Consider the following 118,479-nt stretch of genomic DNA (forward strand, 5'->3'; position numbering starts at 1 on the left):
TCTGCCACACCTGGTGCCTTTAGAAAACACCTGAATCACTGAATCATCAGAAGAATCAAAACACTTTGCGAGATTTTGCAGAATAACTTAATAGCATAAATGAAGCAAAGGATTGTAATCAATGAGAACCCTTTACCGTCTAATCAAAGATATATATTAGATATCTGTACTGCTGTTCTTCCTGCAGCCACTTTAGCATGTGTTTGAATGCACAATGATACTTTTGGTTGCTGAGAGCGATGATACGAAGGGCAACTTTTTAGGCAACAGAGCATCAGGGTTGTTGCTTTCATCGCCCCAGAAGTTGCCAAAGAATATCACAACTCTGAGCCTGATTATCAGCTTCTTTATTTGATGTCTAATTGTTTGATTGTGGCTGTTTCTGAGCGAGCAGGACGGCTGCAGTCCCACTGTACATGACCAATACCTGAATGTAACTGCATGGACTAGAGCTTGTGTTAAAGGCATGCTCAGGGAGGAGGATATTTGTGTACACCGTGCATTTACCTCATCATGATGTACATTTTCAGTTTGGCAAAAATGTGGCAACACTTTCTATGATGCCCATGGCTATAATGCTTTGTAAACACACCTGAAATGTGTTATACTATTCTTACAGCAATGTATAATTATAAGCACCAATAATCATAACACACTATAACACCCATCTCTATAATGCATTATAATGGATTATAAACATACTTAAAATGTGATGTACTGTGCTTATAGCAATGTATAATTATAGAAACACTCATAAAATTTCATAATGCTTTATAATAATAATCATAACACATGAAAACCATGCCTATAATACATTATAAACACTTATAATATGCTATATGTGCTTATAGCAAATCATAATTGTAGTTATAAGCACTCATAGATAATCATAGTGTTTTATAAGAATAACCATAACCATTATGAAACACTGTATAATGACTTACAAGGCAAAGTATCATAATACACTGATATGTTTTCTATGATGCATGTGTCTATAATACATTATAATGGATTATAAACATAATGTGTTATACTGTGCTTATAGCAATGTATAATTATAGTTATCATAACTCAGAAATATTCACAATGCTTTATAACATTAATGACACATAAAGCAAAAGTCTTGTAAAGGTCAAGTATTATAACACTTAATAACTGCTGAAACAATGATATTTTTTCCACTTTACTGAAAGCAAGCATTGACCATAGTGACTTATAACCAGCTTGTAATTTATCATATCTGTCTATACCTCAGGAATTTCATCACTGTATTTAAAGCACCCAGTGACCACTTAGAAAAATTCATATAATCAGTCTAATGAATAATAACAGTGATTATAATGCATCATAAAGTGGCTATAATGTATAACAACTATGACAATTATAATACACTATGATCTTTGCCAAAAGAAAATGTCAGTGAGTGACTAGCAGTTATGAAGTATTATGATACTTGACCTTGTAAGTTATTGTAAAATGTGTTACAATTACTGTTACAAAGCATTATGAATATTTATGAGTGCTTATAACTATGCAAATGGCACAATATAATGCATTATAAGCATGTTTATAATGCACTATAATACTTAACCGACATGAGTGCCATAATGTGTTATGATAATTGTCACAAATCACTATTAATATTTATGAGTTCTTATAACAATAATTATACATTGCTATGGGTGCAATACAACAATGTAATTATAATGCATTATAGACATGGGCGTAACGGAAAGTCTTACCCAAAATGTTTTTCCCCCCTTGTTTGTTTTGGCTGTGGCATCATATCTGAATATATCTACAACTGATGCAATTAAAGCTAATAAAGATATATCTATTTAACTTTGATCTGTGTCCCTTTCTGTCAAAATAAGATCAAAGGCTCGACTTTCAGATATCTTGTCATGATATAATCTTTAATCCCTATACATATATTTCCCTCTGTAACATTGCACATTATCATCATCATCAGTTGTGGACAGAACAGACAGATGGGGTATTTTGGTCAGGTCACAAGTAAATTAATAAAAATAATCAATAAATAATAGAAAAATCTTCTTCACACAATCACATATAAAGTTCTACATATTGAATACAACAATGTAACAGGACAGTTAAACCATTGTATCTGTACAAATAGATTTTCACATGTTTTTGTCACATATTTCACATACTTTATGATATACTGCACTTTTGGCCAACATACTGAAAGGGTTACAGATGTAACCATGGTTCTCTGAGTCTTTAAAGGTTCCGAGAGTGACGATGCTCATCGGTAAGTTTCTCTTCTCCAAACCTGGGTCAAATAATATTTATCAACTATTTTTAGAGCCACTTTTGTCCTGTTTGGAGTGGCATGGCGGTTTTATTTGGTGATAATATGATTAATCCCTATAAACTAAATAGTATTTGTCCCAGGTTGTGGTCTTTTCACAGGATCCTCAGCTTCAATAAGTTCCTTTTCCTCTCGCATTCATGATGATGCTGGCGAACAATATTAATGTCATAAAGCCAACACACTGCACATTTTACTGCAGAGAAAAATGAAATCAGTTGACCTTAACAAACACTCTGGTGAACAACAAGGTCAGGGCTGGGTTTTGTCCAAAAAGCACCTTTTGACTGAGCCATCTTTGATGGAAAAGGCTCCACGTCCGTGTCCATCATAATGCAGACAAAGTTGAAAATATTTAGTTATTAAGTCCAATCTGGAATCTTTTTCAAACCTTTTCTAGACTGAAATGTTGCAACAATAGTAAAATGTTTGAGCCTCTTACCGAGAAGTGGTGAGTCACAGTCAGCTGGATTTAAGATTCATCTCTCATCTGAAAAACGTCTTCACTTCTCACTGACTGAATGGGAGTCCAAAGCATTTAACCTCTGTGTAGTCGTGGACTTGTTAAGGTCACCTGGGCGTCATCAGTCCACCTGGTTGTCTTATGAGAGTCATTAGACTTTAATGAGTCCGGGTGTGAACAACCATCACTCGGTAAACAGGATGCTGTCATAGGCAGCAACTTTCAGCTCATTAGTCAAATCCTCATCTAAATTTAGCACAAACTGTAACCATAGTAACAGAAAATCAGCATAAATGCTAATTAATGACTGTTTCTATCCACCACTGTCATGAGAATAAGAGCTGAGTGCAGGGTTTGAATTACACAACAGCTTTCAGGGGAGCCTACTAAACATGTCATATGCACGTGCATACATGGGAGTGTATTTTAGATCACTAATACTGTCTATAACATTTCATACACTTCATAGAGACAACAACATAAGGCTACTTATGAAGAATAGGCCTAATTAGAGCGAATTATAAGAAAACAGATTTTCAAAAATCACATAATCATCAGGGGGACACAGGCAACGTTCTTCTGTTTCTCATACACACCCCTTCATCTATCACACATCACATGATAAAAACAATAATCAATTGTTAATATTTGTTGCAAACTTGTGTTTTTGACTACAGAGAAATAAAAGACTTAAAACTGGATGATGTTCCCCCTGAGTAACTCAAATTAGCCTTCAGGGGAGCTCATGTCCTTTTCAGGGGAGTTGAGCTCCCCTCTGCTTCCCTGTATTTTGAACTACGCTTGAGTGTATTCAGATAAACTGTAGCACCTGTTCAGCTGGTTGCAATTAAACCACTGACAAAGAAGAGGGCGCAAAGAGATGGCAGAGTATCAGTCAAAGCACAAACGAATGAAAACAACGTGGAGAGCAATTTAAGTGGATAAACTGGCTGGTTCACACTTCATACACGCACCTGAACTGCTACGGTTCACACACCTGTGATGACCACGCAGACAGCCTTCCTGTTGCAGGAGCAGCTGCTGAAAGACCCGTCTCTCTACAGTTAGCGGCAGATCAGTTTTGAAGAGAAGAAAAGAGCTGTAAACACAAGGCCGTCAGTGATTTTCCCATGAGAAAGAAAAAGAAAGTGCACTGCCCTTCACACGATTTTTACCATGTCTGTGACATTCTCTACAGAGGTGTCATGTCGCTGTTATAACGGTGATATGACTGTCATCAGATTATTTTCGGTATTTCAGAGTATTTTTTGCTGAGAAATGCAACTAAACAAGACCCTGAATCTCTGGTGATGGCTGTGTGGCTGTTCTGACCAGTTAATATGGCTGCTAAAATAAAAAAACAACAGATAACACCACACAAACCCATTTAAAACAGCCTGAACTGTGCACCGCCTGTCAGGCATAAAATGGTGGAAAACTAAATTAAAACAAATTTCAGTGTCTGCTGCAGACAGTGAAACATCTGCAAAACCACAGAGACTTAAAAGACTCAAAAACTGGTCAAACAGGGACCAAACTTCATTCTGATAAATAGAAAGTAAGAGGACTACAATGCCCATGTTGCACTGTGTCTAATTGTAAGAGAGGTGGGTCATCCACTCCTGGTTAGAGGGTGTTAACGTTATTTTTTTTAAATTATACTTCAAGACATATATTAGTCCCAAATGGTTGACTCTATCTCAGCATTGGCCTGGCAAGGTTATTTTAGTTTTAGATTTTTATCAATTTGTTAGAAAAATGCTGACATTAACACCAGCAGTAACATGTTTCATCACAGTACAACTATATAATTTAGTTTATAGCTAAAAAAAAAAAACATGTTTAAGTGTGCAGTATTCCTTTAATAATTTATATACAGTCATGGTTCTGGAGTTTTTCTGCCCCCTAGTGGCCAGAAACTGCTTGACGCAACTGCTGAACTACCTCCTCTTCATTTTAAAGAATCTCTTTGCTATTTACAGAGTAATTGCAGAAAAAGAAGAGCACCAAACATTGCTATCTTGACCAGGATCTGATGGTTATTTTCCCAATTAATCAATTTGTTGTTTGATTAATGAAATATCAGCAAAATTGTTGCACAACTAATTGATTGACTGACTAATCTTTTCAGCTTTAAATTTCACAATCAGAAGCCCGTCATGATCGGAGAATGAACCCTTTTTACTCAACGAGTGATTTAGAGTGGAGAAAAGCTCAAAAATTAAAGGACTAGTTCATATTTATCTGCATTATTGTGCACACGGTCTGACTTCGTCAAAAGCTGCCACACATCAAACCGAGCCCTGGTCATTCAGTACAGTTTCAACACAGATGCACACACATTCACATGCATCCTCAGCCTTTCACACCACCACACAGCGCACGCACCCACGTGCACTCCCCACACACGAACACCCACGGAAACAGACGGCCAGAACGGCGAAGCTCGACATAACACGGTGTCCCTTTTTTTTTGTTTTTACACCCAGGAGTCGGGGGAGCCGGTGAACTTGTTCGCCCTGTTTGAAGGCCTCCGCGTGGTGGAGTAGAAGTCCACGTAGTTGGTGTTGGCTTTGAATCGGAGCGACTGGCTGGCGTAGCCGTCGGGGGAGGAGGGGGTCAGGTGCGCCGGTTCGTCCTCGTAGTGTTCCTCTCCGTAGCCTTGTGGGAACGACAGGCACACTCTGCTGTAGTTGTAGTTCTTCCTGTCGGGTTCGTCGTAAAATGGCTCTGTGTGCTGAGAGAGGAGCAAAAATTACTGATGTATCCATCTAATACAACATCTGGAACAAATGACTGTAACAGACTGTAAAGATATAGGGCTTCAACTTCAACTTCAACTTCAACTGATAAATAAATTATTTTCATGATTAATTGATTAATTATTTGATCTATAACATGTCAAAAAATGGTGTATATAAAAGTCCTCCACATAAGAACACCCAAAATATTCAGTTTATTATCATGAAATATGAAGAAAACCAGCAGATATTAACATTTGAGAAGCTGGAATAATTTTGTTTTTTGGCATTTTGCATAAAACATTGATAAGATTAATCACTTATTTAAAGGGCAGGTCCATTATTTAATTTTTTTTGGTTGCTGACTAGAACCATAAAGGTTTTTTGGCTTATCCCCATAGGGAACCCTTTTTGGTTCCTTGTAGAACCTTTTTTAAATGTTCCACTTGGAAACCTTCAGTTTCAGTTTACAGTTCTACCTTGAATCCAACATAAAGGGTTATACCAGCTGTGAAAGATTTCATTCAGAACCACTATGAGAAGTTCTGCAGAGAATCCTTCTATAGTGTTCTATATTTTTTTTCCCCAAGAGCTTTATCTAGAACACACGGGGCTTCTACTGAGAACCCTTTTATATTATGGTGCAAAGAAACCTTGATGAAAGAGCAATCCTTGGATGAAAATGGGTGGAACCCTCAGTCTTACAAAGAACTCTTGCTGAACCCTTTCTTCAAAAAAAGAGTTCTTCACAAGTAAATGGTTAAAAACGTCAGGAAGAACCTTTTTAGAACCCTAAGAGTGTGAACAGTAAAAAGAGCCATTTAGTGCAACAGTGTGGCTGAATTTTCAGTGATTTCTTACCTGGGACCTCCTCAGATCCTCTCCTGACTGAGAAGAATATGTCCCAATGAAATACGGAGTTTTCTTCTCAGACCCTGATATGGAAATTTCAACAACACAGATGAGAGAAAAACATCCGCTTTTAAAGAAAAGACTTTTCAACAATGATAATTTGGTTTTAATCTGGTATCAAGTTTGTGTTTTAATGAAGAAACACCAGTGGTCCGTGCACAGATCCGCCACAAAACAAGCTCAGACACACAAACCTGTGTACTGCCGTTTGTGTAAACTGTTGTCTCCATAATATGTGTCGAGTTGCATAGATGACTGCGCCCTCTGATAGTTTGTACTGTGCCTTCTTATTCCGAGCATCGCTGGCGAGGAAGTTGCACTACCACCTGGGGCAAAAAAAAGACAAAAACAAGAATTAATTTCTTTTCTGTCTCTAGAGGGTTTTCCCTCTTCTTTGAAATGGAGGAATCTGTTGTAAACACAACATGACCTTCAGTTTGACCTGACTCACCGGATGTCTCACCTGATTGGATGACAGGGGACATCTGCAGCGGGCTTGTGGGCAGGGTCGGCTGTGACAGGTAGCGGTCTCTCTCCAGAGTGGACACGGGGGTGACGAAGTGGGTGTAGTTCCAGCCGTCCTGCGCGCACAAAGTACACATCATTTTACTTGGAAATACTCACTGCAGAGTTCAAAATTCCCACAGCAGATATAAATTTTAGTGCAGGAATTTAATACCAGTAACTACCCCTGGGTTACTAAAAACAAGATAATTAAACTTTTAATATTCCCACAACAGTCTTCTGAAGGTTGTTAGGCAGCGTTGTGTCAGTTATTTAACAACAGATATAGTGAGAGCTTGTTCTGTCTGTTAAAAAACAAAACAAAACAAAACAAAAAAACAAACCTGACGACATCAAACCTTTCAGTGTGAGTAATTCTCCAAGTTTAGATTACTTTTAGGTTCTTTTAGGTAAGTTCTAGGTTCTTCTTCTTCAGTTTTGAGGGTTCTGCTTTGTTAGTTTTAAGTTAGGTTAAAGTCCTTTTAGGTCAGTTTTGGGTCCTTTTAGATTAGTTTTAGAGTCTTTTCATCAGTTTTCAGTTCTTTTAGTTAAATTTTTAAGGTTCTTTTTTGGTTAGCTTTAGGTTCTTTGCTCTTTTTAGATTAGTTTTAGGTTCTTTTAGGTTAGTTTTAGACTCTTTTTAGGTTATACTAGGTTAGTTTTAGGTTCTCTTAGGTCAGTTTTAGGTTGTTTTTAGTTGGTTTTATGTTCTTATGAGTCAGTCCTAGGTTCTTTTAGGTTAGGTTTAGGTTCTTTTTACATTCTTTTCTGTTTCATTTTAGGTTCTTTGCTCTTTCTAGATTAGCTCTAGACTTTTTAGGTCAGTTTTAGATTAGATTTAGGCTCTTTGTGGTCAGTTTTAGGTTGTTTTACATTAGTGTTAGGTTCTCTTAGGTTAGTTTGAGGTTCTCTGGTGTTTCTGTCTTTTATTATTTAATTTAGTTTTTTCACACAGTTGTGCATGTATAACCAGAGTAACAATAGACAAAAGCCCCCATCAGTTGTATCACCCTCTGTTTAAGCTTTATGTATCCATAGAAAAAAGCAAAAATATTGGACAAGATACATGTGACTTGAGAACATTTGAGTGTTGTTTCATAACATCACACAACAGTTTGATGTGTGAAAGAAAGCTGTAAGCCACAAACAGCTGTTTCCATGTGCCCCAACCCCAGAGATTCATTCAGAAGTTAAGAAAATGTTTATCGTTCTGCTCGTGCTGCGTTCTTGTGTGAGTGCTCTGATGAATAGATGTATTCTTTGATTTTGAAACAGTAGCTTTATGCTGTTATTTCTCTTTCTGAAGTTGTTACTTGGTTCAATGAATTTGATTTTATGAAAAACAGTAACTTCATCCTGGCGCCTGGCCTGGCGGCTGTTGTTTGGCGGGTGGATGGCGGCCCTATTCAGACAGACACTCAATAAAGGGCTTCCAAGTATTGTCAAAGGATTTACTGGAGTCTGTCAGTGAAAATCTAATCTTTACAAGTTTGATGTGATTTCAGATCTCCTTGAGCCGACTATTGTTTGAGGGGGAAGAAAGTTTTCCACTTCATCAAATGAGACGTCTGGCTAATAGAGTTCTAAAGGCCAAAACACACTGTTTTATTAATTAGAAACTGGGTGCTGCAGGAGGTTGATTCCAAATAGAGCGGTGAGAAATTCAGGACTAAAGGGTAACTTCACTGTTTTTCAAAATGGATGGATGGATGTTTTTCTGTCGAATGAATAATGGGGACAACAAGTTTTGAAATCCGGCCAGTATTGGGGGAAATTGTGCACCAAAAATTAATCTGATAAAAGTGCTTGTTCTGTCAGACTGTTGACTAAGTGTCTGATAACATCACAGAAAGGATCCATACAGAGAGAGATCTTATCTTAAAGAGTAAGGTAAGTTTTGTTTAACCAGAAACTACTGTCAGTATGCTCCTAACAAACTAACCGTGGGCGACATCAGACATCAGAGAAGCAGTAGGGAGAAACCGCATGTACAGCCAGAATATTTTCACATCTAACTTTGTGAATTAAGGGTTTATTTCAACAAAACCAAATTTGGTGATTGTTGTAACAGTGGAAAGATGAAACAAGACCTTTTTGGGGAGTCTGGTGGGTTTGGTGAGCGGCTGTTTCTGGTGAAACAAAAAGGATCTTAGTCTTTAATAAAAAGCTCTGTCTCTACAAAGATCCTCTCCAGAATGTCGGCCGATGCTTAGAATACCAACCTGAGCCTGTCAGTGGCAAAACAAGCACTTTTAGTGAAGGTACTTTGATGCTACCCTTAAGGATTATGCTGTAGCTGAGTTTTGCTTCTGCCGGCTGCAGCACTCTCCCTTATTAATGGACCAAACCAGGAGTCAGTGGAGGGGGGATGTTTCTGAACAGGATCGAAAGCTACTTTTGGATTCTTGAAATGTTTTTTAAACCTGCTAAACTAAACAACACACAGTGGTTGATGTTGATCTGCTGACAATGACCTGTTTGTAGAGGCTCCTCAGCTCTCTGTACTGCCACAGCGTGTTCAACACCTGAGCCGCTGCCTTCACAACCTTCATCGAGTACCTGCAACACAAACATCACATCACACATCATAATGATGGAATGCCAGTAAAATACTTAAAATAATGCACTTTTCTGGACTAGAAAGTCAAAGACAAATTATTGCTGGATGTTTTTTAAAGGTAAAAAAGGTTAAACAAATCAGCAAGAAAGAAAAATATTATCTGAAAATGCTAAAAAGTTAAAGGTTAAATAAACTAAAACATGCACATTTTAATAACAGGTGAAAAAGCTGCTGCTGCCTCTTCATGTAAGTGCATGAATTAGAAAAAAGTAAATTAAAGTAAAAAAAAAATGCATGAACCCTGCTAACAGATTTCTACTCTAAGTGCCGTTTCGTACCCTTTCCCTCGTCCTTTGCTGATGTCCACCAGCTTCTCGATGCCTCCACTGTCAGCTAAAGCTTTGGCGTTCTCCATGTTGCGGCTGGTGACCTCGTGCAGCGTGCAGCAGACCGACGCCACCGTGTCATCCGACAGCGTCGGCGGACAGCCGCCGGGCAGCCGGTTCACCAGGTCCCGCATGGCATACTTTCCTGCAGGAGGAGACACAGAATATGGACTTCATTTAGACAAAGACAGACACATTTTAACCTTGTAGAGACACTATATGAGGTTAAAATGATTTAGGTTCTTTTTAGGTTCTTTTATAGCTCCAAAATGCAATACTGGCTAAAACCTTTCGACTTATATTCAACTGAATACAGTACAAAGACAAGATATTTAATGTTCAAACAGATAAACTTTATTGTTGAAAAGAAACTGATGTCTTCAACATGAATTGAATACAAGTTGAAAAGCTTTTGCAAATCATTGCATAGATAAAAATGGTGATAAAAAGTCAAAAACAATTACATTTTAAAGCAAATGATTCAACTAAAATAAGAATAGTTGAAACAGAGATAAGACAAGGTTGAAAGCTTTTAGATAGTTACTGAAGCAACTGTTTCTGAATGAAGTTAGTAATTCCAGATGTTTCCCATCACCAGGAGTTATCACAGTCTAAAGTATTAGTGCAGACAGGGTGAAACCCCTTCAACACAGCTGTTGTCCATGAGGGGGCGCTGTGTTGTCACTCTTTCATGATTCAGTCTGTTTGCAGTGAATGGACTGGTGTCAAACTGTGATGTGATGCAAAACCCTGTTTTGAACAAGCTGTTGATGAAGTGTGAAGATGATCTTTTCACAGTTTCTGGGGATCAATCTGTTGATCGTGTCTGTGTGTGTTTGTGAGTCGAGTTGTGTGTGTGTCTGTGTGTGTGTGTATGTTTCAGAGTGTGTTCCAACCTATCAGCTCCTTGTTGCGGCCGTCCAGCGCCATGTTGCGGAGAGCGGTGGCGACGGAGCAGACGACACGGTCGTTGTCTATCCTCAGCAGCTCCACCAGGATGGGCAGACCTTTCTCCTTACGCACCGCTGCTCGGATGTAGGCGGAGAACTGGACACACACACGATTTTGTTACTTAAAGGAATAGTTCAGATTTTTTGATGGGGGCTGTATGAGCTATTTATCCACAGTCAGTGTGTTACCTACAGTAGATGGCGGTCGACACGCCCCCAGTTTGGAGAAGCAGCAGGAGAACACTGAGAAATGAAGGTTCTAAAAGGGTTCTTCCTGAAGGGCTGTGGTTTTACTCAAAACCATTTACTTGTGAAGAACCCCTGGAATATAGAAGGGTTTCTGGTAGAGCCCCCTGGGTGGGTTCTAGATAAAACCCTAGGAACATAAAAGTTCTCTCAGTACCCTTGGGTGGATTTCAGATAAAACCTTTGGTATATAAAAAGATTCTCTGTAAAACTCCCTGGATGGGTTCTAGATAAAACTCTTGGTCTAAAAGGGTTCTCAGTAGAACTCCCTTAGTGTGTTCTAGATAAAACTCTTGGAATATTAAAAGGCTCTCAGTAGATCCCCCTGGGTTGGTTCTTGTTAGGATCCTAAGAGGGTGGAAAGGTTCTTAATGGAACTCCTAGACAGGGTCTGAGTGGAACCATTACACCATAGAAGGGTTCTCTGTTGAACCTCTCCTACGGTTGTGAGTGGAACTTTTCAAAGATGGTTCTAAGTGTAACCCTTTATGTTGGGTTCTAGGTAAAAGTCTGTGAAAGGGTGTCATCTTTAGAAAAGGTTCTTCTCCTATGGAGACAAGGCAAAGAACGCTTTAGGGTTCTAGTTAGCACCTTTATTTCTAAGAGTGTACTTGTGCAGGAAGTGAAAGTATTCTGCTGTCCGTAAATACACTGACTATGGATGAGTACCTCATACAACCCCGCTTAAAAAATCTGAACTATCCCTTTAACTACAAAACTATAAATATTTTTTCTTCTTCTGCAGAAAAACATGAGCGGTGTAAATCCACCAAACATCCTACCTTCCAGTTTCCAGCAGAGAGGTTTTGCAGCGAGCCGGCGGCGCCCTCCAGCGTGGCGGGGTTGGAGCTTTCGGCCAGCAGGTTGAGGTATGGCTTCACCACCAGCGGGTGCCACAGCAGCTCCGCCCCCCTCAGAGGCTGGGAGAACCCTGGGATTGGGCCAATGCCGTCCCACTGCAGGAAACACAGAACATATTACGAAATATGTTTAAAACTCTGCACAACCATCTTTATTCATTTATCTGTCAGGAAATGTTGAATAGATTTTTGCACTTTTTGAATAATAAAAGCGATTTTCTCCGGGTATTTTCCTCCATTTTCCAATTTTTTTCCAGGTCCTCAACTCCTCTCAGGGAAGCCCCACCCCTCTGCGTTTGTACCTTGTCGTCGGGCCAGCCGCCCCGCTTCCTGCCGCGCCTCCTCTTGCCCCAGCAGAGGTAGTCCAGCTCCTTGGCCGGGGAGGAGAAGCCCAGCAGGTTGTCCAGCTCCTGGTTGCCGAGGAGACGAGAGGATGGCATCTCCACCTCCAGCCGGTACGAGAGGTTCCTCAGGGTGCAGACGCTGTTTTCCACAATCTGAGGTGGGGGAAAGGAAAATAAAAAAAAAGACTCAAGATTTAATTCTTTTTTTGTCATCTGTGACATAAAAACATCAGCTTTTAACACAGTCAGAGTGAATAAAGACGAGGGTATAATCCCAGTGCACCATGAAGCGTACAGTACAGATGACGCTCTCCACAACGCAGTGGCTGACTGAACATCACCTGCACTCCATTTCTATCACTCCTCTCTGCCTCCATAAGTTGGTTTTGTGGTTTGTGGTGATTTAGAGACTCTTATTGTTGTCAGACACTTATAATAATATTAATCTGTGCCTATGCATTGGATAGTTCTTAACCCACTTTCAGTAACTTCATAAATCTGCTTAGTTGTTTTCTTTGCTTGATGCAGGTCAGTGTTTTGACTCTTCTGAAACAGAGTAACATCTTTTCCTCGACCACAGGATTTGTCTTCTGACATGGTTGTTTAATAAATGAGAAGCTGCTCACTGCATCAGTTAGAGTTCAATAATTTGTTACCAGCTGAAACATATGAATCACTGCAGTCATTATCCAGTGGAAGGATCTTACCTGTTTGCTTAGTTAAATCCAGCTGGTGATTTTTTTTTTGTTGTATATAGAAACACCCAATTTATTATCACAGATGGTCTTGGCTTACTGGCTGGACTATCTTATGTAATGGCAGTTTCCCATCAGAAAAGACTGTCTGACCTACGTTGCTTAACTTCCTACAGTACTGCTGCTGCTTCTCCAAACTGGGGGCGAGTCAACCTTGATCTGCTGTAGTCAATACACTGACTATGGATAAGAACCTCATACAACCACGCATAAAAAGAAATCTGAACTATCCCTTTAAGGTGAGGGTTAAGTCTCCTTGGGATAAAGAGTGACAAACCCACTGTGCACGTGTGTGTGTGTGTGTGTGTGTGTGTGTGTGTGTGTGCGTGTGTGTGTTTGCAGCACCTTGCTGTCGTAGTCGGAGGTGTTGACACAGGCTTTGAGGACGTGAAGCAGTGAGTCGACCAGACCTTCACAGCAACGCAGCTGACTCCTCGCCTCCTCCCCTGCTGAGCTCAGGTTCCTCACATACACACACACACACACACACACACACGTACGCACACACACATATAGAGCCACACATTAATTCAAATGGAGGTGCAATGTGTGGATTCCCCCACAGGGTGGCTGAAAAACCTGCCTGGATACAGTAAGAAGGGAGCTGATCCTCCAATAGGAACCTTCAGCAGCTGACATGAGAAGACTGCACAACAGCACATAACCCCCACAATGCATTTCTATACTATCAATCTCCAGCCTGACTGCTGGAGGCGTCTGAGCACAGAGATGTAGTTTCCCTGCAGCACAGTCACGTAAACCTGTCTTATTAGAGCAAATAAATAACCACCACTTTGTGTTTAATGACACAATTAAAACTCAGTTTGTTTGATGAAAGTTATTACATTGCAAAAGTCCATTTTTTGTCCTGCAGGAAACACACCTGGACTCGGTCCTGATTGGCTCCCGACACTGAAGATTAACAGGCACACGTCCAATCGGGCCAGTTTGTACCATTTGGACTGGGAAGTCTCCACTCAGCAGGTTTAGTTCATTTGGTTTGGAGGAGATTCACAATCACAGTCCAATGGTGCAAAGCATAGCTGTCAAATTCATTCAAAACATTATCCAGTCGAGGGTTTGTTCAGAAAATCAGGTTTCAGGTGTGGTTACTGCTCTGCCAACACAAACAGACTGATGGATGGTGGAGGGGAAAGATTTCTGTGTTTCATCTGACAACTCAAGATGGTTGTATGGCTGCAAAGTTGCTCATATGACGGTTAGAAATACAGTAAACTGCATGTCTTCATACCAAAACAACAGAATAGTTCAACTGCCAAACCTACATGTATGACTGGTGGCTGCAAAACACCACACCACAGAAAATAAATATATTTACAAATGTTTTTTAAAGGTATGTCTAGGCATCTTCTTAAAAAAATTGCTTAAATCAGTCCTTTTTCTCCTGTTGATACTTTACTTTGTGCATATAAAGACGCCAAATCAATGCTATGATGGAAAAAACAAATATAAGTTTACATATTTTCTCTGTTCTTGCTTTTATATTACATATAAAAACTGCAGTCTGTCACTTTCAGGATTTTACTGGCTATATGAAGTGCCAGTCATCAGCACAATTATTATTTTTAGACAGTAAGTCTTTATTTTCCAAAGATTTCTTATTACTTTGAGAAACTAATTATTTTGAGAGTTTCTCATTATAATTACTTACAGGATCTCTGTTTTCATCCAACTGGCAGAAATGGGGTTCCATATCCAGTCCCAAGGTTGTTTATAAAAGGGTTTGCAAAAAAGTTCTTCATTCAAACTCAAATATGATAATGAATTAAATTAGATATTTATCTTGTCTCGTCTTTTTGGTTTTCTTGGGTGTAAAATATCACTCACAGCGGTCTTGGCTGTGAAATCTAAGTGTGCTGTCTGAAGTTTTACAGGATTTTGTAAAACATGAAAACCTGCATTATTATCTTGAGCTGTAGTGAAGTGAATCATCTGGAATTCAGGGAGCTTCCACTTCAAATTATATCTTTGGAATGAGCCAAAGCTGAGCTAAGCTTTTGTCCTGTCAGTCATGTTCTTCTACACGTGAGCTGCACACAATCCTGCTGCATTTGTTCATGTGAAACTTGCAGATAATGAATTTTAAACCTGTTTTGACTTTAAAGACACACTGATATGACTGTGCTGTTATTTGTCTCTGTGTGCTAATGTGGTCAGATGCATACTTAGGACTTCATGCCTGCATAAAATCTCCATTACAGAGCCTCTCACTGATGATTTTGTGACTGTGATTATGCGCCGTGGTTTTAAGGAATCATTAAAATGAAAAGCAGACAGAGAAAAGCAGCGTAGACGACCAATAAATCCAAAAGTCATCCTTGCATTTCAAAACGGGAATCGATTTAATGAGCTAACGGCAACGCCTGGAAACTCAACAGGCTCAGGAGGCGAGGCACTTTGTTAAATCTATTTTTTTTTTTTTTAACAAAGAAATGAGAATGGATTTGTGTGGTTTTAACTGTAAATGGGAGTCCTGTGTGGTGAGGAATGTGCATAAACATCATCAGCAAAGATTATGATCAACATTAACTTGAATAATGGTGGCAACAATAGTTATTTTACCATTTTTCAACAAAAAGAAGGATCATTTTATCACTGTAGGAGCTGTCTCGTGAGAAAAAACGCTAAATTTATTATCACACATTAACAGAATAGTTTGCATTGTTTAAAGTTGGGCTGTATGAGGTACTTATCAAAAGTCAGTGTATTATCTGTTGTAGATGCTGGTTGGCACGCCCCAAGTTTAGAAGCTAAAAAAAGGACTGCTGTGGACAGGGTCAGCAAGAAAAGGTATTTTAGGCATATATTTAAGATATGCTATATTTAGAATATTTTTACCACTTTGCGCTGCTGTCAGGCAGCAGTTATACAAGCCAAATATCGCTGTCTCCAAACCAAACCAAACTCCATAGGCAAATACTCAATTTTCACCCACATTGCTGCACATTTTTGTGTTATCGTATGACTTCCATGAATCCGAACAATCCTTTTAAACCACCAAAGTCACACAATAACCTAACAAACCAACAGATTGAGGCAGCGGTAGACCAGCAATTCATGTGTTCTGCAAAGTAAAAGTGATGATTTTGCCTATGGAGTTTGGTTGCTTTGAAGACAAGGGCAAGGGAAAGCTGCAAAAATATTCTAAATATATCATGCACCAAATATTTTTTAGGTGGACCTTTTTTTAAGAGGCTAAAATACTTTTTGTTGCTGACCCCGTCCACTGCAGTATGTTGTGTAGCTTCCATGCTAGTGCCTGTCTCTACTTCTCTAAACTCTGGACATGCTGATTGCCATTTGTTGCAGGTAATACACTGACTACCTCATACATGCCTTGTACCTCATACAACCCCACAGCAAATAATTCAAACTATCCCTTTAACCAGGGGGTGCGTTCGTTTCGTTGCTCACCTCAGGCAACCGGTGGTGTTACGCAGCAGCAGCGAGGACTGAAACTTGACTTTGTGTTCGTCGCGGTGCGAGCTGCTGCTCCAGCCCGAGTGGGGGATGACGACCGTGTTGGTCAGCGTGGTCAGAGCGTCGCGGATGATGGTCATCTTCACTGCATCGCATGAAGAGAGGTTCCACAGGACGCCTATGGGTGCAGGGGGCCAATAAAAAAAACATTCAAAAGGTCTGCAAATACGCCACTTTCCTAACTGTATGGGAAGATTTTTTCTTGTGAAGTATTTGTTGGAAAATACCCAAATTCATATTTATAAGGTAAACATAAAACTAATTTAACTTAGCACAAAGACTAGTAACAGGGTGAAACAGCTAGCCTGATTTTGTCCGTCATCTAAACTTAAATCGTGCAGGACTTTGCTGAACTCTGAAGAGCCAAATCAGGGCACAAAAACCCATTTCTTTGGGAAATGGATCCAAATCCAAAACATCTGACAATGAGGGAAAAATAAAATGCTGATGAAGATAACACCTTACACTGGCACATATTTTTACTGTTAGTGGGAGTCAAAACACTTCACCTGCCCCACCGTGCAAACTGCGAGAAACCAAATCTATGTCATCACTTTGAATCACAAAGTGCAAAAGAGATGGACATTTGCAATCAGGTGGGAAAAACTTTGACAGGGAGATGGATGACAAACAAAAAAGCAAACACAATTTTCAACTGTGTTGTTTGCTTTTTTGTTTGTCCCTTTTTCTTAAACAACATGCAAAAACACAGTGCTATATTTTATATCTGCAAAACAGCCTAACCTGCAGATCCTATCTTAACTGTTTGGTAGCCATCGCAATTTGGGTTATGACCTGATCGATTGAAATGACAAACAGTTCCTAAGTCAGTATTCCTTTGCTAAATTAAGATGGGAAAAGTGTATTACACAAACTTTCTTCCTAGACTTCCTAAAATCTTAATAAACTCTCCCAAGTTTAGGATAACCTTTAAGCTGTCCAAACTTTCACTTGTCCACCTGTAGTAGTAGCAAACGTACTAACTAGATAATGGTAACTAATGATAGTGTTAGCTGAAAGTAGCTAATAGACGAGTTAAACATAGTGAAACATACAAAGAAACGCATAAAAGAACAATGGACACTTAATTTAACTAGTCTATGATTCTGTCCTCTGGAAATTTACAACAATAACAAAAATAATAAAAGAGCAACCAAACAGATAAAAAAACTTTGCTAATACTACACTTTGCTACTGTTAGTCAGTTAGTAAGTTAGTTACTACTACAGGTGGAAAAGTTAAAGTTAGGATAGCTTAACATTATCCATAAATTAACAGATTTTATTTAAGATTATGGGAAGCTTGGATACTTGTGTTATACACTTTTCTTGTCTGAAGTTAGGATAGGAACATTCACAGGGACTGTACATCAATCAAATTGTTTTTTTCCTAAATCAGGTCCCAACCGTGATTAACATGGTTAAGTTCTGTACTACGGCCCCTGGTTATACGAGACAATGTAAGGTGAAAAGAGAAACTGAAAGAAACTGGACATCCTGCAGCTATTTGTGTCCATCAAAGTATGAAGTATAGCTTCAATAATCAAAATCCTGAAAGGAGATGAAAAACATTTCCCAAAGCTATATAACAAACTGAAGACTCCCCTCTTTGTTTTCCTTGAGAATCTGAGCCGTCTCGCGGCTTCATATCTCCTGGTATTAAACAGTATGTGTTGTGTGGCTGCAGAGCTGTCAGCGGCATCCTGTTTCCAAAGCACATTATCTGAGCATCTGTCCCGAGGACTGTGCCGAGATCTGCTCTGTCAACACAGCGCTCTGAGTGTTTAAGCTGCTGCCGCTCTCACCTCCCACAGAACAGCCGATACACAGATTAATACACTGCCAAGCCAGTCAGACAGCGACACAGACCAACGCTCAGCCAAGCCGGCCGGCCAGCCGGGTGGCCAACGAACCCCGCAAGCAGGCGGACGCCCACACACATCACAGCGGGACTTCAGTGCGTCACGTTTTACATTTGTGTACAGTTTTTGTCAATGTGGATGTGGTTTTCACCTAATTTTACCCCTTTAGGAATGAAAAGACAAACCTGAGTTGACATCTAGCCAACACAGGAGACCTTCAGAAGCCCCTGATCTTAATTTGACCTGCTGGAGTTTTTGTTTTGTGTTAGAAATCTGGCGTGGGAGGTTTGGACACAGCTGAAGTGACAGAATCCAGGTGCTATCCGGGACATTTGAAGGGCTTTTTAAAGCATTTCCGCTTTTTCTCATGAACTACTGCATTAATATGAAAGAAAACTATCCAACAAAGTCTTAGAACCTTCTACAACTACATGTGTTGTGATGCAAATGTACAGACAGAAGCTTTCTCCACATTTGTATTATTAAAATAACTGACCCAGTTGTACAGCTGTGACAGCAATAATTAAGGTTTTTTTCATTTTTTATTCCTTGGGTTTAAATACCTTTATACATAGCAACGGACTGTTCTTCATAGAAACGGTCTGTTCTTCATAGCAACTGTCTGTTATACATAGCAACAGTTTGTTATACATGGTAACGCTTGGTTATACAGAGCAACAATCAGTTTTTCATAGCAACGTGCTGTTTTAAATAGCAACAGTCTGTTCCTCAGCAACAGTCTGTTATACATGACAACAGTCCGTTGTACATAGCAACAGTCTGTTGTACCTAGTAACTGTTATACATGGAAATGGTCTGTAGGACAGAAATGACACAAATGTTCAACAAAGCTGTGTAATAAAATTATGTAAAAATCTCAAACAAACAGAACATAATGGACGTGTGCTTTAGTCAAACCTGAACAGACGTACCAGTGACAAGCTCACGGACTTCATTGTCAGTAGTTTTCCTGAGGAGGCGCAGCAGGGCGGGCACACCGCCGCAGTTCCTCAGCGCCACCTTGTTGTTGTCGGTGGCCTTGCCGTACACCAGGTTCCTCAGGGCCCCGCAGGCACTCTTCTGAACCTCAGCCACCTTGTGATCCAGCTGGTCCACCAGGTGCTGGATCCCCCCCAGGTGACACACCTGCAAACCAGGGACCAATCACAGACATGGATGAACGTCTGGGTGTTCACCCTCTCACCTGGTTTCTTGGTGTGTCAGTTGAGTTAAATTTTCAACATTAACCTTTAATTTGAGAAAAGCACTTCCTCCCAGGCTGGTATTAAGTTATTCTTCAAAGCCTCCAGTCATCATCATTAGTGCAGATATTATATATTCATCACTTTTATAAGTTATTTCTGTGTAAACCCTTCCAAAGCAGAGAAAATTACTGAAGCATTTATTGTTTCAAATCCTTTGAAAGGAGCTCTAAATCAGTTTGCTGAAGACAAAGAGTTGCATAATCGCCAGCAGGTTGACGTGCAAAGCAAAGAGCTTTGTCCCTCCTCCAACTTCACATCAGAGAAAAGAAATTTAATCATAAGAGACAAGAGAAAACTGTGTTTTCAGTGCATTACCTGAGTTTTGTATCTGTCTTTTGAATTCAAAGTGATAACTGTCACTGTCACAATTTATAGTTGAACTTTAATGCTTCAAATTCCCATGAGATCACCTTCAATTCAGTGACGTACTCACAGTAATATACAATTACATTTGGTTAAAATGGAAATATAAAACTGACTTTATAATAAATAAATGCATTACTGTTTTTGAGTACTGGCAAATAAATTCAGGGTTTAAACTATGTACGAAAATGTGAAAGTTTTTGATATGTTCCTTTGTATAAAATCAAAAATTAAATCAATACAAAGAGCTATTAGAAGATTCATGTACGAAAGATTCTCTGAGCTGAAGCATCACTGTGGCATGTTCAAAACTTTCTCCTGTCATCTCGAAATAAACACGTCTCAGGAGAGCAGCAGACGCTCCCTGTTTCCCTCTGATTCTCTGTTCAAACCGTCACTGAAAACATTTGTTTCTGGCTAAATGAGCAGGCGTGCGTCCAGGCTGCTCCAAAGGCTAATTAAAAGCTCATCACCAGACAAACCAAACGGCACTAAAATGGCTCTTGCGCGAAGCTCCACCATTGTGCTGGAGTTATTTATTGCACGGGAAGCAGAGCAAAGAGAGAGCGTGCGGCGTTGCAGTGTGTCGGCGCGCCGGCACATTTGGCACCGACGTTACTTAAAGTTTTGTTTTAGCAGATGGCGCTTTGGCTCGGAGTTTGGCCGCAAGCATCTACAAAAAAAAAAAAAAGAAAGAAAAATCAAATTTGAAACCCTGTAAGCTGAGAATAAATTTTACAGACAGTGCAGGGATACAAGGAGATATCTGAGGAAATGTAAATGAGCAACAGTTGCAGCAAAGGCCAATGAAATCAATCACTTTTTTTTGCCAACACATTTATTTTTTGAGTGATGCTGTTAGCAAAAAGACAGATGACATAAAGGATTCTGAAAAAAATATGATTAATATGAATAAAAATAATGAACTCTGCATATTAAATACAGCTCCTTTATACATCTTTAAACTTAACATGTAATGAATCCTTGTTTGCACTTAGGTAAGTCATTTTAAACATGTTTTTCCAGTGGTTTCTTTAGAAAACTCAGTAGTAAAACTACCACAGAACATTTGAAAGGGAACCTATGCTTATATCCAGATCCATTTTTTTTATCCTGAGACTCAATCATAGCAGCTTTGCATGAATAACAGTTTAAAATCATCCTTATTTTTCTTGCAGTGGCCCTTTCTGCAACAAGCTCCTGTCTCTTTAAGCCCCCCCAAAAGAGCCCAGATGACATGACAGCTCTCCAGAAGTGAAGCCAAACCATCTGGATTGCCCTCTGGTGGCTGGGTGCAGTACAGGTCATAAAGCCCACCCCCTCCGTGCAAGCAGATAGCAGATGGGCCAAACTAAAACATCATGACTGACAGATGAGCTCCTCTCAAGACTGAGTCGGTCTGCTGTGGGGACGGGAACTTAAAAGTGCACCTCCAACCCAGGTCACTACTGCTCGGCCTGGCTCCAAATGACCAAAGCAGAGTTTGTATCTGGGATATTTGGCATCATTTTGGTTTATTTATCTTTATTTATGTCAAATGCACCACAAGAAACTGTGATTTACTGAGCCTCCTGATGGACAGATATCTTTAATTGTTGCTAAAGTAACCAGTAACTGCTGCAGAAGTAGCTTCAGTTAGCTGATTGGCTCAGTTAGCCATGCAGCTAGTGGTCCTATCAGGTGATCCTGCTTGGACTGGAGCCTGTTGTTAGGGGCTGGTATTAACATGTGTCCTTGGTGATCCAATGACAAGTGGGCAGCGCCCTTTTATATTTCAGGGGTTTTTACCTAGAACTTTTCAAGAGGGATCTACAGAGAACACCTTTATATTCCAAAGATTTTATCTAGAACCCACCAAAGGGAATCTAACTAGGACCTTTCTATATTCCATAAGGTTTCATCTACAATCCACCCAGGGGCTCTACCAAGAAACCATTTATAGTCCAAGGGTTTTACCTAGAACCCATCAAGGGTATACATTCCAAAGGCTCCATCTAGAATCCACCCAGGGAGTTCTCCCGAGAACCCATTTACATCCCAGGAGCTTCATCTAGAATCCAACCAGGAAGTTCTACCGTGAACCCTTTTATATTCCAAGGGTTTTATCTAGAACCCATCAAGGGGAAACTAAAAATACCCTTTGTCTAGGGGTGTCTCCTATAACCTTTGAAGAACTCTTTCTTCCAAACAGGGTTCTTTGTATTAAAAGGGTCCTTCGTGGAACCCTTTGTCTCAAAAGAACGCTTCCTTCAAAAAAGGGTTTTTCAAAAGCAAATGGTTCTGGGTAGAACTCCAGTCCTTCAGGTAAAACCATTTTGGAACCCTTATTTCTAAGAGTGCGGATGGGTGCATCCCTGTACTTCATAGGTGTTCTGTGTCTGGAGCAGATGACCAGGATAAATAATAATAATAATAAAGAAATCAATAAAAAGAAAAGAAAATAGGAAAAAAGCGCCTGAAACATGAGCAATTTTCCCACAGTTATACTTTTACTTTGTTATTTGAAACTTTGGCCACATCTAATATGAACATCTGACATTAGAACATGATATATTTGAGGTAAAACTGCCTTTGGTGAAACGTCAAACTGGGGAGCAGCAGCCTCCTCCACCTGACGAGTGAGTCACGACTGTGACGTCTGTCTTGTTATTTTTACTCAGACAACCCAGCGTGTCCCGTCACCTTACCTCCACCTTGACCCGGTTGTCTCCATAGCACAGGTGCTGCAGGTAGGCGGCGGCGTTGGCCTGGACCGAGGGGAAGTGATGCTGCAGCATGTGGATGACCTCCGGCAGCTCGGGGTCACGCCAAGCAAACTCCCTGAGAGGAAAAGACGAGGAAACCTTCAGCAGGGTTCATCCACCTTCCACTTTAACCTCGCTTAATTTCTTTCTCTCTTCTTAAACCTGCTAGATTTATTTTGTATCATTATGCACCATCACAGGGTTATATTACCACTATTAATAAAAGTGTTTTGCTACATTTTTTCTGCCAAAAACTTTTTAAGCCTCCAAAGGTGTGATTCTGTGGACTGTCGATCCACCACTTAGTCCAGACCGGAATATCTCAAAAACCATCAAAAGGCTTTAATCTACAGGAAATCCCAATACAGCCTATATGAAAGCCAGCGATATTGTTTCCAATTAACCTTTGTGATTAAAAAGCCTAAAGATGGCTTATCAGATGACATTAAGCTTGGTTGCATGTTGGGCAAAAGCTAATTAATTGCTAAGAGCTAGAAATGACCATGATTTTGCTTCTTGTTAGCTTAGAAAATGACCTCTGTATAAAATGGGGATTCTGATTATTTAAATTTGTTATTCAATAATAATAAAAATGTATCTCCCAATAAAAATATATAGAGATAAGTAATTGAACCTGGGATTTGAAAATAATAAACCTATAAAATTAGATAGGAAATTGTTTGTTTAATCATAAAATATATTCAGGCTGTAATGAAGCCTTTTGTAATAAAAAATAAATAAATGAATGAATGAATAACATTTCAGAACATCACAAACATGGACGTTCCACTTGAAACCCTTTCAGAAAGTTCTGTCTTAAACCCGATCTAAAGGGTTATACCCAGAAACATCTGTTTCACTCAGAACTCCTTACAAGAGGTTCTACACAGAACCCTTCTGTAGTGTCTTGGTTCCAACCAAAACCCTCTCTTGGGGTTCAATTCACAACTGTTCCACCTTTTAAAACCCACCCAGGGCGTTCTACCTAGAACTTTGTTAGATTCCAAGAGATTTTATCTAGAACTCACCAAGGGGAATCTATGGAGAAACTTTTTATATTCCAAGGGTAACCCACCCAGGGGGTTCTGCTGTGAACCCGTTTATCTATGAAGGATTTTATCTTGAGCACACTCAGGAGGTTCTACCAAGGTCCTTTTTATATTCCAAGAGTTTTGTGTGGAACCTACCAAGGGGGTTCTACTGAGAACCTTTTTAGATTTCAAAGGATTTCTCTTTAACAGACTCAGGGGGTTCTAATGCAAACACTTCAATGGTACCCTAGATGAAAGAGGTCTCCCAGGCTTTCAACAGTCCTTGAGGAACTTTTTTTTTCCAAAACGGGTTCTCTGGATGAAAAGGTGCAATCCTTAGAACCCTTGACAAACCATTTCTTCAAAAAAGGGTTCTTCAGAAGCAAATGGTTCTGGGTAGAACCTCAGCCCTTCAGGAAGAACCCTTATTTTTAAGAGTCTACATACAGTATGTCTGCATGTGTGTCTGTGTGAGTACCTGGGGTCTTTATGGATGCTCTCGATGGACGGGGAGCGCGTGGCGGCTCGCTCCACCAGTCCAGAGTGGCGGTGTGAGAGGACGGGCTCGCCGGAGACCCTGTAGGAGTCAACGTACAGAGCCGCGGTGCTCAGCCCGTAGCTGCTTCTTTGGTACGGCAGTGTGCCGCAGTGGCTTGTGGTCCGAGGGAGGGTCCCCATACCTGAGGAGATGAGATGAGGACACTTCAGAGACAGAGAATGATTTGGAAAGAGGCAGTTTGTAGCTCTCTACACGTGCAAAATACATCCAAGGTCACATTAAAGAGACTGTTACATAAGAGCCCGAACACTTGAACAGGCCATTTAAAAGCACCGGGCTGTCTCAAAGGCCACAAACCTGTTTAAATCCCGACTAAACGAAGCTAAAATGGCTCCTCAGATCCTCCACTATCAAAACTCCGCAGAGCTTTCAGCTTTAAATCATTCTGCAAAGGCTTCAATTAAGAAGCAGCAGAGTACATGAAAGGTTTCAGCCTAATTAAGTTCTGACCTCAGGGAGTGATAATAACAACAGTTCCTGTGCCTGTAAACTGTGATTTCCGCAGCAGATTTTAGAGAAATAATCTTCTGGGCAGATGTGAAACTGAACGCGGGATGCTGATGTGAAAAATGAGTTTGTTTGAGTAATTCTCTGTGATGATGATAAAGAAGCTAGCAGTCATGTGGGGGTATCTGAGTGGTTTGAAATGTTATGGAAGATTACTGTTGCTAATTCTGTTTTCATCACACAACCCCTGCTGCACCACTCATACTTCTGTTAGTATTTATGGTCCTTTTACCACTATTGGTGCTTTTATAACATCTAGTAATCCAGATTTTTGGTATTTTTGTTTGCTTCTTTGCTCAGAACCAGCCAGATTTAGGACCAGTACTGTGAACTGCCCCCAAAATATAATTTCAAAGTGATTTTTTCTGTCTTTATTACAAGTCCCGCCCCTTTTTTGCTCTGTGCTCCAATGACAGTTGAGCGTACTTGGCTCCTTAGTTGATGTTCTCCTTTTCCTGTAAAAAGCCACATATAGGGTCACATCTTAGCTAGTGTTAGCTGGTTAGCTAGTTTTTTGCTAACATTTGTTATTAAGATTTGTCACTTTTGCAGGTTCTCCAGCAACATCTTTTAATCATCTTTAAAAAACGGTTTTCCTTTCAACATAAATGAAAAAAAAAAAAAAAACCTTTGTCAACTAGCTAACTAGCTGCATAACGATTTATGTAGATTGGCTAGTTAGTTAGCTAGTGTTTTGATAACATTAGTGATCAGATGTAACTGGTTAAGTATTACATGATTTAAATTAGTTAGCTAGTTAGTTAGTTAGCATTTGGCTTTTCAACATAGATGAGCCTCACCTAGCAAGTTTGCTCAACTGTAGCACAGAGCAAAAAGTGGAGGGTCAATTACTTCCAGGCTATAAACCAAAATATTAGAACGTTTAAGGGGTAAATTCCCACACAGTTGCTGTATACACTTGAATATAACAGATTCTCATACTAAGTAATAAAACTTAAGCTTCTTGCTGAGCCACTTGTTAATTGAACGCTGCAGTACCTGTGTTGGTCCTGTAGAGGGAGCCCTGGGGGTCGTGGGTGGGGCTGTGGTACAGAGGGCTCTGGAAGGAGCGCTCATCGAAAACAGGTGTCATGTGGCAGTCTGGAGACAACGCCGCCCTCAGCTCCGGATCTATCTGCCCCGCATGACCGGCATATGAGCTATGGAGCCCTGCAGGTACACAAGAGCAGACAAATCAACTTTATTTATTTACACAAACAAAATAATTCTCTAGAAACTGCTCTGATCATGTCAGAGCATTTAAATACATTTTTAAAATTTCTTTTTAAGAGAAATCACAGGAAGCAACTACATGTTTGCACAACCTCCAAATCCAAAAAGATTGGATGTTTTGTCAAACATAAACACAACAGAATGTGATAATTTGCCAACCCTTTTTTACATATACTGAACTGAAAACTGTCCTTGACCAGCTAATAAGCTATTCACAGTAAAAAAAGAAGTGTGTGACACTGTTTAATTTTCCTATTCTTTTGAATTAATACCATGTACAGACATCAGTTCAGTCAGTAAAAGGTTTTTACTGGTGCATGAATGATCAAATCATAGTTCAGTGACTGCAGAATGAAGAAAAAGCTGTGTAATATCATCAGTAACAACTGAGTAAAGCCTCTTTTTGCCTGTCATGCTCTTACATAAATCATATGTACATCTCATTATTTGACTCACATACTCATCTGTAGGTGAGGCCATGCAAATCAAGATTATACCAAACGGTGCATTTCATAACACCACCTCGCCCCAACTGTTGTTATGCTTATAAAACGCATGAAGACTCTGGTCATTCAGAGTGTGCTGCAGGCGCCATCATCAGCAAGTCAAACAAGGAGAGCAGAGGGTTTTTCCATCCTCCAATCTCAGAGCAGATCAGTTCAAAGAGCGCTCCAATTATAAAGAGGCTTTAGGGCACGAGGGGGGCAGCCTCGGTGGATCAGTCCAACAGCGGAAGCACACAATTTGCACTTGGAGCTGGTGATGAAGGAGCTATTTGCTTCTGCAGCTCCCTTTTCTTGATTTACATAAATTTCTTAGTGAGGAAGACGAAAACGCTGGTCTCTTATCGCACAGCACATTCCTTTGAAAGAAAATAAAAAAGTGCCCTCGCTGTGATACAATCTTGTCGAATCTGGACCTCAGTGTCATTCTCAAGGGCTCTTCAGCAGCGAAGGACACAAACCAGTACTCTGACCTTCTGGTTTGAGGATGCTTAAGATACCAAATGCTTGAAATATGTCAGAGTGGAACATGAATCATGTTTCAGATGGTAGAGGACTGAATCAAATTCACTATTACAGTAGTTCTCAAACTGCTTTGACTGATTTTATACTGGATGTTGTTTAAGATTATTAATTTAATGGATATTGTTACAGTTTCAGTTACAATTTTATTCCACTAAATTGTCAATGTTGAGGTTTGGTTTGGTCAAATTTGCATTCTTACCACCATGTACATTTTAACCATTTATCCATTAACTATGGACTATTTCAACCATTTAGTCTATCTATTAGTTTTAGCTCACTATTTCAACCTATGCACTGTTTTTAGCTAATTATTTAATCATTTTATTAATTATTTATAGCTAATTATTTCAACCATGTATTTATTACTTCTATCAAACTATTTCAAACATTTAGGCTATTCGTTACTTTTAGCTAACTATAACTTTTAGCTGACTAATAAATGTATGCTCTACTTTTCTAACTGTTTAGTTATTTCTTTTAGTTAACTATTTCAACTGCTGAGGCATTTAATTGCATTGAGCACGAGACAACTGACACAGATCAAATGCTCTCACACTACACAAGTCTTTTCTCACGCTAACTTTTTGTTAGCCCTCCAAAGTATATATATATATATATATATTTTACCTAAGTTCGGAGAGGCTGAGGCACAGAGCGTAACAAGGTTATGGCAGCACTTGTCACAGATTGTACATGAACGTGCTGATCATGATCTGTTTGAACCGAAAGTGTGCAATAACTGCGATGCATGTTTCGGTGGAGCAGCGACTATCAGTGACTTGCAATTCAATCCTGCACGCTCAAAACCTTCAGTTCAAAACCTCAACGACACTGGTGACGATTTTTCCCACGATAAAGAGATCATCTTGCAGCTTATGTTTGTGTTTTGGCTGTTCATCAGGTTTCACTACCTAAGCTACGAGTGCTGCTGATCAGTAACAGCCTAATCTTGTGTATCCATCTATTGCTATCTCCCTCATGTAATCTGGGATTATACTGGATCTGCAGGATAACTGGGAATAAGGACTCAGACGACGTATTAGGCCACTTAGCAGCACTGCAGGAGGAAAATCACTCAGCTATGAGAATAGGAGGTATTTTATTTAGTTCACTGACTCTGCCTCCCACACAAGCAATCCTTCTACCATGCACTTTTCACACATGCACAAACACAACAAAGGCACAACACAAAAGGTGCATAAATGCATATGCACATCACTTACATCCACGCACACATGGAAATGCACGAACACACACGGACACGCGTCACATGAAAATTAACACACTGCACACACACACTGATGGCAGCATAATAAAGCCTTCCAGTGCTGTCAGCTGATAATCACACGCTGATGCTCCACAGGGCTTTGTGATAGAAACACCCCTATATGGGTCAGTGGGAGCGGCTTAGTAAAGTGACAGAGGGCAGGACGGAGGAATAAATCTGTGTCGCTGCAGCATCAGCAGCACTTCCACGACAGTGAATCCTCCAACACAGCGAGTGTACGGTGAGAAGGCTGTCAATGAGGAGTTAATAAGAGAGGATGAGCAGTTTTTTTTAAATGCTCCTGGAGTTTCTTCCATAACTTTTAATGTGGCCAAGACTCTGATGACTGTTTAAAATCTCTGTTTTAAGAGCTAAAGTTTGTTTTGGTTTGAAATTTGCTCCAAAGAGTCCTCAAAGCCAGATTCAATGAACAGCCTGGCAGCAGGACAGAAATAATCCCTTCTCAATTTTCTCCACAGCCTCAGTTGCTTTAACCGCTCAGAGAAGCTCAAAGTCAAAGGTTTGATTTCCAGGGACGTCAATCAATTTCTCCTTTCATCATTATCTTCGCAAAAATCATTATTCACTTCAAGTTCAGATTTGTTATCTTGCTAGAATTAGTTGCTTGGGGACTACACAATGAAAGCGGTGCTGAAGTCTAAAACAACCACAGAATAATGAGTAAACTTCAAAAACAGATTATTTTTCATGGCAATAACAAAGTAGGGACGTACCAATACATCAAATATTGCAATATTGTAAGTAGGCTTGGGCAACATATTTGAAAAAATGGCTCAGCATAGGTAATTATTGATTATATACATCGTGACTGATATCCCAAAGGGTGGAAGTGGCTAAGATGATAAAATATTTGTTGTATTATCAACGGGTATCTTATCTTTTTTAATCATTCAAATTTGGCTGGATGGTTTATTAAACATTTCTGTGGTGTGACATAACTCAGAAAGCACATTTATTCCTGCTTTACATGATCTTTAAAGGAGCTACGCTATGCTTTTAACAGTATCCTTCAATAAAGTCCAACAAAACGTAATTATGTGGGCAGTTACAGTAAACCGCCGTCCCGCGGGAATATGTTGCTTTTCCACCACGCCACAGCCCTACATCAGTCATTCATATTCAAGTATGTTACCACTAAGACAGATCAGACAGCGATGATTATCAGAGTATACGCCACAGCAAAAAACACCTACAAGGACTGCTCAGCATCTAATTAATAGAAAAACATTGCTGTATGAGCTTTACTGTGTGTAATCAACTGTGAATTTAAACCTAAAAACTTAAACACTAAGCATCTGACTTGGAGGAAACATAAAAGGGCGACTCAGCATCCCATAAACAACATATTACTGTATGTGAGCTGTACTGTATGCAATCAACTGCCAATTTGCTAAATATAGAGCATCTGAGAGTTGAATTGGAGTCAGATTCAGCTGCATGAAACATTTCTGGAGGAAACACTTCTCATACTGAACTGTAACCACCCGCTGCTCTCTTTTGCTTTCTATCGACTGCTTCATATCAAGACCAATAGATTCTAACACGGTTTGTTCTTGCAGACATTAATTTACCAAACAGAACATGAGAGGGAAAGCACTTTACAACAGGAAACTATGATCCGCTGCATTGTGCTCATTAATACTCTGCATCGTGATTTTTTTCTGACTTGTTTTCCTTCAGACTGCTGCAGATCAATCACCCAACAAGATTAGAATGAAATCTGACTTCAAAACATCCACCTGGTAAAAGTGAAATCCTCTCTCCTTCAAAGATTACATTCCTTATTTTTCATACTGGCATGCATCAAATAAAATTTTATCAAACGCAGCAGCATTATCTGCCAGTGCTTTAAGATAATTTGACTAAAAACTCCATGAAATGAGCTCCATAAGCCGGCACACGAGATAAAATCACCTGCCGAGCTTGCAGTTTGCCTGAAAGTTATTTTGTTCAACATGCAGCTTTATTTAATAATTCTGACTGCTGCACGGAGATACAGAGAAACTCGGCGCAGTCGGAGTGTTGTGTGCTCCAATATTAAATCAGCGCTGCTCAGTCAACTTTCTCCGGACAAAGGAAAGGTTATTAAATCAACAGACGAAATGGTGTCGAGGCCGTGGAGCGTGGCGTTGTTTATTTACAAGGGGAAGGTTTGCTGAGAATATTTCATACACACAAACGTCTTCGACCGCTGCAGAAACTCTGCAGTGAAGTTTAACATGAGTTTTTTCTGGCCCAGATTTTGACCTGGTTGGGTTTGACCAGGCAACAGTCCAGGACACAAACCGACCTCTCTGACTGACTGAAAAGATGGAGCACAGAGCCGACTGAACCTTTCACCCAACATGCAGTCATTAGTCTTCCACGTCTGTGTGTAATATAATATCAAACCACCATTACAAAGCAAAAGGACTGCCAAGGAAGCAGGATCTAAGAATCCCAGAGGCCCTCTTACACTCTCAAGAACGTAGATATTTCTGCACATATATTCTCTCATGGGAGCAATACACATGTCCAAAAATTAGTACTGCTGGCCAAATAGCAAATTGGAGCCACAGATAGACATTTTTAATAGGCTGAAATCCTATTTAAAATTACAGTCTGTGGTTGACGAGAATTGTTTCCCCCTACCTGCTTTCTCCTGACCTGAGGAAGCTCAGGCAGGCGTCAGAACCCTGCAGGAGTGCAAGACAAGTGCAATACTGTAAACTGAACATAACAAGCGATGATGAGTCCTCCACTGTCAGTTGATCAGCTGGTTATAACTGTCAGTTGTCTGACAACAGAAAGATAAACCTGAAAACAAAAGCCCACTGCTCTGAAAATACACACTCTGGAGTTTGAGTTCAATGACCGCCAAACTCCATTAACATTTTGCTTAATTTAACCGTTATAAACATCTACTCCTTCTAATAGATTATTAATGATTCTTTACAAATCATAAACAGACACTTTACTCATTTGGTGAACATTCGGCATTAATTTGAACTCTAATTAATGTGAAATGGGAAAAACAAACAAGTTACGGGCCGGAATAGAAATTTCACAGGAGGAGCAGCATTAGCATTACTGTCAGAGAAACGAGCATTTCTACTTAGCATGTTTCCTTAATCTCTGATTGCTCTGATCATGGTTATTTTATGATTTATTACAGTAAATATATTACAGATTTCTTCTTGAAAGTGGCTGTAAAAGTTAATCATGTCTCCCTGCAGGGATAGCAGCAGAACTAAAATAAAGAAAGCTTAATGATTTAAGGCTTTAAAAAGATATTGTCTATATTTCTGATTGGGTCCAGAAAGGATTTTGCTGTATCCCAACCTAATTGTGAACCACTGCAGTAATACATGAGCTTGAAAACTTTTAAAAACTTAATTTGTGCTAATAAAAAATCTAATATGACCTGACTTTTTTGTTGTAAACTGTAGAGCAGTGTCTTTTAGGTCATGTGACCACCACACTGAGAAGAAATGCAATTTATATTTCATTCAGCTGTTATCTGTCTGAACTCCAAACTGACCTGAAACTAGTGGATTAGAGTAATCAAAGTTTCAACATCAACATGGATTACTACGATATGATGACACATTTCAGCTATGAAAACTCAAAAACAACATGCACATTCCCCCTTGGTTTCTGCCTGAGCCAGAAAGCGTGTTACTGTGACAAGAGGCACAACTGCATATTTAACTTGTCTTTCATATGGTTAGTTTGATGTTTGATGTTTGCTTATTTCTTCTGTACTGATGTCTGAAAATGTAATATTAAAAATGCATTAAGTATAAATATCACCTACTTCTTTATGCAATGACACATTATTAAAAATGTACAGTAGATAAATGAGTAAATATTACCCTGGGGTGCCTCAGCACACACTTCTGAAACCTCTGGTTCAGGCGTTGGGGTATTTCTTACAATATGAAACATGTGCAGCTCAGAAAAAATACACTCTCAAAGCATCTTTATGGTGCAGCAGCTCTGTGCATATTCAATTTGCCTTCAACTGAAACCTGCACCACTGACAAATGCATGCATGCAATGTTTTGCCTGTTCTGGTGCAATCTAAGGCCAACATCGCCGCTCATGAGGCCCTGTTTTAACTGTGCGAGTGCAGCAACCAACACAAAGTGGTTCTGTAGGTCTTGGATTCACAGACTGTGTGGGTGTTTCTGAGTGCACCTGCTATTTTGGTTGTGTGGGATTAATAAATGCACTCTCAGCCTCTCGCATCGCTCAACTCATCGCTGTGAAACAGCTGAACCGATCACACAAGACAACAGCAGCTCAACAGACAAACACACCGAAGGCTTTTTCAGGAAGTCATATTGCTGTCTGGATGGTGCGGAGCGGCACCACAGCTCAACAAATCTGCAGCCAAACCCAGATGGTGGATTTTTAAAACAGTTAAAAAGGCCAAATTATGCTTTTTGGGTTTCCTCATCCATCAGTGTGTTACATGGCTGCTTGGTACACGGAAAGCCCAAAGTCCACATTAGGGCTACCACGATACCAGATTGTCATGACCAGAAGTCATGCTGTTGATCAATTTCATCTCCAACTTTGTGAGTGTGAGTGTAGGGAGGTGGAGAGAGAACTGTGACTGATTTAAGAGCAGACTATGTTTAAGAACTGCTGGATTATTTCAGCCAGATTTTTGCAGGGTTTTTTTGTTGCTTTGTTGATTGTTGTAAATTAAAATGCCTGATTCAAGGCACCTTTTCAGTACTCATGACAAAATTTAAAATGAATAGATTAATAAATAAAATAAAACAATGAGTCGCTTCATTGAGATGTACCGTACATGTAATTCACAGGAAGCAACAATGATTGGCCAAATTTGTGGAAAACGATCCGCAATGTTGCAACTTTTTTATTATCATATGTGCATTTTTGGTCAATATTTCACCTTTTAAATGTCACAGTTATTGTCAGTACAGGTATATCACAGCCATCTCCAGTCCACACCAGAGGAAGCTATTCTTTCTGCTCCTGAACTGCCTGAAACAGCTTCTTTGCTCACCAGCATTTTCTTTCATTACTTGTCTATGTCACTTTAGCGTGTTTGAACTGTTTAAATTCTGGATACAAGTTTAATTTCCTACGAACTCTTCACAATAAGTTAGTTTGCTATCTGAAAGCTTTTATTACGAAGCAGCAAAATAAGGAAATGTTTGGTTTTCATCAGTAGTAACTGACTCATATCAGCTGAAAGTGAACATGAAACAGTAAAATAAAGCAGATACCACACAGGGAATGAGTCTTGGCTTACCACCACAATCAGACAAAAAAAAGAAAGGGTATTGCAAAAGGCAATGGGAAAGGACTGCAGCCTAGTTATAGCAGGTTTAGCCGCATTCAAAAATAATAAAAAATGCAATACATGCTAATTTTGGAGATGATGATGTGGGAGACCGGAGCAAAGCACACAAGGTTTTCTGTTGTTGGCTGCAAGAACCAAAGACACAAAAATTTTCATCTCTGCCCATCATCTCAGGAAGTCACAACTGGATTAACGGACTGTTGTGGGTACCTTTAAATTTTCTGGGAAAAATAGTCACTAAGGACTGTCTAGCATAAGGGAATACTTAAGTAGCCAAAGGCAAACACTTACAACATCTTGAAGAAACCCTTTTGATGATTTTGTGCGATTAATTTTTTAATGTGACCATATTTGGATGTGAGACTGACCTATGAGGCTGTCTGGGCGGGGCAGAGCGCTCCTCTGGTACAGTCCGTATGGATCAGCTCCGTAGGCTAATGGCTGGCTCTGCCTGGGCAGCGTGGAGCCATAGTGCTGCGGCACCGCCGTCATCCCCGAACGCAGCGGTGACCCCGTCAAACCCCTCCCCTCCACCAGGGAGAGGGTGGAGCCCAGGCGACCGCCTCCTCCTCCCGTCACACCTCCTCCCCCGCCACCGAGAGCCTGCGTGCCATCAGTTGGGGAGGTCGGCGAAGGGCAGGAAGGCGGCATGCTGGTGCCGGGGAACACGGCGGCCAATGGTTTTGGCTCTGAGAGGATGGGCGAGTCGTAGGTGCTGCCTTGGGATGTTCGCAGGGAGATGCGGGAAGGCGAGACGGTGCCAGCGGTGCCACAACCAGGAGACTGGCTCCTGGAGGGGAGGGAGGCCATCCTCCGTAACATCCGGCCAGACACCTGTGAGGAAGACAGGATGAAAATGACTCTGTAAACGTGACATTTCATTCAGTGTGATAATGAGGCATCTGCTTGTATTTAAGCTTCATTAAATCTTATTTTATTTTCACAGGTCATCATGCCTGAGAAAACAGCATTAAATTATACATGAACACAAGTACTCATGTGTGAAATGTCTAGTAAAATACTTGGATGCCTGATCTTATGAGAGTGTAGTAAAGAAAATATATGATAGCAGGAAATCTAGAGGAGAAAAACAATTTAAACACAACCGCAAAACAATTTAAGGAACAGATAACCTTATTAAAATAACAAACTGGTTTCAAAAATGTAATGTAAATGTTACACCTTTTACGTTGTTTTTGTCTTGTTGTGTCATTTTCGTCATGTTACATCATAATATGAAAAATATTACGCTAGTTATGGAAACAGATCAAAACATATTCAAATCACCTCCACTGACAAAGATCTTTATGACCAAAAGCTCAGACAGTACATTTGGTGCAAAAGATTGAAGTGTGCAGATGTTTTGATCTTTTTTTCATCCGGTATATTCTTTTTTTGTTTTTTTTTTGGGTGGTTTTATCGGACAGGTTATAGTATGTTCATCATTTCACCTTCTGCCTCAGGAAATCTGTCTACTGTCAGTTAGGAGTCATTATTAAATGACATTTAGTGACATTCTTCTAATTTTTTAATTGGGATTCACTTGATTGTGGGCATCCTGTGCTCTCTGGGCCCAAAACAACAAAAATGTCAAGTATGATATCCACAACACTGTTGACAATTAATCAGTTCAATATTTCTATTTATTTTCTGAATAAATACCTGAAAAATGAATATTAAACTGCACACTGCTCTGCTCCCATTTGCAAATATACTTGCCAATTACCAGTAATGTGACACTTGGAGGCAGTCATGCTTTATCACGCCTGATGGAGAGCATCATTATCTTCTTCATTTGTCCACGTAACTGAACGTGCGTGCCTTTGAATAAATGTCGAAATTCATTATACTGCAAGCTGAGCTCTGCAAGTAGTAAATAAATTACCTTTCAGAGAATATTTGACAGAATATCTCATATTTATGGTGACAAACATTTGCTTTTTCCCTCCTTATTACCAAATGTAAAATGTCCCTCAATTACAGACGCAGCCAACTGGATGCCGATCTGTGCCGCCTTAATCCATCAAAGCCTCGAACGCCTCGAAGGAAAATTAAGAGCCGAGGCATGTAAGCCCATCCAGTGAGGCTGCTTGGTTTGGAATAAATCAGGAAAAAAAAAACTTAAATGGGCTCACCATTATCTGTCGTCCCTGCTTCTACTGTCACGCAAAGAGCATATAATTATTAGCCACAAAGGAAAGGAGCTGATAGCGTCTGAGTCTGAACAATTTTAAGGTAAGAGTCAATTTGATTGGATGGGTTTAGCTGATGTTCTTCATCATTCATGACAGTAATTATTGAGCCTGTACGAGATGTCATTACTCTGAGGATGAGGATTATTATTCACAGTGAAAAACAGGCAAATATTTCAGGTGACACCAGTCTGAAAAATAGTCACATAGTCACGCCTCGCTCTTTTTCCCATTCTTTAGCATTTAAAGGACTTCTCATCCATATTAGCTATAACGTTCAAAGTTAATTCATCCTTTATTTCATGTGAAAACTCCAGAACAGAAACTAAATTGACCTTGTGGTGAAAATGTTTCCTCAGCTGCTATCGAAAGTCAAGACTAGCCTTTGAACCTCAGCTTTTCAGCCAGCATGAATGACAATGCGTAAGGTTACGTGGTTCCTGTAAAGCAGGCAGCTAGGGAGGGACTTGCTGAAGGCACTGATTGGTGTTCTTGTTGAGTTTGACTCCCAGCACCCCGGGGCTGAGTCACAGCAAACTGAGCTCATGGTAGTTAGCAGTGAGCTAACCATCTTTCTATTGGGAAACCTTTTTCGTAACTTAAAGCCCTCTTCTGATTGTTGAAAAAATCTGAGGATCACGAGGATCAAAAGTGGGTTGTAAAAGGATTTCATATTCAGTATACTTTGTTTCAGCATCTCTGCTTACCATTATGATTCCAGATTTAATGTATTCAGGGTCAGATTTCCTCACCACATACTTTGGAGCTTTTACTGGCGCAGGGTTGTCTCCCACATCACTTTCTCTTTTCCAAAATCGATCCATTTTGTCTCACTGCATCCGAGGGAACATTAGCTAGCTACAGTGAGCACTGTAACAGTGGCACAACATGTGATATTCAAATATTGTAATGTTTATTTATGAGAATTCTTGAGCACATTTAGATGTACATACAACTAGCTTTGTAAATTACTCCAAAATATTTTAATTCAGATGTAACCATTAGGCGGTACTTCTGCCTCCGTGGCCTGCTAGATGGTGCTTTGAGGTTGAAAACCCAGTGGTTGAGAACAAAAACAACCTTGGTACTGTATTTCCTGTTGGTCTCAGAGCTGGTGTTTGTTCTGGTGCCTGTTAATGGTAACTTATAGCTAACAATTACGGTTAGCTACTTTAGCAGCAAATAAGCTAAAGGCATCTGTCCATCAGGAAGGCTTTGTTATTAGTAAAGGTAGGTGTTGTATAGCACAATATGCATGTGACTTTTCAGACTTTCACAAGTGCAAACATACCTCTGCTCTTCTGTAACTAAAAAAAAAAAAAAAAAATGAAATGACTGATTGTGTAACTCAGTGGAGATCAGGCCTACCTGCCCAGAGGCTTGACCCTCAGCTCTTGGACTTCTCGATAATGAGGCTCGGGGCTCTGAACGCACCACGTTCTGGTTGCTGTAATAACTAACGCTGCTGTCCTGGTAGCCGCTGTCCGAGTACGAGGTCATCTGGGCCGAGTGACCTCCTGAGCCTGAGAGGAAGCAGAGATGAGAAGGTGAGGACGCACGGAACATAAGGGGGTGAGGAAATACTTGATTATTACCACTCAGTGCCTCTTGAGAAATGTTTGAGAAAGTTTGAGGTGTGATCAGACTGACACATCACATCAGTCACTGCGGTCTCATTATTTGCATATTATCTCACTTGGCTTTCAACTTGTTAAAAGGCATTATGCATATAAATACACACGCGCATGGATCTCTGCATTAAGCCTTTATGCTGTTCCTGGAACAATCTGCATATACTGTACAGCTTCAATAATGCTGGCCTACTTTCTTGTGTAGGATGAGGAGGAGGGAGCATGTGGGGGATATTTTTATACTACCAGACCACTGCATGGAATATAAACAAGACCACAGGCAAACTTGTTTTTAACATTTCAAACAGCCACGCACAACTTACATGTTAGACAAAGGTATTGTAATTCATTGTAATGAGTGGGAGGCTGAATAGTCTTTGTACGCTCTTACAAATAAAGGCTCCAAAAAGGGTTCTTTGGCTTGTTCCAATAGGAGAACCCTTCATGGTTCCCGGTGGAAACTTTTATAAAAGTTACACCAATCTATGGTGTAATGGTTCAACCCAGAACCCTCTCTGGGGCTTGTATCCAGAACCTTTCCACTGTCTAAGGGTGATAACAAGAATCCACTCAGGGGGTTCTACTGAGAACCCCTTTATATTCATGGGGTTTTACTTTGAACCCACCCAGGGGGTTTACCGAGAAACTCTTTATATTCCAAGGGTTTTATCAAGAACCTACCCCAGGGGTTCTACCAAGGACCCTTTTATATCCCAGGAGTTTTATCTAGAACCCACCAACGAGGTTTTAACAAGAACCCTTTTATATTTCAGGGGTTTTATCTAAGACTCAGGAGGTTCTAATGAGAAACATTGGCATTCCACCAAGAAACCTTTTATATTCATAGGGTTTTATTTAAAACCAACCCAGCGGGTTCTACTGAGAACAGTAGAGCTCTTGGGGAACCCTTTCTTCAACAAATGATTCTTCACAAGCAAATGGTTCTGGTAGAACCTCAGCTCTTCAGGAAGAACCATGTTGGAACCCTTATCTGTAAGAGTGTAAAGAACTCCGAAGGTTTGGTTCTTAGATACACTGTAGGCGGTGGGATGAAAAGTTTTGTCAATTTGACAAAAGTCTTTAAAAATCATCTGCATCTTTTCCTGTAATCTGTTTAAAGCCAGATAAAACAGCAGAACCCTCCTGTAGACATAAGCATTCACAGCTGCACTGACTGCATCAGCGCCTCGCTCTGTCAGCCACCCATGTTTCGTGGTTTAACACACGCTTTGAGGAAGCTTGATGGACCAAGGTGTCAACCGCTCCAGTGAAGATGCCTAATGTCCAACAGCGACAGGCTGCAGAGCTCCAAGGTGTGAATACATGTGAAACTTTTCCGACAAGACGGTTAAAAATAAAGAATAAGAATCAGACAGCAGAATGGTGACAGACTCTTTGTTTTGGGTGATTTAAACGGATCTGAACAGATGGTCAATAGATGCTTTTTATTAAAAAACGCCACCACATTTTTACTGTTATTCATACTTAAACATAAATCTGAGTGACTGCCTGAGAACATGCACATCAGCCTCCCACTGTTGTGTTAATAACAAGTGAGATCTGTGGGATTTGTTATCGAGTTTCAGATTTCTCCCACTTGGCATCAAAAAATGTGGAAGTGTGTTGATGTGGGTGGCAACCATGGCAGCAAATTGACCAACAATTAACTTATCCTCCTACTTTCAGAAGATGATTTCTGTATCAATTTAGATTTTCTACGGACTCATTTATATGTATGAAAATAAATACGTCAGTTTCCAAAGTTGGGAGGGTTACTTTAAAAATGTATTACCATACAATTAACAATTACCTGTTGAAAAATGTAGTCAGTAATGTTAGCAGTTGGTCAGTGTAGCTAACGTATGTGGTTGGGCTGTGTAGGCACCGTTAGCAGTTGGTCTGTGTAGGTAACATTAGCAATTGGTCACCAGATTTATGATTCATCCAAGCCATGTGACTCAAGCCAATTCCGCCACCAAAAACTACAAATTCTACTCCACGCATCATAAACTTCAGTAATCACTAAAAACGTTTGTTCAGACCATGTGGTGTGTACATTTAACAGACCCTCACTGTCATGCAGGGAGGCGCGGTCCGGTTCAGGCAGGTAGAGTCCCTCCTCCGCCTCCAGGTGACGACCAGACGCCTCCATGGCTCCGCCCTGCGATTCTCCACCTGCCAAAGAATCTACCATTAAAGGGATAGTTTGGATGTTCTGAAGTGGAGTTGAATGAAGTATCCATAGTCAGTGCATTACCTACAGTAGATAGCAGAAAGAGAGTACCAGCACAGAAGCAAAGCAATAAAATTATGTGGACAGGGTCAGCAGCTAAAGGTATTTTAGCCCAAAAAAATCAATATCAGTTGACGTGTACACTATATTTAGAATATTTTCACAGCTTTACTTTGCCATCAGACAGCCTTTTCTGATAGGAAAACACTGTTACATAAGCCAAATATCACTCTCTCCAAACCAGCCAAACTCCATAGGTGAAATCAGTAATTTTATCTCACAGAACAGAGGAGTTGCAGGTCTGCCACTGCCTCAGTCTTTTAGTTTGTTTGTTATTTTGTGACTTTGGTGAATCTGGACAATCATTTTAAAACACATAAGCCACAAATATAACACAAACAAACTAACCGATCGAGGCAAAACAACAACTCACATATTCTGTGAGGTAAAATTATTAAATTGATTTTGCCTGTGGAGTCTGGTTGGTTTGGAGTGAACAGTAATTAACTTGTATAGCACTGTTTCCCTGGCTAATGGCAAAGTAAAGCTGTGAAATAATTCTAAATATATCATATACTTCAACTAATATTGTTAGTATTTTATTATGTTTTTTAGGTGTACCTTATTTAAGTGGTTAAAAAATACCTTTTGCTGCTGGCCCTGATACTGTTCTCCCTGAAGCAACCAGGCTACACCAGTGAAATCACAAATTTTACCTCGTAGTACACAGGAGTTGCTGACTTGATCCGCTAGTTTGTCTGAGTAATATTGTGACTTCTGTGTTTTAAAATGATAGTTCATATTCACGAAAATCACACCAAAATACAAATAAACTAACAAATCGAGGCAGTTTCTGGTCAGGCAAAGTAAACCAGTCAAAATATTCTAAATATAGCATACCCTTAAAATGATACTGATTTTTTTTTAAGGTGGACGTTTTTTTAAGGGAATAAAAAATATCATTATTGCTTTCATATCTTCTGTGCTGATACTCTTCTCTGCGTATCCTAACTGGGGGCTTCTACTGTAGCTAATACACTGACTATCAATAAGTTTTTTCTACAAACCCATATCTGAACTGTCCCTTTAAAAAAAGGTACATTCCCCCACAAAATGATAACACAAAAACATGTAAACAAAGTGTGTAAAAGTCTGCAAGAAAACAATTCAGTAGCATCACATTTACAGACAGAATCCTCTTAATCAAAGAAACTAAATCTATTGATTCTTTGACACAGAGGAATATAGAATTTTATAGCAGTACTTTTGTTTTATTGGAAAGCCGACAGTGAAGAATGGGCCAGGAAACAGTAGAGGGATCTGTGACAGAATAGTAAATGGGTCCATTTCAAAGCCCATATATACTGGAGGAAACATTGTTTTGTTTTGCTTCACCAGTTGGTGCTGCATACTGACAGTTTTCATCTCTTTGGAGTCTAAATTGACTTTCTACATCGAGAAAAGTGCTTTTAGAGCCAAAATCATATAGATTTGATCTCATTTTGAGCTGTAGGACATTTTGTTTACAGTATAAGATAGTAACACTTTATATTAAACTGAAGCGGTAATCTTTCTGTGACCTTATCTTCTTAAAAATAGCTTTATAATAAATGTTAAAGGCTAAAAGTCAGACATCGTACCTGCAGATCTCCATGCAAACGACTTCTCCGATGAGCTTCAGCCAAAGACCAGAGGAGGAAATGTAGGAGAGGAGAAAGCAGAGAGAGACGTAAATCAAATCAGAGTCATGGCCGAATGCTTTATATTCAATCAGTCCAGGAAGAGGAAGGAAGAAAGTGATTATATATATATATATATATATGTATATATATATATATATATATATATATATATATATGTATATTTATTTTGTCAAAAATATTTCTTCATGTCCAATCTACGAGAATCTCTCTGTATGCATTTCAATTTACTTTTTTTCAAATTGATCAAAATGAAAGTCAGTTGACCCCACCTGGGGAACAGATGTATTATATAACTGAACACACAACTGGAGATGTGTTATCTGGGCCAAGAAAACACCTGCAGCTGGAAACAAATCAAGAACTGAGCAGATAAACACTTTAATGTTCAAGATGATCAGCAAAATTAAATATATTGTGATGCTGATTATTAAACATGTCTGACGATTTGGGCATCTCAAACTAACATCTTGGGAACTTTTTGGCACATTAGAGGGTCAAAATTGTATAAAACATAAAATATGTATTAATATTAAAGGGATGGCTAGAAATATTTGGAGTGGTGTTGCTTTTATCTATAATCAGTGTATTACCTACAATGGATGGTGGCCTCCAGTTTGCAAAACATATTTTAGGCACCTAAAAGAAAAATCAATATTGATTTTGCTTATTTTCACCACTTTGCCATCAGACGGCCTTTTCTGATGAAAAACCACTGTTATGAAAGCCAGATATTACTCCCTCTAAACCAAACAAACTCCATTGGCAAAATCAGTAATTTTACCTCACAGAACACAGGCGTTACTGGTCAACAGCTGCCTCGATCCGATGGTTTGTTTGTGTTGTTGTGTGACTTCTCTGTTTTAAAGGTTAGTTTTAATTCACCAAAGTCACACAGTAATACAAAGAAAGACCAGTAACTCCTGTGTTCTGCAAGGTAAAATTATTTTTGCAGAGTTTGGTTGGACTGGAGAGCACAACATTTGTCTTCTATGTATAACTCTCTGTATTTTTAAAACAAAATTAAAGATGTATCTTTTTGATCTGGTTTTTAATTTTAACTTGGGAGTAATGTTATAACCTTTTTTAAGTTTTTAAGTTACAGTCATTGCTTTTTTACATTATTTTTATCCTTGGAGTTTCTTTTACTTGATACAACCGACTTTTATTTATCAATTTTGTATTTTTTTTTTATTCCTTTATTATTGGAATTGCTACAATTAATTTATTTAATGGTTTATTTATTTATTTATTATTTTTTCCTGTCTGTGTTGTTTTAGTTTAGCTATGTGAAGCACTTCAGGCTGCACATGTGTATGAAAGGTGCTTTATAAATAAAGCTGAGTGCAGTTGAGTTATATAATGGCAGTTTCCCGTCGGAAAAGGCTGTCTGACTGCAAAGTAAAGTGGTGAAAAAATTCGAAATATAGCGTACACTTAAACTGATATTGATTTTTCTATGTGTCTAAAATACATTTTGCTGCTGACTCTGTCCACAGCAGTACATTGCTTAGCTTCCTACACCGATACTACAGCTCCTCTACAAACTGACCCCCAGCTACTGTAGGTAACACACTGACTGTGGATAAAAACCTCAAACAACCTCACTTAAAATAATCCAGACTATCCCTTTAAGTCCCTTCTCATGCATACAGTATTATCTCAACAGTACATTCAGTGTTTTTGTGGGTGTGAAGGCTGATGTATGCAGGTTGTGACAGGACAATATGACTGTCAACTATCTGAACATCATTCCTCATGAAGACAAATGTCACTCTTATATAGTCTGACAGAGTGGTCTGCAACCAGGCAGGATTTACAGCCAACAACTGTGAACCCATATAACACAAATAACTATGTTTGGGGGGCATTGTAAGAATACATTTTAATTTTGAGCTGTTAACTGCATCTAAAGTGAGATTAGTCTTGCAGAGAGGTGGCCAGAAGGACTCAAAAAGCAAAATTACATCATTCTATCAACCTTATTTGAGAATCCCTTTCTTATTAGAAGATGACATTGTGAGTAAGTGCTCAAATGATGTCAGTGTTCAATTTCAGCCTGACATTTGATTTTTATTAACTTAAACACATTCAAATTGCAGAAAATCCTCCCGTGGCTGCATGAAAAACTGTGGCTGGAGGCTGGAAGCACTGTAGCTACGCCTGTCAAGCTTTTAACTGTGACAGATTTACAGACATTTTTTTTTAAACAATGGGCCCTTGATTTCAGACACAAGGAGAGAAAAGCTGGCTTTTTATTTCTACCCAACAGCTATCACTTTTGCGGGCTGAAATGACAAATACTGCTAGCAATTTTAAGTAGCTGTCGCAAACTGTTTAAACTAAGATAAACTCAAACAAACTGGTTCAAAATGTTGTCTAACTGTCTGGCTTTTTAATGTTTGCAGTTGACTTATTTCAAACAAGAGCTCCATAAAAGGGCCTTGAAATATGCTCTTGATGTTTGCTTACATAAGGACTGAGGCTAAATGGTGCCATGCTATCATTCTCACAGCCCATTGTTCCAAAACTCAAACAATCCAAAACAAATCCTGTATATCCTAAATGTAACTTTTTTTTATTTTTTAACCAGCTAGCAACCAATGTAACATTTTCTTGTTAAACAGATTGCAAACAATATAACGTTTTGTTGTTTTTAACTACATGGCAAACAAAGTCATGTTTTCTTTTTAACCAGCTAAAGAACAATGTAATGTTCCTTTTTTTTCAGCCAGCTAGCAAACAACATAATTTTCTTGGATTTTAGTCAACTACCAACAATATAACAGTTTGTTTGTTTTTTTGGCCGGCTAGCAAACAATGCATTGTTTTGTTAAGGACTACACAGCAGCTGAAAGTTAGTGCCCCCCTCTTTTATACTTACTAGTTCCCGACAGTGTTACCTCTGGTGTCACTAAACTTGGGTTTTACTAAACACAGTGCAATTGTGCAACAGAGCTCTGCTAAATTTTAAACCCAGTTTTGCTAGTTTTGCTAAACTCTCATTTGAACTACATTAATTGTTATTGTTGCAACCCAGTCTTAGTGTCTTTGCAATATTGTCTGTTGAATAATTTGTGATTCAAAGCAAGAAATGTCATGCTATCAAACCTACCTGCTACTGTCTCCCGCTGGCGACTCGGCCCCCAGCATGCACCTCTCAAGCTGGCTCGCCACAATCTGTCGCTCCTCCTCCAGCTCCCGAGTCAGTCGCTCAAACTGAAGCTCCTGCCGGAAGACACATTTACACCAGTGATTACAAGCATGACACGACAATTTAAGCCTCCTCTTTAAGAGCTATTTGATGCCAGTTAGAATTAAATGTAAAACCCATTTAATGTTTGGTCTGCATGACTTGAGTGATTTCTCACCGGCTGTGAGCTCACCGAGAGACTGAAGCGCATTTTTAAACCTGTTAGAGTGGATTCAAGATTTAAAGCACTAAAACTGTGTCCATGACCTTTTAATGGCCTTCAGTTTGGATGATGTAATTACCCACATTTTAAGAATTTCAGCATAAAGCACTGAGTATTGAGCAGACAATCATAAAATATAGATATCAAGGTGAGAATTTATTTCAGAGGGTAGAAACAGATACAACCTGTTTTTCTCATATTTTGATTTTTCTGGGTACACCGCTGCACATGTACGACTCCCCACAGCTGTCACAAGTCCTCATAGGCAATTAGGAAGTCTTGCAAATTAATCAGGTCTTTGAATAAATGACACAGAAACACAGCAGTGAACTGGGAAAGAAAATCAGCCCTGGATGTATCAGGTTTCTAGTATAGCTACAGCTAACCATTATTTTCATTATCAATCTTCCACTTCTTTAGTTCAGTCATAAAATGATAGTTTGTTTTGGCCTATAAAATGCCAGGAAAAAGTAAAATACATCAAGCCAGAAGATGAAGAAAACTTGCAGATATTCACATTTTCCAAGGTGGATCAAGAAAATATCATCAGTTGACTAATCGGCTGATCATTTCAGCTCAAATCTCAGTGGTCTCAGTCCAAGCATCAGTCTGATGTCATTTTTGTCTAACATCTCTACTATAGCTCTTTTCATCCTCGTTTTGCTTCATCTTAACAAGGGCTGCACAATTAATCACAATCATATCAGAAATGCAATATGGCTGAGTGCAACCCATTCACAGAACCAGGACAAGGATGCTGTAGCCTAAAAATCTAAAAAGCATGTTTCCTCGGTACAGACCCCAACAAACCACATCATCATGAGTTTAATAGGTTGTTTGTCTTGTTGTCTTGTCTTGCTTGTTTTTTCAAAACCATATTCTAACTTTCATTTTCATTTATCTGTTCCAATAAATCAACCTTGTCTCCTAGAAATGACGTTTACATCAGAGTGAGTGTCCAAGTCCACCTTTGCTATCCAGCAGTGCACAAGTGTCTTGATTAATTCATGGGTGAGTTTTAGGCTGAACATGCAATACACCAATCACAAAGTCAGCCAGTGTTGCCAGATGTGCAATAATTATTGTATGTGTACTATAGTTTTAATACCTGTATGATATACAATCAACAATACCAAAAAGCCTGAATGTACAATGATTGTGACGTCTCCATAAACCTGCAACAAAATCTTATTTGAGAGCAACAAACCAGCACCTCACTGACCAAGCAGCTGGTAGAGCCATTTAGTGACACAGCCTGAGGCTTTTATTTTGACAGGTAAGAACAGAAGGAGTGGTTGTGTGATGAGCTGTGATCTATTCTGTGTAAAAGCAATAGTAGTATTCTGGCTCCTTCAAAGGTTGTTTCTGTCTGTAAGATTATTTTTTGACAAAATAGGATAAAGTCACAGTACAATATTGCTATATTTTGCATCTAGTAACACTGAAGTCAGCTCTCATCACTTTTAAGAAGCAGCTGTGCCTGGAGTGCAAGCATGATGGTGAAATAACAGTGAGGAAACAAAGAGAAAAGATGTGAGCAAGGAGACAGATCTCCTGTTTCAAGAAAATATATGGAAAAGGCAGGACGCCTGCAAAAAGTAATACAATACATGAAACATAAAAGTCATGCAGATATGCAACTAACTGCTTATGTTTTACACTGAAGCACCATGAAATTATAGTGTTTTATGATTCAATATAATCATTGTCATCATCATTTTTTGCAGTTCCACTGGCTGAATATCGTGGGAGAGGAGAGGTGAGCCAGACTGAGGTGCAGCTTTGTGGCTGCCTTCTCCTTTTTCTCCTCATCCTCATCTCCTCCAGAGAAGAAAGAAGAAAAAAAGTGTTGCTGAAGGAGGGAAGAATTACGCACAAGTTATCCAACACGTATACCCAGCCAGCATCAGGCTCAGAAGCACACATACATTTTCAAAATTCAGGACTTATCTGTCCTGTTTTAGAGGCATATTAAAACAGAAAAGCACAGAAAGCACCTTTATCAATCAGTGTAATTATTTGATTTTCATTCCTACAATGAAAGTTATGTAAAAGTGGGCAGCCTATTTAGTTTTTAATTTCCATCATTATAGGAGGTGTATGTACTGCTCTAAAGCTGCCTTATACGTGTTTATTTTTTGTCAAGCACACAGTGTTTCTCATAAATTTTCACCTGGATAATAAAAGCAGGTAATGTGTTAATGTTTTCTTATTACTGAATAAATTAACCCACCAGGATGTCACAGTTCTGTACATGTAGAGGGAGGTTGAGAGGTAACGCTCCATTATGTCTCTATAAACAGAAGCTCTCTGCCATGTTGGGTCCATATGGGACGACAGTAAATATGTTTAAGAGCCGAAGCGAAACTTCTGCAGGACTTTTGATGGCAGTTAAAATCATATAAGACACATTTCACGTCTGTCCACCGTGACTAACCTGATTTTTCCAGGGAATTCAAGACCATGCATAACTATATTCAAAACCTTTTAAGGCCTTGAGTGAAGATAATTTGATTTTATACACTGTGAGACTTTCAGCTCTGCTTGTTTCTCTGTTTCTGGCCTCTCTCTTCAGGCTGTACGTCCCACTAAACAAGGCATGAATGAGTATGTGTACTGTAGGTTAATGGGAGTCAGATGCTTCTTATTGCCTCAGTACTTTATGATTTAAGTGAATTGCTGCTACAACAGACAAATGGTATCATTTTCCCCTGAAAACTCAACTAGTTCATGATTACAAAGCACGAAGAAGACTCTTAGGCCGGGCTGCACCAACAAAGATTCATTTTTAAACCTGATTAAATCAGAATTTAACTTTAAAACTACCTTAAAATTAAGTAAGATTCAATTTAAACATAATTTTTTTGCGTTTAATTATGTTCCATTAAAACTTTAAATTTCAATTTACAATGTGACCCAGTATTAAAATAATAAAGTTCCTTGAATAAGTTTCAAGTTGAGTTTGCGTCTCATTCTTTCTTTCAGTTGGTCCGTGGGCTAACTAGGCAAAGTTCTGTTATTTTTTTTTAGCTAGTTAGCAAACAAAATAGCATTTGTTACATTTTTGGCTGGCTAGTAAACAAAATAACATTTTGTTAACTTTTTAGTTAGCTAGCAAATTTATGTATTTATTTATTTTTATTTGGGTAAGCAAATATCTCCATATTGATTAAATTCTAACTTGGATTTATGAAACTGTGATTAGAACTAATGTTAGATCAAATCAATCATTGTTTTTTTTGTGCAACTAACTCTTTGTGATTTGTGTATTTCCAAATTGTGATGAAAAAAATATATGATATCTGTATGAAAATATATCCATGAAATGTAGCCATCAGTCTACTTTTGGTATGTTTGACAACTTAATCACTACAACACAACCATATGCCCTATTTATTAGAAGCCCTAAGAGCTGGTAGGGATCCTTTGCCTTGCTCAGGGGTATGAATGCGGAGCAGATGTTTGCCGAGTGTGGCCGAATGGCTGGTAGTTTTGGCACTCCCTCATTTGAATTCTGTTACATAACACAGAGGCTTCCCAGCTGCTTCATAAATCTTCTAGGAACCACAGCTGGTGTCATCACGGTGGGCCACCGGAGAATTAGCTGTCTGCAAATAAACATCTAAATATAAAACAACCTGGGTGAAAAACTACACAGCTTCCCAAGAACCCTCACTGTAAAGTAATTCAGGAAATGTTATCAGTTGAAGTGACAAGTCTGATAAGGTCGATGTGTTTACTGTGGCACAGTAAACTGGCTTCTCTATAGATTGTGAGGGCATTTTTGCCTTTTTATTATTATTGTTAGAACAGCAGAAGACTTGACAGGAAGGAGGCAAGAAAGAGGGAAGTCGGTGTACAGCAAAGGGCCACAGGCAGGAATCAAACAAGAGCCACTGCAGAGGACTGATATCCTCAGTACATGGCTCGCACCCTCTACCAACTGAGCCACAGATTCTCCCCTAGTTTGTGATTTCAGTTTCACACCTGTAGTTTGGGTAACTGGGAGAAGAACTGTCTTTACATATTAAGCGACTAAACACAATTCAACAAAATGCAATGCAATCAAGCACAATGCAACTAAATGTAAAGCAACCTAACACAAGGCAACTAAACACAGTGCAAACAAACACAAAGCAACTGGACACAATACACCCGTAATAATAATAACTCAAGGCAACCTAATGCAGTGGAACCTAACCAAATAAATTGTTGTTGCATAACCCACACTGCCACTGTTTGTTTCACAAAATTAACCAGATGTTTATTTTTGTTACCATGGCAACGAGGGCCTCCTGACTGTGGATCTGCTCTCCACAGAAGTTCATAGCATAAGGTAAAGTAAAGTAAAGTATAAAGTCGTGTTATTTATATGCAGATTGAAGAGATTGGGTTGAGTTTAGTCCAGCGGTTCTCACCCTCAGGGTCAGGGCCCTCTGTGGGGTCACAGGACAAATCTGAGGGCTATCTATCTATCTATCTATCTATCTATCTATCTATCTATCTATCTATCTATCTATCTATCTATCTATCTATCCATCCATCCATCCATCCATCCATCCATCCATCCATCCATCCTTCATATCATAATCCTCTAAAAACTACAAAAGACACTTAAATCCATGTTTGCAGCTTTCCATCTGTTTATATCTCTTGATAAAAGCTCTTTTGTATTTGGGTCAGCTCCGGCCATGTGATGCACGGAGCCTTGACAGTCTCTTTAGGCAGATGGTGTACAGTGATTTAGTTAATGGTCTCATCATGGTGGTTCTTTGTTTGTGTCTCATCCACTATGGACTGAAGAAGTCTGCATGCTATCACAGCTGACAGCCAAAACAAAGTAAGCTGGCCTGATTTCAGGAGCAATGAGTCTGCTTCTGAAATTAAAACGAGCTCACAGAAATAAACTCTTAAATCCAGACATAATCTGACACCTGAAGAAGTACGCCACACACACACAGACTGGAGATTGTCTATACATTATCACTTTAGTTCAGACTGCATGAAACTTTAATGATCCCCGTGAGGAAATTGGGTACACACAGCTAATTTCCCAGTGTTAATAAGTGTTGATTTTTCTGTTGCAATTACTCCAAGTTAATTGGAGAGATGTTTGTCTGCATGCAGGGCTGATATTTCTCTGAGGCGGCTGCTGCAAACTATTGCAAAATGTTAATTTAATTGTGCAAATGAAGAAAAAGACTTTTATTTTGGGTCTAGACTTAGGCAAGCCATGTTAAGGATTTTTTTCTTTAAAATTTTAAGTGGTTTTGACATTTTTCTAGGACACTGCAGATTCATTTTCCAGAATCATTGCATTTGTACAAGTGTCCTTGTGCAATTTATGAGGGGATTCATGAAGAATGTATTGAGTAACTAAAAATATCATGCAATAAAGCCCAGTTTACACTGGATAAAAAACCCTCTGGCTTTTGTCTTCAATAGGAAGGGGTCTAATCGGCATTCATTTCTGGTTCAAATGCAGTAGTCACAGGTATTTTGCAGCAGTGATGGTAACATGACGTCTGGGTGGACACGATAATTTACAGCGCAGTGCTATCAGGGTTTGTCAGCTTTGCTGGTAATTTCTGTGACTCTGTCCTCTCAGCCACACATTCCATCCCTCTCCATTCAAACAGTGCTGGAAAAACATTAGTTTGAGTGCCAAATAAGTTGGTGATGAGTTTGAGAGACTTTGACTTTGTCACTGTCCTCCATGCTGCTTTTTACTCTTTATTAGTTTTCCCGCGTGTTTGTAACGTCGAGCGTGACACATCAGAAAAATATGTGTATATACATGCTAATTTTGGTGTAAAAATGGTTTGAGTTCTGTGGGTCTGGATCACGTTTTATTCACGACATTATGCATTAACCGTACTGCACTTTCAAGGTGACAAAATGTTACTGTGATGTGCCAAATGGTTTCCATACAGAACGACCTGAAGTCGTCCTTGGAAACTCACCTGGTGTGTTTTCCTTTGCTGATATTACCACTCTAAATGGATGCTGAGAAGGCACAAAATGGCACATAAAAAATAACCAGAGTGCAGGAAATTAAGTGCTTGATGATCAAAATTTCTTAGGGGAGGAACCCCACTTAATATGTGCCTCCCCTCGATGTGTGTTTTCCTTTGCATAAATAAAAATATTACCACTACAAATTGATGCAGAAAAGGCACAAATTTGTGCATACAAAATCATCAGAGTGCAGAAGTGCTTGATGATCAAAATTTCCTGGGGGAGGACCCCCACTTAGTATGTGCCCCTCTCCTTCGAAGTTGTGTCTTCCTTTGCATAAATAAAGTTATTACCACTATAAATTGATGCAGAAAAGGCACAAATTTGTGCATAAAAATCACCAGAGTGCAGGAAATTAAATGTTTGATGCTCAAAATTTCCTGGGCGAGGGCTCCCACTTAATAAATTATGTGCCCCCCTCCCCCCAGGTGTTGAAATGAAACCTATGTCTGGGTGCACATCACTTTGGTTCAGATCAGAGCAAGATCAACTATTGCATGATCTCAACGCATCTCATGATCTCACAAAAGTAAACAAAATGTAGGACCGGTGGAAACACAATAACAATAAAATACAAAGAGGAAGATGCAAAACAGTGATTTGCACAAGTGAGGTGGTCCAAAATAAGTTGCATTAATCAGAAAAGGAGAGGTCCATGATGCATGTGATGTGGAAAAAGACAACAAGATGTATGAAGTGACAGTCCCGATACATTCACCACAACACTACAACAGTGTGTTATTCAAACAGCACACTGCTGAACGTGCTGCTTGCTGCCACCGCGTCACTGCTGACTCTGCCTCTCTCTGCTCCTACATCTCCTCCTTACATCACTTCAGAGCAGCACAGAGACGGGACAGGCGCACACAGACCTTGTTGTTTCAGCCTCTCCACGTTACGGCACGCCTCAGGGGGGCAAACAGAGCTGCACATCCAGCCCTGCCTGCGCCTGTCACCTCGTGATGTCTGGAAACACGCCTAACCCTGCCAGGCCGACGCAGAGCCGTGCCAGGCAATGTCTCGTACCAGCTGGGCGCTACTGGACAATTCGCCACGGCTTATTGTGCGCCGTCACAAAGTCTTCTTCTCTCTCTTATCAAGTGACACCAACCACAGACCTCTGCGTCTTATTGCTTCTCGCCGTGTCTAATCTTAGCCTGGCAGTTTGGTTTATCCAGACTGCATCTGTGATATCCGTGAAATGTTCGGCCTAGTTCTGCTGCTGCGACACATTGCTGCTCTCGCTACAACTCGCCATCTTAAAGGGAGAATCCCCCCTTAAACACTTTGTTCAAAAGGCAGCTTAACATTTTGAAACCCATTTTACTGCTCTGAGAAGCATTTCTTATTCTCACATTGGGCTGCGCAATATAACCAAAGTCTCACGTTGTGATTTCATGTCCAGATAATGACACAAGTCACACCTTAGCACACTGCAAAGAAAGTTGAGGAGTTTTAAGGCAACTGCCTTCATGAGATTTTTGAGTTTTGAATCAAACTCTTCTTCTTTAGATAAAACTGAATCTTTGAGAAAAAAAAAATAAGTCTGATAAACTTGAGTGAACAAAATCTTTTTTTTTTTTTTTTGTAAAGACCTATCTGTCCGAATATTATTCTAAGCTCAACAATCACACAGAAAGAAATCCTGAGAGGACAGGCAGAAATTCCAGTTACTACACCCACAGTAGCCTCAATAGACCAGAATGCCGTGCTTCCTGCTCTTGTTTTGCCATCTCCGTTGCTCTCTCTGCCTACACATGTAACCCATAGATGGATCAAAACACTTTCTCTTCTTTTTATACGCCCCAACACCCACCTCTGATAGAAAAGCAACAAGTTGGCTGGTTCTCTGAAGGCAGTCAAATGGCATTCTGGGAAATAGTGGAAGTCACTAAGTAGATGAGGCAGAGAACATCACAGATAGATGAGATTTAGAACAGTGTCAGAGGGTGGACTTCAACAGTGTACACACTTAGAAATAAAGGTTCTAAAAGGGTTCTTCCTGAAGTGGCTAAGGTTCTACCTAGAATCGTTTGCTTCTGAATAACCCTTTTTTTTGTTTGTTGAGGGTTTTCTATAAGACAAAGGGTTCTATTGAGAGTTTGTGAAGGATTGTTGAAATCCTTCAAGAACTCTTCCATTAAAGGTTGATCAAGGGTTTTTTGTCCTAATAAAACTTTTTGATTATGAAAAGGTTCTCTGTGGAACCCCCTGACTGTGTTCTTGATAAAACCCCTGCAATATAAAAAGTTCCAGTTCAACCCCCTTGGTGGATGCTAGAGGAAAACGATGGAATATGAAAAGGTTCTCAGTAGAACCCCCTTGGTGGGCACTTGTAGACACCCTTAGAGGGTGGAAAGTGTCTCTAAAGTGGATAGAACCTCTAATAGAGGTTTCTGGATGAAACCTTTCACAGATGGTTCAAGGTATAACCCTTTACGTTGGGTTGTAGTAAAACTCTTTGAAAAGGTTCAAAGTGGAGAGTTCTAACAGGAACCAAAAAAAGTTATTTTTAAGAGTGTATATCAAGAGAAATCAGTTTCCAGTTCCACCACAGTGGCTCTGCAGCGGACAGCTAACGTGACACGAAACCTCGAGCACCACGATGTGGAGTCAACAAGAGGCCATCGCAAGCTTGTCTGTCCAAAAATATGACATGTATTCAGATCCAGGCAGATGTCAAACAGCAGCAGTTTTATGCCTCAGATAGCATCAGGGGCCGCGCAGCGCCGGGTGGTGACATAACTGGATTGACAGAGTGGGTTTAACCCTGTGATTCAGACTGTGACCCTGCAGCGCACACACTCTGAGAAAACAAAGGTGCTCACTAGAACCATGAATTGTTCTTCAGGTTGTCTCTATAAAAAACATACTTTAAAGGGTTATACATCAAACCATCTGTGAAAGGGTTCACCCACAACCCCCTTTGAGAGGTTCTACAGTGAATCCTTCTATGGTGTAATGGTTCCGCTCAAAACCCTCTCTGGGGGGTTCTGTCCAAAACCTTTCCACCTTCTGGGTGCTAACAAGAACCCACTCAAGGGCTCTACCAAAAACCTTTTTATATTTCAAAAATGTTATCTAGAACTCACTATGGGGGTTCTGTCAGGAACCTTATTCTTTTCAATGGCTTTATGAAGTTCTACCAAGAACCTTTTAATATTCCAAGAGTTTTATCTAGAACTTACTAAGGGGTTCTATCAGGAAACTTCTTATATCCCAAGAGTTCTATATAGAACTCACTAAGGGTTCTACTGAGAACTTCTTTATAATCTAAGGGTTTATCTAGAACCCACGCAAGAAAACTTTTAATATTCATATCTCTTTTTCTAGAAACCACCCAGGGGGTTTTACTGAGAACCAGTTTATATTCCAAAGGTTTTATTTAGAACCTACCCAGGGGGTTATATCTAGAACCCATTTAGGGGGTTCTACTGAGATTCTTTTTACATTCTAAGAGTTTTATCCAGAACCCACCCAGGGGGTTATAGATAATGGCAGAGAACTCTTGACAAACCCTTGACAAAAGAATTCTTCAAAGATTTCAACAATCCTTAAAGAACTCTTCCTTCCAAAAAGGTTTCCTTGGATGACCCCTTTCTTCAAAAAGGATCCTTCAGAGGCAAATGCTTCTGGGTAGAACCTCAGGCCTTCAGGAGCAACCCTTATTTCTCAGGGTCTGTGAGGCGGACCTCTTGCAGGAGGAGCGGCCCCACCGCTCCGTCAATCATCTGTATCGAGCTCAGCTGTTCGGTAAATTTGCTCTGGTGTTTCAGGACCTAATCGTTGGAATCAATCCAAGCATGGAGAGCGCTGACGTGGCCCAGTTGTTGTTTCATCAAGCTCCCCCCACCTCTCCTCTCCATCCTGGGAAAGGTTTTGCTGAGCGTGCATGTTCTTTTTCAGCAGCATCATGCGTCACACGTTCATACAGTGGGACCCGTCTTTTACACCTGGGAGCTGCCCTGCACAACAACAGTCTGCTACTGACGACCACGGGGAACCAAACAAGTGTTTGGATGAATATCTGATAACGTTTTGGCAGGCAGGATTCTCTCGTTTAGAAATAATGAAATATGAACTTGCTTTGTTTTCCCTCATAGGATAAAAAGACTTATGGGAGAATTATTGTGATGTTATTGTTGTTTATTGACCCGGTTGCCCACGCCAAACTGTGCTCATACTGTGCAGACAAGTATTGTTCAAACCCCAGGAGCTTCATTTTAAACTGTAGTCAAGGAACCAAAGATATTAAATATTTCTGAACTTAATTACAGACAAACATGTATAAAATGAACAACAAGACATCTAGATTTAGAACAGATATAATGGGGGACAAAGTGGTTTGAATATTTCACAAAACAAGCGTTGAGTAATGTTCATGGTGGCAGGAATTTTGGACATAATAAAGAATGGTATAGCACACTAAATATTGAAGATAAAAATGTGGCTGGGTTCTAGATGAAACCCTTGGAATAGGAATACAAAAGTGTTCTAGACAAGACCCTTAAGGCTTCTCAGTAGAACCCCCAAAGAGAGTTTTCTGGTCCCCTGTAGAAGGTGGAGAAGTCCTGGATAGAACTCCCAGAGAGGGTTCTGGATGAAACCATTACACCATACTTAAAACCACCGGAATATAAAAAGGTTCTCAATAGGCGCTCATATGTGAGTTCAATATAAAATTCTTGAACCCCCTTTCCAACTTTGAGATAAGACCCTAGGATTATAAAAGGTTCTTGAAAAAGTGCCAACAAGAACCCATTCAGGGGGCTCACCCGGTTGGTGGAAAGGTTCTGAATACAACCCCCAGAGAAGGTTCTGGGTGGAGCAATCACACCATTTAAGGGTTGTCTGTAGAACCTGTCATAGGGGGTTCTGGGTGAAACCATTCACAGGTGGTTCTACATACTGTATAACCGTTCATGTTGGGTTCTAAGGGTTCGAAGTGGAGCTTTTATAAAAGGTTCTTCCAGGAATCATAAAGGGTCCTTCTATGGGGACTAGCGGAAGAACCTTTTATGGTTCTAGTTAGCAAATTTATTTCTCAGAGTGTACTATAGCATCAGTTAAATCCTAGCAAACACTTTTGTGCTAAGCTAAGCTAACCTGTCTGCTGCCTGTGGCCTCACATTGAACAGACTGATGAGAGGGGTATCAATCTAACTCTCTGCAAGTATCAAATGAGCATATTGTCTAAAATGTCACACTATTCCTTTAATGTCAAATGTTTACTTGACAGGTGCTTCCGCCCAACTGAGAAAAAAATACCATATTTCTATTTAATTGTTCACTCAAAGTGTCAGTGAACTTCAGAGGTGAGTGGTTAATGGCTAAAGCTACCAGCTGGAGGTCAGTTTCAATGTCAGCCCAAACAAACAGAAAATCTTCCAACACAGAACTTTGGCAGGGTAAAACTTCATATTGTGACAGCTCTGTAAACTGTTTAGCTCTGATAACAGGGACATATTTCATTCTTGATTTCACAGAATGATGCAAATGGCAGCTACAGACGTCTCATCTTTCATTTCAGAGCATCTTTGCTGCAAGCTGTTGTCTCAACATCTAATCAATCTCAAAGTGTTTGCTCCAGAAGTGACAAACTGTGCAGGAACACTGCGTCTTTTAGGTTTTAGGTTTCCGAGTTGCCCCACGCAGCCGCAGTTCTGGTGTTTCCCTGCTCACGTCTATCACACTTTCCACTTTTAATGGGCTAAATGAGAGCAAAGTGGAAAAGCATCAGGCCCTGAACACAATGGCAGGCAATAACTGATGTGCTCCATTTAGCACGTCTAATTTGACATTTCTGTGGAGAAACTGCAGGCAGGAGATTTGACGCTTCAGCAACGCTGCCGCCTGCATTTCCACACAGAGAAAAGGTAAAGCAACTTCATTATATTTTCTGGTCACAGCCCGTTCAACAGTCTGAGACAAGCGACATGATAGAATGTTTGCTTTCAAGTTCAGAACTGCAGCCATGATTTATGTTGCTGGACGTTTTTCTACTTTGTTAGCTGTTAATCATCCATCTCTCTGTGTCCTGTTATCAACATGAAATCAGCCTTTTTCTCTGCTGCCTGTTCACCTCTTCCAAAAAGTCCTCATACACTCTGAGAAATAAGGGTTCCAAAATGGTTCTTGATGAAGGACTACCCAGAACCATTTGCTTATGAAGAATCCTTTCTTGAAGAAAGGTTTTCTCATTTGTAAGACCAAGGGTTCCATTAAGAACTCCTTTCATCCAAAGATCATTATTTGAAAGAAAGAGTTCTTTAAGGATTGTTCAGATTCTTTGTCAACTGTTCTTTGTAGGGCAATATAAAAGGGTTCTCAGTGGAATCCCTGGGTGGGTGCAAGATAAAACCTTTGGAATATAAAAGCCTTCTCAATAAACCTCTCAGTGTGTTCTAAATAAAATCTGTAGAATATAAAATGTTTCTTGGTAGAGTTCCCTGGGAGCGTCCTTGATGAAACCATACAATATAAAAGTTCTCAGTAGGATCCTGTGTGTATGTTCTAGATAAAACCATTGGAGTACAAAAGTCTTCATGGTAGAACCTCAGTATGTTCTAGATAAAATCCTTAGAATATAAAAGGGTTTCATGGTAGAACCCCTGCAGTTTTAGATTAAACCCAATGAATACAAAAGGCTCTCCCTGTGATTGGGTTCTAGTTAAAACCCCTGAAATAAAATAGGGTTCTTGGGTAGGTTCTGGATGAAACCCTAGGAACAGGAATGCAAAAGTTCCTGGTAGATCCACCTCAGTATGTTGTAGATAGTCCTTAGAATTTTAAAGGCTTCTTGGTAGAACCCCCTGGGTGACTTCTAGCTACAACTCTACATATAAAAGTGTACTTGGTTGAACCTACTCAGTGGGTTCTCAGTGAGGGTTCTGCTTGGAATCATTACACCATTGAAGGGTTCTCTGTTTAACCTCTCATGGGGGGTTCAGGGTGAAACCTTCCACAGATGGTTCCAAGTGGAGCTTTTAAAAAGGTTCTACCAGGGACCATGAAGCATTCTCCTGTGGAGACAACTAAAAAAAAGGCTTATGGTTCTAGTTAGAACCTTTATTTGTAATAGTATTACTAAAGAAACCATTATTTGTCATCATCAAACCCATGTGAGGATTTTCTGATCAACACTACAACAAGCTCAAAGTGAAGTCATGAGTCTTTGATGTTAAAGTCCAAGTCCAAGTGTCATGAATTGACGAGTCCAAGTCATGTGACTTCGAGCCTCTGCATCCAGCCCCTGTAGAAATAAAACATCAAATACATCCAACGCACGCTCGTCCTTCACTGCATTAGACTGCACTGTGCAGGAAAATGATGCAGCAGTCATGGATTCTCATGTGTGAAATGAATGAGTTTCCAGAAGCAAGCAGAGCCTTTGAGGCATTAACTGTGATCGAGGGGTGACAACGCAGCTCCTGCTGCGTTCAACCAAAACCAAAAGAAACATCAAGGAAGCCCAGCAGCGTTTTCCTTAACTTCACATCAATCGAGAGACTTAACAGGAATCTGAGTCCCACATTTTTTTTTGTCTGATAGCTCCAAGGAAAATTGCAGATTAAAAGTAAAGGCAGCCTCTCTTTTCTTGGACATCATAAGCCTTTAAATAGCAGTGTGCCTAATTCAGTGTCACACACCCAGGGACTAAGTTGAGAACATGGCCACTGTCCAGGCATAATTAAGAGCAGGAGAACAGACAGACTCCCATGTTGACGGGATAGAGCGGAGCATTAAAATAACAGCAGGGGAGGGAGACAGACGGAGGCTGCGTTCACACTGCAGCTGCAATCTTACCCCATTAATATGTAATACAGATCTGATGTTTTCCAGTGAGTGTCGATAGCAGCGGAAAAACAGATGTAAACATCTCTGTCACTTCTTTTCAACATTCCGCTCAAAATATGTCAGTGAGACATTAATTAAATTCTGCATCATTTAACCAGAGACAACTGTCAAAACTTTTGTCACACTGGCATTGAGCAGCCATCGAGAGGACGGAAACAAAATGCGGGAAAAAGTGAAACCCCCCGAGCCGAAGCATTTGGTGAGACACTTCATTTCAATAAGAAGCAGAAGACAAACCTGTGTCTGAAATGTGTGAAAAACAAGCAAAGGAAACAGGTATAAAATCACACTTTCATAACATCGCTGTCATTTCATATCAAGGACCATTCACACAAGATGAATATTATCTGGTGACCTCAAGCAAAGTTTCTTTCTTTCAAATACAATTTTACTGCAAGTTACATTCATTGTTTCACCAAACAAGTCACAAGTCATCTAACAATTGTACTCCTGCCAGTCGAAAATATGTGTTTCTCAGTCATTATTTTGTATTCCGTCCCACTTTTACCATGCTTTTTGGGAACAGAGTTATGGAAGTCCAAGTAGAAAATTATTAATGAGAGTTTTAAAAGATTTTTGGTACAAATTCTGGAAGCTCAGCATGAAGACCCATTAAATTTCAGTCTCATCTGGAGATAATCCTCAGGATTTGCTCAGTAAATTTGGGTGAATCACAGGCTTCATTTATCCTGTGAGCAGGGGCGGAGCCACAGGGGCGGTGCCTCCCGCCTCTCAGAGTCAGGCGGTGACAGATAGTTGGGTTGTTAGTGCTGTGGGTGGTTTACTAAAACAGGTTTAATGGGTACAGTCCCACCGCCCCTTGACCAAACCTCTGTATGAAGTGACTGTCAACATGTTTTGTTGGGAAGTCAATCAAATAACCATAGAGAGACAAAAACATGACTTGAAGACATCCAGACAACCACAAAGGGATGCAAAAGACCACAAAGAGACTAAAAATGACCAGCGACAAAAAAAAATGACCACAAAGTGACTCGCAAAGAGATGCAAAGCGACCATAAAGAGACTAAAAATGGCACAAGGAGAGGCAGAAGACCATGAAGAGATGCAAAATGACCACAGAGACTCAAAATTACCACAAAGACATCCAGATGGCCTCAAAGAGATGCAAAACGACCACAAAGAAACAAAAAATGCCCAGAGACAAAAAATGGCAGAAGACCACAGAGATGTGCAAAAGGACCACAAAGAAACTAAAACTGATCAGAAGGAGATGCAAAATGACCTCACAGAGATGAAAATTACTACAAAGATGCAATATAAAAACCAAGAGATGCACAAAAAGTTGTCAATGACCACAGAAATGCAAAATGACTCCAAAGAGACCAAAAATGACCTCAAAGAGGTGCAAAAGACCACAAAGACGCAATACCACAACATATATATGCAAAAGACCAAAAAGAGACGCAAAACAACCACAGAGAGATACAAATGACCACAAACAGATGCAAAACGAGATTCAAATAACTACACAAAATGCCAAACTACCAGAGAGATGTAAAACGACCACAAAAAGACAAAATGGACCACAAGGTGATGCCAACGGCAAAGGAATTCAAAAAGGCCGCTAAGAGACAAACGATACGGCCATGTTTTGTGTCTCTTTCAGACTGAGTGTGTTTTGGGGACACTGCTTTTATGCAGCACGAGTGGAGACATTTTTCAGGTCTGTGTCCAAGGGCCCATTTTCTCATTATCTGTCCATGTCTCTCAACTTGTCAGAGATACGATAGCAGCTATTTATTAATATTATTCGATATTAAAATATCGCTTCTCTTCTCATTTAAATTTTAGTCCCGTGTGAACAGGGCATGTTTTTTTGGAGTAGATAAGATTATTAATCCAAAGAAGATCAGAAAGGTGAAGTGCAACTAGAGATGAAAGGTGAATGAACTGTGAGTAAATGAGGGGAAATAAAGCACACACGCAACAACAACAAGGGTGTGACTGCGGCATCTTCTGCCTCCTACCTGCTCTTTGACAGACGCCAGGAGGTTTGTGGTGGTGGTGGTGCTGCTGCTGGCGTTCGGCAGGAGTCCATGACCGCTCGGCCCCTCTCTGACCGCCATGGGCCCCTCCCCCTCTGTGTCCCCCTCCTCCATCTCCCCCACCTCCCTGCGATATAGTCCAGAGCCGGCCGGCTGGCTGCTGAGGCGCCCTCTCTGACCCTGCAGAAGGACGACAAGCCGTTCAGGATGTGGACATGGAGGCGACACACTGAGCAGAAAATCACTGTCATACCCCCGGGAGCCGTGAGTGTGTCAAAGTGAGAGTTTACAGGGACCATATTGTGTTTTACCTACTATAATAATCCTGCAGGGATTCATTTTGACCTTAACCTTTGTGCTATTTTGTTTTTTAAACCTCTCTAATATCCATGCAGGGACACTATAGTATTCTTACAATACCCCACTGTGGACGGACGGCGTGAATGTGGCTTTTTATGCACCTTTAATATCAGTTTCTATAGGGATTCATAATGAGGCTCAATAATGTATGTACATACATAAAAATACACAACCCTTCACTGATGCATGTTATCAATTATTTCCTTTTAAAGAAGCTAATTAAAACCATAAAGGGTTCTTCAGCTTGCCCCAGAGGAGAACCCAGTTTAGTTCCAGGTACATCCTTTTATATTTTCCACTTGCAACCCTTTCAGAGAAGTTCTACCAAGAACCCAACATAGAGGGTTATACACAGAGCCATCTGTGAAAGTTTCACCCAAGGGTTTTAGCTAGAACCCACCCTGGGCATTCAACCGTTAAACCTTTTTTATTCTTTGGCTTCCATATAGAACCCAACCACACTTATATATTCATAGAGTTTTATCTAGAACCCACTGAGGGTACTCTACTGAGAAACCTTTTATATTCCAAGGGTTTTATCTAGAGCCCACCCAGGTGGTTCTGGTGACAACCCTTTTATATTCCATCACCCACAACCCTCTCTGAGGGTTCTATCCAGAACCATTCAACTTTCTAGGTGCAAACAAGAAAGCATCTCGGGGGTTCTAGCTTCAACCTTTTATAAAAAACAGGGTTTCATCTAGAGCACACTAAGGAGGTTCTACCAATAACTTGTTTATATGTTGTCTTATCTAGAACCCATGCAGAGGTTTTTTTTCTTTAACCTTTAAATACTCTAAGGGTTTTATCTTCAACTCACCAAGACAGTTCCACCAGGAACCTTATTCTATTCCAAGGCTTTCATCTAGATCAGTGTTTCTCAGTCCTGGTCCTCAGAGCTCCCTGTCCTGCATGTTTTAGATGTTTCTCTGCTCCAACACACCTGATTCAAATGATCAGCTGATCATCAAGCCTCTGCAGAAGCCTGATAACAACCTGATCATTTGAATCAGGTGTTTTGGAGCAGAGAAACATCTAAAACATGCAGGGCAGTGAGCTCTGAGGACCAGGACTGAGAAACACTGATCTGGACCCCAGATTCTCAAACTGTGGTACATCTGGTGGTACATGAGCTCCCTCTAGTGGTACACACTTTAATGTCAGTAAATATTATTTCAAAATGAAATAAATTAATTTAAAAACATAATACTATCAAACAATGACATTTTCAATACAAAGGCAGAAAATATGAGCTCACTTTGAATTTAAAATAAGTTTTATCTTGCATGTATTTTAAAAATGAAGAGAAATGGGCTGTACTCTGGTCTTCATTGGTCTTCATTTAGATCAGTTATCAAAATGTTATGTAAAAACTTTAGTATCATTTTCTTTAGAGATTCATAATGAGGCCTTGATTTGAAAGTTTGATTTCATTAAATATTACGAGGCGAGCCAGGGGGGTTTTAACCCTTCAATAACATGTAATAAGACCAGCGACGATTATTCGATTAGTTGTCAACTTTTAAATCAATCACAAACTATTTTGATTATCAATTAATCAGTTTGAGTTGTTTATTTTTTTACAGAAAAAAACATCAAAATTCTCAGATTTAAGCTTCTTTAGTTCTCTACGGCAGTAAACTGACTATCTTTGTGTTGACATTGGAGGACATCACTGAAACACTGATCAAGATTTTTCACTGCTTTATAACATTTTATGGACCAAACGACTAACTGAGCAATCGAGATCAATTAATCTACAGTTTAAATTCATCTCCAGCTATTTTCATAATTGGTTTGCATCTTTTTTTCAAGAAAAAATGGTCAAAATTGTTTAATCTCAGCTTCTGAAATGTGAATATTTTCTGGTGTCTTGGCTCCTCTATGACGTCACTGAAACACTGATCAATATTTTTCACCATTTTCTGACATTTTACAGACCAAACAACTAATTGAGGAAAATGGCTGACAGATGAATTGTTAGTTGCAGCCCTAAAAACTATAGCTACTGTCTTCCATGTCTTTATGACAGTATCAGTCTTTGGATTGTGGACAAAACAAGATATTTGAGGACGTCACTGAAAAGCTGATCAACATTTTTAACCATTTTCTGGCATTTTATAGACCAAACAACTATTCTTTTAATCGATAGTAAAAAATAATTGGACGTTAGAGCCCTAAAAATTATTGCAACTGTATTTTATGACTTTATATCAATATCAATATCAATCTTTTGAAACTGTTAGATAAGACATCAACATTTTCCACCATTTTCTGGCACTTTATAGACCAAACAAACTATTTGATTAATTGAGAAAATGATTAACAGATTAAGTGTTTATGAAGATCATTGTGAGCTGCAACCCTAAAAACTACTGCAGGTGTATTTTATGACTTTATGACATTCTCAGTCTTTGGGTTGTGCACGTCACAGACATGCTGATTGACACTGTCAGCATTTTCGGACAATTTATGGACCAAATCGATTACTCAAGAAAATAATGGACAATGAAAAAAATCATTAGTTTCAGCCCTGCCATTATCCCTGCAGGGACTTATAGTGAATCTATGGTGCCTTTAAGATATCATGATATTCCTACAATACTCCAGTGTAGACTTACAGTGTGATTGTGGTTTATGCACCTATCATATCAGTTTCTACAGGGATTTCTTACCTTTCTATATATTTTGATCTCCAGAGGTATTATGAGGTTGGTCAGTGGGGATTTAACCCTTCACTGACGCACGTTTTTTGCATATTTCCCCCTTAAATACAGTTGCAATAGTTTTAATTAAAGGACATTCATTGCATTTGCAGGTGTGCCTGCACGCTGCACAGAAAGCATTTACCAGCATGTCACGTTCTGGATTTTTTCTCGCTATAATAGATCAGGATGAGCCTTCATCATATGCTGCACGCAGCCTGTCTGTCAAACGCGCACATCAATCAGTCAAACCGCCATCTGGCAGCCAAGGACGAGGTCACTGCACCGACTCACCGGACCGGACACCGGCCGGCCGGGGAGCGCGGCTGGCTGCTCAGACACACACCGAGCCTCCCCTCTCTGCCTCCCCGCCTCAGCTCGCCTGTGAGGCGGCTGCTGCGGCTGTCAGAGCGACTCACCGGCCAGATGTTGCTGTTAGAAGCAGGCCACAGCTGGCTCGATCCGTCCTGTTACGCATCCATCCTCTGCCTGCAGGCGGCCGTGACAGCTACTACATCCCCCACGCTCCGACGCACAAATAAACAAAACAACAAACACGTCCACGCACACTCCTCCTCCTCCTGCAATAATAATGTGTGTGTGTTTTTCCCCTTTCTGGGGTCTCAATGCACCCATCCACCCCTGGCGTCCGCACGGCACCCAGCCTCCCACCCACCTACCCGCCCAGCCACTATCGCCGATCAGCGGCGTGACGTCACCATGCGGCTATGGATTATTTTCCAATACGAGAATCGATCAGCTGCTGATAGATCCGTCTCATGCATGCGTTGATGATGATGCCGCGGCTGCAAGAGGAGGAGGAGGAGGAGGAGCGGTGAAGAGAGAGATGCAGCTCCGTGCAAACAGCAGGAGAGGAAGGATGCAGATTGCAGCTTGCAGCCTGTGTGTGTGTGTGTGTGTGTGTGTGTGTGTGTGTGTGTGTGTGTGTGTGTGTGTGTGTTTTCTCCTCCCTCGCTCTAGGCCTGACTGGTCCTTATGGGACTCCCAAAGGATAATTTAATAGTAAAACTTTATGAAGTACTTCAGGATAAATTATGGCAGTCTATATAGAACCTCATTACTGCCAAGATTTGTTGTTTAAGTTCTAAATTATTTGAGAAAAAAACTCAAAATTATGAGATATGCTAGTCATTCATAGGTCCAGATTATTAATTATTAAAAGTAAAAGCTTATGAAGTACTTTAGAATAAATTAAGGTAGTCCATATGGAAGCACATTACTGCCAAGATTTGTTTAAGTTACAAATCATAAGGCAAAATATTGAGAAGAAATTTTAAGATACATAAATCATGCATGAGATAATTTTTAAAAAGTTTATGAACTACTTCAGGATAAATTATGAAAGGCCATTACTGCCAAATGTATTTAGTTTCAATTATAAATGATGAAAAGTTACATGTTGAGAAAAAAGTCATGAATGAGACTTGATTTAATATTAAAAGTTTATTAAGTACTTCAGGATATTTTGTAGTAGTCTATTGTATGGAAGCATATTACTGCCAAGAGTTTTTGTGCAAGTTAAAAATTATCAAAAAAAACCCCAAAAACTTGCATATTTAGTCAAAATTATGAGATACACAAATCATAGGTGCAAGTTATGAATTATTAAAAGTAAAAGTTTATCAAGCATTTCAGTATCAGTAATGGTAGTCCATTTTTATGGAGGCAGACTGCCGCTAAAATATTTTGTGTAAATTAATAATCATGAGTACTAAACTTACAGATAAAGTCAAACTTTCAAGAGTAATTAGTTTTACATCTTACACTTTTTACATTTTACAAATATCCTTATTTTTGTTTGCTCTTTTTTTTTAACTTTGTAAAGCACTTTTATTGTAATTTTGTGTATAAAGTTCATTATTATTGTTGTTGATATCATTATTATTATTACTATTATTAATGTTTTTTAAATAATCCATACTGAGTAGAAAAATGAAGTCAAAATTATTAGATAAATTATGAATTAAAATCTATAACATCGAACATTTCCAAATTAAAATGTTTAAAAAAAAATACTAGACTTTTGTTGAGTTGTGTACTTGCATCATGTCAAATGTTTCCAACAATGGTCAAACCCAGAGAAATCCCTAATTTATTCAAAGTAGCAGTGATTTTCTAACTAGCTGCTAGTTGCTTCACTGTCTGGTAAAAGATGGAATACATCAGATACGTCAGGGGGTGAAAAAGGAAGTGGGTGAGCGTGACTAAACGTTTCATTCATGGGTGAATAAAACTGAAATGCAGAACCTCGTCAATGAACATGATTTCTGCATGAGTCATGTCAGACACATTTTCATCTGCAATGGTGGTTGTTCATCTGCGAAGACAACAACACCCATGATCCCATGCTCCCGTGTAAAAACTTAACTACTGTGTGTTTAATAAAAAACCCCCCCATAAATTTCAAAGAAAAGTTTGTCCATTGAGTAAAATGTAAATGAAAATAGAATGCAATGATATGCAAATTATTTTCGACAATGCACGAATGCAAATCAGTGCATTCTGTTTTATTTGCATTTTACAGCCAAACTTTCTTAGATTTGGGGGTTGTATTTTTTTTTAATGTAATGACTGAGTTTATCTGCTTGCTTTTTTTCAATCCTGCAAAGCAATCTGAGACAGATATCTCATAATCTGGACCAAAAAACACTCAACAACTATTTTCACAGCCAGATACCAGTCTGGATAAGTTGCAATTTGGCAGAACTTACCTTTTAAGTGAATACTTAAATTATTGTGGCTGTCATGTGTACTTAACACAACTTTCTGCTTAGTTTTAAATGGCGTGAGAGCCCTAATCATTTCTTTTTACCTTTAGATCGTATGAATTCATGTAAACACGATCTTTAAAACATGTTAAACTAACCAATCCAAGCTGGTATAAAGTGATGATTTCAAATTAGGAAGTAAAATTTCCTTCCAGCAATTGTTTGTTTGAAGAAAAACAACAGTACACAAGTACATGCACATGCCCATTTATTTAAATGATAACTGAGTGTGTGTGTGCAGTCATCAACATAAGCAGGGTCTTACATTGAGCTGTGTCAGGTGGATTTCTCCTCACTACAAACACTTGAGGGGTCTTCTGTTTTATAAGCTGCCTTCTTCAGTCTCCTCTGGTATATTTGCATTAAAAAAAAAATGAACTCATACCACTTGCAGATAAAAAAGCAAAAGGGAGGAAGGACATACAGGTAACAAGACTTGAGGGAGGCAACGTTAAGCCACTAAAGGTTTCTGCTATTAGTTTGTAAACTGATATATGCCACCGACTCACTGGGAGAAGAGGAAGAAACTTGACGAAAACACTACTGTACCTGAATATTTATAATAAGTTCATAAAAATAAACCCGTTCTTCAAAGCAAACAATATCAAAAGATGATACATTCGCCATTCTTCATACTGCAAATAAAATCCAATGTCACTAAACACAGAAAAGCGTCGAGTTTGGACAACACTTGACACTTTTTAATACCACATACAGATAAATTATACATCATTGCTTAAATATATTGTGTTGAAAATAGTGACAACCCCAAACCAGATACTTGCATTGAACATGGAACGACTCTTATAAGAGTTTTAGTGTAAATTCTTTTCAAATGAGAGTCTGGTGCCGCAGCATCGTGTCTGAGACGCAGGTGATGAATGTGTTGGATTTACGGGGACAAACTCGGAGCTTTAATCTGGCTGTTATACCCAAATAAATCACCCTGATCCTTTTTCATTTTAAGAGCATTTTCTCCACCTGACAAATGTCCCTGTAGGATTTAGGATTTTACTGTCACCGTCAGGTTCACAGTTACGGCTAAAAAAATTATAACCGCTAAATGACTCAAGGCCGAACTGTCCATCAAACGTCACGGGAATCCATTTACTTTTTTTGAGATATCCTGACAGTCGAGCTAATTCTGCAGCCACACAAGCAAGAAGCGGAGGAGAAGTAATTTACATTGTCTGCTCTGATTTGAGAGTAATAAGGTCAATTTTGTGAGCCAAATTCTATATTAATCTTAAATAAGGGCTGAACTGCAGAGCAGGAAGAAAATGGAAAAAATTGCTTTTTAAAATTGACCAGAGTCGTCATTTTCTGTCTCTTCCATCCATTAATGTTTCACATTGTCAGTACTGTTCGGGACCTGGTTCTCATAAAGAACCGAGCTTTACTGAAACATTTTAAGGCAAAAAAAGGACACATTTTTGCAAGAGGGTGTAGAAGTGTTTCAAAAGCCACAGCTTTTTTGACGGGTTCTCTGCAGGGTTCCCTTGAGAACTACATACCTGAAGTGGCTTTTTTTTCTGTTTGCATCCACACTGCCAATGAGAACAAGTGATGTAAGCCGGCCCGCAGTTGCTACAGCAACTAGGGGTGGGAATCTTTGGGGATCTTGAGATTCGATTCAGAAAGGGGCGCACAATTTTAAGTGCCTCGCTCTCGTTCCACTGCAGTACAACATGGAACATAACGGTCCAGAGAGGACGCAGAAACAGACTGAGCACAAAGTTGTTTTGTTTAATGCTGCAGTGTGCGTTTGTCATCTGTTTGTTAATGCATCAATTCAATTCATGCAACTTGGTCTTGTTAACATTACAGTCTACAGAAGGCAAGCTAAAACGATTAAGACTTTTGAGTTAAAGTTAAGACATTTTAATTCTTTCCAAGCTTTTTCTGGAATCTGAATTCATGGTTTTTAAGACTTGTCAGGACCTGCAGATACAGCGTGTAGAGGCTTTCAAGTGGCAACAGTGACTGTACAATATATCATTGCTCATTATTTTAATAATTATCCAGAATATAGTTTTTTTTAGCTTATTATTTGCTTTGTCTTAGCATTTGTTGCGGGTGAAAACATGAAAACACATATTTTTTTTGCAATCACTTTTCATGCAGTTTCATTGTCTGCATTTGTCAATGTGGTACTAACACTCTTTAGGATTTATTTTTGTTTCCAATTTAGTCAGTTTCTTACTATTTAATCTGTATTTGTATTTTCATACATGATGAATATTTTTAATTGGTTTTAATTGAAAATATATTAAAGATTTAATGGAAAATTAACTTTTTTTATTGTTATTGAATAGAATAGAATAAATTATTATTCAAATACAGACAGGTCTTTACTCCTAAATATGTGTTTTTTTATTAGTTAACTAGGCATTTTTGAATATTGACTTTTATTTGAAATTAACTTTACACACTTAACAAACCACTTTTTGTTTTTGTAACTCCTTTCTCTCGTTTTTTGGGGTTTTTTTTTTTGGTTACATGGTAAGCGTCTCATCCACTCAGCCACCAGCAAATGCTTTTTTGCTCACATGATTGAAGTTGCAAAGTTTTCATACGCAAAAAAAAATGCTGCTGCAGTAACCATTTCTCTCATCTGAAACAGAATTAACTCATACGGGTAAACACACGTCATGAGATGGAGGGTTTGGTGTGACCAGGCAGTGCACTAACACTAAGTTCTCCTACTGATGTCTACAAAGTCAAAACACTGCATGAGCAGGGAAAAACTGCTTGGTTGGCATGTTCAGAACTCACTTTTTAAAACTCGTCTGCCTTAATCTTCACAGGGAATTACACTGGACTTGACTTTCAGCTTGTCAGTCTGCTGAAGGTGGCTATTTTCACTCAATTTCCCAGCTTTATCTGTTGCTGCATGAGTTTTGGGTTATTCGGCTGAATGAGAAAGCAATAACATAACACTGAAAGGCTTAAACATGCCGAAAAGACCCAATTTAGTTCTATCATTAGAGAGCTTCTGACATATTTGGATGGGCATCAAACACATAGCATCACGACTGATGAGTGTCCTAATTAATAAACAGTGATGAGAAACTTGTAGAACCTGCTAGTGTCCAAGGTTTCCTGGAAACTAGTCAACAACACTTGAGTTAGTTGGCCAGTTTATTCTGTTTGAGTTTTAAAGGTGCTATATGTAAGAATTTACCCTTCCCAAGCCCCGCCCCTTTTACTCTGCACCAATAACAGTTGAGCAAACTTGGTATTTCAGTCAAGGTTCTCATTTTCCTGAAAAAGTGACATACAGGGTCCCATCCCATCAGTTAGCTAATGTCAGCAAGTACGTAACTAGCTAGCTGTTGTTAGCAGAACGCTAGGTCACTAGCTGGATAATGACTGCTATAGATTAGCAAGCTATTTAGCCAGTATTTTTCTAACTTATGATGTGAATATGTCACTTTTAGATCTTGAAAATTTCTTTTCAACAGAGCGCATTGTGTGTTTTTAGGACAAGGAGGGGGCAGCATATCACCAGAGTAACTGCTAACTGTGGCTGCCACTAGCAAGTTAGCTCAGTTAGCTGTGAAGCTAGCAAACTGTTGGTGTTTACACTGCCGCCGCAGGAGCTGTGGACCACAATCAGGGACATTGGGGTTTTCATGTCAAAGGTGAAGGGAACCTGGTGGGGATTAATTATTTGATTTTGTGGATGAAAAATTAGCCATGTAAACAGCTATTGCGTCCCTATCGCCTTTTCAGGTACAAAGTGGTATGATGAGACAAGACATGCTGAAGCTAGCTCATAAGCATGCTAACAGATAGATATAGATATCTTTTTCATGTCATAACTGTTATTTATTCACATTCTGTTGATAATTTTAGTTAACTTTTTAGTGTTTTAAAATAAAAGTCTTACATATAGCTCCTTTAATGTGAGGCATTTCATTCTAATTAGTTGAGTTTGCAAAAAATGCAGCTTGCACTTTAAAATGTTGCATGTTTTTTGATGTTAGGGATCAAAAACAACAGATTTGAGGGGAAAACAGTAGAAAAGAGCAACCTTTTGCAGAGCAGCAGCTGAAAAGTCATTTTTGGCCCTTTTCAACCAAACAAACTGCGGCGGCGACGGCGGCTGTGGCCATCAGTACACACTTTGGCATGTGGTCACAGCTGCAGGGTTGCTGTCTCAACGAATGATCGTATCCACCCCCGCAGCCGAAAACACACAAACCTCTGAACATCCCTTCAGACAGCAGGAGCCCTTGATCAAAACAAATAATATTTCACGTCACTGGAACCACATTTCATTAGCACAACACTTGTAAAGTTCACTAACTCGATCTTCATACAACCAGGGAGGGAAACTAACACCAGCCACATGCAGGTGAATTAAAGCTGGTACAACTGTCTCCACTTTGAGGCATCATTTTGGGTGACACAGTTGTAATTTTTCACCCAACCAGCCTCAGTGCATCAAAGCGTTAGTTTCCTGCCCTGAGCACAACTCGTCTTTCAAATCGAGAAATCGAGAAATCAAAAAAATTACAGCAAGCACTGACACATCTACTCAACAAAATCCATGTGAATTCTTTTTTACAAATTAAAGCAAATAAATAGAGGACAGTACCTTTGCATAAACATGAGTACAAAACCTAACAGTCAGTGGATGCACAATAAACGCGAGTGAATCCGAGAGGGGCGGAGTGGCGTGTTCGTGGGTTTGTGAAACCATGAACCAGTGTTAGGATGACCCCCTTCTTCCCTTGAGAAGACAACCTGTACGCACTACTCCAGGTCGTCCACGTCCTCCGTTGCGGCGGTGCTTGTCTGATCGGAGGTCACACCTGGAAAACAATGTGAACAATCCATAATCAAACAAACCTAAAAAGTCTCCCTCACTGATATCAAAACAAATGAGATGCTAAGTCTTATCAAAAGCATTAAACCTTTTCTGAATCTGGCTTTTCAAATATGAACGTTTCCTTCTCTTCTTTAAATTATTGTAAATTAAATATATTTGGAATGAAACAAGTCATCTGAAGATGAGATTTTACAAGATAATAAGACTAAAAAGATGTGTGTGTACCCTGAAGCTCTCAGCATCTGTGGCTACAACTGTGAAGCATTTGCTTCACCTGAGCTGCTTTGAGCTACTATACAAGTGTCATATCTTTATATTTAGCTTTAAGATTTAGGTATGTGACTCTAGAAAATTACTGAACCAGCAAGTATCAGTATGTTTACATGCACCCATTCTTGAGAATTGGGACAAATCATGTCCTACCAAATAACAATAATAAAAAAAAACTTATACCTACTGATAACATATTTGTGTTTGTGTCCCAGATTTCCATCAACTCTTTCAGAGTTTTACAAAAACATGATTTAATCAGGCATAAAAAGGTCTAGCAAAACCTAAGGACCCCGACTCACTTACTGGTTTACAAAAGGTGGGAAAACTCAAGCACTGGTTTTTATTTTTCAACAAATTCATTAAATAATATTGCTATCAGATGTGTCTCAACCATAACATGTCAACTCTGTAGCCCTTCTAAATCAAAGCTAAATAAGAATTATGGTTTAAAAATCTGTATTTTGGTGAGCATTAAAAGAACTGAGCAACTTTAAAATAAAATGGCTGCTCACTACGGCTACGCTGTGAAATGAATGAAATAAATGTCCCGTTACCAGGTTTAATAGCAAAGAGTTTTATCTTTTGTCCCAATTCTCAAGAATGTGTATTTGTTCACAGCTTAAAACACAAAAATAATCAGAGACGCATTCAGTGTTCATAAACCAAAGAAGAACATCATATCGTACTTGAGGCATCATCATCATTAGGAGACTTCTTGGGATCCTCAACGTAGCCATGACTCAGGAGCTTGGACATGCTGACTGGAGGAGCCTTCTTATCATAAGACCTGAAGAAGAAACAGCACCGTCACTATGACAACCTTCACCCTACAATTATCGCACACTGATTTATGGTCCAGATCCTAAATATTTGAAGACTGATTCATCTTTAACGTTAATTTTCAAGAGAAAATGCCAAACATTAAAAGGTTCCAGCTTGTCAAATATGAGGATTTGGTGTTTTTTTCTTGTTGTAAATTAAATATCTTTCAGTTTTAGATTCAGTTATTCACCTAATAATGAATCAATAATGAAAATAGTTACTATGAAGATTAACAAGTTCACTTGCTGGAATTACGTGTTACTGATTGGGTGAACAGTGTAGGAAAGAAATTAAGAAGTGGTTATATTTAGACTGGTTGGATTTACTCACGTTCTCTTGTATTTGTTGGTCACTGACAGACCCTCCAACTGACTGGCAACGCCATCAGGAGACAACTGTGGGATGGAAAAGTGGTTATTTATGGAGCCTCTAATGACATTTACAACTTGAATGTAGCAGCCACATTATGAGACACATACAGAGAAATAAATGTGGATGGTTCTGACTTCAGTGATTGATTCGATTTACTGATAAATAAACAGAAGCCAAGGATGAAATGATGACGAAAACTTCACATGAAAGCAATCATGCAATGGAAAATGATTAATGACTTGAACCAAACTCGTCAACTTAGAAAAAACTGATTTACATTGTTTAAATATTTTGACTGCGTAGTTTTTGTCAATATGTTCAGGGCTCGTCCAGCACCAGTGGAAGAGATGATGTGTTAATGTCTTTAAGGCGAGAGAAGATAGACAAACACATTGTTTTTTAATGGACTGGTCAATTATTAGATTTTGGGATTTTTGCTTCCAGAAAATGTCTTCTTTCAAATTAGAGGAATGAGAATGTACAAAATATACTCAGGATGCAACAAATAATCAATTATTAAATGAATCAGCACCTATTTAGATAGCGGATTAATTGGTTTGAGTCATTTTGTAAGGGAAAAAAGTAGACATTCTCTGATTTCAGCTTCCTAATGTGAATTTTTTTTCTCCTCTCTGACGCCGAACTGAATATATTTGGATTGTGGACAAAATAAGATGTTTGAGGTCATCATCTCTGGAACACTCGAAAAAAATAATCTATTAATCAAGAAAATACTCAAAAGATTAATTGACAATGAAAATAATTGCGGCTTAAAATTTCAGAAAACTTGCAAAACTGAAAATAATTGTCTAAATATAAAGTATTTCTGTTAATTAAAGATTTTACCTGATTTACCTGTGGTGTCCTGCCTTACAACAGCAAGAATTGTTGCTTTTTTGCATATCTCTCTCATGTTAACACACTTCTATAAATCTGAGTTCATAATTACAGGATCCAACTTGTGTTTTTGTCATAATACTGCTTTTTAGCCGAGCCTTCTCTGCAGTCTTGATAAGACCATCAAGAAAGATGAAGCATTCTGTTCTGTTTTCAGTTATTTTTATGTAAAAGATCATTTGAAATGCACTTAAGATTAAAGCTGTCAAAAGAATTGTGACTTCAACACTTTTTCGATACCACGTCTTTTAAAAAAAAAAAATACATTATCAGTTAATTATAGTATCCAAAGTAGAGAAGTAGTTCAGTCTTCTGTGTCAGCACTGTGTGCAGGTTATTAATTACAAAGAAAAGAAAGAAACACACTATTTTGTAGGACATTTTTTTGCTGTGGTATCGAAAGAGGTCTTGAGTATCTTTATTTATTACTAGTCTTGTATTAAAGTTTAAAATTCTAGTACCACAACAACTTAACGTGACTCTATTTAATCAGATAGTTTGTCTGAACTTACCTCAGGCTTTTATGAGTACTCCCTCAAATCTATCACTCAGCGAAATCACCGTCAAAAAATGAAATCCAAATGAAGTTTAAGCAAACGGTGAAGGCGACGATGGAGCATAAAATCAAGTGACAAAAAGGAAAGGTGATGGTAAAAATGTAAAAAATAAAAATAAAAAGTATGGAAGACACGGTATCAATGTTTGGGGTGACTAGTTTGGTCCATTCACCTTTTCTTTATCAGGGGAAAATCTATCGGCCTCTCTTTCCCAGGACGAATTGTTATCAGTGCCGAACGGTGGAGCCAGAGGCTGCCTGACCGCCCTCGTCTCGCTGTCGGGAGATGTTTCTTTGCTTCCACTGTAAGCACAAAACCACGGTCATATACGATGAGAAGTTACTGTCAGCCACTGGCTGTGGGACGTTCGCTTTGTTAGTTCTTTATTCGGGCCTTAGGAGGGTAAGAGAAACCCCAAAAAAGTTGGGATGCTATTTAAAACATAAATAAAAACAGAATACAATGCTTTGCAATTCATTTTCAACTTATATTCAGCTGAACGCAGCACAAAGACAAGATATTTAATGTTCAAACTGATAAACTTTATTGTTTTTTTGTAAATATACACAAAAACTAAATTTGATTCCTGCAACACATTTCAAATAAGTTGGGACCTTTTGAGAATGCTCCTTAATTCCCAATCATGACACTGTCACCTGTTACTAATTAGCATCCCATAACTTTCACAGTCTTTTGTTGCTCCTGTCACAACTTTTTTTGAAACATGTTGCAGGCATCAAATTCAGAATGATTATATATTTACAAAAAACACTAATGTTAATCAGTTTGAACATTAAATATCGTCTTTGTGCTGTATTCAGTTGAATATATCTTCAATTTTTTGCAAATCACTACATTCTGTTTTGATTCATGATTTACATAACATCCAAACTGTTTTAAAATTGGGGTTTCTATATGGATGATACATTTTCTACTTTACCAATGACAGATTTTTCCTGTAATAAGCTTCATAATGGTTTAACAATCGTAACCTTCTCTGCACTGACACTATAAACATGACTTCATTCATATAATATTAAACAGTCTGCAGATTGAAGAATGTGGGGTGAGTGTGTGGTGGGAAACTGACATTTGAAGCTGTTCAGGCTTTTGAATCAGACACAGCACCACGATCTCAACATGTGGCGATGCATCCTCACCATGTCAGGTTTGTTTTTTCCACGTCTAACAGGTGATCTTACCTCTTTGACTCATCACCTCCAAACCAGTTAGTGGGTGGACTGTACGGCTTCTTCGGTTTGTCATCAGCATCAACATCATGACTCAACAGCCCTGCAGGAGGGGGGACACAATGTTCACAACACTGCCAGCAATTATGAAGCATTGTACTCATGTCCTGTGTCTCACCTTTGAAAAGCACAATTTGACATTTAACTTGAGGTCTATTCTGCTCAGGGGCTCGACAATTATTCTGCTGCAAAATGACTGTTACAAGCGGTCTTTAGGCAGCGTACAGTATGTGAGCATTCACAGCAGGACTCTTTTGTGCTGCCCATTGTTCTTTTGCAGTGGTGACAAGACGTGCGCACAACAAAAATTACTCAGCAGCAGCTTTCTTTTTTCAAATTCAGCACATACAGGATTTGTGCAGCTTTTTATGAGTGAAATTCAAGCATGTTTCAAGCACGTTCAAGCAATCTAAATCAAAGATTTATAGACTCTCAAAGCCTTAATTATCTAAACCAGAGATGCTCATTGTTTTCTCAGCCCCTTAAAAAATAGAAAATAGAACAGGGACCCCCACGTGTTTGTTCTTTGGAATAATTTGACGTAGCCAAAACTGGTGAAAACACCAGAAAGTAAGCCAGACAGATACACTGATTGGCCAATATTGGCCTATCACAGCAATATCAGTGAGTGTTTTTGTTTTTTTAATAGTTATTTCTAATTATTAAAGACAAATGCCTCTTAATGACACACTATTGCTTTTGTCCACAGGGGCCTCCAAAATAAATAAAATATTTCCTTGTAGTCACTTTAAAAATCCCAGTGAATGTTTACTGTTTCAGTGTGTGGTGTGAGACAGCAGGAGACAACAAACAAATATGATATTTCAGGTATTAAAAGGTTTTTGGTCAATATAAGTGATTGTGTAGATGCAGTTCTAGATTATACTGAACATCAAGCATTCTTCAACGAGTATTTTAGAAATCAAGTGTATTCCTAACCTTGGAAACATAAAAATTAAAATAATTTTACAACCTTTGCTACCTTGCTGCCAACAATTAAAAGAAACAAACTTTTTTCATCAAATAGTGCATGATGCAGTTATGACTGGAAAATTCTTTTTGGCTGGTAAATTCTCTCAGTTTGCTTGAGCCAGAGGTTCATTTTGGGCCCTGCTTGTGACAAAAAACAAGCTATTTTAGCTAACAATTGAAGCTATAACACATAAAAAAGATAGCTAACATTTACAGATGTTTCATGTCAGCTTTGCAGAAGATTCATCCTGATTCACATAAAACATTCATGAGGAACTCAACACTGAACTCTGCAGTGTTTTTCCCCTGATAACTGAAGTCAGCGGTGTTGCACTTCCAATAAACAAAAGGGGCGTCCATGTTTTGTCCCAAAATGCAGAAAAAAACATTTTTGGAACAGAATCCCCTCTTTCATGTCGGGCACCGGTAAGTCACTTACTCAGGATTTGCATTTCAAAGAGCGGAGCCACAAGTGCAAACATCAAACACATCAGCTAGGATGTTTTTTATGTCGAAAATGTGATGATTTCCACTGGTTTAGTTCACTGTGACAGGAACTCTTGACTCCAAGAGCAGGAGGAGGTTAATCAGAATTCATCATATAAATGTGTGCAAAACAAGAATTTACCTGCTCTTAAAAGTAAAATTATACCTTATTTAATTTAATCTATTTTTTGTATTATATCTAATACAATAATACATAAGAGCATCTGATCTGAAAGGTCTAAGTACAAATGATAAAACAACACAATTTAAGTTTACAGAGAAACCTTTACCTTTGTGCCCTCCTCCCTTTGCGAGCTTTACATAGTCCGAGTCCGTCTCAAATATCCCGACTCGCCGTCCGCTGATCCTCTCCGTCGGAGTGTTCTCGCTGGCGCTCTGGGACAGACCGGGGATCTGGGAGGTCGGTCCAGTCACGCCAGTGTTCACCACCCCGGGCTTGATGCCTGCAATGATTCATGCAAGGATCTGCACTGAGAATTACATCCGCTTGCTTTGCTGTGTAGCTCCAATTAGCGGTAAATGACTGCTTCTGTGGTGTACTCGAAACATTCACAGGCATGAGGAACACAGCTGGAAACTCACTGATCTAAAGTAATTTGCTTGTTGTGGCTTGAAGCCACAATATATTTCAGCTAAAAATGTCTACATTAAGTTTTAGAAATGTTGAATAGTTTTAGTATTAAATATTCCAACGTACTAAAAGTGACAGAGCCAGAAAATCCTTTGGAAATTTAGGTTTAGAAATGCAAGCAAATATAGTAATTTATTTAATTTTTCTGCTTTGTATCTCTACCCTATACCATCCCACTTCGTGTGTCCCCTCTATGTATATGTAATTTCACCCTCATAATTAGTTGTGGGTCTGTGTATTACAAAACTGTCATTATATGAATGACAGTTTTGTAATATGTTTAATTCCACATGTATAACTATGCTCAGGCAGGGCTTGAAATTAAATTAAGTCCCAGGGACAATAAAAATAGCACCTGGGACACAAAGAGACAGTGTTTGGGACAATTTTCTGACAACAAAGAAAATGATCATCACAAATGAAGCAACTGATTTTTGAGATCATGCTTTTGTTCCCACTGTCAACTTTTTTGATGTGAGTGTGTATAATAAAATTATATTTATTACGCAAAAAATGAAAAAAGTTTTGAACAATGGCTGTAAAATCTGAGGAACTGAGGAAAAAAGTTAATTTCAAGAATTTTCGAGTTAAAGTCTCTCATTGCAGCTTCTTAGATGTCAGTATTTTCTGTTTTCTTTTGCCCTTTAAGCTAATAAACTGAATATCTTTGGTTTGTGGGCAGAACAAGACATTTGAGGACATTATCTTGGGTTTTGGAAAACACGGATTGACATTTTTCTGACATTTTATAGACCAAAAAACTAATCAAGAAAATAGTCAACAGATTAATTGACAATTAAAATATGCATATGCAAGATGCAGCACTTTTTGTAACATGTCTTTTATGATTGAATTTTTATTTCATATCTATTTGTTTGTCTTTTTTGTTATTATTACTTTTATAATTTCTCTCCTGCTGTTACAGGTTGTGTGAGGGGGCTGGGTGGGGCAATTATTGTTGACCACAATAGAAACAAGCCTTCTGGCTTTACTGTATTTTCATCTTCTATGACTTTTAATGTATGTAATGACTGCAGTGCACTGTTATATTTGTTTATTATCACATAAATTAATTCATTAGTTCAATAAAAAAAAACCTCCAACATATTTTAAACAAGAAAAATCAAGCAAATACTGAATTTAGTCTTACCACCGGGCTTGGTCCTTCGATGGTTGGGGACGGCGGCACTCATTTCAGCTGAGGACAGAAAACAATCTGATGAGCAAAGGAAAGATGTTATACTCTGTTAAGAGCACAGTTAAACACATCATAAATTGTTACGCTACACTGACAGCAGATTCTCTTTTAATATAAACACCTGGAGACCACAAAAAAATTCAACTAAGATGACTTGCCCATTTTTTTCTCATACTGTGCAAAGAAATGTATTCAAACTGTGTAGTCATCCTGTCATTCTCCGTGCAACCACAACTCTGTGCAAATATCCATTTCACAGGGCAGCAATATATTATTTTCTTTGTATGCATCCTATTACTCTGCACAATTATCAATATATCTGTGCAAGTGAAAAGCCATAGTACAGTTTGTGTATATATTTTTTTATTTTAATTTGTATTTTTATTTATAACACTCATTTCTACTGCTATCTTTGATCAGAGCTGCAGTAACAAGAGAATTTCCCTGGTGTGTGGGATCAATAAAGTTATCTTACCCAGCTTCAACCTCAATAAACACAGCGGGGCAGAAGACTAAAGCCATTAAAACAGATTGTAAATCAATAATTAATTGCTTTCCAGACAGTACGAATCTACCAAAAGACCGAAAACATTAATAAAACATGGTAAATTATGCTATACAAGCAGCGCACTGTTTAGTAACAGCAGCGCCGTCTTAAATTATCTTTTTTTTCTTATGGAGTTTGGTCTTGTGTTTCCTCATATGAAACATAAGCTAGTGGCTCGTCAGTGCCCATTGATTAAAGTAAAGGAAAATGGGACGTTGTTAAGAGGACCCTAATTTGTGTCTGTGTAAAAGAGAGTATATTAGCTGATAATAAGACATGGTGTAATGAATGAGACAGGATAAATTAAGCCCACTTTGCAAGGAATACATGCATGCTAACTAGCGTAAAATAATAACCTGACCATTCACAAAATGCATTGTCTATATATAAATGCACACAATATTGATACATTATGCAAACATCTCTTTCTATCGGCAGAGGATGTAGCTAACAAAGCCTTGAAAATGTAGCTAGCCACCTAGCTAGCTGCCGCAGTGGTTTTCCACCGCTAACCTTACTTTGCGCTGCAACAACGCTAGTTTTTAGCTCAGCAGGTAAAGACCCTATTCACATAAAACCAGACGCAAATCTTACGTTATATGTTATTTTTCTTTTGTTGGAATTATTGAGCGGCTTTTCGCTATTAAATTCCGTTAGCTTGTTCAGCAGGCAGGGATGGACTCACACACACACTTCCTGTGGCACGGCCGTGTCTAGAGAGGAACGCTTGATTTACAAAACTCTCGCGAGATTTCTACACATCGTTTCTTCATTCTGCACCTTTTACACACTAAATATGTTTTGTAATGCACCAACGATAGATAGTTAAGATCTGGAAAGGTTAAATACAAAACAGCTCCTGGTTAAGATGAGGTAAAGATCATAGTTTTGATTAAAATAATCATACTCGCGAGATCTGTCGTAGGTCTGGGGTTCCCTTCTAGATGTGACCTTCCTGTTGCACCTGCTGCCGACTTCCTGTACGCTAAACAAAGATCGTGTATTTATGACAAACGCTGATGTAATTTTGTAGGCAGTGAAGAAACATTTGCCGTGTGCCAACGCACAATTATGATATTTAAGACAATCGTAAAGAAAGAAATTGGCAAAAATAATATGGACAGTATAGTTAATAAAAGAAAACAGGTAATGAAATAGCGGAATGAAATCAAATATAGGCCTTCATCCTGCTGGATTAAGAGACGATCTTTGGCCCCATTCAGAGGACAGGCTTGGTGTTGGTACTAAGACAGAAAGCTGCTTGTAGTCTGGGTTGAGAGGATTACTTAAAAAATGTATTCTGATATGCTGTAGTTACTGATTACTTCTGAAACTGTCCTAGTCAGTAATCTAATCCAGGTATCACAATATTGAGTAATGTAACTTGATTACTTTGTTGTTTTTGGATCTATGTTTCAGAGTGTTATACCTGGAACCCAACATAAAGGGTTATACCTAGAACCATCTATGAAAGGTTTCACCCTCCATAAGTGGTTCCATACAGAAATGTTTCTGGGGGCTCCATCCAAAACCTCAGGGTGCTTACAAGAACCCACCCAAGGGGTTCTACCAAGAAACAAGAACACTCCAATGGTTCTTCTAGAACACCCCCTGCAGGTTCTACATGGAACCATTTTATATTCTAAGGGATTTAACTTGAACCCACCCGACACATTTTACAAAGAACCCTTATATATTCCAAGGGTTTTACCTAGAACATTCTAAGAGGGTTCTACAGAGGATTTTATCTAGAACACACACTTAGCAGGTTCTCAACCAATGGTTCTTTGGATGAAAGGGGTTTGTAAGGGAACCCTTAGACTTTTACTCTTACAAAGTACCCTTGAAAAACCTTTTCATCAAAGGGTTCTTCAGAAGCAAATGGTAGAACCTCAGGGAGAACCTTTTTGGAACCCTTATGTCTATGAGTGAAAAGAGCAGCAGATTATATGGACCACAATTCATTTATTAGCATTTCACCAACTATAAACTTAAACATTTAAAAATTTATTTTTAGCTCATTAGCTTTTATAACTTATTGGCAATTAAGAAACTCATCACCATTTATTAATGGATTGCCAACATTTATTAACACATTACTATCAAATAGAACACGAGCTAATGTTTTTTTCACAACTTGGCAAACAAAAAGTGATCTTACTGATTTTAGTTAATGATTTAATAAAGCCATTAGCAACCATTTAAGGGTTAATGTATTAGAAAGTGGCACAATAAACTCTCATCAAATCAGGAAAATCTTTATTAGTCTCAACAGATGTAGATTTCATTAAACAGAATTTCTGTAATTAGAAAAACCAACATTAGTAGTATTATATTAACTCTATTAAAAACAATAACCATCACAATGTCATCCATTAAAACAACTTAACATGCTTAAACATCTATCGAAAGTGGTTATTTTGAGTTTCATTCCAAATTGCATCCTTGACCTGAAATCATGAATATTTGCAGACAAATGTTTAGCTTTTAAAATGGTGATGTTTCTCTGAAAAAACTACATTTTGGAATGAAGACTTCAACTATTCCATATAAAACACGGTGTCATCAGCATATGGAGAGAACACTTCAGCAGTAAGAGCAGGTTAATGTGTGAGTAACCAACAATAATGCAGTGAATGTCAGGTTAGGAGAATACTGATTGGAAGTCAACTCTTCTGTGGCGTGGAGATCACTCAGTAGTCTTTGCCGCAGTCGGGGCAGAGGATGTCATCTTTGCATGTCAGGAACCCTCTGCCAACCAGAGACACGCAGCACCTTTTGCAGTTGAAGCAGTCGTTGTGCCACTGGCGCTGCTCAAACGAGATGTACTTGCTGCCACCAAGACCTGAGACAAAAGCAACAAAGAGCGGGTACGAGCACCCGACAAAGAGTCAAGGCAACAATATGAGTTTGTCCTCAACAGTCTCATGATCGCTAACTTAATAATCCTGTAATTGATGGTGATTAGATGCACAGGATACAGAGAGAAGCATATTATCTGAGACAGGTTCAAGCGAGTTTGGATTGTTTGATGTGGGGTTGTATAAGGTACTTCTTCATTGTCAGTGTATTAGAAACAACATATTTTAACCACTTAAAAAGGTTCAACTAAAAATTTAATATCAGTTTAAGTGTACACGCACTTTCTCTTGCTCAACCAGACTCCATGGCAAAATCAGTAATTCCCTCCTAAGTCCCGCCCCTTTTTGAAGGACCTCAGTCAACTTTCTTCTCTCCTGTTTCCTGTACTTAGATGAACTGTGCGCTAGTCTTGTCTAAGTTGAAATGAAAACCAGTTTTTTTTAAGATGGTTAAAAAATGTTGCTTTGGTACCAGTAAAAGTGACATATAGTCACACCTTAAGTTAGCTAACCTTAGCAAAAACAATTGATATAGATTAGCTCAGTAGTTCTGTAGCATTTTGCTAATATTAACTACCGGCTGTTTTGTTCTGTTTTTTATTTTTTTAATTGTTTCTATCAGATGTTTTGCTAACCTTAGCAAGCCTTACTATATCTTCAATTCAAGCAAACCTTTGTTAAGATTAGCTAATTTGAGATGTGACTGTCACTTTTACTACTGCAGCAACATTTTTTAACCAGCTGTGTTTAAAGGGCCACTCCTCCTTTTTTTTTTTTTTTTTTTTTTTTTTTTTTTTTTAACAAAGTACCACTTGGCATGGTTAGTACTTCTCAGTCAGTGAAAACTGTTAGATAACTTTATCTGTAACTCTCAAGTTATCTTGGCTCAGAGACTACTAATTTACCAAAGAGCTGTCTCATGCAAAACTTTGTGATTTAATTTCCAGAAAGCTAGATTTAGCGGCTTAATGGTTTTTCATGAACATCATGGGACTAAAATTTTTAAAACATTTGATTTGCCGTCTAAAAGATTCCATTAAAAGCAAGAATGTCTTTGCCTTTTTATAGATTTTGATGTCTATTCTAACAAACTTTCAAAGGCTGTACTCCTGCTGACATACATGCAGGTTAAACCTTACCACTGATCGGGGTGGTGCAGTGAGCACATTTCTTGGCAAACAGGTTGCAGAAGCAGTTGAGACAGTAGGCGAAATCGTCCCGTGAGGTGAATCGCTGGCCGGCCAGCTGCTGCTTGCACCCGATGCAAACGAAGCACTCCTTATGCCAGGGCTGTTCACGGTAGGTCACTCCTCCAGTGGTGATGGGCTGAAAGTTATGGAGTCACATATCATTACTGTTGCATGCTTGCAATTATCTATTGATTGGGGGAAAAAAATCAAGTCAAAGTCCACTTACTAGCTTTTGCCAGGGCATTCAAACACATCTCATGGTCTTCCTGAGCAGATGGAGTTTGCTTAGTTGTCCTTAAGAAAACTCAGCTGGTGTTAAGTGTTGATCTATCTTTGATACCAGCAAACTCCACCCACTGATGAATGCCATGAGATGCAGTTAAAAGCTCTGGGAAAACAGCTAGTAAGTGCATCTTGAGTTATTTGTACAGGTCAAAAATGACTTTTCATGCTCACTACAATCATGTGTCATGACTCACATGTAAAATGTGTAATTGTATGCTCATGTATAATTTCAGCACTGAGTGAAAAGCGAACATAAAAAGGCTATTTGTTTGTTTAGATGAATTTGTGTTCATGTTAAACTGCCACTCAGTACATATCTAAGGATGCACAGCTCTTATGCATGTATGGATATCTTCATTCTGCTTAATTTCTCTGTCATTTATTCATTGTCTGTTTGTTGCTGACTTAGTCACAGACGAGCTAGATGACTGTTGTCTCACCTGCCAGCTTTTATCACAAAAAGACGCCTCCGATTCCTGCCTGCCTGACCATCTGTTTCCTGCCCATAACTGTTACATAACATAGATCCCTGCTTCACTGTGTGTCTTCCTATAACTGAACCATTCACAGTGATTTGGGTGTCTACAGTGTCTAGGCTTAAACTTTCAGTCGCAGTAAACACAGAATTTAAATGTAAATTCTATTCCAAATCCCCTTCAGAGGGGACATTTGTACTTCGTATGGTTGTCACAATAAATTAATTAGGCAATGATAGCAAAATGATAGCTAACTAGGTAGCTATAACTACAGCAATCTTTAGCTTGCTAGTAGAGAACAGAGAAATTAGACCAAAGTACCAAGGTTTTGAATATTTCACTCAACATTAACATCACAGTACTTAAATGATATGTTGAGCTTTAACTTTAAAGCTACCCAGGGGACGTCGAAGGGAAAAAATTATGGTCCATAGTTAATTTAAATGCCTCTCAATGAGAATATTGATCTTAATATTATCTGGGGGATGGAAAAATGTTCATTATAGACCTCTCTGCAACCTCAGAAGCATTAAGCAAAAATAAAATCAATTGCATGTACCAAGAATTATTTATTTATGATCTTTTTAAAAGCGACTACAAAACACACACAGAATCAGAGCCTCTTGTGGCTGTTGAGAGGTCAAGCATGTGAATCACAGTGTGTTGTTTCACCTTCTTGCAGTGGACACATTGCTGGGCGAACTGCTTCTCATAGCAGGGCAGGCAGTAGTTGTTGCCGTCCTTCTGCACGAAGCTCTTGGTGCCAATGGGCTGCTGGCAACGGTTGCAGGTGAAACAATTCTCATGCCAACTATTGCCCTTGTGCTCCATCTTTTTAGAGCCTGGTGGGTGGAGGGGCCGAGCGAGAGACAGAAAAAGACAGTGAGAGTGGGAGGGAAAGAGAGGGAAAAGAGAGATAATAGGAGATCTCACGTCAATAAAAGTCATTTCTCAATTTAACTTGCACGTCAGCACGCCATCCATCTCCAACTCACTAGAGCTAGCACTGCTGTAATAACCCTATAATAACAAGATGCCTTTGCCTCATCAATGCTGTTCAGGATATCATTCATTACATTTTCAATTTTGAAATTATCCTGTAGAGGGAGAAGCCATTGTGAGCGTTTGTGCTTACGTCAATAATTATAAGTACATTAGGTCCCACTGTCCTGCTGGCAGTCAGATCACTTACAGCTGATTGAAATTAGCGCTAACTCTGACCTAGAAATAATGCTTTGTACAGTAAGGCTATCAAACAGTTTTTACAACAATAATTTACAAAATGAACATCACGCTGAATTGAAAAAGACTTAAAAGTAGCAACTGAGACAACAAACTCATTTGGAAACTGGGTATGATCAGGCCTCCTCACCTGGCATGATGGTCTTCAGGCATGCATGGCACTTGGCAGAATACTCATTGGTGTAGCAGTCAATGCATATCAGCATGTCATCCTTGGTGGCGAAGGGCCAATCCACCAGAGACCGGCTGCACTTAGAGCAGAGGAAGCAATCGCTGTGCCAGTGACGGTCCTTGTATGACAGATCCTGCAGAGCCAATGACCAGAGAGTGCTTGGTTTAATCCATAGATCATCTGTACCCCAAGGCGTCTGTACCCTCTATACTTCTCTAATTACCCTCTGTAGCCCTTTCTAAACCCTCTCACTTCCTTCCTGTGTACCCCACAGCACCCACCCCATGCCCTGCTCTAAACCCTATTCACCCTCTGTAGTTCCCTAAACCCACTATATCCCTTTCTAAACCCCTTTCCCCCAAACCCTTTGTACCTCTTCTAAACCCTATTTGCCTTCTATTCCAGATAATGCTCTGTGCCCTTTTAAAACCCTCTGTACCCCTTTCTAAACCCTGTCCCCTCTACACTCCTTTAAACATTACTATTTTCTAAACCTTCTGTGCCCACTATACTCCTCTATAAACCATCTGTACCCCTTTCTAAACCCCATTTACCCTCTATACCCCCCTTATAAACCTGTGTGCCCTTTTAAAAACCCCTGTACCCCTTTCAAATCCATCTGTGCCCTCCATATCCCCTTATAACCTCCCTGTTGGTGGTGGGTGACAGAAAACTGGCTTTGTGACGACAGTTTCAGGTCATCTGCAAACATGAATGGGAAAATATGGCTGTGGAAAGTGAAAGAGGTTGACTTTCACTGACTGAATCTAGGCTGAAAAAATTACCTTGCTGGTGCAGCCAATGAGCGTTTGGCACACTTCACAGTTGCTGGAGAAAAGTGCCTCATAGCACTTAATGCAGTAGGGGTTTTCTTCCTTCAGGATGTACTTTTGCCCAAACAGTGACTCCTTACACTCTGTACAGTCATAGCGGTCAGTCATTTTGACTGAATTCTTTTCTCCGAGTCGTCTGTCCTGTAAGATAAAATAAAAAGACATTAAAAAACGGTGCCAGAAACATGATGAAACTGCAGCCAAAAGGTTCACAAAATATGAGTGTCACGCACAAGATCTGTCAAACTTGGATTGGATTTCTGTAATTGGAGAGCTGACTCTGTCCAACAAAAGCACTACAGTACCATCTCAGCATCACATGGTCCAGTCTAGTAAATTATATAATCCCTCCATGACCAGGTATAGAATGTAGTCTACTGAACTTCCTCCAAATTCAATTGAGTACTACACACAAGAAATTAGACCAAGGAATGTCACAAACAGCCTCCAAACAAGCACATTAAATTCCCAGAGGAAAATTAGTGGCATCATCCATCCTGAGAATGAATGAAAGACTCAAAAACAAGGAATTAAATGGATGAGAAGAAATGCAATAAGCAGCAGAGGAGTCAAACAAAAAGGGGGGAAACACGTAGGAATGCAAATAAAGGCAACATACAAGTTCAACAGTCTGTCTGTTACAAAGTATTTAAACTTTGAGTCTGCTAGAAAGGTTTAAATATGAATTCATGCTGTAGGATTGCTGCATAAAATCTCATGCAACCATTGAAAATCAATGCTTGGAAGTAATCCAATCTGTTTAGACAATAGGACAGTCTTCAAAGTGGAAAATCATGCTCCTCTGGGTCATTTTAGTGCACATTTGATTTCTTTAATAGAATCAATATTGCCCAAATGACTATACAAGACAGTAGAGATGATCATAATTGAAAGCTGCCCTAATTATAACGAACAAGTAACTGATCTTTGTATCGTATCCAGTGATGGCAGTGTGTTGGCACAGACATGGGGAAAAGCATAGAGCTGTCTTTCTGTCTCTTTTGAGAGTAACTGAATAAGGCATATTAACTAAATCAAACCAAAGGCTGTTATGGACTGGACATTTCAGACACAGAGCAGTCAGAGCTTCCCTATTTTCACTTGTCAATCATTGTCAAGTCATTTTCAGACATTCTGTAGATCATAGCCAGTGAATTAATTCATTGGCAGATATAGTTTTTTCATTTTAATTTGGTTTAAACATCAAACATTTGGACAACCATCAACCAGCAACCATCTAACCCTGTTTCCAAGACTTCAGCAAGCAGCTCCAAATAAGCTTCTAAAATGCCACAAAACCTGGACTATGCTCAGCTACTTATGTGGATTTTAATTGGAATACAAAATCTGTCACAAACACAGAAGTCTAACTCAGACAAAAACATCAATTAGTGAACAAGGAGGCTGTAATATATTTACACTGTAGCACAGCTATTTGTCTCTCTTATAACCCTAGTTATTAAATAACCAGCCTTATATAAATCCTATATACCCCCCTGAAACCCTCTTCTTACCTGCTATATGCTTTGTCTTCTCTATACCCCTTTCAAAACCCAGTTCACTCAACTTAAAACTTATATACCCAATGTATGTCCCTCTCTAAGCACTATTTACCCTGTGTAAATGCTCTCTATCCCCTTTCTAAACCCTCTATACTCCCTGAAAAACTCTGCATCCTTTTTAAAACCCTCTGTACCCCATTCTAATGCTTCTGTAACTTCTATGTGCCTTTATAAACTTTCTGTACCCCTTTCTAAAACCTCTGTACCTTCCATACATCTCCACATTTCCTTTCCATTTCCGTGCCTCTTCACTCCCCTAAAACCCCATACCCCATTTAAAATCCTCTGCACTCTCTATAAATCATCTGTCCTTTATTATCATCTCTATACACCTGTGTAAACCATCTATACTTCACTATAAACCTCTCTATAAACCCTGCATACCCCACCTGAACCCCCTATTCTCTTCAGTGCTATTTGAATTATTCTATAAAGCCTTATACAGCCTGAATACATTGCTATAAATGCTCTGTACCCACTTTTTTTTGCCATGTTCACACCTCTATTTTCAATGTATACCACTCAGTTACTCAAACTGATGCTACATAATGCCGTTTTAAGAATCTATTTAGCATCAGCCAGATAAACTGACATCTTAAAATCCAGAAAAAAGACCGGTTCTTCATCCACGTTCCCCTTTTTCAAAAACTTGCTCAAGTAACTCAAATAATCCTCTAAACCTCCTCAGAAAACCGGATTATTTTCAGCTAATCATGAGGAATTTTGGACACAAAACTGTCATAAATCATTACGTGAGGCTAAAACCGCCCGTTATTGAAGCAGGAATAAAATCACCAAACATTTCTGAAACTATTATGAATGACTGGAAAATGCATATGAGAAAGCCAGAAATACAGAGAGGAAAAGTAAAGTAATGAGAGAAGTCTTACCTATCAGTGAATGTCAGATGAGGAGCCTGTTTGCAGACTGGGACCAGAGGTGTCTACTGAGCGCTGTAGTCCATCTGCCTTTTAAAATTAGAGAGAAATGTGACCAACACTGGGGCAGAAAGGTGGAGGCAGTGGTGTGACCAGAGTGGGCAGGTCAGGTTATATTTAGACTGCTATAAATTCAAGCCAAAATGCTGAAAACCCCAACAAATCCGATTGTGAAACACTGAACTCTTTGAACATGCACTTGGGATGCAACTTGTAAAGATGAATATAATGTCTGCATGGGAAACACATAATCACAAACATACATGTTTTGTGATCATGAGTATGATTATCACATAAGATTCTTGTTTTCAACTAATCTGAAGAAAATATTTGCCACGGGACTTCAAGATGTTGACATAACAAATAATTATTCTATGGTATCATCATAACAAGCTGTCAGAAATTATATTAAGTGGCAACTTAGCAGACTTCATCGGCTGATAAACACCATGTGATATGGTTGAAAGCCCTGCAACAAGTCAGTAAGTGGACCTTAAGAGGAGACTGAAAATATCTTTAAAGCTGTAATTTTAAAGGTACAATATGTAAGAATTTTAGCATAAACAAGGCTTTTCAAAGTCAGAAACAAATAAATGCCTTTAGACAGACCTTTTTATATGTGTTTGGCTTAGTCTGAAGTTTTATGTAGAACACTCCGAGGGTGTTCTGCTAAGAACCTAACAAAGGTTTTATCTAGACCACACACAGAGGGTTCTACCAAGAACATTTATATATATACCAAGGGTTTGATCTAAAACACAAGGGGTTCTGCCTTTTCATAGTGTTCTACCTAGAAGCTTTTTACATTCCAATCTATCCATTCTGTATCTAATACACACTTGGGGGTTCTATAGAGAACCTATAGACTCCTATTGAGAAACTTTTTACATTTCATGGGTTTTATCTTGTACAGACTCTGGGGATCTATGGAGAACACTTTTATATTCCAAAGGTTTAATCCAGAACACAGGTGGCGCTACTGAGAACCTTTTAATGGGGTTCTACCAAGAACCTTTTCATATTCCAAGGGTTTTAGCTGGAGCCTACAGGAACCTTTTTTTTTTATAATGCAATGGTTTTATCTAGAACCCACCCAGGGGATTCTACCAAGAACCCTTATATATTCCAAGGGTTTATCTAGAACACACCCAGGGGGTACTACCGAGAACCCTTTTATATTTTGATGTAAAAAACCTTTGACCAACCAGAGTTCTTCAATGATTTGAACAATCCTCTTTCTTCTATAACAGATTCTTAATGGAACCCTTAGTCTTACACACACTTGACAAACCCTTTCTTCACAAATGGGTTCTTTGGAAGCAAATGGTTCTGGGTAGAACCTCAGCCCTTCAGGAAGAGCCCTTTTTGAACCCTTATTTCTATGAGTGTTGCTACTAACTAACTAGCTAACTGTAGCTAACGGTAGCTACAGTTAGCAGCAGTCAGCTGTTACTCTGGTGACATGCTGACCCCTATTTGTTTTGATCATGAATTCAACAGCTTAAGGGTTCTTATGTATTAAAATACATATCTGCGGCCTCTTCTTAAGATGTATAAATTAATAGTTCAAGTCGAACCCTACAGCCACTGGCTTCCAATTAAAGAAAAATTAAGAAATACCGTTTGTTTGGCACATGGTGTTCACTGTGTTATATCTAATTTACTCTTTCTAAGAATAAATCACTAGGAACTTACTGTGCTCTATTTTGCATTTGATGGAATAAAATCATCTCATTAAGCATCTAAAAAGCATTTCAGTACTCATACCTCTGTGCAGCAAACCTCTCACCACATTAAATGTTGCATGTGACATTTTACTTGCAACTTATTTTGTGTGACATTGGGTTAGTAGAGTAAATCAAGAGGATTCAGGAGCTGTACATATAATGGTTTAATGAATGTGTGTGTTCAACTTGTCTGTACAAAGTTACCCAGCGCTGTCAGACTGTCGGCACCATATTCAACAAATCAACATGTAATTGACTATAAAAGTGCAGTGTTTTTGCTTCTGTACAGATTTAAATGAGCATCATTCTAAATACCCAGAGCTGGAATTTAACTACAAGACATTCATAGCAGCTAATATGATAATACAACAATTTAGTAATTACAATTACAGTGAAAGAGAGGGTAAATCCAGTCCTTCTGCTAATCACAGAGCACAGCTATCCTTCCTTGACTTGTTTTTTTTTATGTTCATTTTGACTGATGAGATCATAAAATAGCCATTTAGACAAACTACCTGTGATCAGAACATTTTTTTATGCTCGTTCATTCGTCAGTCAACTAATTTTACTGTGAATCGACCTTGGCTAAATCCTATCTTCTTTTGTGTTTCCTGTACTTTGGTATATGTGCTAGGCTCGTATAAGAAAACCAAATTTTGAAGATGTCGCTGGGGAGACCTGTAAAAGCCATATTTTAAAGGGCCAATATTTTCATAAAAATATATTTAAAAAAAAAGATGATTATACGTTTTTACACACATTATCAGAAGTTATTGATATTATTGTACTGGCTCAGTTTTAAATTGTTTAAAGTTGTGATTTTTTGTCTGGGACAAGGTTGTTTTCAGGCTCAGTGCAAGTTTAGAAAATAAGTAGCTAGTGTTTTGCTAACATTAGCCATCAGATACAATGAGGTAATAAATGATGTAGATTAACTAGTTAGTTAGTGTTTTGCTAAGAAAACCAAATTTTGAAGATAGTTTAAAATTGCTACTGGGGGACCTGTAGGGACATTATATCATAATATCTTAAGTTGGCTAACAAAACACTACTTGCTAGCTAGCAATTGATGTAGATTTACTACCCAGTTAGCTTGGGTTGTGCTAACTGCATTCCTCAGCATTTCACTATGAAAAACAGTTTTAATTTGATTTATTATTTATTCACCCATTTGCTTTATAGAGGTTTTTGTGTTTTTGTTTTTGTGAGTTACATAAAGGGAACTATTACCACATCTCGTTATACAACAAAGTAAGTGTCCCACCTCTCACTGAACAGAAAGCCAATCATAACTGAGTATAATGGGGTGGCATTTGGGGTGGCCAGTCACATTTCAGGGGTGGCCAGTTCTGGATTTCGGGACTCATTCCTGCAGAACCCTATTCATAATAATTGAATACAGAAGCTACTGTGTAATATAATAACAATTAAATAGCGATTTATCTAATTTACTGCCGGTCTTTTGAGGACAACCATAATGCTGATGTGACCTGGGATAAAATTGAGTTTGATACGCATGTTAATGATACTCAATGGTTGGCCCAAGATAGCCTAATATTGTTGTACATAACTCCGGACCATGCCAAACAAATAAACCCCCTCTGTCCTCTGGCGTTTATGGGTCTCCGACTACTGTATCTCTGAGCTGTCTCTTTACTAATTTATTAGGGTGTTTTCTGGCACTGAGCAAGCATACCAAAACATTTCATAGATTGCTTATATTTCATATATATAAATCTTGAGAGAATAAATTTTCACATAAAAATTGGGGTTAGAGCGTTGATATTAATCATTTTTTTAAAAAATTGTAAGACATGATTTGTCCCCGTTCTCATGAAAGGGGGATGTAGCTAGGTAGCTAATAATTATGTGGATGTAGAAAAGACGAATTTGATGGAGGTTCAACCAATAACACAGAACTGATAGTAGCATAAAGATGGCACAAGTTCTTAAATGAACTTTGTTGGTACATTTTTGTTGTTTTGGTTCAATTTTCTTAGTAGAATCTGGATCAGAACATTGGCAAATTTTAAAAGGAAAAAGAAATGTGTTTCAGACTAGATTCGATTACATATAATTTGATCATCATTATTCATGTAGAAGTCAGCTGACCCAGTTGATAGTCAGGAGGTTCTTCATTTCACCATTGTCTCTATAGTCATTATCTCTGCAAATAAAAAGACACTCTGCGTTCAAAATAAGATAATCAAGTTAACATCTGTTAACTAAGTTATATAATGATTTAAAAAAAGAACTCTATCCAGTGGTAGGAAGTAACTAACTACAAGTACTTTGTTACAGTACTTACACAGAGTTTTATAAGCAACAGATATAATGAACTAAGTAACAATTGATGTAGATTAGCTAGCTAGTAAGGGTTTTGCTATGACAAACAAATTTTGGAGATAGTTAAAAGATGCTGCTCGGGGACCTGTAAAAGCAACATTATATAGTATTATCCTAAGTTAGCTACTGTTAGCAAAACAGTACTTGTTATCTAATGATTGATGCACATTAACAACCTAGTTAGCTTGGGTTGTACTAACTGTAGCTATTAGATGTAATGAGCTTGGTAACAATTGATGTAGACTGGCTCGTTAGCTAGCATTTTGCAAACAGCAGCTATCAGATGTAACAAACTAGCTAACAATTAATTTAGATTAATTTGTCTGTACTTTAGTATTTATTTTTCTGACATTTTCAAAACAGGCTTGTTACTTTAGTTTAAATGAGTTCAAGAGGAATTATTGATTATTTTTATTTTGCATCACTATGTGCTGCCTTCCCAACGTCAACGTCAGAAAAAACAACGTAACAGATGTAACAAGACAAAAAAAAGATGTAACAAGGCAAAAAAGACGTAAGAAGACATAAAAGTTGCAATAAGACAAAAAAGATGTAAAAAGACAGAAAAGCTATAACAAGATGAAAAACAACATAAAAGATGTAACAGGACAAAAAGGACGTAACACAAAAAAGACGTAACAAGAGAAAAAACAACGTAAAAGATGTAACAACATAAAAGTCGTAACAAGATGAAAAAGAAGTAGCAAGACAAAAAACAATCTAAAAGATGTAACAAGACAAAAAATGTAACAAGACAAAAGACAATGTAAACGACATAACAATACGAAAAATATTGTAAAAGACGTGTCAAGACAGAAAAGATCTAATAAGAAAAGATGTAATAAGACAAAAAAGATGTAACATGACAAAAGACACATAAACATACATAGATTTTTTTAACTTTTACTTTTTACATTTCAGAGCCTTCACTTTTTCACTTTTACTGTAGTAAAGAAGTCGAGTCAGTACTTCTACTTTACCAGAGTCTATTTTACACCAGTAGAAGTTCTGCCTGAATTAAAAAATGTGTGTACTTTTGCCACATCTGCCTCTCTCATACACTCAGCAGACTCCCTGCCAGTTCACACCTGCGATAAGAACTGATTCTTTAAATAGCTCAGAAAAATTTCTCACCACGTAACAGCTAAAGAGCAGTCACTTGTTTGTCCTTAGCCTAATTTCTATTGCTGAAATGTTCGACTGGAAAAATCTGTCGACGTGTGACTCCAATGAATGTCAGTTGACGTTTATATGATTGAAGAGAAAACACTTTTTCTGTAATTATCTGGTGCATCATGTTGGTTTAAATGTAAAATTGCAAAGCAAAGCAACACAATGTATGATTTTCTATCTTTTTTTCACATTTTCTATGTATCTGGCCTTACACACCAGCATAGTGTGTAAATAATCTAATAGTACAACAGCAGTAAGCTAAAGGGGGGCGAGAAGATCATGTGGTGGGAGGTCACGCAAGTCCTTAAGCCCTTTGGAGAGGAATTTAAAAAAATATTGTCATAATAAAAAACTCTATGGCAGTAGCTCGCCACTCCCAAGGGCTTGCATGATAAATCAGAGGGTTTTTGAGAGGACATTTAACAGGCAAACAAGTTAATTGATAACAGGTAACAGTTATGATTGGGTATTAAAGAGGCGCCCTAGAAAGTTGTCCAGTTGTTCACAAGCAGGTATCATGGGTAACTGTCACATCTGCGAAGGCTCCGTGAATGATGAAAGTACAAACAGACCTGTTTATGGATCACCATATTAGCAAATGCAAGCATGCTAACATGCAGAACCGAGATGGTGTACCTGCTAACCATCATGTTAGCATCATCATCATTGTGAGCACATTAGCAAGCTTGACTACAGAGTTATCTTTTATTTTATTTGTTTTAAATTATATTTTGGCCTGTAAGTCTGTTTATATTGCCTTGTCCTTTTTAATAAGACAAAAAACAATCTAAAAGACACAACAAGACAAAAAAGACATAAGAAACATCATGTGAGCATGTCAGTGAGCTTGGCTATAAAGTTATCTCCTTTTTATATTGATTTGACTTTTTTAAAATCTTTTTTAAGGGTTAAAACACAAGAACTGCCCTGTCCTTGAAAGATGCTGTACAAATAAAATAGTTTTGCCTTTGAAGTTAGATTTGATTTTAAATTGTTCAAGAAAGTATGATCTCTATATTGTAATAAAAATCGGTTATAACCTTTATCACTTCTATTGATTCTGCAACATGTCTTTTGAGTCCTGTTATGATGGACAAGTTTTAAATACCATAGCCCAAAAGAAGTGGACTAATTCTTGACCAGTAAGAATAGCACCACTTGTTTATGGGTCAGTACATCCTCACAATAGTCCTTGTTCTGTCATGTAAACAACTTGACATTAAGCTGTCCCCTTTTTCCCTGAACTTTTTTTCCAGGATAAACTTTAATATATGTACTAAGCATCCAGTGCCGTTAAAAGGAAATGTCATGAGATAATCAGGACAGGCTAACAAGATAAACGGGTTATTGCGGAATGCAGTTCATTGAAATTGCCTCTTTGTATGTAGTTTGTCTAACTGGTCGCTATTTCTCCATTAACTCACTTGATTTTCACAGTAAGCAGACAGAAAGAAACCAAAAGGTCAGAGCACTGGAATCTGTGATTTAATGCTCAAGATGCACAAAATGTTGCTTCAAGTTTCTATTTTACTTGACAGACTAGTGAGAAAGAGGTTTGCTTTGGTTTAGACTTTGACTGGACACCACTTTGTTCTTTATTGAGCAAGTGAAGATAGTGTGTGGCTGTCTTTTTGCTGATTTTGTCTTTTGTCTTTTGTGCTGTCCAGTGAAAGATTTCATGATAACAGCATGTTATAGCTTTCCGGGGTTTGGTTGCTCAATAACGATTAATTAACCACCTGAATCAACATTTTTTAAATTAGGCCTGTAAAAAACACAAAGACAGTTGGGTGTAGCTTAAAAAGGTTAGTGTTCAGGTTGCCTTAAAATTTAAGTTGACTGAATTTCAGTGAAAGCTGAGGTGATTTTATTTGATTCTTTTTGTTTGATCATTCAACACAAACTTCTGAAGTTAAATAAACTTGATATTAATTCCCTTATACTTGAGAAAAAATGTTAAATAACTCTTCAGTCACACTGGTGAACATCACAAACAAATTTGATCTCTTTTTACATGTTCTGCCAACCTATAATTTATTTTTCTTCTTTACATAAACTTGAATCCTTGAAACTAAAGTATTTACAAATGGATCCCAATGAAATGACAACCATATTTGTCATCATTTAGGGACCAATAGTTAAAAAAAAGATATTGCAGTAAATTGCATTGAAATTAGATCTTATCTGAAAATAAATACTATAAATTTTAAGTTTAATTAACTTGAATGAATAAAATTTGGATACAAAAAGTTAATGAGAACAGACTAGTTGAGTCCACTAAATTCTTGTATATTTTTTTATATTGTATTAGTTTTATTCTAGTACAGTAACTTGTTATTATGTGTGAACAGTGCTTTTGTTTTCGAAACTGAACCTCCTTCGCTTTACTTTTACTTTACTTTTTATTTTGAAGGTAATCACCGGAAGTGTTGCCTTGTTCTTAGCGGGCGTGTCGAGAAGGGAATCCCTGACCCGCGAAAGATCTCGCGAGAGTGCTTATTTCAACCTAAACTCAAAACTTTCTCTAATCCTAACCACGCCTTTTCTATTTCTAAACCTACACACCACAGCATTTTAAAATCATAAAACGTAATTAGTCTGTAAAATTTATATAATTACGAAACAACGCGTGAAAATATCGCGAGAGTTCCGCAAATCCTGGGTTCCCTTACAGTTCTCAGAAGCTAACAGATGTGTTGTTTTACACCCGGAAGACTTTGTAAACAAACGGAAATTGAGCATGTCAAACTTTCGTAGTGAAAATAGTAAACCTTTAAGTAAAGTAACGGGCTATGTAAGGTGAAGATGGGAGACGACGAGCGGCGGCAGCTCGGAGGAAACGCGGACTGGATGTCTCGTCTGCCCGAGGAGCTGCTGGACGTCCCGCTGTGGAACCTGGCTATACCCGGTAAACCAGAGTGTACCTTTTATTTCTGGTTAGATTTGTAAACAGTGTACTCCTGGGGGGTCTGTCCCCCGTCTGTGCTTGTCTTCTGTATGCACACGTAATGGCCAAAAGTATATGGACACCCCTTATCTTACTGTCCCCCATGTCTCACCGCAGGGAGCCATGACAGCATGTCTTTCTGTCTGGATGTGTCCTCTCCTGTCGTGAGGTCAGAGCCCTGTCTCCTCAGACTGACTGACAAGCTGTTTCCCTGCTGGACACGACCCTGTGTCTCCCGCTGGGCCACCACACAGGTACACATGTAGGGGTACATAAAACCTGCCCTCTAGTGGTTTTGAAGCCTCCAGTGGTGCGTTCAAGTGCAGGCTTGCTACACCCTTTTCCCAGCCACTTACAGCTGTGGTAAATTCCACATTTATAAACTCAAAATTATCATTTCCCTTAATTATCATCAGCACATTAAATCAGATGCTATTGTGCAATAAACAACCAAAATGGTGGTTTTGAGATAAACTTCTACAGAAGGGTGACAAATTAAAGGAAAAAATTCATGTCTTACGATGTTTCACCTGGCCTTAGGTAGACTCCTATATAACCTGGTTGTCATTTGCCTGTACTTTCTTGATTAATAAAACATTTGGTCAATACCTTTGGTATAAAAACAGTGAAAAAATAGCCTTTTTTAAGCACAAGGCCAAATAATCACATGACAGTCTAGTAACTCTGAATTTTGCTCATTCTTTGCTCAAAAATTACTAAAATAACAAACCAATAATCATAATACCCACTTCTTAATGTTCTATCAGTTGTATTATCATTTAATTAACTAGTCTAATCCTTTTGGCCTCTCTGACATTCTCTTTGATTAAGACACAGGCCTCAAAACAGGACTTAATGCCATACTTGCAGTGAATTATTTTTTTTGCATTTATTCTTTTCCTCTTCTTTCCTGTGTGTGCAGCTGTCAGTCCTCAGCGATCAGTGTGATCTTGGCGTTCGTTTCTTGGACCTGCGGATCGCCAGGAAACCAGCAGGAGGCAGCAAATTGTTCTTCGCTCACGGCATCTACACACTGATCACTGTGAAGGTAAACACACTCTCACACAGCGGAGGAACTTAGCCAAGAAAATAGGTTTTCTGGCTCAATCTCTGGTGTTGTTGTGTGTTCAGGAGGCGCTGGATGAACTGGCTTCCTGGTTGGACGCTCATCCAAAAGAGGTCGTCATCATTTCCTGCTCACATTTCGAGTCACTGACTGATGAAGATCACGTCAGTCTGGTGGAGTTCATCATCACCCTGTTCAGACAGAAGCTCTGCTCCTCACAGGTAACTATCTTTCTCATAAAGAGAAAGAAATAAGGAATCGTTTCATTCATTTATCAGTTAGTCCATCGATGAGACAATTAATCCACAGCTATTTTGATAACTGATTAATAAAACCATTGAAATTACTTTTATTTATTAAAAGTCAGTTATTAAGCAAACATGTCAAACATTTACTGGTTCCTTTTTTAAAAAAAAAAAATAAATCTTTTTTTATTAGTTTATTATTCATTCAAAGTATTTATATTTATTTTATTTTAATTTATTTATTAAGCAAATATTGGTGATCAAACATGTGCAGTTCCTTTTTTTTAAAAAAATGTGTTATTTATTTTTAAATTTAATTATTTGTTAAATGTAATTTATGAAGCAAATGTCATAAAATTGCTGGTTCCTTTTTTAAAAAATGTTTCTTTTCTAAATTTATTATTTTTTGTCAAAATGCTGCTACCAGCTTGTTAAATTGAAAAATGTTACTTTTGTAGACATGGAATATTTGATGCTTACATGTTTATGTGCAGGACACGCCCACTCTGCGCTCCTGTTGGTCCAGAGGTCAGCAGGTCGTTGTTTCCTATGACGACCAGCAGATGGTGCTGCAGCACCGTGAGCTGTGGGCTGGAATACCTTACTGGTAAATACAATATACTCAACAGGGATGTTTTAAATTCATTATATCCCTCATACTTTTAAATTACAGTGTTTCTCACACCATGTGTGTTTTGTTCTGCTTCAAAATCAAGAACAGACCTTTTTCACTGCAGCCATATTGATATGAAACAGAAAACACAGGTGTTACCAGTGATACTAATCCAGTGTGGCAGAGACTTTCCTTAATTAGTATCATTGGTAACACCTGTGTTTACTGTTGCTTATCAAAAGTGCTGCAGTGAAAAAAGTCAATTATCACAGTTTACACAGCAATGCCAACGTCACTGCTGTAGATTTCTCTTCACTACCAATTAAATTAAACTAATAAACTAAATTAAACATTAAAGTGAGTGATCTGATGGGGGCGCTCTGTCTCCAGGTATGCCGACAGCCTGGATCCTAAGAAGGTGATCGCCTACCTGGAGGAGCAGAAGCACAGAGGGAGGCCAGGTAGGCAGTGATGCAACGAGTATTCAGAACATTCAAACAAGTAAAATTAACAATATTACACCAGAAAAATATGATTTTAACTCAGAAATATTAAAAACAAAATACTTAATATCTAAAGTAAAAGCAGAACGTCCATTAATATAAATGTATTAATTAGCTTTGGTCAAGGTGAAGTTAATTTTAACCACTTAATATACTGTTTGGTAGATTAATCTTTAAAAATGCATCATATTTTATTATAGAAGAACCCTTTTTGCTTCTAACTAGAGCCTGTGATAAAGGTTCCATTTGTAACCCTTTCAGAGAGTTCTACCTAGAACCCAACATACACCCAGAACCCTATGTTCTCAGAGTATATGCAAGACAGAATAAACTGGCACTAAATCAAATAAATGTCAGATCAATGATTGACATAATTTAAAATGAAATTATTTAACTCTCACATTTATGTTACCTGGATTTTGTTATAAGTGACATATTTGTTTGTTTGCCAGCTGGTTTTTTCGTCAGCGGTCTGAACCTGACAGAGGACTTTCCTTACGTCCTCCTCCACCCGCTCCAGAACATGAGGAAGATGACCATGAAGGCTCTCTCTCTGCTGCTCCGCTGGGCGAGCCAGCAGCAGCCGGGGGGCGAGGTGGGCGGAGTCAACATCCTCTGCTGCGACTTCGTGGGCCTCAGTCAGTTCTGCTCACTCGTGATCAGCCTGAACTACAAACTGCTGCTGCGTGGAGACGGCACGCTCGCTACTCGTCTTGTCTGTAGGACGCCGGGAACGCCGTCCTCAGATGTCACTGGCTGTTGTCAGAGCAACCGGACTGGAGATCAAACTTAGAGACACAAATCTCATTAGTCAGTTTGCTTTAAGTTTTGATTTTTTCACTTCATAATTTTTTTTACCTTTCAGAAATCTGATCAGGTTGATTCTCACATTAACATCATCACCATTTGATCAAATGTGTTACATGAACACATCTTTTTCTTATGATTATTATTGTGAACATTTCAAATATTTTTATACTTCATACTGTGAAAGTTTGCACATTCCTGCACAAAATCAGTACAGCTTTTTAATTTACTGAAAATATTGTGTATATTTTTAGTTTTTATCTTTGTTTGTGTCTCTTGACTTTCAGTATTTTTTTCTTTATATTTCTGTACTTATGTTTATTGTTATGCACCAAAACACCAAAGCAAATTCCCTGTATGTGAAAACATATACAGCAATAAACCTGATTCTGATTGTACATAAAGCACCACATCATTATAATATTATTTTCATATTGTACATATTCAGTGTTTTGCATATTGTACTTTTTTGTTTTGTTTACTGACATATTTTGGAATACATACTTTGATACATTACATAAATAAATTTTTTCACATATTTTGACTCTTGAATTTTAAACTATTGTTGCAGCTCTCCACATTTAATGATATTAGTAAACAGGCTTGGGGAGTAATGGGTAACAGGATTATGTAATCAGGATACAAAAAACATTAACTGTATTCCATTACATTTACAGGAAAAAATGTAATCATATTACAGTTACATTTTAGTAAAAATGGGGATTATTTATCAGTATGACAAAATAAATTAATAAAATTAAAATGATAAAATAATTAACTTAAATACACTTGAAAATATTAAATGTAATATACTGTATGTACATAAGAGGATTGCACACGTGGTTAAACAAGGTACATTGAGAATATCTAATAAATACTTAATATATATTGATGCATTTAATCAGTGGACATTTGTTTTAAACACAAGTTTATAGTATATTAGTTTAGTACAGATTCATTATATTTAGTTTATATATATCCAATTGTTGACTGCAAGTGCGCCGGGAGCTGTAACTCATATGTTTGGCCACAGGATGGCGCCAAAGCACCGTCTTTATGTTTTTAATGACTGCCGTTTTTAAAACTTTTATTCATCATCTTCAAACAACAAATAGGCAGAATCGTTTTCATAAATCAAAACACTAAAACAAAACGAACGAACAAAACAAACCCAAAAAATGAATAGAAAAAAATTCTAGTAATAAAAAGTAAATGAATTAAATTAACTCCAAGGGGGATTTAAATTAAAAGTAAATCAGATAGTTTTTTTTTAAGATTTAGAAAAAAAAAGTTTTTAGGTGCTATAAAACAAGGAACAGCTTCGACAAAAATTGCATTTATATGTGTAAATATTACCTATAATTAAAATATTACAGAAAAATTCCCATTGTTTGTTTTGCAAAAGAACATCAAACTATGAAGTAAAAAGACCCTTTGTGTCTCCACCACTTTGAAGGAATTTAATATGGAAGTTATCACTATACTGGGTCCGTGTATCTTTTGGTAATTGGATTTTCCGTTCAGAAACGAGTATTAAAGAACAAAAAACAAGTGATTATTTGATTTTCGTTTTTAAAATACAAAAAATAAAATAGTATCAGTTTAACAGTTTCAGTTCCAACACATTGCCAAACTTCCATGCTGCCACACACAGTCAAAAAACTGTTTGCTTGCCCTGTTCACACCTGCCTCTTACCTATATTACCTTCTGACCTAGTGCGCCACCCCGTGTACAAACAACAGAAATGCATCTATTTACATATAATCACCTCTATATTAATTAAACAAGAAACACAACAAACCAAAAATATTACTGTGGCTCCAACATATCTACTGCAGTGAAAATTATTGTATAAGCAACATGTTAGACAGCTATGAGAACAATAATTTAAGAAAATATAATATTTGCAAGATTTTCCTGCAGCTTTTACTCTTTGGACATTATCCTTCAAAAGGCAACAAGCTGCCCTGAGGATGATCTAGTGGCTGTGGTGATTCAAAAGTTTTGAAAAACCTCCAAAAACCTTTATAAAAGTAGATCGAGATGCAAATGAGCTTGGGCATCAGACAGCTGAACACTGTTTTTGGAGGTTTTTGAATCCTCACACTTCAAAACTTGTCACATTGAGGATTAAAACCCACAACCTCAAAACCTGTAAGCAAATTTTGAAGAACTTGTATAAATGTTGATCTTGATGCAAAGCGAAGCTTGTTTCTCTGATGTTTGAGTCCTCCTCTGAGTGTTGCACTTAAAAACTCATTAACTTGCTTGAGGATTGAATCCATGACCTCAAAACTTCAAACTAGCTCTCTTACACCTTGAGCTATTCAGTCTGACACAAGCAAGCTGGTGCTTTTTAGCCTTTTCTTGAGATGCCAGACGTCAAACTTGACCAACTGGCATGAGGCTCGAACCTTCACACAAAAATTTAAGAGCAGGACTTTAACAGCGAGCACCACTTTGTCATACAGTTGAACTTTATCTCTTCGAGCTCTTGACTCTTTCCTCTTGGTCTGGGACTTCAAAAAGCATGTCGTTGTCTGCGGATCAAACGCTCAAAGTGAGATCTCCACAGCAGTCCGCTTTATTAGCTGAGTCACTGAAAAGGACAAGAAAGAGTTTTTTTTTTCCTCAGCCTTTTACGCTTGTCCTTGGATGATGATTATGGACCTTGTGTGACACAGCAGTCCTTTTACTGACTGAACCATTCAAACAGAGACTATGAAGTGCTCTTTCTTACAGCTTTGTACTTTTTACTTTCAAGATCACCCTTCAACCCTGAGGATGATCAAGGACCTCTTGTGGTGATTCAGAATTTTTGAAAAAACCTAGACAAACTGGAGTTAGATGTAAACGAGCCCGGGCAGAAGACAGCTGAACCCTCTTTCTTCAGAAGTCTTTGGGTGTTGCACTTCAAGAGTCATCACATTGCCTGAGGATTTAACCAACATCCTCAAAGTTTCTGACCAGTTTTCTTACTCCTTGAGCCATTTAGTCCAACGAAGCTCAGCACAATTTTCTAAGGTTTTTAGCCTCTTTTAGACTTAAGACTTGATCAAATTGCTTTAGGCTTAGACCCTGAACCAAAGGCGCATTTCCTCTTAGTATGGCGCTTCAAAAGCACCTCAGGGATTTGAACCCTCAAGTTCAAAACTCTACAACAATCCTCTTACTGACTGAACCATTCAGCTGGAGACAAAGTGGTGCTCTTTCTTATAGCTTTTTACTCGTTGGACATCATCCTTCATAAGGCAACAAGCCACCCTGAGGACGATCAAAGACCTTTTGTGGTTGAGGTGATTCACAGTTTTTGAAAAACCAATATGAAATATTGGAGGTTTTGAATTTTGCACTTGAAGACTTGTCACATTGCTTCAGGATCGATCCCTTGATCATTGTTGTATTATGTTTATTTGTTAGTATTGTCAGAAATAAATGTCATAAAACACAAAGCTGTAATTTTATATCTTTTGACCAGCCAATTTCAAGGTGTAAAGATTCTGCTTTGCTCTATTCTGAGTTAGTTCATATCAGAAAGTTAAACTGTGTTGACAATATAAACTTTCTTATCTAGTTTATACAAGAGACAGATGTTTTTATTGTTATAAAAAAATACTTCACTGAATGAGTGACCAAAGTATGCTTAGTAATAATAATATTGAGGCTAGCTTTGCTAATCTTCCCCTTCATGGTGGTGGAGAATGAATATTTCAGTATATCTCATGTTTTCTGTTTTTGGAGAATAATATAATTAAACCTGGGTTAATTGTTCCTACAGTTATTTGTAGAGTATTTGGACATATTTCAGCATAATTAAAGTGGATCATGTGTATGATGACATGCATGATGACATGCATTTACAGCATCAGTAAAAAATCATATCTCAATAACTGTAACAAATATTTAAAAGAAAATGTCTAATTTTTATGTCCCAATTCTGACTTTTTGTTTCATATTTTCAGTTTTTAATCTCATACGTTTATTAAACTGGTATACTTTTGTCTTTATCTGGCCGATATGATCTTCCATACCATGATCCCACAGTGAGACTGAGTCCAGCCCCTATAGAACATCAGAGTGGAACGTACCGCTGTGAGGCTGAGACTGGGATCCTTCCAGCTGTGTGCAGGAGACGAACAGGACAGGCTGCTGTTTAAAGAGATGAACGATGGGAAATCAAAGGCTGAACGTCTGTGAGACACACAGAGCTTCATGTTAACAGACCTGGGATCTGTCAGTGTGGCTTTAAATGGAGCATAAAGGAGATTTCACACGGAGTTCAGCGCTTTACTGCTGCTGGATCCTCATCAACTCCGGTGAGTAAAAAACACTGATTATTCCTCTACACAGACATATCTGTAGTTTCATGGACTTTAAAATACTTTACTGTTGTATCACATAGAAACGTCTGTGTGGGACTTAATGTGTTCTTAATATATAAGGACTTAATAAGGTGATTCTGCCATTTAAAAGTTATTTTATAGTGACTTTACAAAATTTGGAACTTGATTTTACATACAATATAGTATCATAAGAACTCAGTTGAATACATGTGAGGTAAACCAGGGGCAATTTTAACATTTTCCTTTATTTACAGACTACTTGAAATACACCAGTCATCTTTTGATATGAGAAATATATATATGCATTGATTACTGATACAATTTCTATATTTTCACAAATAAGGACAAAATTAATATTGTATTAAATGGAATAAGTCAAAGCAGGAGCAATAATATTCAATTAGACAAAATTGGTTGAGAGTAGAAAAGACTAAAATATCATTAAATCATCAAAATATATTTTGAAACAAATTTCTATTATATATTACATTATTATAATAGCACATTTATCCACCTATGTTATCAGTAGGTATTGTTGGTTTTACGTTATGAAGGATTTTAAGACATTTCAGAATTGTTATAAGTTGTGAATTCTTGTCTGGAACAAGAATGTTACACCATAAAAAGTAATTTATGAGATTAAAAAGCCATAATTATCAGATAAAAGTCATAATTCCAAGATAAAAGCTTGAAATTGTGAGACATTACAAAGATAAAAACTCAAAATTGAGATGAAAAGTATAAAGTATGAGTGGAAAAAGTCATAATTTGAGATTTTACAAAGTCAGAATTATGAGATAAAAAATCTGAGAACAATTTTTAAGTCATATTTAAATAAAAAAAAAAGTTAAAACTAAAACATTTTATAAATACACACACACACACACACACAGAGAGAGAGAGAGAGAGAGAGAGAGAGAGAGAGAGAGAGAGAGAGAGAGACATATATATATATTTGTGTGCAGACGTTGTAAAAAGTGTCAGTGCTGAATGTTACTGCAGTGTAATCCCACAACATGTTATCTGTTTCTCCTCCACTGGCAGAGCCTCACCTGAAACATCATTTTGTCGGTTATAAATAGCCAATATAATCACAGAAACTGGCGTTACACACATTTGCACAGTTTGTGCTCTTGGCTCGCTGTTTCTTGCGCTGGCTAATCCTAAATTGCTTGCTGGTGATGCCAGATTGCTTGCCAGAGTTCAAAGCTGAGCGTTTTCAGAGACACATGAGGGAAGGAGATGTCTGGGGTCCTGAAGTGAACAGGAAAAGGAAGGAGATATTTTACTGCATGCAGCCTTGCAAGACAAATCAAATCACATCTGAGACAAAAGGTTGAACACTGGGAATTAAAGAGGTTTACTCCAAGCATGAAATTATGATTCTGATGAGTGACGTCTGCTGGAACACGTGGCTAAGTGTTGATTTTTACATCAGCTTCAGTTTTCTTTAAGTTCAAATTATCTGATAAAAAGTCATAATGCTGAGATAAAAAGTCAAAAGTATAAGATCAATAATTATAATTATTATGGATTATAAATAATCATAGAATAAAAAAGTCAATTATGTGATAAAAAGTTCAAATTTGATCTACAAAGTAATAATTATTAGATTAAACAAAATTATGAGTGAAAAAGTCATAATTTTGAGATAGGAAAGATCATAAGAGAAAATGTAAAATTATGATATAGAAAGTACAATTATGAGATAAAAAGGTCATAATCATTATACAAAGTCATAATAATCATGAGATAAAAAGTCAAAATTATGAGATAGAAATTAATAATTATGATAAAGTTAAAATTATGAGATAAAAAGTCAGAATTATGACGTAAAAAGTCAGAATTTTAAGCTAAAAACTCAAGATTATAAGCAAAACATTATGATTAAAAAAAAGTCAAAATTGAGATTTGAAAAAGTTATAATCATGAGATAAAAGTAAAAAATCTGAGAATAATTTTACGCGTCAAAACTTTTACATTTTTATCCCACAATTAGGACTTTTTATCTTAGAATTATAAAAGGGATATTTTTTCGTTTACTGGTAGAAATGGGCTTCCATACAAATGATTTTGCTGTGTAACATAAAATTAAATCAAAGTGCAGCAGATCACCGTTTGAATCTGTCAGATTTTATGAACTATAAAGTTCAGATAATTGCTTTTTTTTTTCCAGAGAGAGGATACAGTATTTCTTTCACTTTCACAGGAGAAATGGCTCAGCAGAAAGAAGAGAATGTAAGGGGGAAAAGTGGAGAATAGCCCTTTAAAACCTTGGCAACTGAGGGGATACAGTAAATCAGAGACACATGGGTGATTTTAAAGTAACAAAAAAGCATGAAGGAGACAAGAAAAGAGAGGAGAGAGTCCTTCTTCATTCTTTTAGAGGATATTTTACTTTAAAAAAAAGTGTCCCTTTAATCACAGCGGAGTAATACATCAAAGTGACTTTACCTTCAGTCTCATCCGTCTCTCTGTCAGCTCTGGCTGAAGACTGGACTCGTGTCCACACTGAGGATGACCTCTTCAGGAGCCTGTTCGGAGGCTACAGCAAGTGGACGCGTCCGGCGCGAAACATCACCGACGTGGTTATCGTCAAGTTCGGTCTCTCTATCGCACAGCTGATAGATGTGGTGAGAAAACACACACACACACACACACACACACACACACACACACACAAACACACACACACACACGAGAATAAAGTGATAATATTTTAAGAAAATAATTCATAATATTACAAATATAAAGTCTCATCATCAAGCCAGTTCAATGATACACCTGTATGAATCAATAACCACGAGATTTGAAGTCATTATCTTGAGGTATTAACTCATTATTTTGAGATACTAAGTCAGTGTTTTGAGGGACTAACTAGTTTCTTATATATTTTGAGACAATCATTAGTTTGCACTCTAAAGTCATTATTTAAGATATTAACTATTTTGCCCTATAACTTATTATTTTGTGATATTATTATCTGAAGCTGAAGCCACACTGAATAACTGCCTTTTTAATGTAAAGATATTTGAATGTGGTAGAATATTTGAATATATTTTTGTTAGAAAGCTGAAAGAAAGAAATCTGAAGAAAGAAAGAAGAAAACAATTTTTACATGAAACAGCTCAAAGTTTGAATTTCTTAAGTTAAAAAAAGACTGCAGTCTAAAATGTCCAAGGTGGACACAGAAAGACACAGACAGACAGAGAGACACAGACTAACAGGCAGAGCAACAGACAGAGACAAGACAGACAGACAGACAGACAGTCTTTTTAACCTCTTAATTTCTAACCTTGAGCTGCTTCAGGTGTAATTGTCTGTGTATGAGATTTTAACTACTAAAGAACTCAGGCTGGTGAAACTGACCAATCGCCTGTGTGTTACAGAACATTCAAATTTGAATACTGAGAGGACCTGACTACTGTTGTTTAAATCAGCCAATCAGCTGTGAGCTACGGCACATTCAATTTTAGACAGACAGGCATGCAGAGCCGCAGACAGCAACAGACACACAGTTAGTATTTTCAAACCTTGAGCTGCTTCAGGTGTAATTGTCTCTGCATGAGGTTTTAACTACTTAAGAACTCAGGTCCTCTCAGTATTCAAATTTGAATGTTTTGTGACACACAGGTGATTGGTCAATTTCACCAGCCTGCTCTTGGTTAAATCAGCCAATCGCCTGTGAGCTACAGCACATTCAATTTTAGACAGACAGAGAGCTACAGATAGGCATGCAGAGTGGCAGACAGCAACAGACACACAGTTAGTATTTTCTAACCTTGAGCTGCTTCAGGTGTAATTGTCTCTGTATGAGATTTTAACTACTAAAGAACTCAGGCTGGTGAAACTGACCAATCACCTGTGTGTTACAGAACATTCAAATTTGAATACTGAGAGGACCTGACTACTGTTGGTTAAATCAGCCAATCAGCTGTGAGCACTGGCACATTCAATTTTAGACAGGGAGAGAGACACAGATAGGCATGCAGAGTGGCAGACAGACAGACAGACAGTATTTTCAAACCTTGAGCTGCTTCAGGTGTAATTGTCTCTGCATGAGGTTTTAACTACTTAAGAACTCAGCTCCTCTCAGTATTCAAATTTTAATGTTTTGTGACACACAGGTGATTGGTCAATTTCACCAGCCTGCTCTTGGTTAAATCAGCCAATCGCCTGTGAGCTACAGCACATTCAATTTTAGACAGACAGGCATGCAGAGTGGCAGACAGCAACAGACACACAGCCAGTATTTTCAAACCTCGAGCTGCTTCAGGTGTAATTGTCTCTGTATGAGGTTTTAAGACCTCAGGTCCTCTCAGTATTCAAATTTGAATGTTCTGTAACACACAGGTGATTGGTTGATTTCACCAGCCTGCTCTTGGTTAAATCAGCCAATCGCCTGTGAGCTACAGCACATTCAATTTAAAATACTCCAAACAAAGGCAAAAATTGAGAAAAGGTACCACTCAAACTCCAGCCGTTTAACGAAAAACCGCAATTGCTACAGTTAAAAACTGCATACTGTGAGTGAGAGGACGAGATGCCGAACACGAAGGTGCAAATTTTATTTCTGTGGTGTGAAAAATGAGGCCAGTAGCGTGATGGAAAAAACAGGGATCATCTGCTTTCTTCCAGAAATGGTGGCTCTGGCTTAACATGGGAGCGAATGGGGCGGCCGGTTGGACTTGTTGTTCTTTCAGACCCTGCTCAGCCCAAACCGTTAGTCCGTTTCCTTCAGCGGTCACACCTCTGTGACCAGCACGGTTTTTCCTACAAAATCCTGTACAATTTGTGTATGTAGAGTGAACAATGTGACCGTAGCAGCGAGTTTAAGAGAAAACCTCTAGATGAATTTGAAGCCGCTCTCCACTCTGGCGATGACATCACCCACTCTAGCCCTAACAATTCCACGCAATACACACCCATTATAAAGTCTGAGAAGAGACTTAGAAGTCTGACAGAACTTAATTCTTAAAATCTCAGATTTTTTTCTGTGAACATGGGCCCTAATACTCCATCATATTTTTCACACAAGTCACTTGACTTTTTTCTAGTTTAAAAGTTATCATTCTGACATATAATGTCTAATAATAAGAGTTGATGCCTCCTAACCTGATTGTATCTCCCACTTTTTCTGAATCTCCTGTACACAGATATATATGAACACACACGTAAATCTAAAATTGTTTCCACTCATGGACTGTTTTTTTTTTTTAATCCATTTTTGGCTCCAAAACAGGATGAGAAAAATCAGATGATGACGACCAACGTGTGGCTGAAACAGGTAGATTACCCTATGAGTATCTGACACTAAAAGTGGTTTAAAAAAGTTTTTTTTTCTCTAAAAAAGTTTCTTTAAAACTGTGTACGTGTTGGCAGGAATGGACTGACTATAAGCTGCAGTGGACTCCCTCCGACTTCGACAATGTGACGTCCATCAGGGTTCCTTCTGAGCTCATCTGGGTGCCCGACATTGTGCTGTACAACAAGTAAAAAACACACACAGTCACACATTTAAGACCAAACAACTGCTTCAGTCGCACAAATCCTCCTTATTTTGTTATATTTAATTTATAATTATAGATACATAGATTCAAAATACACATTTTTCCTCTTACCTGCAGTGCCGTTTATCATCGAGTTCATTTTGGTGCGAGCTGTAGAGCTTGGGAGATGTCGGCTGTACAGATGTCTGCCTTCTCTCAAATATAATAAAGTTAGACGGCACTCGGCTTGTGGTGCTAAAAGAATAAAAAAAATACATCTGAGAAACTCAACATCTCAGTGTCTGCAGGTCAAACATTTCATGATGTGTGATCAAAGAAACTTTATATCATGTCAACACTTCTGTCGCTCTCTCTCTTTCTCTTTGCTGCAAGTCTGCATCACACTTTTTATCACACTTTTATCACATCAGGACACTCACGTTCATTTTTACTAGTTGCAAACTGATCTGTTCAGTTCACCGTTCACCAAAAACTTGAGCGTGTTCAATGAATGGCACTCTTTTAGCGCGTTTTTGCACAACATTGAACACTTCTTTCTGCATGGTGATACGGTTGGCAGGTGTAGTTCGGCAGGAAGAATATAGTTCCTGCATGAAACTGTTCACAATATGGTCTGTGGATTATCGTGAGTAACTGATTGATTTCTGGAAAGTGTCGAGTTTTTCCACTTTCATTTATTTTTCATCTAGTTCCATTATATTTGAGAGAAGGCAGACATCTCGAAACAGTCCTATTCATAAGTCTTATTCTTGATTTCTGAAAAGCTGTGTAAAAAAAGGGTTATTGTCATTTTCTGGATATAAAACATACTTTCAGATAAGCACACAGAAATCCAAGGACACACATACTGTACCGAAACACACACCACTTTGAATTTCTGTAGGTGGAGCTGGAAATTATCTGTAGTGATCAATTACCTGCTTGATCTGTGACAATGTTCTCATCCGCTGAAGAGCGTACGAGGAGGGAAGGTCACTTATATGGAGCGTAACAGCTTGATGAGACCACAGCATTTCTGCATATTCCTGCATACCAATTGGTGATACATGCAAATTATCCTGTTGAATAAATGACCCCGATTCTATTGCGGCTGTACAGAGATCTTGCATCATACAGTTCTAGTCTGGTTTCCCTCCTCCCCCCTGGGCCCGAGGAAGTATTAATTCTGAAATTTGTCTGGATGGAGACGAAACTTTCTCCTCCTAAAGGAGCTTGCATCATGAATACAGTGCCGTTAACATTCAGTGATCAATTATTAAACACTCCCTCTGTAAATTGGGCATAGCTTGAGGTTTATTGATTCACCTCTTGAGTCTGAGACATAATGAGACGGAAACTTGGGAGCCTCGCTGGATGAAAAACAACGGAAAAATCACCCCTTTTATCCAGATAATTTTTCTGTCTTTCTTGTCAATTTTAAATATTTCCTTTTTCTTGCTTTTATCCGGTCTCAGTGCTATGCTTCTTCCCCTCATCTTCTCCTTTTTTCCAGTGCAGATGGAGAGTTTGCCGTCACCCACATGACCAAGGCCCATGTGTTTCACACCGGTCGTGTCCGCTGGGTGCCTCCCGCCATCTACAAGTCCTCCTGCTCCATCGACGTCACCTTCTTCCCTTTCGACCAGCAGAGCTGCAAGATGAAGTTCGGCTCCTGGACGTACGACCGCGCCAAGATCGACCTGGAGCCCTTTGAGAACACGGTGGACCTGAAGGTGGGAACAGAAGGATGTTTTTTTCTTCCTTTTCGCTTCTGATTTTGAGTTTGTGCCAGTTAATTCCCACTTTGCCTCTTTACTCCTCTTATCGGTGTCACACATGCTCTTTTCCAGCGTTTTGTTTTGCAGGAGGATGCCAGTTAAACACTCTGGCTTCTTACTTTTTAATTAACCGAATATTTCTCTGCATGTTTTTGCATTGCGGCATTAAGTTCTGGAGAAAACAAACTGCATGGATTAGTTTTTCGAGATCAAAACGCTTAATCCTGGAGAGATTTCTCAGGTTTAAAAAGGTTTTCTTAATGGAGTCGTCGTGACTTTCAAAGCAGAGGAGTTAAATATAAATCAGCCTTATGAAGCCGTTTTAGAGACAGACAGCTTAGCTCTCACTTAACATCACAGACAACAGAAAACGTGTTTGCAAACTTATTTTTCTGTACTGAAAAATAATTAAAGTTTTGGGTAAGTATGTTCATTACTTTAGTCTTGACATCAGCTGAATGAATCGCCATTAAATTTGTTGCATACATGCACAGATCCTCGAGGATGAAGAGTAATGACTTTCATGATCCCCCGACTTTTTCTCAAAAAGTCAAAAAGTATTTGCAAATCATTGCATTCTGTTTGCATGCAAGAGAAAATATTCTGTCTGTGCACACCGTTTCCCTCACTGCCTCTCCGACGTTCAGCCTCCTTCTTACTCCTCTCAGCTTGAGTCTGGTTAGTTTGGCGAGAGCAATAAAACAGCTGTTTCTGGTTACTCTTTTAAAAAAAAGGTCTCTCCCTGTAGCGATCATTTCTATAATTTTGTCAGACACTTACAATAACAATCTGAGCCTGTCAGTGGCAAAAAAGCTCTTTTAAGTAGGCCCAGAGGGATTATGGTATAATGTAGTTTTGTTTCTGTCTCCAACAAATCTCATTCCCAGGACTACTGGGAGAGCGGAGAGTGGGCAATCGTCAACGCCGTGGGCACCTACAACACCAAGAAGTACGACTGCTGCCATGAGATCTACCCCGACATCACCTACTACTTCGTCATCCGCCGCCTCCCTCTGTTCTACACCATCAACCTCATCATCCCCTGCCTCCTCATCTCCTGCCTCACCGTCCTGGTCTTCTACCTGCCGTCGGACTGCGGTGAGAAAATCACGCTGTGCATCTCCGTGCTGCTGTCGCTCACCGTCTTCCTGCTGCTCATCACGGAGATCATCCCGTCCACGTCTCTGGTCATACCTCTGATCGGGGAGTACCTGCTCTTCACCATGATTTTCGTCACGCTGTCCATCGTCATCACCGTGTTCGTGCTGAACGTGCACCACCGCTCGTCAGCGACTCACACCATGCCGCGGTGGGTTCGGAGGCTCTTCCTCTCTGCGGTGCCGCGCTGGCTGTGCATGAAGCGTCCAGACCACGGTCTCAGGCCTGTTAGGTGAGAAAATAACAAAAAAAAAATCCACTTATGTTACAGAAAAATATCATGTTGATGGGAATAGTTCCGATTACTTGAAGTGAGGTAGTTAGACTAGCTTTCCTGATGGCAAACTGCCAAATATCACTCTCTCTCCACACAAACCAAACTCCACTGACAAAAACAGCAATTTTACCTCAGAGGACACGTGAGTTGCTGGTGTACCACTGCCTTTATCAGTTAGTTATTTAGTGTTACTGTGTGACTTTGGTGTTATAAAAGTTTAATTTGGATTCACCAAAGTCACACAACAACATAAGCAAAATAACCGATCAGACCAGGAAATACTTTTTTCTGCAAGGTAAAATGACTGTTTTTGCCAGTGGAATCTGGTTGAGTGAGAGAGAGTGATATGTGGCTCATGTGATGGTGGTTTCCTGTTGGAAAAGGCTGTCTGATAGCAGAGTAAAGTGGTGAAATTTTTTTTAAACATAGCGTACACTTAAACTGATACAGTAAGCACCTCATACAACCCCACTTAAAATAATAATAATAAACTATTCCTTTAACTAATATTGGCACAAGTATTAAAAAATGTCTGCTCACTGACATGTTGTTGCCTCCAAACTCACTTTCTTGTTTCAGACGGCGCCACCTGACTGATAAACTCCTCCCTCTCAGGACTCCAGGCTCCTCCCACAACACATGCGCCTGGCTCACTCAAGAGTCTGACATCGATCTCCATGGTTATGAGGATGACAACAGTTACCACAGCAGCCACCAGCTCGACTCCCTGGACACCAGAGATGAATTTCACTACTGTGATCTTCACGGTTACCCGGACACAGATCATTTGGGGACGTTTGGGTTGACGATAGATGGTCGGCTGAGGATTTCTTCGCTCTCGCCTCCTTCCCCTCGATGTCTCGGTTACGCCCTCCTCCCACAGAGACACTCCACGCTCAGCTTTGACTGGGACACCCCTCCTGCGGAGCATGGTTCGACCCAGAGCCCGTCGGCCTCTGTTCTCTCTCCTGCAGTGGTGTCGGCCCTGGAGGGTGTGACCTACATCGCAGAGCATCTTCGGGCAGAGGACGCAGACTTCTCAGTGAGTGCTGACCTGATGATTTTTATTATTATCATGAAAATAAGCAGATTCACAGGTTCCTCTTCATTTTCTCTTTTTTGTCTCTGCAGGTGAAGGAGGACTGGAAGTATGTAGCCATGGTTGTGGACCGGATCTTCCTCTGGATGTTCATTATTGTGTGTCTGCTGGGAACAGTTGGGCTCTTCCTGCCTCCGTGGCTCTCTGGGATGTTTTAGAACTAAACAGGATATCAAAAGAATGAATGAAACTATTTAATTCATAAATAAATTATTTAAAAAACTGACTAAATACATGCAAGATTGCAGTGAAGTTTTGTTTACTTGTGAAGAGTCAAATAAATCTTCATCTCTACTTGCTAAATGACACAGACAAGCATTTCATTATTGCTGGATAATTTTTAATCAATCGACTAAATGTTTCTGCTCAAAATGCACAAAAAATAATTAAAGGGACAGTTCGGACAATGTGAAAAGCGGGTTGTATGAGGTACTTATTGAGTCAATCAGTCTTTGCTATTACCAACCGATCAGACCAGCAACCCCCATGTTCTGCGAGGTAAAATGCCTGGTTTTGCCAATGGAGTCTAGTTGAGTGGGAGGGAGCAATATTTGGCTTATGTAACAGCAGTTTCCTGTCGAATAATTGATTATCACTGGATAATTTTTTGTCAATCAACTAAATGTTTCTGCTTAAAATGCACAGAAAACTATTAAAGGGATAGTTTAGAGTATTTTAAAATAGGCCATTATATTAGCCAGATATCACTCTCTCCAAACCAACCAAACTGCATTGGCAAAATTAGTAATTTTACTGCGTAGAATACGGGAGTTGCTGGTCCACAGCTGCCTGTATTTGGTTGTTTGTGTTTTTGTGTTGACTTCTGTATTTTAAAAGGTTAGTTTAGGTTCACCAAAAATCACCTCAATCCACCAACTGCCATCGACTTGGGATAAACACTTTATAAAACTACTCTTCAAATAATGTGGATTGTCCCTTTAAAGCTGACTAAGAATTTAACTGAAGTCAAACACATGGATTAAAACATCCTTTGGAGAATTTTGCACCATTTCTTTTATGTCTTTTCATTTTAGCAGAATAGTTTTTCTTTGAGATGAAGTGACTTTGCTTGGCCTCTTTATAGTTGATGTCAAACTCACTCAGCCAACAATCAGTGAAGGAAAAAGGTTTGTTGAAAACTGTTGTAACTAGTCCTAAGACGTCATTCAATTCTCAATGAAGCAGAGAAGATGAGAGAGAAGTAAAGAAGAAAGAAGTAGAACAACAAGGAAGAGGAAAGAGTCCCGTAGTATAAAACTACTGAGGCCCTGATTGGCTAATTAGACTGAATGAAAATGGGTGTCAATCATAAGATACTACGCCGTCTCTGGCGTCCTCATTATCATGTCCTCTTCATTATCATTAACATGATACATTCAGGTCAGTCATACAGACTTTCATTCAGTTGCCACCAATTAGCTCAACACTAATTTTCAACTACAGATGGCGAAGCACCCGCTGCAATGTCACCACAACTGCCAGATGCAACCTGCAGAGATTTGCAAACAACATTATATTCTAATATATATCCCTCCTCTGCTTTTTGTGTCGCAGAAGGAGAGAAGAAAGAAATCTTGGTGGGAAAACCCCCAGACCCTCGGGAGGGGTTTGCCCATCCTATTCAGCTCTCTTGTTTTAGTTATTATTGGTGATGGGCTTGGGAAAGTCCAGCATCAATGTGCCATGAAGTGCCAACCGCATCACCAGGAAACCCCCGCAACAAATAATATTGTTGGTTCTAACAGTGGTTCCCAAACTTTTGGGCGGGCAGCAGAGAAATACAGAGTGAAACAAAGCCAAATCAAACCTGTCCACAGTGGTACATTTGCTTCCTGCAACCCCAGTTCCAATAAAGTTGGGATGTTGTGTAAAACTTAAATAAAAACAGAATACAATGATTTGCAAAAACTTTGCAACCTATACTCAACTGAATACAGAACAAAGACAAGATATTTAATACTCAAACTGATTAACTTTATTGTTTTGTTTTTAAATAATTATTCACTCCTGAATTTGATGCTTGCAATGTATTTTTAAAAAGTGGTGACATGAGCATGTTTACCACTGTGATACATCACTTTTTCTTTTATTAATACTCAGTCAGCTTTTGGAAAAACTGAGGACACTAAATGCTGAAGACTTGAAATTGAAATTCTTTCTCATTCTTGCTTGATACATGGCCTCAGGTCCTCAACAGTTCAGGGTCTCTGTTGTCGTATTTTGTGCTTCATAAAGCACCACACATTTTCAGTGTGAGACAGGTCTGGACTGCAGGCAGGTCAGTGTAGTAAATCTGATTTTGAGTTTCATGATGCAAAGATAGCTGTAGCAGTTTACTTATTGCTAAAGTAGCTAACCATGGCTGTTTGCTGCTGTTAGCAGGCAACAAAACCAGACTCGTCAGCCTTACAGTGAGTATAATTGGTCACTAGGACAAAATTTACCCCTTCAAGACTGACAGGGAATACAGTATAAAGGATGTTTACTGATGGACAGATAGCTTTAGCAGCTTACTATTTGCTAAAGTAGTTAACTGTGACTGTCGGCTGTGTTTACTGGGAGCTCTCGTTCTAGGAAGAGTCAGCTAATATGATAAACCACTTCAGCTGCGTGGCATGCAGAAACAGTGAGCACTCAGCTCACTGTTTCATGGGAACTTTAAACAAGGTTGCTTTTCAAGCAACGTTTTTCCAGGGATCCCAAGGTGTTCCAAGGCCAGATGATCTCTCTAAAACTTTCCTCAGATCTCCTACCAGTTGGATGTGCCTGCAAAATAGCCAAACGCATCCTGATGTTCAGATGCCCAAACTACCTCAACTGGCTCCAGCAGACTGTGCAGCGGCCCTTCTTGGGGGAAACTCATTTTTCCCGCTTGTATCCATGATCTCATTCTTCCAATCACAACCCAAGCTCATGACCACAGGTGAGGGGTGGAGCGTAGTTTTTTGGCTGCCAAATTGGCTCTTTCTGTGCCAGGTTTTTTAAATATGTTACATGTTTATTTATCTTCCTAAGTCATACACAGAGCTTGTGAGTAAAAGTGGTAATACAGATTATTAAGTTTTTTATGATAACAAATGTGGTCATTGTTTTCAGTGGCTGCAGGCAATGAGCAGCAATTACCGGGTGTCAGAATGATTCACAGCTTTAACTGAGTTCTTTAAGGTCACGTGGGATGAATCTGACCAATAAATCATGATCCATGCAGACTCGCATCTCGGTTGCATCTCAGGGATGCAACTGTGACCTCAAGTGTCTAGGTTTTTTTTTCAACAATACCTGCATAGACACAGGGTTGATGCACAATAAAAAGGCACTGAATTAATATATTTAGGTATTTTTCAACCTGGACCAGACTTTGTGTTGCCACAGACTTTCTCTTCACTACTTAAGGTGTTTTGAGAGTCACTGGCTATAGATCAGTTCTGTCATTTAGGTTTAAGGACGTGTTGTAATTGTGTCGAAGTATCACAACAGTCAAGAGATACACAAAGAAATCTCTGACATGTGATCTGTTTGCCTTGCAAGCATCAAAACAAGTGTTTGTCCCTCCATGTAAGGATGTCAGGCTGTAACCTGGAAATCCCTCAGTGTACTGAGTTGTGCAACAGTGTAATTAATGTCCTTCAACTTTTTGTTTCATTCATTTTAACTTTGTTTTATTTTCTTGCTTTCAGTGTTATGTGCGTCTAAATAAAAGATTCCCTGTTTCCCAGGAAGAAAGGATTTTCTGGGAACACATTAAATCCTTACCTAACCTCAACCATCCCAAATCTTTACCCAACCATGACTATTTTCAAATGAAACTTATTTAAAGCT

At 38.7% G+C, this 118,479-nt stretch overlaps 5 protein-coding genes across 7 annotated transcripts; 2 read left to right on the plus strand and 3 right to left on the minus strand.

The window, feature by feature from the left end:
- Nucleotides 1-4,734: 4,734 nt before the first annotated feature.
- Nucleotides 4,735-64,721, minus strand: LOC146304530 (plakophilin-4-like). 2 transcript variants are annotated; one of them, XM_084713717.1, is made up of 22 exons: nt 64,297-64,721; nt 60,795-60,992; nt 44,628-44,740; nt 41,453-41,487; nt 39,653-39,754; nt 37,317-37,471; nt 34,125-34,590; nt 25,887-26,057; nt 24,300-24,501; nt 22,734-22,866; nt 19,351-19,564; nt 16,492-16,675; nt 13,402-13,519; nt 12,260-12,454; nt 11,880-12,053; nt 10,798-10,948; nt 9,854-10,046; nt 9,430-9,514; nt 6,915-7,032; nt 6,646-6,777; nt 6,401-6,474; nt 4,735-5,535 (listed from the first exon to the last, which is right to left on the minus strand). In XM_084713717.1, exons 2-22 carry the CDS (start codon nt 60,924-60,926, stop codon nt 5,278-5,280), a joined length of 3,405 nt encoding a protein of 1,134 aa, XP_084569843.1. In that variant the 5' UTR covers nt 60,927-60,992; nt 64,297-64,721; the 3' UTR covers nt 4,735-5,277. The 2 variants fall into 2 exon arrangements, with proteins under 2 accessions (XP_084569843.1, XP_084569842.1); XM_084713716.1 differs by having other exon boundaries at nt 39,647-39,754; nt 64,297-64,720.
- Nucleotides 64,722-70,298: 5,577 nt separating this feature from the next.
- On the minus strand, nt 70,299-80,244 carry LOC146304531 (uncharacterized protein C7orf57-like). Of its 2 annotated transcripts, none has more exons than XM_084714128.1 (8): nt 80,124-80,244; nt 78,935-78,982; nt 77,423-77,596; nt 75,627-75,717; nt 74,597-74,726; nt 72,929-72,993; nt 72,463-72,563; nt 70,299-71,486 (listed from the first exon to the last, which is right to left on the minus strand). In XM_084714128.1, exons 2-8 carry the CDS (start codon nt 78,975-78,977, stop codon nt 71,428-71,430), a joined length of 663 nt encoding a protein of 220 aa, XP_084570254.1. In that variant the 5' UTR covers nt 78,978-78,982; nt 80,124-80,244; the 3' UTR covers nt 70,299-71,427. The 2 variants fall into 2 exon arrangements, with proteins under 2 accessions (XP_084570254.1, XP_084570255.1); XM_084714129.1 differs by having other exon boundaries at nt 78,935-79,000; nt 80,124-80,220.
- A 1,230-nt stretch (nt 80,245-81,474) lies between these two features.
- Nucleotides 81,475-86,729, minus strand: LOC146304532 (four and a half LIM domains protein 2-like). Its single transcript, XM_084713431.1, has 5 exons — nt 86,541-86,729; nt 85,714-85,888; nt 85,014-85,183; nt 83,530-83,716; nt 81,475-82,374 (listed from the first exon to the last, which is right to left on the minus strand). The coding sequence occupies exons 1-5, from the start codon at nt 86,694-86,696 to the stop codon at nt 82,223-82,225; spliced, it is 840 nt and encodes a 279-aa protein (XP_084569557.1). The 5' UTR covers nt 86,697-86,729; the 3' UTR covers nt 81,475-82,222.
- Nucleotides 86,730-96,745: 10,016 nt separating this feature from the next.
- LOC146304533 (PI-PLC X domain-containing protein 1-like) lies at nt 96,746-100,761 on the plus strand. Its single transcript, XM_084713430.1, has 7 exons — nt 96,746-97,242; nt 97,399-97,535; nt 98,204-98,329; nt 98,413-98,568; nt 99,087-99,199; nt 99,596-99,666; nt 100,161-100,761. The coding sequence occupies exons 1-7, from the start codon at nt 97,140-97,142 to the stop codon at nt 100,499-100,501; spliced, it is 1,047 nt and encodes a 348-aa protein (XP_084569556.1). The 5' UTR covers nt 96,746-97,139; the 3' UTR covers nt 100,502-100,761.
- A 3,752-nt stretch (nt 100,762-104,513) lies between these two features.
- LOC146304534 (neuronal acetylcholine receptor subunit alpha-2-like) lies at nt 104,514-114,846 on the plus strand. The gene is made up of 8 exons (XM_084713277.1): nt 104,514-104,832; nt 107,341-107,492; nt 110,102-110,146; nt 110,242-110,351; nt 111,862-112,081; nt 113,014-113,516; nt 114,141-114,603; nt 114,693-114,846. Exons 1-8 carry the CDS (start codon nt 104,766-104,768, stop codon nt 114,816-114,818), a joined length of 1,686 nt encoding a protein of 561 aa, XP_084569403.1. The 5' UTR covers nt 104,514-104,765; the 3' UTR covers nt 114,819-114,846.
- Nucleotides 114,847-118,479: the final 3,633 nt, after the last annotated feature.

The sequence above is a fragment of the Lutjanus erythropterus genome, chromosome 24 (assembly GCF_056507025.1).
Source record: "Lutjanus erythropterus isolate fLutEry1 chromosome 24, fLutEry1.hap2, whole genome shotgun sequence".
Taxonomy (NCBI): Eukaryota; Metazoa; Chordata; class Actinopteri; order Lutjaniformes; family Lutjanidae; genus Lutjanus; species Lutjanus erythropterus.

Bases quoted from the DNA above. Each gene is read 5' to 3' on its own strand.
- LOC146304530 (XM_084713716.1), bottom strand. From the start codon at position 60,926: ATGGAGGAGGGGGACACAGAGGGGGAGGGGCCCATGGCGGTCAGAGAG. The intron at 37,472-39,646 runs GTCTGTTAAATG...GCTTCCTCTCAG, and splicing joins CTCCCTGCATGACAGTGAGG to GCTCAGGAGGTCACTCGGCC. The intron at 12,455-13,401 runs GTGCTGCAAACA...CCCCCACCTCAG, and splicing joins CCTCCGACTACGACAGCAAG to ATTGTGGAAAACAGCGTCTG.
- LOC146304531 (XM_084714128.1), bottom strand. From the start codon at position 78,977: ATGAGTGCCGCCGTCCCCAACCATCGAAGGACCAAGCCCGGTG. The intron at 72,564-72,928 runs GTGAGTAAATCC...TTTCTTCTTCAG, and splicing joins ACCAACAAATACAAGAGAAC to GTCTTATGATAAGAAGGCTC. The intron at 71,487-72,462 runs GTACGATATGAT...ATTGTTTTCCAG, and splicing joins TAATGATGATGATGCCTCAA to GTGTGACCTCCGATCAGACA.
- LOC146304532 (XM_084713431.1), bottom strand. From the start codon at position 86,696: ATGACTGACCGCTATGACTGTACAGAGTGTAAGGAGTCACTGTTTGGG. The intron at 85,184-85,713 runs GTGAGGAGGCCT...TCCACCCACCAG, and splicing joins CCTGAAGACCATCATGCCAG to GCTCTAAAAAGATGGAGCAC. The intron at 83,717-85,013 runs GTGAAACAACAC...CATAACTTTCAG, and splicing joins AATGTGTCCACTGCAAGAAG to CCCATCACCACTGGAGGAGT.
- LOC146304533 (XM_084713430.1), top strand. From the start codon at position 97,140: ATGGGAGACGACGAGCGGCGGCAGCTCGGAGGAAACGCGGACTGGATG. The intron at 98,330-98,412 runs GTAAACACACTC...TTGTGTGTTCAG, and splicing joins ACACACTGATCACTGTGAAG to GAGGCGCTGGATGAACTGGC. The intron at 99,667-100,160 runs GTAGGCAGTGAT...TTTGTTTGCCAG, and splicing joins GAAGCACAGAGGGAGGCCAG to CTGGTTTTTTCGTCAGCGGT.
- LOC146304534 (XM_084713277.1), top strand. From the start codon at position 104,766: ATGGAGCATAAAGGAGATTTCACACGGAGTTCAGCGCTTTACTGCTGC. The intron at 107,493-110,101 runs GTGAGAAAACAC...GCTCCAAAACAG, and splicing joins TCGCACAGCTGATAGATGTG to GATGAGAAAAATCAGATGAT. The intron at 110,147-110,241 runs GTAGATTACCCT...ACGTGTTGGCAG, and splicing joins CCAACGTGTGGCTGAAACAG to GAATGGACTGACTATAAGCT.